This window comes from Bidens hawaiensis, unplaced genomic scaffold (genome assembly GCF_021521415.1).
Source record: "Bidens hawaiensis isolate Kalapana, Puna unplaced genomic scaffold, B.hawaiensis_p1.1 tig00018312_1, whole genome shotgun sequence".
Classification (NCBI taxonomy): Eukaryota; Viridiplantae; Streptophyta; class Magnoliopsida; order Asterales; family Asteraceae; genus Bidens; species Bidens hawaiensis.
In genome coordinates, this window is record NW_027492767.1 from 86,063 (window position 1) to 230,241 (window position 144,179).

General features: G+C 35.7%; 5 protein-coding genes and 1 pseudogene across 5 annotated transcripts; 3 read left to right on the top strand and 3 right to left on the bottom strand.

Annotated features, from left to right (window-relative positions):
• The first annotated feature begins 6,559 nt into the window (after positions 1–6,559).
• On the top strand, positions 6,560–9,011 carry LOC143555762 (galacturonosyltransferase 8-like). Its single transcript, XM_077045265.1, has 3 exons — positions 6,560–6,779; positions 6,927–8,183; positions 8,552–9,011. The coding sequence occupies exons 1-3, from the start codon at positions 6,633–6,635 to the stop codon at positions 8,825–8,827; spliced, it is 1,680 nt and encodes a 559-aa protein (XP_076901380.1). The 5' UTR covers positions 6,560–6,632; the 3' UTR covers positions 8,828–9,011.
• Positions 9,012–10,688: 1,677 nt separating this feature from the next.
• Positions 10,689–15,106, bottom strand: LOC143555763 (nuclear transport factor 2-like). Its single transcript, XM_077045266.1, has 11 exons — positions 15,080–15,106; positions 14,924–14,993; positions 14,491–14,628; positions 13,619–13,909; positions 13,308–13,535; positions 12,493–12,673; positions 12,277–12,398; positions 12,140–12,199; positions 11,967–12,033; positions 11,556–11,875; positions 10,689–10,975 (listed from the first exon to the last, which is right to left on the bottom strand). Exons 2-10 carry the CDS (start codon positions 14,963–14,965, stop codon positions 11,610–11,612), a joined length of 1,395 nt encoding a protein of 464 aa, XP_076901381.1. The 5' UTR covers positions 14,966–14,993; positions 15,080–15,106; the 3' UTR covers positions 10,689–10,975; positions 11,556–11,609.
• A 24,899-nt stretch (positions 15,107–40,005) lies between these two features.
• Positions 40,006–40,854, top strand: LOC143555755 (chaperone protein dnaJ 20, chloroplastic pseudogene; annotated as a pseudogene).
• A 13,992-nt stretch (positions 40,855–54,846) lies between these two features.
• On the top strand, positions 54,847–58,263 carry LOC143555757 (cyclin-C1-2-like). Its single transcript, XM_077045260.1, has 9 exons — positions 54,847–54,908; positions 55,039–55,145; positions 56,229–56,268; positions 56,841–56,885; positions 57,080–57,198; positions 57,299–57,413; positions 57,610–57,654; positions 57,851–57,998; positions 58,115–58,263. The coding sequence occupies exons 1-9, from the start codon at positions 54,877–54,879 to the stop codon at positions 58,217–58,219; spliced, it is 756 nt and encodes a 251-aa protein (XP_076901375.1). The 5' UTR covers positions 54,847–54,876; the 3' UTR covers positions 58,220–58,263.
• Positions 58,264–58,722: 459 nt separating this feature from the next.
• Positions 58,723–63,158, bottom strand: LOC143555764 (serine/threonine-protein kinase MHK-like). The gene is made up of 18 exons (XM_077045267.1): positions 63,000–63,158; positions 62,269–62,610; positions 62,103–62,181; positions 61,855–61,923; positions 61,634–61,723; positions 61,424–61,562; positions 61,235–61,337; positions 61,060–61,112; positions 60,881–60,947; positions 60,678–60,786; positions 60,341–60,406; positions 60,164–60,232; positions 60,022–60,082; positions 59,493–59,597; positions 59,331–59,362; positions 59,186–59,231; positions 59,034–59,109; positions 58,723–58,926 (listed from the first exon to the last, which is right to left on the bottom strand). The coding sequence occupies exons 2-18, from the start codon at positions 62,274–62,276 to the stop codon at positions 58,803–58,805; spliced, it is 1,296 nt and encodes a 431-aa protein (XP_076901382.1). The 5' UTR covers positions 62,277–62,610; positions 63,000–63,158; the 3' UTR covers positions 58,723–58,802.
• A 16,338-nt stretch (positions 63,159–79,496) lies between these two features.
• On the bottom strand, positions 79,497–82,792 carry LOC143555758 (chloroplast envelope quinone oxidoreductase homolog). Its single transcript, XM_077045261.1, has 4 exons — positions 82,689–82,792; positions 80,470–80,611; positions 80,274–80,365; positions 79,497–80,192 (listed from the first exon to the last, which is right to left on the bottom strand). Exons 1-4 carry the CDS (start codon positions 82,752–82,754, stop codon positions 79,503–79,505), a joined length of 990 nt encoding a protein of 329 aa, XP_076901376.1. The 5' UTR covers positions 82,755–82,792; the 3' UTR covers positions 79,497–79,502.
• Between the last annotated feature and the right edge of the window lie 61,387 nt (positions 82,793–144,179).

Below are 144,179 nucleotides of genomic sequence, written 5' to 3' on the forward strand. Positions count from 1 at the left end.
AACACAGTCAACAAGACTTAACCGGGTTTGTTAACGGGAGTTAACCTGAAAATGTCGGGTGTCACATTGGGGATTAGAAATGTTGAACGTATATTTTATTATGGAGTTGGATATTATAATATGTTTTTATACATATATTTATAATTAAAAACCGAAAATTTAAAGCGGGTCGGATTTTCGGGTTTGAAAAGTAACGAATGTTACAGTGGGGGGGTCCTCCGTCCCCTGTGAAAATTTTTTTTTACTAGTATATATGTGTTAAAATACCGACCGACCCCTGTATAATTTTGACCCCGACCCCTGTGTGATTTCGAGGACGGCACAATGACCCTGTTGGGATTTCGAGAACAACCTTATGAAATTTGAGACCGACCCCAATAATTTTTATTTGACATATTTACAAGTTTAATTATATGAATGTATATAAATAATATACCAACTAAATTTGAGTTTAATAGGAAATAATTAAAATACAAGTTTAAGCTCAAATGCTCAATTAATCTATGCTCAATGGTAGAACACTCACTTTACTAGTGAGAGGTAGGGGGTTCAAATCTCACTATCACCAATTTATATGGGAGATATGAGGGATGACCCTGGCTAAACAGGGTTCGAGTCCTGATCTCACCCGGTTTTACTGGCTCCTCGCTGTCGTGCCATTTGGCGGGCGTGGTGGTCGGGTTTTATCCGGTGAATCCCTCAATAAGTGGACCGCTATGGGCTCCGTCCGTCCGGACTAGTGGCCGGCTGGGGCTACCTTTAGCCAATGGGGGCCGCGTACGGAGTACCCGACGTTACTTAGTTGGTCGTTCAAAAAAAATCTATGCTCAATTTATAAGCACAAGTCTCAAACACCCAATTTAATCTACATTTAAGCTAATTAAAAAAAAAAGTAGTATGATGGCGGAAGTAATAGATCATGTAAATTTAATGGATTAAATGTTTTAATCTAAAAAAATGTTTCAACTATATATTATTTTGCTCACTTACTTCATTTGCATTGGTATATTGTTTATTCGTTAATTGAAGTTATCTCTCATATCATTATTACTCATTGCAACCGTATGCGTTGAAATTTGCTTTTCGGCGATGGAGTACGTGAAGTCCAATTTGCGTAATCATATATGCGTGATGAGAGTTTAAACGATGATTTTATTTATTTCATTAAAAAACAACCTTCTTATAAATGTCAAACTAGATGATGTTTGGTTAGATTTCAGAAAATGAAAGCCCGCGTATAACAAAGTTAGATACATTGTACAATAATTATGCATTTATAATAAAGTTTCTCGTACTTTTCTTTTGTTATATAATTCTTTGTTTGATTATCATTTTTTTCTATATATATGACTGACGCAATACGGCCCGACCCGATGGTCGAACCGGACCAAAAAAAATTATATAGCGATAGGTTAATTATGTGCAGATAAAAAAGATTCTTGACCCCTGTGAGAAAATTTTCTGGATCCGCCACTGCACAACAATCTCCATTGCTAGCCATTTGAAGACCGGAAACCCTAGATCTGAAGAGCAAAGTCGCCTGGTGAGAGAGAGAGTTTTGGGCGGGATATGAAAAGCAAAAGTGAATATGTTTGATTGTTGGGTGGATATGGACGGGATTTCAAAGTAAACCTAGATATGAAAATCAAACGCATTGGATAGTTATAAGCTAGGCTTCAAGTTTTGTAAACTCTTAATTTTAAGAGTTTTGGGTGAAATTACGTTATTGTCCTTCCTATATATATTTTAAGTTAGTATATATGTGTATGTGTGTGTGTGTGTGTGTGTGTGTAGGGGTGAGATCTGGAAAGAACTCCTTTTAAAGAGAGAACTAAAGAATTATTTTTAACTTTTTTAAAAATAATATTTTGCGATTTTTTTTCTTTCCTCCTTATAATAAGATGATATCGTTTCTAAAAAAACTAAAAAAAACTGTCGATGTAATGCATATGTGCATTAACGTGTACTGCATATATAAAATAGTGTTTTATTGCATATAATACAACACAAATGCATTATATAATCCACACTATTAAATATATGCAAATACAACACTAATAATTGTATGCAAAACACACTATCGCATATATGTGATACAACATTCATGCACATATGCACTATATCGATTTTTTTTAATTTTTGTATATAATATAACCAGTGGCGGACCCAGGATTTTTTGCCAATGGGGTCCCATATTTTCGGTGTTCAACTTTTTCGGGTCGGTCGTTGTTCAGGTCAGGACGAGGCGAAGAACATAATAAAAAACAATATCATAATAAAACTTTCTTTTCAATCATCACTACCTGAACGGGTCAAAATGGGTCGGGTTGACACATAAACACTTTGTTTTCCCTTTCTTAAACATTTTTGAGATAGAACCTAGATCCACCCTTTCATAAGCATGTGTTGAAAACCATTAACTTAAACTAGTGAAAAATAAAACTGATATTTTAAAGTGTTTGAATGTTTCTAAAGAAAACCATGCATAAAGTTGAAAACAATGATATGTATTTTAGAGGTGTTTGAATGTTTCCAAAGTTATCATTGCAACATTAGCAATCAAATGATTGATTAACACTAAAAATTAACACAAAAAACCAAAAACTGAGCCTTGTAAGACTTGAACCCATGACATTTCAAAGATAAAACAAGGGACTTTCCACCAGACCACATCAACATTAATAGTATGGGTTCCAAGTATTAAATCTTATGGGGTCCTCAAAAAATTTAATATACCGCTTCTAATAAATTTTTAAAAAACATTGGTGTCCCGGGACCCCGATCCACACTATGTGGGTCCGCCCCTGAATATAACACTATTGTAAATATACAATACAAAGAACTGTATATATGTTATTCAACGTTATTTCAAATATCAAAATGCACACTATTGCACATATGCATTATAAAAAGTCGATGTATTACATATATGCATTACAATGAGTTTCTTTTTTAAATTTTTTTTTATTTTTATATATTTTTTAGTGAAGAATAATAACATATAAAAAAGATGAAAGAAAAAAATTAAAATTATTAGTTTTAATTAAATTAAAAATAATTTATTATTTGTTCTCTAGTTCTCTCTCTAAAAATGAGTTCTCTCTTGATTCTTTTCATATATATATATATATACACACACACACTAGTTTTTATCCCCCTATATTACGGGGTTGCTTTATATTATTTGTTTATAATATTTATGTATTTTTTTATTGTATGAAAATTAATAATATACTTATGGTTTGATGATAAATTGTTTCACAAATAAATAAGATGTTATAACCCGGTTTAAAAGCTATATGAGTTTGATGAGACCCAAGACCCGTTTATTTTTTTTACTATAAGGTTGGTTTTTTAATTATAAATAATATATATCTTTTTTTAAATAGATCAGATGTTAATATTTAGCATCCCTACTTTATATGATTTTTATATCAAAATTTGGTGAAATTGGTTTTAATTTAATGAGATGTTATAACCCGTTTAAGAAATATCTAGGTTTGATAAGACCCATATTCGTGAATTCGGAGAAAATGCATGAGAAACCTCCATTTAAAATCAAGCAAATCTGGTGACTTCAAAAAAAGTGGAAGCGACCACATGTCTTTTAGGTTAACCAAATGCACTTTACCTACGGGCGATTCAAAGATACTAACAAACGATCCTTAAATGTTTTAGCCTGAATGAACAATCTTTTAGTCGTTCCAAAGCTCAAATTATAGATATAATAATAACAACTAACAAAATACATCTAAAAAAATGATAAATCAAATAATAGTAGCCGTAATAGATAAAATAAAAAAAAGATTCATTTACTTTTTTATTATAAATTGGTTTTTTTAATTATAAATAATATATATCTTATTTTAAATAAATCAGATATTTTTAGTATCCCTACTTTATAGGATTTTTATATCAAATATGGTGAGATTGACTTTTATTTTAATGAGATGAAACTCGTTCAAATATTTGGTGAGGTTGACTTTTAATTTAATGAGATGAAACCCGTTTTAAAAAATATCTTGGTTTGATAAGATTCATACTCGTGAATTCAGGTCAAATGCATGAGAAGCATCCATTTAAAAATCAAGCAAATCTTGTGACTCCAAAAAAAGTGGGAGCGACCACATCACGACACGTAGGATTTTTATGTTTTCGTTTATATATATAGAAAAGAGTTTAAATAAAAAACAAGTGTTTTGTGAGAAGTGTGAGAAGAGTTTTAAAATAAAACAAACCACCTAAATATAACACTACAATGTAAATATGAAACAATACAATTATTTAGAAACTACCAATCTCAACCACTAGATCATAGATCCAAGGGCCTAGATCTGTTCTTATTCTTCTCACAAAAATATTGTTTTTTACATTAACCCTACCCTATATATATATATATTTATATATATATTTGGTGAGGTTAAAATAAGAAGTGAAGTGTGTCTAAGAAGTGTAGAAAGTGATCTGGTGCGTTAGATTTGATGATCTGATGGTCTAGATGAAAAGTGTTTTGTGGGGCTATGTGTTTTATTTTAATACTTGTTTTATAACACTCCAGGGGCATAATCGTCCAGTGTGTTATATTATATATGGAAACATTATCAATCTATAATTATTATTTTTTAATCTAAATCTAAAACACCAAACCAAGAACATTACAGGATATATAACAGTGTGTTTTAGATAAAATTAATCAAAATATTAAAAAAAAAACACCAGATTTTAATCCAAATTTAAAACACAACATCAAGAACTAAAACACACCATACTTTAATCCAAATTTAAAACACAACACCAACAACTAAAACACACTATCTTGAACATTATAAACTATATTCCGGAGTGCTTTTAATCCATGAACAAAAACACTGTCAATATATAATTATAACAAACAAAATCACAATTATAATGAATAAAATCACCATAAATAAAAAAATACATACCATTATTCGATAACTAAGACCAATGCACATAAACTAGAACACAATAATCATGATCTATAATATATATGAAATAAAATACAAAGCATCTGATCGGATGAACAAAAGCACTATATTTATGAATTAGAATACTTCACATAAACGTTGGTACGCTAAAAATAATTACAACTAATCAATAAGACAAAATTAAAATAAAAAATGAAAACAAGAAAAAGCTTAATGGTTAGCTAGTTAGTTCCACTATCCAACGTCCATTCCAAAGGTGTCGGCTAATCAAAATATCCAATTGCCATTAATGTCCTCACCCTTTATTCGTTTCCGATTACTTTCCCTGCCATCCTCTTCTCCACCACAAACCTAAAGGTTTTCCTCTCACCTATTTCACAGGTGAATAATCAAAAGCATCAAACGGCAAAAAAGTGCTAGAAATAGAATTCTTAGTTTCATGTGTATTATAAATACAAAAATAATTAATCTGTATAATTAATAATTTTTCATAAAAAAACACATACTAATTTATGGTTAGTTATGACGGTATTTAATCTGGGATGATTAAAGGTGATTGCTTGTGTATGAATATGGCAACGGTGGTTCGACATCGATGTGGTGGCTTGTGGATGAAAAGCGGCAACATCGGTGGTTTAACAATGAAGGCCAATGGTAGTTCTGTTTGTGCATCACGTCAGGTCTTTATAAAATATATTAAGATCCATGAAAATAGGAAACAAGTAACAATGTTATAGTTTCCAAATTTAATGATTAGTCACAACATAAATACAGAAGTTACAATTAAATACATTAATTCTAAAAATAAAAAAATGTTTGACGATCTTACCCTTGTGTGTTTTATTTAATCTAATGGTCATAATCACTTCCAACACTTCTTAGAAAATATTTACTTCTTATTCTAACCTTGTTTTCTCTCTCTCTCTCTCTCTCTCTCTCTCTCTCTATATATATATATATATATATATCACACACACACATATATAATATTAATAAACACACACACACACACACAAAAATAGGCGAGTAATTCTCCCCCTCCCCCTCTCGCCCAAAAAATCGCCCAAGAAGGCGGTGTTCGCGCCCCTTATCGTTCTGTCGCCCCATATTTGTCATCCGGTACACTTTGCCTTATTGGCTCAGAGTATCTTCATTTTATTGATTCAACACTTAATAACTCCGCATTTACCAAACAGCCCGTTAGTGTTATTTCAATCCAACCCTTTGTGATTTGTTTTTCTTTCATATACCATGTATACCTTTATCACCCGTGAAAAATATTGAATTTCCACAAGGCCATAACTCCATATCAATTCAAGTAAAATTCGTCCTTGAATATTTTTCATCGGTCATAAAAAGTTTCATCGATTAATATTTCTTTTTATAAAACTATACTTTAAATATAAGCATTTTATTTGACTAGTATAGTTATTAAGTATAAAAATAAAAAATGCTATATATTTATTTTAATTTAAAAAATAATAATGTTTGCCTGTTTGGCCCCACACGGCCGCTCTCATCCACCGTCACATTTCATTTCCCAATAACCTACACTACACCCGGTCACCCTTCTCCCACTCGTATTTCAGTGTCTAAATACCAAACCAACATCGCCCTATATTATTATTATTAATATTATTATTATTATTATTATCATTATTATTGTGTGTCGGTCATTCACAGGTTATGGCCATCTCCGGTAGCCTTCGGAGATCTCGTACTACCGCCGGTAACAACCGCCGTATTACATTCAACCTCTTCGCATCTACACTCTCCGTTACCGTCATCTTCTTCTTCACAGCCTCCTTCCTCTTCACCTCTTCCTCTCACTCCGTAAGATCTTATTCCATTATTATTATTATTATTATTATTCATTCATATTTATTCAATTACACATTATTATCTACTTATCGATACTTATTTATAACTTATTATTAATAGTGTAATTAATAATGCATTAATCGATTGTGTTTATTGTAGAATCTAGGTTTTAAATTAAGCGCCAACGTAACTGGAACCGCCACTCGTAGATCTGTACTTGCTTTGAAATCCGATCCGTTAAAACCTAGATTCGATCAGATCCGTAAGCAAGCAGATGATCACAGATCCTTAGCTCTAGCTTACGCTGCTTACGCGCGTAAACTGAAGCTCGAGAACTCGAAACTCGTTAGGATTTTCGCTGATTTATCGCGGAACTACACCGATCTGTTGTCGAAACCGGCTTACAAAGCGTTATCCGAGTCGGATGTGAACTCGATTGATGAGCCGACGCTGTGGCTGTTTGAGAAGGAGGTTAAGGAGCGGATTAAGGTGACGAGACAAGTGATTTCCGAGGCGAAGGAGTCGTTTGATAATCAGCTTAAGATTCAAAAGCTCAAGGATTCGATTTTCTCGGTTAATGAGCAGTTAACGAAAGCGAAGAAGCAAGGCGCGTTTTCGAGCTTGATTGCTGCGAAATCGATACCGAAAAGCTTGCATTGTCTTACGATGAGGTTGATGGAAGAGAGGATTGCACATCCGGATAAGTATTCGGATGAAGGGAAGCCTCGGCCGGTTGAGTTTGATGATCCGAAGCTTTATCATTACGCGATATTTTCGGATAACGTGATAGCGGCTTCGGTTGTGGTTAATTCTGCTGTTAAGAATACGAAAGAGCCGTGGAAGCACGTGTTTCATGTTGTTACGGATAAGATGAATTTGGGAGCGATGCAGGTTATGTTCAAGATGAAAGAGTATAACGGTGCTCATATTGAGATTAAGGCAGTCGAGGATTACAAGTTTCTGAACTCTTCATACGTTCCCGTGTTGCGACAGCTTGAATCTGCAAATTTACAAAAATTTTACTTCGAGAACAGGCTTGAGAATGCAACAAAGGATACAACAAATATGAAGTTTAGGAACCCTAAATATTTGTCAATATTGAATCATTTGAGGTTCTACTTGCCCGAGATGTACCCAACTCTGCACAGGGTTCTGTTCTTGGATGATGATATTGTGGTGCAGAAGGATTTGACTGGGCTTTGGAAGATAGACATGGATGGGAAGGTGAATGGAGCTGTGGAGACATGTTTCGGGTCGTTCCATCGGTATTCACAGTATATGAACTTTTCTCACCCGTTAATCAAGGAAAAGTTTAACCCTAAGGCTTGTGCTTGGGCTTATGGGATGAACTTCTTTGATTTAGATGCTTGGAGGAGGGAGAAGTGCACTGAAGAGTACCATTACTGGCAAAATCTGGTATGATAAATATAATGTTATATATTCTGTGTATTTCTGTTAACATTTAAAACTTTTTCGCTTTTTTGGATTTTAAATAACTGCTAAAGTAAATAAAAACTACAACTTAATACTTTGGGTGACTGATTTAAGGATTTCAAGACACTTAATATCATTTTTGGTACCAATGTAATATCTAGTAATCTAGCATAAGAGAAATTAAGTATTTGGTTTGTTAATGGATTTTAATTACAATACATGTGTGATAATGCATACCGGTGAAACAATTCTTTGTTTCTCTTTTTCTTATTTTGTTCAAGATAAACGAAAAAATACACATTTGTTTCATATTTGTACCTAAGAATGGTGATTTTATTTTATTTTTGCAGAATGAAAACAGGACTTTATGGAAATTGGGGACACTTCCACCTGGTCTGATCACATTTTACTCCACAACAAAACCATTAGAGAAATCTTGGCATGTTTTGGGGCTTGGTTATAATCCAAGCATAGGCATGGAAGAGATTCACAATGCTGCAGTTGTTCATTTTAATGGAAACATGAAGCCGTGGCTAGACATTGCAATGACGCAGTTTCGTCCACTTTGGACTAAGTATGTTGACTATGATATGGAGTTTGTTCAGGCCTGCAATTTTGGTCGTTAAAACTGTTATGCAATGACGATTCTACCCTTACCACTCAACCATGTTATACTCTACTTGGAGGTTCTTCTAATGGCAAGCATGATTTCCTATACTAGTTTTGAAATGTTGATAGTTCCATAGTTAATTTATCTTGTTATTTTTTTAAACTAATGGCATCAGTACAATATATAAACTGGTTATTTATCTTGTTTTTGTCTTTTTACAATTAAATAATTTATCATCTATATTACATCGTTGCACTATTTCAGCTATATATGTACTAGTATTTATTATAACATGTCTGTTTTTACAATGGAACAATGTTATCTCAGCTTAATTATGATGAAAATTATGTTTAATCAATGATATTAACGGGCTGGAAGTCTTTGATGTAATGATTGGCATTTTGTAGAAAAGAATATTTCATTCAAGTTGTATTTGGGTTAATTTATAATGACTGTTTACTAGAAAATCAACAAAAGTTAAAACAAGGGTTGTTGAATTGATTAAACCCTTGTGTCTCTGCCTAAATAATACCTGGCAAAATAGGTGGGTCAGGTTGCGTGTGGTAACATGTTAAAATGAGTTTGGTCCGAACAAGTTTTTAAAAATGGTTATTTTGGTTCGGGTCTTCATAGTTATACCGAAGGAAGCTGATCGAATTTTGTGTCCTTTATGATGATCTGGCATGCAAATTAATGGTTTCCCTTTGTAAAGAAATACCTTGTGCAACGAAAAACTTACTGTTAGAATGATGGCTTCCAAGTGCAACCTGAAAGTTGTCGGATCAGTTACATTTTTATTGTACTCATGTATTGAATCTGGTTTTGTTGCAAATGATGAAAAGCGTCGACTTTTATAACCCGTCTATATTAGCTGATAAGCTCTATTCCCAGTGTCGAAATGTATCATCTAATTGCAGACAGTAATAAAAGGTGACGCTTAATGTTGTGAAGTGGTTCCTTTGATCTCAAAAGTCGAAACTTAAAAGGTGAACATAATGAAAATATCAAAATATATATGATTTAATAATTACTATAGCTCTTTGGGTTTCTCTAGGAAGACAATCAATCATAAAATAATAATAGTTTTGATGATTTGTAAATAATCAAGTCTACTTGGGTCGAAAATACTCGATTCAAGCTCAATTAGACTTTTAGGGAATTAAAATCAAGACTCAACGCATGTTAACAAACGCATGCCCCTAGAAAAATTCCATTTGTAGCGTATCTATTTGTAGGGTCTAATAAGAGTAAAGTAAGGAGAAATCTTGTCGTCTTCGGGATTGAGAGGCTACTCCCAACAACTCAATGAGATCACCTGGCTAGAAAAAGATATTTGGCGCAGAGTGTGATATATATATATATATATATATATATATATATATATATATATATATATAGCTAGCAAAGCTAGCAAATCGGATATCATAAAATGTGGCTAAATTAATTAAAACAGCCATCTCAACTCTCAAGATACTAGCAATGGTATTAACTAATGCTAACATGAACTGGCGAATATATACTCTAATGGCACAAAAGTTAAGGGAGTAAAGAGACGGGAGTAGGAAAGACTAAGAGAATGCTAGAGCATAAACAAATGGTAAATTTGTGCGACCGGAGAAGATCGGAACACAATCCCATTGATCAGATCCATCAGCTTCTCTGCTGCATCAAGTAAAATGGATTGCAAGATACTAACTGATAATTTTTCTTAGTTATTTCTTTTTTATTACTTGATAACTAAATTGACATAATTTTGAGGGATTTCACATTTAAGCTCAAGCATAGATGTGATATTCACTTTCCACTTATAATAAACTTTGTACTACCAATCAATTATCTAAAATAACTACGTGAAAAGAAAGGGAGGAAGAAAGAAATATTGTGCAAACATCACAAACCATACATTTACCCACATATTTTATGACACTTGAAATCCAAAAACTCTTTAATTGGTTGGTCATCTACCAAACAATAAAGTGGTACTAAAACATAATTTTCTTCTCAGCATTACCCAACTTCAGTTTATGCCCGAAACAAATAAACATCATCTAACTCCTATCAATCACAATTGCTTCTAAATAAAATCTTAATATCCAAGAAATTTTAGAAAAATAAAAAAAAAAAAAAAAAAAAAAAAAACTCTTCTCTAACTCCCTGTTATCACCTAAAAGAAACAAATGACAAAACAAGCTGTTAGAATTACTTCCTAAATTAAGAGTCTAAATGACTAAACGAGCCGGGCCACTCGTGAGCGACTCGAAATCGTCTCGCTTAAAGCTCGAGCCTAAGCTATGAACTGGTTTAATAAACGAGCTCAAGCTCGAGCGAACCTAAACAAGCATGTTACTTATATAAAATAATAACTTCTATTTTATCTATGAATTTTATAGTTACATAAATAATAATAATAAATTGAAAACTATGATACAAAGTAACTAAATATTACATATATTATATAATTAAAATACTTAAAAATAATTATATGTCTATATAAGTATATATTTACCATTCCAAAAAAATAATATAAATATATATTTAAATTTTGATAAGGCTGAGCTTAAGCTTTAAAAAGTATTAACAAGTCAAGCTTTGGCTTTAGACAGATAACTCAAATCACTCGTAAATCAAACGAGCTGAGCTACAGCTTAGACAAGCTCGAGTTCTGCTCAGCTCCCGTTCTGGCTCGTTTACACCCCTACTCAAAATAAACAAATTAAGCGTTATCAATATTTATGTTTACTTACCCACTGCGAATTTAAAATGTGAAGCCATATGGTCGCCACGTCACAAGCGGGATCTCACTCTGTTGTGATTTTGCCAGTACCATTAACGTCCACCCCACGATTCACACGACCACCATTATTGTCTCTTTGATACCCATCACCACCACGATTTGAAAATGATCCTCCACGGCTGCCACCTCTGTAACCGTAATCATTCCGGCTGCCGCCAAAATCACCGCCTCGATTGTAACCCCTGCCGCCACCAAAGCCTCCGCGACCTCTGATGACATCATTCCTAAACCCGAGTCCCCTTCCACCTACATATCTCCCTCGGTTTCCACCTAAATAACATAATAGCATAAGATATGTTACATTTAAATGAATATATGTGTTAATCTTGTTATTGTGACTTTTGCATATTCAGAGTAACACCTTTGGAGTTTGTAGAACGCTTCTCTTCCACAACGGCTTTTTTTCCATTAATGGTGACTGGTGAAGCCTGAACATTAAATGATACATTTCACATTTAACAAAACAAACTCATAATATTAAAAAAACCAAAGTTAATGTCTGCTGTCATAAACGTATAACTAACTCGCACATACCTCAATCGCTTTTTGAACTGCATCAGGCGTCTCAAATTCAACAAAACCAAAAGAGAATCCCTGTTGTTGCTATATAAGTTTTGGAGGAGTAAAAAAACATAATGAAATTAAAAAATGTGAAATGAGTTAAAACATACCCTGTTGTTTCTAACTTGAATACCATTAGGTTTAACTGGTCCAAACTTCTTAAATTCCTCATCCAAAATAGCAGGTGTAGCACTCATTGGAAGACCCTTGATGTACACGGAATAACCTTCAACTGTCCATGCAAATAAACACACATCAGCATGAATACTGTAAGCACTCCCGAAAAGATGTGACATGAGTAGAACGCTTGAATCAAACTTCAGTACCTTCTTCCTCATGAAGACCATTTTCAACAGCATCCTCATTGGAAGCCACCACTGGTTCAGCAGCAGGTACAATAGTTGGGGGAGCATTAATCAGAGGTGGTTCTTGTTTCCTTGGTTGAGGCTTCCTGGGTGCAGGTGCTGGAGATGAAAAGGGCACACCCTTTTGCTTCATATCCATTACCTTGAAAAACATCAAAACATGTGATAAATATCACACATGCAAAATGCAATATAAAAAATGTATCAATCCCTTAACATACTTTACACACTTGTCAAACTAAAGCACTTCAATAAACAATCCACTGGCTTACTTTATAATATTGCACACGCATTGTTTTCATCTCTAATAAAGATTGCAAGTTTGACCTGTTTACTTGTTTACTTATCAATAAGCTGTGTTTATAAATGGGTTGAACGGATCAAACAGGTTGGAACTTGGAAGTTGTCCAAAGTTTATATTTAATGCATATAACCTTTTAAATCGTTTTACTCCAAAAATTTTCATTGTATTCATAATAATACATTAATACTGATTCTGTAATCATAACTTACACATTAAACTTTTTGGAAAAATCATAAAAAGAACAAAAAGGTACTTTTAATCTTCAAGGTTAACACAGATTAGAGGTGGCAACACAGAGAGAGAAGTGTTTCGATTCTACAAGGTCAACCCATCCAGTTTTGACCAGTTAACCCACCTGTCTTGCCCACCTCTAATTTTTCACCACAATTCCAGGAAACAACAAATTTCATGTGTGATTGACATTATCAGAAAAAACAAAAAAGATAAAAACATGTGCTAACAAGCAACTTACAACAGATGCATATGACTTCTTTGGCACTTCCTCAATTTTAGAGAGAGATTCAACTACCAGCTGTGATGAATCCTGCACTTCATCAACAACCTCAGGAAACGGGTCTTCCTCAATAGTGGGAACTTCTCCATTCTCCACAGGAACAATCTGTTCTGCTTCAGGTTCCTCTGGCAATACAGCAGCTTGTTCAATAATGGTATTCTCTGGCTCTTGAACAACTTCAGGCACAGAAAATCATTGTATTTAAAAAAACATGAGTAAATAAAAACTAATATAGTTTCACTTTCATGACATACACTAAATTTATAACCTTTCTCTGGAGTTTCAGGAGCCACCACATCCTCAGCAGGAGCATGGTCTTCTTCTTCATGATGATTTGCATTGTTCATGTATCGGAACATGTCATTTAACACAAAGTAACCTTTGTCTTGAGGTGCAAGAAAGAAAGATTGTGTAAACTGCTGCGGAATATCATCCGTTCCAGTCAAATATCCAGTGACTAGAACACTGACTCCACCATTCAAAGATTCTTGAGCATCAACATATTTGATCTCAGCCTTGTAGTCACCATAGTTAAGTGACAATATCTTAGCATTGATTGCCTGCATGCCAGAACAAACTTTAAGATCAAACAAAAGCCTTAAGACTAACTTTTAAAAGCTTCTATTTTGTTAGTGCTTTCAAGTTGTATCAAGTTTATTGCAAAGAACTGCCACGGTTTGACTAGAATCAACAGCTAATTTTAAGTTGATCATTTATATATAGCTCAAATGCAGTCGATATAGCCGATATCAGTCGGAATATCAGTACCTATAGTATCGTCAATATTTGACCGATATATCACTGATATTCCCAATATCAGTTTTTAAGTCTTAATTATCAACTTTTAGTATTCAAGTCTTAATCAATTCCTACTTGCCACGATTGTTAGTGTTTTGCAAGTTGCAAAGGGTTAATTTGTTAATGGCAGGAGAGTATACTGAATTATTAGTGTTAAATCGCTATATAATTTTACATGATATTAAAATTACCGATATCCCACAGCAAATACCGACATCTCAAATACCGGTCCTTAACCGATATCCGAAATTTTCCGCACTAACTGCTTAGGCTCAAATGAGCAAAAGGTACATGGAACCAGAGAGCATATACTATAAATAAAAAAGATAAACAGAGAGCATACATCCATGGTAGTGGTTGTGCTCACGGAACCATCTTCCTCGGGGCGACCAAGTTTACTGATATCCTGATAGAAGCGATGAACCAGCCCGGGTGACTGGTGCAATATATGATAATACTGCTGAACAAAAGCATTCCCAACCTGTTTACCACAAAACAATCCAACGGAACTTAAATCAAACTTACTTACCTACAGATAACACAAATCAAGTTTAAACATCCATCTGAACCGCAAAATAACAATTGTTAAGATCAAATGCAGTCTCCATTACTTACAAATATATCTAAGCTTAATAAAAGTGTTATTTTAAATAAATACACTTAAATGTAACAGAATTTATTTATAATTCGATAGAGATCAAACATAAAAACATAACATAAACAAACAAACATAATAATAATAATAATATACGTATAAATAGGAATTGGATACATACAACTTGAGCAGAAACAGGTGGTGGTGCAGCCGGATCTGCCATTGTAGATCAAAGCCAAAACCTAATGAAACTTGAGGAAAACAGTATTGAGTGAATACAGCATCCAAAAGCTAAAGCGAATAATAATATTATTAAAAAGGTAGATAGATAGATTACCGGAATAAGAAGGATCTGTGTGAAGATCAAGAGAGAAGGTTAGAATCGATGTGGTTGTTCTTCCTTTAATTCAAGTTCTTCTTTCTCACTTATTGGTTTAGGGTTTGGTTTTGGTGGTTGTCCGATCTGGTGGTAACAAACGACAACGTACGCCTAAACAGAAGGAACTTGTGTTAGAAGGGTTAGGGACTAATAAGATCGGGCTTCTGAAGTATGGACTAACGATGAATCGGGATTATCGGGATTAACTAATAGATTAATTGGCTTAAAATTTATCAATCATTTTTTAAATATGCATATATGTTATACTAGTTTTTACTTTTCGTATTACTAGGTTATTTTCTATATTCGTTTACAGGGTAAAGTTAAAATACAAAGGATAACAAAAATGAGAAGTGTGAGAAGGAATCCAGTCCAATGATTTTAAATTTGAATGACTGAGATTAATTTAATAAATAAAAATTGATGAAAATGACATTAAGGTAATAACCTATATTTGTTGACTTTCTCTCTCCACATGCAAGTCACATGTCAATTCTCCCACCATTTTAAAATGTCCATAATTTTTTCATACGATATTATTTTTTTTAAAAAAATTTACCATAATAATAAACGTATTTTTATTCTTTAATATGAGTATCATATTGTTATATAAAAACAAAAAAAAATTAATGGGTTTTTTAATTGTGTTTTTTTGTTGTTCATTGTGTCATTGTGTAATATGTTGTTTTCATTGTGTTTTACATTTCAAGTCATTGTGTTATATATATTCACCATTGTGTGTTACATTTTAGGCCATTGTGTTATACGTATTCATCATTGTGTCTTACGTTTTAGGTCATTGTTTTATACGTATTCACTATTGTGTTTTACGTTTCAAGTTATTGTGTAACATGTATTAATGGCGAAAAAAGACACAATGGTGTGCGAAAATACACAATGGCGAAAAAGACACAATGGTGTGCGAAAAGACACAATGGCGAAAAAGACACAATGACGAAAAAAGACACAATGATAAGCGAAAAGACACAATGGTGTGCGAAAATACACAATGAAGAAAAAAGACAATGACAAAAAAAGACACAATGATAAGCGAAAAGACACAATTGTGTGCGAAAAGACACAATGGTGTGTGAAAAGACACAATGACGAAAAAAGACACGATTATAAGCGAAAAGACACAATGGTGTGCGAAAAGACACAATGACGAAAAAATACACAATTATAAGCGAAAAGACACAATGGTGTGCGAAAAGACACAATGAAAAAAGACACAATGATAAGCAAAAAGACACAATGGTGTGCGAAATGACACAATGATAAGCGAAAAAACACAATGGTGTGCGAAAAAGACACAATTATAAGCGAAAAGACACAAAGGTGTCGAAAAGACACGATGACGAAAAAAGACACAATGATAAGCGAAAATACACAATGGTGTGCGAAAAAATACACAATTATAAGCGAAAAGACACAATGGTGTGCGAAAAGACACAATGACGAAAAGACACAATGATAAGCGAAAAAGACACAATGGTGTGCAAAAAGACACAATGACGTGATTTTTGTTTTAAATTTTATATAACAAAAATCATACACATATTAAAGATAAAAAAACGCTTGTTATTATGATGAATTTTTTTTTTTAAAAATATCATATGAAAAAGTTATAAACGTTCTAAAATGATGTGGGTATTAACATGTGTCTTGCATGTGGAGAGAGAAAATGTGTACAATTACCTCTATACCCTTTTCTTTTGGTCCCATTTGACACATGTCAATTATTTATGGCTTCTCACACTTCTCATTTTTGTTACCCTTTGTAGAATAACTTGACCCATCGTTTATAATATATATATATATTGAATTTTAATTTTATTTATTGTAAATAAGTTAATAATATACTTAGGATTTGATGACGAAAGAGTTTCACAAACAAAACTTGGTTTAAAAGTTACTAATGTTTGGTACGACTAATGACCCGCTTATTTTTTTACTATAAAATTGTTTCTTAATTATAAATAATATATTTTTTCAAAAAATCAGATATTAGTTTTTAGTATATCTCTATTTTATAGGATTTCCATATCAAATATTTTGTGAGATTAATTTTTAATTGAGAAAATTCCAATTTGCCTCCCTGGGTTATATCGTCGGGACACGGAATAGCCACTGAAAATGAAATTGTGCATTTTGCACGTCTGTGATATTTTAGCAGGGCAGTCTGTGCCCTTCCGTCAGTTGACCAAGCGTTGACCTGTTAATTAATATTGAAATTACGTTTTTACTCCTAAGCCTTTAATTCATTTTAAAAATAATTATCCAAAAGCATGTAAATGCCGAGATTCGAACCCGAGACCTCCGGTTTAACAACCCACCAAAACTACCAGGTGAACTAAGTTAATGTTTGGTATAACTATATATTATCACTTTTATCACTTCATCTTCCCCAATTATAATTAGGGTTCATAATGTTTTATCCCATTTACCCATCCATCTTCATCTTCATCATCACATTTTTGAGATAAAGAACCCTAAAATCTAACCCATAATTCATCCATCTTCATCTTCATTTTTATCTTCACCAATTCATCCAAACCAACCTATCTTCACCAATTATCTAACCCAAAAATCAAAACATACAGCCAATGCCGCCACATCATATGTTAAAATTAACGCTGAATCGAACATCATTGATTATACTAACAATTATATGAAGGTTTAAACTCAATTAATATATTGGATATGTTGCCGGAAAAATGAACTGGTCTCCGTGGCCGGAACCCATGACGGCAGTGGTTGCCGTCGCGGAGGCAGTGGTTTCCTTGGCGGCGTCGTGGTGCCGGAGGTTATGGGTTTTGATCGGAATGAATTATGTGTGCGGTTGTTGAATTATTGAAGCGATTGGTAGTGGGATTTGAGAGATTTGAGGGTTTGAGTAATGAAATCTAGGGTTTGAGGATCAAGTATGTTTAGGGTTAATGATGATGAAGATGAGCTGATGATGATGATATGCTGTTAATATGATGACCTGCTGCTGTTGTTATATGATAATAATAGTATTATTATTATTATCAAACTTTGAATTAGGAATATATCGATGATGATGATGATGATGATGATGATGATCTGCATAATAATAATAATAATAATAATAATAATAATAATAATAGTAGTAATAATAATAGTAGTAATATTACGGGATGATGATGATCTGCATATAATGCAAAGATATTATATTATCGAATTTTCTCTTATTATTATTATATTATTATATATAATAAAAGAGAAGTTAGGCGACGTAATCACGTAATTGGTCCACGTGGGTGGTCGGCTTTTTTTTATTGCCTTTTTTTGTTTCTCCTTTGAATTCGCGTCAGTTCGCTGCCGTAAAAACATGAGTTTTTTTACTGTTAATACCGTCAAATGATTACGACCGCATTTGCATCAGCTCGTGGTCGCAATGCGGTTTTTTCCATGTGATTTTTTTTTGTTCAACAATTCCGAACGAATTCGTGTCAATCCGCACCCGCAACACGCGTATATTTTTGGTTTTCGCAACCTTTGTTTGTTTAAATATGTTAATGTGTTGATAAGTTGTATGACTGATAATAACATTAACCCGATTTGATAAGTTGTACGACTGTTAATAACATTAACCCGGCGTAACGCGGCGGGAATCTACCTAGTTATTACTATTATATTATATTTATCATTTATTATAAGAAGATTACTAAAATACCCTTAATATGTTGGTATTATTACTAAAATACCAACAATCAACTGACGGTAGGAGTTAGAAGAACCCGCCGGAGAAATACAGGTCCGCAACATGCGCAAATTAGTTTTCAGTGGCTATTCCGTGTCCCGACGATATATCCCAGGGAGTCAAATTGGAATTTCTCTTTTTAATTTAATGGGATGTTATAACCCCTTTAAGGACTATCTGGGTTTGGTGAGACTCATACCTGTGAATTCGGATTGGATGCATAAGAAGTCTTTATTTACAAATAAAACAATATGGTGGCTTGAGAGAATGTAGAGAGCAACTAGAGAGCTTTTTAAAGGTTTCTTTTATATATATTATCTATACTCCGTATTACGGGGTGCGTTATTTTATATTATTCGTTTCTAATATTTATATATATATATATATATATATATATATATTGGATTTTAGTTTTGTTTATTTTAAGGAAGTTAATAATATCCTTAGAATTTGATGATAAAAATGTTTCACAAATAAATGAGATGTTATAACCCGGTTTAAAAACTATACAGGTTTGATGGGACACATGACCCACTTATTTTTTTTGTATAAAATTGTTTCTTAATTATAAAAAAAATTATAAAAATCAAATATTAATTTAGTGTATCCCTATTTTATAGGATTTTCACATCAATTATTTGGTGTTTTTTTTAATTTAATGGATGTTATAACTCGTTTAGGGACTATCTGGGTTTGGTGAGACTCATGTCCATAAATTCGGGTCAAATAAATGAGAAGCCTCAATTTAAAAATAATGCAATCTAGTGGATTGAGAGAATGTAGAGAGCAACCAGAGAGCTTTTAAAGGTTTCGTTTATACATATTATAGATATAACAATTTTTTTATATATAAGTTTTTCAATTTTCACTGAGTTTGACATGATGGTGATTAATCTGCGATTAGTCAATGGTGCACTAACCAACGATTGAGATTAATCGAACGCATATGCGTGATTTTTACAATTATGGGGGCTAGAATGTGTTTATCAAAACAAAATTAAGAAAATTCTAATATAAATTCTAATAATTCAAATTATAACTTATTTGTAAGTAATATGTAAAACCGTGAAAGGTTAAATCAAAACTTTTTGTTCTTTCATTTTTTGTCGCAATATATTTTGCTTTTCAACTCTAGTCACAAGGCTTTTGTCTAGTTAATTTTTTAACTTAGAGCATCCATAATAAAGAAGTATAAAAACACTAAAAAACATGCATAGTCAGTTGTCATATCATAAAAAAGTAAAAATACGATTTTTTTTATAACACTCAAAACCCAACCAATAAGAAATTCTAAAAACACCAAAAAACATTGTCAAATCATCACCCAAAAACAATTATTATATATTATATTTTTTTTCCAACACCCAACCCTCCACATCGCTTGCAAAAAACATAGTTTTTTACTTTTTCTTGTAAAAAAAATCTCAGAAAAAGAATCACAAAATTACACTCACAATGGATAAAAACTAGTAAGGTGGACAGACATTAAAAAAACACCATCTAAAAATCTGTTATTATGGATGGTTTACTGTTGTGTTTCACTTTTGACCATCTAACTTTTCTTATAAATTTTTTTGCCTTTTAGTTTTGGTTTAAAATTTTTAGATTTTAACAAGGTGACAAAAGTACTTTCACTTTTACCCTTAACATTTTTTCGTTTTCAACTTTAATAAATAAAAACTTTTTTAATTTCTAATTTAACGTATGTTTAAAAGTTTTAAACACCGCCTATTTTCCTTTTAAAACACCCTTTCGTACGTACACTCATTTTTACACCGACGTGTCCTTTTATTTTCGAATATACTTTTGCGAGGTGAGTTAAAATACTAAACTAGTCATGTTACGCGTACTGTTTAATCAAAACGAATGATGGTATCATAAAGAACCAAACTAACCGATATCGACTAAGTTCTCTTCACGTCGCAACATATGGGTTTAAAGCAACTTGTTATACTTAACAAGTATACTAATGAATCATTTCACATATTTTTATTTTCTAATTATCTAACATATATAATTTACAAGTTTGATGCCGCAAAATCGTCATTGAGCCACTTGGCGGCACCATACTTGTCTACACAATCCTTTTTTTTCGTTTTGTTAGAATGATGAAAACCGACCCAATTCGCATAGACAACGTCCGGGATCGACAATGCTCAGTTTTACCAATGCCCTATTTTACCGACCGACACCACCCCACTGGTCAACTCAATTTTTATATATTTTTTTTCCTTTTTAGCTCTGGTACTGTAACGTATATAGTCGAAACCGACTGAATTCGTGTCCAATTACCGCCTCAATGCCTGGATTGACAATGCTTGGATTTTACCACCGTTTGGGTTTACTAACCAAATAAACGTCATTTTAAATAATTTATTTTTTATATATTAATTTGACAAATATATATTAAGGTTTTACCAATTGTGTCTATATCGTAAAGAACGTAAACGATACAAACTGAATTCGCATCAACTCACTGATGTAACGCTCGAGTTTTACAAACACCGGGGTTCAACGTTGAGGTTTTACTAATTGCTCCGGTACAACGCGTCGGGTTAAAATTTAGTTAAATATAGTTTTATGCGGAATCCTATGATGCTATAGGTTTGATAGTGAAAACCATATTCAGTATATTTATTTTTCTTGTTCAAATAAACAGTAGACTTTTCTTTTAAAAATGCATACGATTCATGGGTATTGAGTGAGAAGGTGTCTGGATATGATTACGGCAATAATACTAAAAAAATTAATTAAACTGTTTTATTAATCACAAGAATTTATTAATGTTAAACGTTATTTGTTTGCTAATTTAACTATTAGTTTTAGAACTTTTATGTGTCTTAAGCTAACATGAAACATGCTAGTAAAACTGTAACATCCCGAAATTTCAAAGGTAATATTAATTATATTACTTATTAATAGATGGGAAGTTTTCTCGGGTTATCAGGAAATAAATAAAAGAATAGGAGTTGGTATGGGTCGGGCTAGTGTCGGGTAATGGAAGTGGGTTATGGACTTGGGTTAATTGAGATAGGTTAAATGAGAATGGGATTTCAGGGATATAAATACCCCCAAAATCCCAAAATATCTCATTTCTCACCAAACTCCCTAACACACACTCCTTACACCCTCAAAACACACACATTCTAACCGATCTAGATTCGAAGCCGAGACCCGAGGTTTGTTGATAGATCTGAGTTGGTAAGGTAAGAACTAATCCCGCAAAGCTAATATTACTGAAAATGGTTAGGATTTGACGGGTAAATCGGACCCGAAACACAACTGCCCAAATCGGACCCCTAAAACGTCGATTTTAGGCCGATTTGATGGTTGGGATTTGTAGGCGCCAATCATACGATTCCGTGGGTACCAAAATCGAGTTATTTGGCTAAGAAACGAAGGAGTTATGGGCAAACAGATCTGCAGCGCGACAACTTCGCCTTCAAGCGATGAACTTCGCCTGCAAGCTAAGTTCGCCTGATGAACTTCGCCTGCAAGCCAAGTTCGCCTGATGATAAGTTCGCCTGAAGCCAAGTTCGCCTGATGGCAACTTCGCTGAAATGGTAACTTCGCCTAAGGTTTAACTTCGCCTAAAAGCCAAGTTCGCCTAAGGTTTAACTTCGCCTAAAAGCCAAGTTCGCCTGAGGTTTAACTTCGCCTAAAAGCCAAGTTCGCCTAAGGTTTAACTTCGCCTGAAGCCAAGTTCGCCTAAGGTTTAACTTCGCCTGAAGCCAAGTTCGCCTAAGGTTTAACTTCGCCTGAAGCGAAGTTCGTTTATAAAATAAATTAAAAACCTAATTGAAAATGTGTTAAGGCAGTTATCGAAAATAAAATTTTTCCAAGCTGACCTGGCAGCTTAACCCCAGCCAGGGGCTCTGCCCCTTGGACCCCGCTAGGGGCTGCCGCCCCTAGAACCCCGCTGCCAGGGGCGCTGCCCCCGGACCCCCGTTCGTTGTGGGTCGTATATAGATAGAAATACAAAACGAGTAGTAGTAGTTAATTGATATGTGTAAATATTATACAGTTAGCCGAGCCCAGTTAAAGAAAGGAATTACGATCAACGGCGAGCGTAACAGGATCCAGGTGAGTTTCTAGCCCCATTTATGTGTTATGTTTTCGGGGCTGTGTGCATACTCGATGTGTTGTTAATACATTTATCCTAAGTGATAAGTGTATGCCATATGTGATATATGTGATGGATATGAATGGTTGCTTGTCGGTACGCGAACGATCTTCGGATATTGCGCGTACTGTCAGGTCAAAAATAAAGGTACGAATATTATACATCGAAGATGTATGAACATTACAAATGAATACTTGTCGGGGCGTGAACGATCTTCGGATATTGCACGTATCGACAAGAGGTATGGTTGTTAAATGAATGATGTAAAGAACGCCTAGGGTGTTCTTATGCTATGATGTAATTATTGTATATGTGAAGTAGGTGTATACAGGTACACGAATGGTATGTGAGTTCTACGTTCGACATAGTAAGTTAGGATGGCAAATCCCTCTAGCTTTTGTCGGACATAGACTCGGCTGGTGATGGCGTAGTTAAGGACTGCGGGCCTTATACGTAAAGTAGATGATAGATGTAAACGTAGATAGGGACGGTGGGCCTTATACGTGTTACAGATAATAGACGACAACGTAGTTAAGGACTGCGGACCTTATACGTATTATAGATAGGCATCAGCATAGGAAAGGACTGTGGACCTTATACGTGCTGTAGTTGTATTGTGGTAGCATAGGGGAGGACTGCGGAACTCGTACGTGCTATGGTTTAGGTTGCAACATAGGGGAGGACTGTGGACCTTGTACGTGTTGTGGATGTAGGATGGTATAGGGAAGGACTGCGGACCTTGCACGTACCATAAAGGGTGAACATAGGTAAGGACTGCGGACCTTTTTACGTGTTCACGACCTTGAGTACAGGTATAGACGACGGACTATGAACGTACTCTCGGTAGACTGAGGTTAGTGGTTATAAATATGTATGTATGTATGGTAGTAAGTATGTATGTAGAACAGAAGGGTAACTAGTGAAGTATGGATATGTATCTACGGATATGTATGTATGTGTATGTATTGTATGGCGTTCGATTAACTAGAACTCACTCAGCGTAGCTGACTTTTAGTATGCACGCAGGTGAGCTGATTACAGAGTTAGCATGAGGATGACACACGGCATGGATTGAACGGCTGGCATCTGAAGAAAGAAGTAAAGATGTTTTAAATATAAAGTTTTGTGTTATGGTATCAAAGAAAAGGTTTAACGTTTTGTAACAAATGATTGATGTTTTATATTCCGCGAAAAGTTTTAATAAACTCTGATTTGAAGAACTGTGTTTATGAGTAAATCCGACGCTAAAGTAGGGCTACCGGGTTCGGGGCCTTACAAAAACTCGCTTGAAATATGCTTGATTGTAAACAGTTTAGACCGAGCTAGCTCGATTTGTAAACAAGTCAAAGGCGGCGTGAACATTAAACTTTTACTTAATAACCCAATTGTTATAGGCCTATATAGCCCAATAACCTCATCATATAAATGCTCTAACATCTCACACGTCAAAATAATCTCTTAATTCTCACATCGGTTTTGAAGCTTATAAGCTTAATCTGCTCGTCCGATTGAATCTATCATATATGAGGAGCCGACCCAAAGAGGGGTCGAGGAGGGCGATAGATCTAGACCCAATCTCTCAAGAGATTCATAATTGTTAAAAGTAAGATTATATATAATTCCGTTTTAAAATATAAGTTTACAAAATGACTTCTTCGTGTAATGGAAAAAGTGTGGTAGTTTATAGAACCAAAGGACATGAGTTCAATTCATATTCTCGTGTTTTTATTTTCGTAGAAAAAACTTTCCTTTGTATTTTATGTTTTATATTGACTATTTTAGTAAATTTTAATTATTATTTTTATTTTGCTTTGGTCTCTAATGGACTTTGAAAACGCTACATTGGTAAAGTTGTCAAGGTATTTATCAAATTAATTAAAAACATAATTTAAGAGGCCGTTTTATACTCGTCCTAAGCCCCGAAACTTTAAAGGATTCTCGAAGACGACCATGAAACCAGAAACTGTCTGGTCCTCTCTTACTTATGATAGCATCGTCATGCGCGTGGCCTTTCTTTATCTCAAAGCTTGTTTCCGGTTGCTCATTGTTTGATATTTAGACATTTAGGTATTTGTTTTTTATCTTGTTTTTAATATCTTATATTGTATGATCTCATATCCTTTTCTTAATCATGCTTTGTTAAGCTAATAAGCTTGATCAAGTATGTCTGGTTGGTTTAGTTTTTTTTTTTCCTAAAAACCAATTGAACTAAGCTAAGTTGAGTTGACTCGGGTTGAAATTGAGTTGAGTTTAAGTTCAATTTTCGACACAATTACTAAATTTGAGCTAAGCTTGACTTTATCAACTCATGAAATACGTAAGTTGTTTAAGATGTGCAAAATTTATGTATTCTTGTGTAATTTTATTTAGGAATATTGGATTTTAATAATCCTTATTAAATGGTATTGACCAATAATAATCAATATTCATTTTATCGCCACTGGCGGCCCCAAATTCAAAAAAGTTGGCCCTCAATGGTCCTCTGTTAAAAATGACTTGACGGTGTTATATTTTTTTCTGAATTTCAAATCAATGTTTTAGGGCTTTTGATCGTTAGGAGGATACGAGTCGATTGATATAAAACTTAGTTTAAAATAGCGCTTCAAAATGACGAAAAAATGCTTCAATTAGGGTGTTTGAACTTACAGTTAACCAAAATTAAGTCATTTGGATTGTTGTTTCGAGCTAAGTTTTACACCAATCGACTCGTATCCTCCTAACGATCAAAAGCCCTAAAACATTGGTTTGAAATTCAGAAAAAACTATAACGACGTTAAGTCATGTTTAACGGGGGACCATTGAGGGCCAACTTTTTTGAATTTGGGACCGCCAGTGGCGATAAAACGAATAGGGATTATTATCGGCCAATATCATTTAATAGGGATTATTAAAATCCAATATTCCTTTTATTTATTGTAACTAATTTTCACATCATAATTTCATCATATTGATTATTAAAGTTCTCAAACATATTTGATTAACTCTTTATAAAAGGAACAACCACGGATAAAAACCAACCGATCAGATAAGCAAACAAGATTGACGTTTGACAATGTGGTTACTAATTTGTTTAGGGAATAAAAACTTTGGATAAAAACCTTAAACCTTGAAACTTGTTGAGTTCCATGGATGAAGATGCTATCTAATGGATGAAGATGGGTGTATTGGTGAGGTCGCCGGAGTAAGTGACGATGCAGGTTGTTGTGATGGAGGTGGCTGACCAGGAAAATGGGGGTATGGGGTTAGGATAAAATTATTTTGTTTTTTTTAACATCAAAATAAGTAGGCATTCATCAACTTTAATTCACAGCATCATACTTGTAAAAAAATGTCATTTAGGCATGCTAAATGTGTGCCTACTTTGTAAGTAAAAAAATACATAGGATTAGGATATTCATTTCAAGTTTAGTAATCTAATTAAAAAAAATATATATGAGAAATCTAACTAGAATAATCTTAAAACTTTGTTACTATTTTATTTTTTCTCTACTGAATACATGTGCAATAAAAAATAGTTAATAAAAAACAGTTTTTTTTCTATTTATACTACAAAGTTATGTCAACAAGTCTCAACTATCAAACACGCATGTTTGTAAAGTTAGAGTCGGTCATTCAACCGGGTCACTTTTGACACGTCAAATGGACAGTTTTATATAATTTTTTTAAATCTATAATATATAAATGAAGATCCAAAAATCCTAGGTGTCGCGATGTGGTCGCTCCCTCATTTTCTGGAGTCACCAGATTTGCTTGATTTTTAAATGAAAGCTTCTCATGCATTTGACCCTAATTAATGGGTATGGGTCTTACCAAACTCATATATTCCTTAAACGGGTTATAATATCTCATTAAATAAAAAATTATTCTCACAAAATTATTGATGTAAAAATCATATAAAATAGGATACACTAAAAATTAATATCTTATTTATTTTAAAAAAGATATATATATTATTTAAATTAAAAAAAACCAATTTTATAGTAAAAAAAATAAACGGGTCTTGGGTCTCATCAACCATACGTATATTATTAACTTTCATAAATATTATTTATAATTAAAAAAACCAATTTTATAGTAGAAAAAAATAAACGGGTCTTGGGTCTCATCAAAACCATATAACTTTTAAACCGGGTTATAACATCTCATTTATTTGTGAAACAATTTATCATCAAATCATAAGTATATTATTAACTTTGATACAATAAAAAAATATAAATTCAAAAAATAAATAAATATTAGAACAAACAATATAAAACAACATATATAAACGAAAACATAAAAATCCTACGTGTCGCGATGTCGTCACTCCCCCTTTTTTTGGAGTCATCAGATTTGCTTGATTTTTAAATGGAGGCTTCTCATGCATTTGACCTGAATTCACGGGTATGGGTCTTACCAAACCCATATATTCCTTAAATAAGTTATAACATCTCATAAAATTAAAAATTATTTTCACCAAATTATTGATGTGAAAATTCTATAAAATAGGATATACTAAAAATTATTATATGATTTTTTTAAAAATATTATTTATAATTAAGAAACAATTTTATAGTAAAAAAATAAACGGGTCTTAGGTCTTACCAAACCCATATAACTTTTAAACCGGGTTATAACATCTTAGTTTTGTGAAACATTTTTATCATTAAACTATAAGTATATTATAAATTTCATTACAATAAATAAAATTAAACCCAAAAAGGTATATAAATATTAAAAACGAGTAATGTAAAACAGCCGCCGTAATACGGGGATAAAAACTAGTTTTATATAAAGATATAAATAAAACAGATAAACAATGACATAGAAAGTGTAGTGAAGGGCAGTTTGTAGTAAAAGGACTAAATACGTTGTCCATTTCATTCTCATGAAACATAACTCTTCAATTTGTCACGTCACACCCTCTACTCTCACCTATCACACCTCACGTCTAAATTATTTTAATTATCCCTATATATTTTCATTTCCATCCCTTCAATATTTTCTCTTTCATACTACGAATTATTCGAAAATCTTTATATTTTAATTTTTTCACCGTATGAATTGTTAACAATGGAATTATCTTTTTTTTTTTCCAAATGTTTTTATGTTTTGTTAAATAAATGTATTTTCTCAATTTACCATCATAGTTATATTTTTTTCTACATAAAATAAAAATATACAATTTAATGTTTTTGGATAATTCTTATTCAAACACTTATTTGTTTAATAATTCCAACACGATACGTGTGCTTTCAAAAACCTTTACTGTTATCATCCACGGGTCACGACTACAACCATAACGACTCCTACCACCACCATCTTCGGCCGTTTTCCAATCACCTTCAACCTCCATCAAAATATATCCATTCTTACTGTTACCCGCTATATATGTTGTCCGTCTCCCGCCCTATAACTCTAAATATGGTTTCAAAAGGTAACAAAACCATCACAAACATGATGGACAAATGAAATCAATTTCTAAAAAAGTTTAGGTTAATCCATAAATTAGTGGCTTAAACCAACACAAACCAATTAAATCATCATCATCATCATCATCATCATCATCATCATCATCCGAATATTGAAGCAAGTGTTCTTCTTCGTTCAATTCATTTAATTAAAGGTTCAATTTCGAGTTTAAAACAATCTACTAACCACTAACCATCGTCAACCACTCTTTACAAACAACCACACCCATCTTTACCAATAGTCATCCCCACTATGGAGAAGAAGAATAAGGGGGTGTTTGGGATTGTCAAATACTTTACTTTCAAATAAGAAAAAAATCTATGTGGAAAAAAAGACAAAAAAGAAAATAGAAAACCAAGACACTATAGAATATCAGTTAGGCCCACTATTTAACAGTTCACCAATGAGGTAGTGGTCTATTAGCAAATACAAAACCTTCATATTTGGGTTTGGAAGAGTGGCCTTGGGTTCAAAATGCACTCAATCATTAACTAGATTTTTTTTAACTTACGAATTATTTTTTAATCATTGTCGTATGTGCCTGTGTAAGACTATAACTCAAGATCTACCCCATCTAAACCTATGGTGTTTTAAAATTGTCTTTTGTTAATAGACAATCATCCCATTGATAAGTCAAAATTAATATCATGTCATGATGTCAATATGTCATACTAAAGTGTATATTTTGAAAGTAAGTTTTAAGTTTCATAAAACTTAATACTAAATCTTGACTTTATTAATTGGATTCTCAAGTTTCTATACCTCTTCACAACCCGAAACATCATCTAAAAGACTAAAATGAGCTTTCATATTTCAACTTTTCGTTTTTTCTTTTTTTTTTAACGACCAACAAATATCATTAAAAACACTAGCAAGAAGCTAGCAAACCCAAGAAACATACGCCAATTCATCAAGAGCACCAAAACCAAACATAGACAAGCGCAAACAAAAACTATTTAGCTAACCACCCAACCACCCCGTTACAACCGAAAGGCACACCAATCTTCCCACGAGAGACTCCGTTTCGTCCCCTATTTTTTATCCATAAAAACCCCATCACTTTTATTTCCTCCACCAAATTCGTGATATGTATCGGAGTTCCCGAATAGACTAACGCGTTTCTCCTTTTCCACAAACTCAAAACCGCGATCAAACTTTTCTTTTTTCCTTGAAAAAGGTTATTGACATTTGGGTCTTTTTCCTTAATCGACAAACCCCATCTACTTTTTATTTGACAGCTTCTCTCAACATTACTTTCTTTCTATTTTGCATTTAAAAATGTTATAAACCGACCCAACCATCAAATCTAAGCTAGTTGATTTGACATGGTTATGGTTTGAAAAATCGTGTTTTATGGTTTGAAAACATTCAGAAAAAAACAAACCGATCGATAAATTAACAACTAAAGACGTATTATATGTATTATATTATGTATTAAAGGAAACCTAGTTGTTACGGTACATTTTAATTTTCACTTTTAGTTTCTTAACTTTTAAGTTATATTAAATTAGCCCCTTTAAAATTCTAAAATGTTTTAATTTGATCCTAAACATTTTTTTTACTAAACTTTGTTTAATTTTACCCCCCTAAAGTATTCATGGTTTAAATATGTTACCTAATTTGTTATTATATATATATATTTAAGTTACTGATCTTTTTTAATGACCACCATACGAAGTTTTTTTTAGATTTCATTACGACATGTTTATTTCATTTATGTCGCGCCGTAAAAACGAAGGTGTTTCCACAATAAAGTATATAAGTTTCGTTGAAAACGAAATTGTGTTCGCAATAGAATATAATTTTTTTATTGTAAGTTATATAGTGAGTGCAGTACCAAATTGATATTATAATGAGCCGAACTGATACAAACCATTTTTTTTAACTTAGATAAATATTTTTTTATCGAGGTGATAGTCGTTATAATATGTTTGTATATTTACATTTAAAACTCGATTCCATTGCCAAGTTTCTCACGCAACGCGCGCTAAGTGACTACATTTAATCTATGTAAGTTTAAAACAGTAAAATAGAATAAACTTTTAAAGTATCAAAACCCAATAATTATAATATGTATAATTATCTCATTTATGGCGCGCATAGATTAGGAATATTGGATTTTAATAATCCTATTAAATGGTATTGACTTATAATAATTCCTATTTATTTTATCGCCACTGGCGGTTCTAAATTCAAAAAGTTGGCCCCCAATGGTCCCCCGTTAAAAAGGACTTAACGGCGTTATACGTTTTTTCAAATTTCAAACTAACTTTTTAAGGCTATTAATCGGAAGGATGATACAAGTCGAATGATATAAAACTTAGCTCCAAACAATGATCTAAATGACTTGATTTTGGTTAATTGTAAGTTCAAACACCCGAATTGAAGCATTGTTTCGTCATTTTGAAGCACTGTTTCGAACTAAGTTTTACACCAATCGACTCGTATACTCCTAACGATCAAAAACCCAAAAACATTGGTTTGAAATTCAGAAAAAACTATAACGTCGTTAAGTCATATTTAACGTAGGACCATTGGGGGCCAACTTTTTTGAAATTGGGACCGTCAGTGGCGATAAATGAATAGGGATTATTATCGGCCAATACCATTCGATAGGGATAAATCCAATATTCCTATAGATTATTAATTTAACCAATTTCGTGCTCTTTAGCGCCTTGTTCTTGAGTTTTTTAACCAAGAAAATAAAAGAAAAGGAGATTTAAGGATAAGAAAGGGAAGGGAAGAGAAGGAAAATTTTTTAATTAGTTGTGTTCTTGAGTTTGAAGGAAATTAGAGGAAAGAAAATGATAACTATGTTCTTAAGTTGGATGAAAAAAAAAAGAAAATAACACTTTTACAATTTTGACCTAATGAAGTAATGAAGAAGATGAACAGATTAGTGGGTAATATGTAATTTGGTTTTTATCTTTAGTAATCAGCCCATCTTTGAAAGTATAATTTATTGGGAAAAAACATCAATTTAATCTCTCCTAACTCCTCATACTCATTTCCTTTCTATCCTAAAAATACTCAATAACACTTATTTTTTAACTATCCTTAGTTTTCCTTTCACTCTTTTAAAAAAACTCAAGAACAGGGCGTAGTTGTTTTTTCTATTTTATCGTAAATATCTTTTCAAACCCTTTAATACTTCGAAGGTAAAATGTTTGGTCTTTAAAAAAAAAAAAAAAACGTGTCATTTTAGTGAATTTATGAAAATCTAATGGTAAGAGCTCATGTTAAATAACCCTAAATCAATTTGCCCAAACCGAACCGTTTTAGCCAGTCTGGCCTACCCTACCAGCCCGACCGATTCAGTTTAGTTTCTTAAAAAGAAAAAAACTCTAGTTACTGTTTAGGCTAAGAAATTCCATCAAAACTAGGCAAACCACACCACAAATATTCATTTCTTTGTGTTCATGAGTATCAATCAAGGAAAGAAAGTAAATGAAAGGAGGGAAAGAAATAAATAGTTGTATTTCCGAATTTCATTTGAGGAGAAACAAGAAATGAAATAATGAAATGAGTGTTCAAAGAAAGGAAATGGAAAGAAAATTAATTTTGAAGGAATTGTTTGCTTTCACATTGGAAGGAAAGAAAAGGGAGGAAAAGGAAAAGAAAATAAAGGTTTTTCTTTTCATTTATTTTTTTCGTTAAATGAACTCGGAAACCATGCAGTTAAATGGGCTTGTCCTTCACTAGTTGGCCCTAAGGTGATATTGGAGCTTCAAAATACCTTGTATTCCTGATATGAAAATCCTTCATGTATCATTTGCGGAAAAGAGAAGAAGACGGATGGGAGAGAAAATGGGTTCAATTCTTTAGGCTCATTGGAATTTTTGTAGGTTGAGACGATGTGCTTTGGCTCAATGTGAGTGCTCTTAAAGCATCTAAGATGCTCCTTTTAATAGACAAAAAGAAGATAAAATGGCAAAAGAAGTCATTTATGTTTGCACGGTTTTCAATGGACGTCCTTTGGCAAAATTAATGACAGAAATCATCTTTTATGTACAAAAAACGTTGCACGATTCGTCCTTTTCACTAACGAGGGTTAGTTTTTCTCGGCAATTTAGTCTTTTGATAATTTCAAGCGTTATTTGTGTAATTTACTTAAAATTTTGATCTTTAAGTAAAAAAAAGTTTTTATCTTTTTAACCCTCATCTTTTTCTCCAAATAATCATAACCCACCATCAAACACCACCCACCACCCATCATTATCCCTAATTTTGTTTTCAATCAATTATAATCATGGAGTCCAACAGTTACAGTGGCAGCTTTCCATCTAGCGGCGGAGGAGCAGATGCCGAGCATGAATACGATTCAACTTTAACTCAATCTCAATCACAAGCCATCTCTGCTGCTACTGCTAATAATTTGATCCGACCCACACCCGGCCATTCATCACCGGCACACCGCCGTCCACCGTCACCATCTCCGTCGCACAATCGGACAACCACACCACACCACTGAACAACCACAAACCGAATCGTTTTAGCCAGTCTGGCCTACCCTACCAGCCCGACCGATTCAATTTAGTTTCTTAAAAAGAAAAAAAAACTCTAGTTACTGTTTAGGCTAAGAAATTCCTTCAAAACTGGGCAAACCACACCGCAAATATTCATTCCTTTGTGTTCGTATCACTCAAAGAAAGGAAGTAAATGAAAAGGAGGGAAAGAAAGAAATGGCTGTGTTCCCGAATTTCATTTTAAGAGAGACAATAAATGAAATAGTAAAATGAGTATTCAAAGAAAGGAAATGGAAGAAAAAGTAATATTGAAGGAATTGTTTGCTTCCACATTGGAAGGAAAGAAAAGGGAGGAAAAGGAAAATAAAAGAAATGTTTTTCTTTTCATTTATTTTTTTCGTTAAATGAACTCGGAAACCATGCAGTTAAATGGGCTTGTCCTTCACTAGTTGGCACTAAGGTGATATTGGAGCTTCAAAAATACCTTGTATTCCTGATATGAAAATCCTTCATGTATCATTTGCGGGAAAGAGAAGAAGACGGATGGGAGAGAGGAGAGAAAATGGGTTCAGTTCTTTGGGCTCATTGGAATTTTTGTAGGTTGAGACGATGTGCTTTGACTCAATGCGAGTGCTCTTAAAGCATCTTAGATGCCCTTTTTAATAGACAAAAAGAATACATGGAGAAAGATGCGACTAATGTAGAGGAAAGAAGGAGAAGAACATTATTAGAAAATAATTAATTTTAGAGCAAGGTTATAGGCTTTTATAAAGTTAATGTCGATTTTAGAATTGTGATAAAAGTTAATCATAAACTATAGAATTTAATCAGGTATTATTATTATTATTGTTATTATTATTATTAGGTAAAAGCCACATACTTATCGACTGAGACGTGAGGATTAGGTTGGACCCAACATGGAATTATTTGCTGGAAAGAAAATACTATTTTTTTAAAAAATGTAGAACGGCAAATGCTTTTCCTTCCATCTCATCAATTTACATATACATGTGCATTGTTTTACAAGTAAATGCTATTTATGTCTGTATCCATTTGTGAAATTAGGTAAGCAAATGAATTTCTGATCAAAAGTATCTACACAACATTTGAAACAAATTGCATTTTAGCGTTATTGTAACATATATCATTACTTTCTCATTTTAAATATAATAAAATTACCGATTTCATTATATAGTAATTTTATAAAAAAATAATATATACACAAGTTTTTTTGGAATGACTAAGGGGGTGTTTGTTTTTTCTTCAAACATCTTCAAGGGAGCTAATGTCTGCACGCGCGCAGACATTAGCCTTGAAGACTGTTTGTTTTTTTTCTTAAAACAGATCTTAAGTTATCTTCTTTCATCTTAAAAGAAAAGCAAAGAAATCTTGCTTAAAACATCTTCGCAAAAAAATCATACTCTTATCCCTTTGAAGCCACCCTCTCATCCACTCCTCCCACCACCGTCCGCCACGACCACCCACCGTACGCCACCACCACCATCCCCCACTGCCACCGTCCACCACCATCCACCGCCACTACCCACCGTCCGCCGCCACTACCAGCATCCACCACCACTACCCATCGTCCGCCACCACCACCACCACCACCATCCATCACAGCCACCACCAATCACCACCGTCCACCACCCACCACAACCGTTCATCACCACCACCACCCACTGTCGGACGCCATCACCGTCAACTACCACCGTCCACCACCCACCAAAACCGTCCATTACCACCACCCACTGTCCACCACCACCATCCATCGCCACTACCCACCGTCCGCCGCCACAATTTTATTATTATATTTTCTATGTAACTTGAATAAATGACTTCTATCTTGTGAGATAAGTTTGACAGTTATGCAGACAGTATCAGCTTATAAAAACAAACAGTCTTATATTTTCAGCTTGCAGATCTTCAGACCACATCTTCAGTTGCAGACATGAAAACAGATGAAATCAGCTTGCAGACAGTTTATGTCTGCAAAAACAAACAGCACCTAAATACATTAACATTCAGTGATTAACAAGAAAACTATACAAGAAAAATGGTAAAAAAATTACAAAGTCAACATAGGGTTTTGTAAGTAGTTAGCTAGATGATTCTCTATTTTATTTGCTTTTTAAATGGCTTCTCATCCCATCACTTATCCCCATCTCTATAATTTAGCTAAAAACTCATATTTCTTAAATTTATTTCTCACTTTTAAAAAACCTTTCACATCCAATCCCCCGTTTCCTATCTCTATATTAATTTTTTATTATTTGTTTCTCTTTTTTTCATTCACAACCTTAACCAATATCTATTTTGTCTTATTATCTATTTTGTCAAACAATTAAACCCATGAAACCGAGTTGCGCTACTCATAAAAAAAGATATTATAATTGCTATTAAAATTTCTATATGAATAGGAAAAAGGATCATTGAAAGGCCAATCATTCAAAACCATACAATCAAAGTAAAACTATATCACAGAACGCAAACAATTAGATCATAACAAGCATTAATACTCAATAACTTAAATTCGACAACATATTATAACTTCACCAAAAGAAAGACTGCCATTTTAACTTACAGTTATCTAAATTCGTCAACATCGATTAACGCTTAACTTGATGATGCTTAAAAAACCCACCAAAAAATAGTTAGCATCAAGTAATTACTAAACATTCAAAAAATTAGTCTTCGGTCTTCAAAGTTGATTATCTAAATCATGCTCATGTCTCATTATGATTTCCCTTTGAAGTCCCCCAAAATATAGTCGTTGAATTTTAGACATGACACTCACATCCATCATCATAATTCTTTGATCTGAATCCTTCTTTGCAAGCTCCGCCTTCTCAGCTTCAATCCTCAACTTTTCTTTCTTTAACTTCAACCTTTCATCTTCAAGATGTAACTTTTTTTGCTCATTTGCGCTGTCATGCTCCATCTTCTCAGCCTTAAGACGATAATACTCTTTCTCTTGAGCACTCGACTCCTCTAAAAGGGTAAACTTCATCTTTCTAAGTTAGATTATTTCCTCCGATTGAATGCTTTGGGCCTTTCGTTTTGCTTTTTCAGCTTTCCTACCCATTGGTCGGTCCAAATCGATAACATTCTCTGTTGGGGATGAGGTTGTGGTCGGGGTCGGGGATGGTACCATCGTCTTCTTTTTAATTGTGTCATCTTTTGTGGTATGTGAAATCCACTTAGGTTGGTCCTTTAATAGGTGCCAACAATGCACGAACTGAAAGACTTTTCTACGTATTGATTGGTACATAATCTTCGCCCTGTCAAACTTTCATTTAAACCAATAAAATTCATATCAAAAAAAACAAAATATAAATTAAATTACTCTCAACACTTTGATTTAACCTTTCAACTTGATTTAGGTACGAACAAAAGTAATTTGTGGCCTTTTGAATACATGACCATCGATGTGTTAAAGACTTCAATGACCGTTCGGTTGTGGTTTTTTTATATTGGTCAAAGTATTCCAAAACTTTTTCCCAAAATTGAGATTTTTTTTATCAGTACCTTGAATGGCATCAATGCTACAGTTTAGCCATGCAGATACAAGCAACTTGTCTTCTTCAGAGACGAAGTTAGTACCCCTCATTGATCTCTTGACGTTGGTTGGATAAGTATGAGGCAAGGGAGGAGAGTCATCTAGGGTCATATGAGAGTTTCCAGTAAAAAGGTTGGTGTAGTATTGGCTTTGTGAGTCCATATCTTGACTTTCCATATCTAAAAGATTCACACACAATATATATGAAATGAAAAGATAGACTATATAATACACCAACACTTTGAATAGATACAAACAGATAGTGCAAAAATAGGGTTTCGACCAACTATTTGTAGACACAAGAAAGATATTTTACCACCTCTAATAATGGTCAAGACAAAACTGATTGACTCAAAAGAACCATAAAACAATTAGATATATATGAACATATAACCTGCTAGCAGGGTAAACAATATTCATCTATCGGTTTACTATATCAAAATCATTCGAATTAAAGCAGCCATATATGGAACAAATCCACATATATTTACACTCAAGTCACAAACATAATGCAATAATACAACAAATATTCAACAACGTTCGGTTCTGTATTGGTTAATTTAAAGCTCTGTTATCGACAGTTGCAGCATGAATATAAATTTGGAAACACATAATCATACAAGGTTCGGTTCGGTTCAGTTTCAGTTAAAGTCGAGCAACGAAGACACATTAACCATAACTGAATTCACATATATTTACACTCAAGTCACAAGCAAGCATAATGTAATAATTCAACAAATAGTCTCATTCTTCATAATGCAATAATACAAGAAACATAATCATACTTCATGACATGATAGTCAACAATGTTCGGTTCAGTTAACTCTTGGTTACTTTAAAGCTCAGTCATATGCAGTTGCAGCATGAATTCAAATTTGGTAACACACAAACATATAAGATTCGGTTCAGTTTCGGTTAAAGTTGAGTAACGAAATCACATTAAGCGTAACCATAACTGAACAGTCATTTCGGTTGGTAACGGTTTGGTTTGGTTCGGTTTTACATATCAACGGTTCGGTTTCGGTTTATATTTATCAAAAACCATTACTAACGGTTTGGTTCACGATTTGTATATCAAACACCTGGTGGGCATTAAAGTATTATGCTATATACAAAACCCTAGAAACTGTACTATAGGGCTTGCATCAAATTGGGAATATGTAAACCAAGAATACGAATGAATTACAAAGGATATATGAAACTAAAGATGAATTACCCGTGAATGAAGACATTTTTTTGAGAGAGTGGACCGTTTGATCGATCACTGGCCAAAGGAACGAAGGTGTGATTTCGATTAACACTATCCCATTTAGAAGACAATTTGGTGAGGTCATGTAAAAAGATTGAGGTGGAGAAGATAGAAGAGAGGAGATAGGCGGGAAAGATGAGTGGGAGTTGGAAATAGGGGAAAGGCTTTCATGTTCCTAAATATGGGGTCAAGTTTGGTATTTTCTTAAATTTTATAAATGGGGTAAAGGGATAAAGAATAGGATGGAGTAACTTTTTAACTAATTTTCTTCAATTATAAAGATGGGGATGAGTTTAGGGGATGGGATGGGATTGCTCTAACAAAAGCAAAACTTATTTTATTTTCTTTTTAAACTATATGCAAAACTTATTTGAGTGTAAAATGGTGAAATAATTTGTAAGAATTATTTCATTTGTTAATCTATTTATCTTTCGATATTGATTATATATTATTTGTTAATATAATCATAAATGTGTAAACTGTAATGCTAATAGAATATAAAAGGTGAAGAACGTCTTTAGATATTATTGTTTTAACTAGGACTGTTCGTACTATAGGACATTTCGTTGCTGACGCCGCATTCTTATCCATGTTCAATAACGAGACAAAAGCCAACTTGCAATATTGCAACAATCGTGGGCCTTAAGGCTTATTTAATAAAAAGACTTACTTTTCCTTTATATAATTGTGTGGGTTGTTCATTAGGTTTCTTTCATACAATTAATTTAGTTTCCTGTGTAGTATAGACCAATTTCAATTAATCAAAGACTCAAGTATGTTGTGTGGACCTACGCGCTCTACTTGGAGATGAAAGTTAAGGTTGACAACGGCTTTTAAGTGAAGTTGTTCGTGCAAGATGCCATGGAGGTTGGCAGACGCACACATAGAGCTTAAAATACAAAACTATAGACGCTTTAATCGTAAATAAAAGAGCTTACTACAAAACTTTTAAATTTTTTTACACTTTTACATAGTTATTGTGAACAAAATGATACATACCTTAACTTATTCTAACGTTGGACAGGTAATTAGTACAAATGTTTTTTTTTCCTTTTTAATTTGTGAGATGTTAGATTTCTATCCATTCGAGCTTTGTGTCTTCCACTGTGATCATCACCGTCAACCAAACACTTCATACCAAAGTGGCCACCAACACCTCCCTTTGTTCGCCCTTGCCCAAGATGATGGATACATGAAGTTTCTTTTATTGGGTTACTAAGTTTTGGTGATCAAATTATCAATAACTTTTTTTTTATTGAACCCCGTCCAGTAAACAAGATAAACCAAATTTCAATAATAACTTAGTATTTAGGGATGATAATGGGCCGTGTTCGGGTCGGGTATTTCTAATCTCATACCCATGCCCGATTGTTAAATTCAGTCCTATACCCCGCTCATTATCCGTCGGGTATATATCGGGTAATACCCGTTAGTTTATTAAAAAAGTTTCTTTAGGATTTCTAAGTATATTTTTTACCATTATAACTTATATATTTTTTATTTATATACAAACAACTATTACAAATTAAAATATAACGCATTACGTCTATATTAACATTATTATAAATAAATAATTACTTTAATATTTATATAACTATATGTGTAAACTTCATAACAGATAAAATATGTATAATAATTTTTAAACACATATCTTAAATACAAAATACATTTTTTCGTATAACGAACCTACAAAAATGAAGTGTTATTAGACAAAGGTTAAGGAAAATAAAATTATAATTAAAAATTTCCGGGTTTATAATTCTAGCATATACTTCGGGTAAACGGTATGTGATTTTGGGTAATTGGCCGGGTATCACCAAATCCCATACTAACGAAAAATTTTCAATACGGCCCAATACCTGCTCATGCTTTGAATATACCTGTCCAAAATGCTTCGGGTTTCAGGTATACCCTTGAAGCTCGGATTATTTTGCCTTCCCTGATATTATCTAGGATGAGACTTCCTCTTATCTTGCTTTATAGATTATACATAATCCAATGTGAGATGAAGCAAAACACTTTATAACTTATAAACAACACGAACTTAAAAAAAATGTATTGTTGAGAATCTTAAAAGAGAGAAAAAAAAGAAAAACATAATAGATCCTACGAAACCTTTGTCCAGCACGCACTAAAACGGCGGTCAGCACACGGTAAACACCCAATGTATTTCAAATACCATTACCTTTTTTACATGACGTAAAACAGATCCATGTCAGCTGTCCTCCATGTTATCACCCACTATATATAATAATAATAATAATAATAATAATAATAATAATAATATTAAACAAACCACACACATTATTCTCAACACACAAAGCTATAATGAACTCCAGTTCATTTCCATCATCAACTCAAACCCTCCTAAATTCATCTAATAAACCACCAATTTCATCCATTAATCCATCAAACCCTTTACTCAAATTCAAACATACCCATGTTACCATGTCTCAGGTTTCGACCCGTTCACCGAATTTAACCACCAAAGCCTCCGTCTCTGCCGTTTGCAAAACGGCAGAGTCGGAGACTTTGTACGACTTGCTTGGTATATCGGTGAACGGGTCGTTATCTGATATAAAACACGCGTATAAAAAAATGGCATTAAAGTACCATCCTGACGTGTCGCCTCCGGATAGTACGGAGGAGTACACTGTCAGGTTTATCCAGGTTCAGGAAGCGTACGAGACGCTATCTGACCCGGAAGCTAGATCCATGTACGATAGTTGTATGGCCAAAGGGTTACACTACACATTTTCGGGTAAGAAGGAAACCCGGTTTGACCCGAGATCCGAGGATAAAAAAATGTGGAGGGAGGTGTGGTCGGGGCAAGTATCGGAGCTTTTGCGAAGAAGCGGGTCGGGTTCAAGTAGAGTGAACCGGGCAGGGGGAATGTCGTGGGCGGCCCGGGTCCGGAAGCAACGGAGCGAATGTGGGTCGGATCCAGACCCATAAGCACTTGTTAGATTTTTGTTTAGGATGTGACAATGTGAATACGTGAGTGAACAAGTAATGTTCGGTAATATAATGTTGGTCGTAATTTAAGTATAATCAGTTTAAATGTTATTCTTAATAAGTTATTTATTTTAATTTTTTCTCTAAGCAATTAAACAAATATACTAGACTTACAAAAGTCTTTGCATTTGGTTTATTTAGGTGGTAAGTTAATTTTATATCTTATCGTGCTTGACTTGACAAAACTCTAAATGTCCTCATAATTGAATGTGTTCTAGAAGTATTTTGAATAAATATATTAAAAACTACTTTTCATTAACTCACTGATTTTACTATTTGCCACTTGAAGAGGTAGGTCCCAGCAGAGCCCAGTTGGACCCGCAAGACTCACTTTGAAGAGAGACGTCTGCGTAGAAACCAACTGGATCCGCAGGACCCATCATGCTCAGAGACGTGACGTCCTTACGCGCAGTACGCAAGCTGTTCCCGCAGGAAATGCCTCCCAATGGTGAAGTACTCCGCTTGTTCCCGCAGCTGCGGATACAAGCCATCAGGGAAGGCCACCCGCGCAGCAAGGCTACACGCACAAGGCACTTAGCTCTCAATAATTCAGTTGTCACCTGAAGGAATGAGCAAAGCCGGGAACAATCCCGCACAAAGGCGGGAGGGGGAATACTCCCGCCCAAATAAGCCAGTCCGTTTGATACGGGAAGATCTTTTAATGTACCTGACGAGGTATGGGCAAAAGATCTGACCAAAGATACGACAGCTCATTGACAACAGTATGGCGAGCAGCATGCTCTTGTACTGTATGTCACTATTAGCCGCTGCCTACTCGCCAACTCCTGTCATACCACGTGCATAGCCGGCAGTTGGTGGAAAAGGAATAGTACACAGCAGGCCTGGTCACTGTCAGCCGCTGCCTACCCACCAACTACCAGCATGGCACGTGCTTAGGCCACAGTTGGTAGAACATGAATGCTATTCAGCAGGCAATACCTTCTTGGAAACCTACCTTCGGCTATAAATACCCCAAACGGTATGATCTTATCATCTTATCATCATATACTATCTCGTATTACATATTATACCTGATATCTGCTCTAGCAATCTCTTAATATACATTTATATTCAAGAGCAATCTAGTCTAATTCTCACGCCGGAGGGTGGTCATAAGGAGGAACCCCCCCTTCTCAGTGACGAGCTCACGGTGTCTGTTTTGCAGGTTATCAGAAGAACCATCTTTGCCGGGTCTAACCCCTCGTGGGAAACATCTATTTAACCCTCAGGTTATCCGTAATCTGCCCGGGGTCCGATTAGTGTTTCTTCACCACTTAAGAAAACTAATTTTACAATTCATCAACTCACTAATTTTACCAGTTCTCAACGTTGATTATGAGCTACACATTATCTGACATCTTGCTTCACCATTTCAATACTAAAGAAGTCATATTACTATTCCATAACTTTAATTATGAGTCACACATTATCTGATATCTCCACCATTTCAATACTAAAGAAGTCACAGCCATATACCAAGGCGTTTAGATTATACGTAATGGGGCGAATTTTGGCTACAACACCAAACCCATAAGATATTGGGGCGTGAAGGGTTTTGGGAACCCATAAGATATCGGGGTGATAAGTTGGGGGGGCATAGGTTTGTCGCATGCTTAAGTTAAAAAAATGTATTATTTTGTTAAATGAACTAATGGCAACCGTTTTTTTTTGTGTGTGGGGGGGGGGGGGGGGGGGGAGAGATTTTTGGGATACAAAATCACTACACCCCTAAAATGAAAATAGTCCCTTTGCTGACATGATATCACGTGTCAAAAATCCTTCCATTTTTTATAACAATTTTTTGATAACAATTTTGATAACATAGTCTTAAAAAACATTTGATAACAATTTTTTCATAAATATATGAATGTTTTGTTTATATGTTACTAGGTTAGTTACCCGTGTAACACACAAGTTAGAATAAGTAATTTTTTTTAATAATAACATAATGTGAAATATAAAAAAAAATGAATTATATATATAAAGATATATTATACAGTAAAAAAATTACACATTACGCAATTTGTAAATAAAAAGTTGTTACAAAATTCATAAATCATAAATTATTTCTTTGTTATTTTCTATATCAAAACTTAGTTGTAAATGACAGCTTTCTTAAACCAACTCGTGAACCAAAACTCATTATAATCTTAAACTGTTTTAACATGAACAATGCTTGATACTTTAATCGGTTAAAGAAACTCATCCATTTCGTATTGGTTACTTATAAAAAATCTAATATTAATAACTAATGCAGTATTTTATATTAAACAAATTAACATATTTATGATGGTATTAATTCTTTTAAAACTGAATGGACTTCTTAAAAATTGAAAATGGAATATTAAAAAGAGAAATGTAGTTAATATGAGAGAGATGAGAGAAAATTTTGTAAGGATCGACATAGTTAATATGAGAGATATGAGAGAAAACTATTTGATTAAAACCGCAGATTTCGACAAACTATAGGGACGAAAACCGCAGTTCACTCAATAATAATATATTGAAAAGAAAAAAGAATAAAATATAAAACTATTAATAAGAAAAAGAAATATATATTTAACATGAGAGAAATGGGAAAATTTTGTAAGAATCACTCATGTGTAATAGCATATGACATTAAGACCCGTGTAGAAAACGAGTAAACAAATATATTGGTTTAGATAATAACAAAATGTAAATATATTCAAATGATATAAATATATAATATATAGTAGAATAAATTACATATTACACAATATGGAAATACAAAGCTGTTGCAAATTTATAAGTCTCTAAATATTTTTTTGTATACTATATTTGTAATTTTAACCTACATATCAAAATTAGTAGTTTCGTTTTGTTTTTTATTTCAACTTTAGATAATGAAACACATAGCTTACCACGTGTTAAAACAGTTTGTCTCAAAAACAAATCAAACCATCTATAGTGATTGACTTTTGCTTTTATTAATCTTTATTGCAAAACAAATATAAAGTTAAAATTTATTTATTTGAAATTAATTATTTTATCTAAATCAACGTGAAAATTTGTTACTTATAAAAGCTTAATATTAATAACTAATACAACATATTTATATAAAACTAAATAATATATCTATGTTTGTATTAAACTTTTAAATAAGAAAATAATTATTAAAAAGAGAAAAAAATGATTAAGAAAGAAAAGAAAAGTTATATATAAAATTATTAATAAAAAGGGAAATGTATTTAATAAGAGAGATAGGTGGGAAAATTTTGTAGGAAACTATATTGTGTGATGACATGTGGCGTTAAGAACCTTTATTTATTATATAGTATATAGATATAGAATAGTTGTGAATAGTTATGAAATATATGAGTGTTTTTTTTATATATTTTATAGAATAGTTGTCACACCCTGATCCAATACGGCGGAACATACCGGGGCGTAACGTATTGATTGGACAGTAACTTAAAAGACACTAATTAAAACGAAAATAATTATTTAATTTCATTAAAATTAAACAAGTACACAAATTCAATAATAAGAAACAATTACATAATGCTTTTGTATTTTGAATAATATCATAAGGTAAAACTAATTTCTTCGATCTTGAACAATGTAAATTACTTCTACCTGTAGTATGTATAAAAGTAGAGTTTGTCAACACGAATGTTGGTGAGAATACATAAGTTTTAGTTGAGATATATATAGACAAAAACCAAAATTCATATGTTAATGTTGAGCATTCCAATTCCTATGAAAATGTAAACAACTAAATAGATGGGGACACGTTCCTATTGATATAAAATCAATGTACTTGAGTAAATGTATGATCATACTAGATTAGGATGAGATGCCAATCACCAAGCATAAAATAAACACTTAAGCACATAGAGCATCATATATTATGCAATCATCACACATAAAAATATAACGAATTGTGTTTGAATAGATGTGTTTAAAAAACATAAGTAATGTAAATACGATATACATGCTACCCTCAAAATGTGTAAAAGATAAAAGGGGGTATGTAAACTCACACTAAATTTGGTGGGTTGAAAGATTAAGATCTTGGTTAAGCTTGTGAATGTCATAACGTGTAAGCCCTAAATAAAAGTAATAAAGCTAGTTTTAGTTTTTGTTTGACGAACAATTAACTAAGGATTATAATGGTAAGATGATATGATAACCTGTACTTGAAAAAGGAAAAAAAAGAATGAAAACATAATTTAGGCAGCTTGCTGTAACAGTATAGATAAATTATTAAAAGTATGAAAAAATTCCCAAAAATTATAAAAAACTTCATTCAACTAAATAAATATGTTAGTAACAACTTTCATTTAGAACATTTGGTCATATTCGGACCCGAGATTGGCTAAAACAGTCATTTTTTTCTAAAAAGGTACATATATGCGCACTAATTTTAAATTGACCACTATGGAGTCATAAAAATGAATTAAAATGCAAATAAAACATTATTAGAACAAAAACTCAATGAGTTTAATCATAGGCTTTGGTCTTGCACCATTTCATTTTGTTATGATAAAGTTGTGGCTCAACCTTTTTTGGCCAAGAATTATGTCAATTGTGAATCATTATAATTATTAATGTCCTTTACATTTTGAAATGGTTTTTGATAGAAATAAATTATAAGCCATTGATGGGGTGATGAATACATCATATAAAGACTATGTATCATAAAACCCTTATGGTTATTGTATAAAATAAAATCTAAATAAAACATAAAGTTACAAGGAATGTAAGAACTTTGTTAAGGTGTGACCATTGAAGATCATCTTCCAACCTTCAGTTCTTTGTCTCCCCCATAACGCACACCAATAACACCATGGTGTATAGATTATGTGGGATCTTTGACATGAATATGATGGCTAATTTGCAAACATGTAAATGAAGAAGATGACAAGAATAAAAGAAACATTAAAGATAGTGCTATAATGCTAAATATATATGCTTCCCTTGTTTATTTTATTTAATATTTAATTGTTTTTGTTCGTTTTTAGTCAATATTTGTATACTACTAACATTTTTGTGTGTCGTAGGTTCCGGGATTTGATCGTGATTAAAAAGGGCGAAAAACGAGGTGAAACGAGCCAAAACGGAGATCCGGAACGCGTCAGGAAGGGTCAGGACAGAGAACCGGTCAGACCGGACCGGTCTGACCGGCCCCCATGGAAAAGCACGCCGAGTCGCGCGAAGGGGGAAGGCCAAACCCGGTCGTGCGGCGCCTAGGCCTTCTAGTCAGCCGATTTTGCAAGCCCAAGCCCGGTTATCGCTTATATAAACATCTCTTGCATTCTCAGCCGATCCTAGACACTATTGGAGCCGATTTTCCAAGGGTTCGTGAAGGTTTTGAAGCTAAGAATCAAGGAGCATCATCAAGCTTTCATCCAAGTGTTCAAGGGTCGATTAAGACGGGTTCTCTCGTTCTTTATCTTTGTTCTTGTTCATTATATTTCATGATGTTTTTCTTTGTTCTTGGTTTTAGTTATTTATCTTTGATTAAGACTATGCTAGACTAGACTTCATGTCTACCTAGATTTGATGAACATGTTTGATGCATGATTCTTGCTTTGGACAATTATTTGATTATGGTTTCGTTATATTAATAGTAAAGACTTGATTTTGCTTTCATGATGCACATGAATGTTTATTATCTTGATTATTGTTAATTATAGCTTCACATAGATCTTATATCTCTTGATTGTGTTCTTTAGATTTAGGGTTTATGTTTAATCATTACTTGGTGTTTTGATTATTGTGATTAAATGGGCCCATTAGATCATAGAAGCTTGTTGATAGTTGGTTAGGGTTTTGAATGTTCTGCTAAATTCCAATAGCTGTAAGGTAAGGAGTTGTTCGCGTGTCTTGGTCAATTACATGCTAGGATAGATAGTGACAATATTCTTGCTTAGTGTGTTGATCCTTGTTCATGATGTCGTGTTTAGCTTATCAAGTTATCTAGGGTTTAGTGTTTCGTAAGATTGCCTGCTTTAGATACTATTAATTAACACTATTTGATAACTGTGAGGGAGTCAATATAACTGATTGCTTAATAATCTAATAATCATTCTTTGGGATGTCGTTTGATTCAGTCAAGGGTCCTTTAGGGTTTGTTAGATGAATACGTTTAGAAATCAGTTTCCATAATCATGTTATTTGTCCATTGCTTGATGATTGTTAATACGTGGGATTCTTACCCAGGTAGATTCCTTCTCTGATTGCTTTCGATCTTGTGTTTAATTGCTTGTTTTTCGTTTGCTTTTTTATTTGCTTTCTTAGTTTAATCTTAGTTTAAAAACCCCCTTTAATCATTAATAATAAATAGTCGTGTCGTAAGTCGAGTCTAATTAATTAATTAACGTAATTTAAAGAGTCCTGTGGGTTCAATATTCAGGACTTACTTAGCTTTAGTACAATTGACCGGTTCACTTGCCGGTGTTTTGTGTAGTTGAGTCATAAGTCTAGTTTTTATTACTTGTTTAGTTTAGTTAATATTTAATTGACTGTTTCTAGCACATCAGATAGTACAACTAGTGTTACATTTAAACTTGATTACCTTAATTTTTAACAAAATAGTAGCAATAAGTAAAATGAAGAAGATGAAGATGAGAGAGGGAGAGAGGAGAAGATAAATTCTTATTTGAATTTCAAAGAAGAATAATAATGGTAAAAAATAAAAAGGAGGGGATGATAGTCTCATATAAATAACAAAATTTGGATGAGGCTAACTTAGGAAAGTTTGTTTTTGTAAAAAAGTTGTAAAACTTGGAGAAGGGGAAAGGGGGGCGGGGTGAACGGTTTTGGGGGGGGGGGGTTTGGGTTGTATTATATTGTATGTTTAAGATTAAGATATGGGATGAAACATTTGCTATAATAATTAGTTAGATATATTACTTAGGCTAGTTACATGTATAAAGGTCCATGTAACAATTTATTATGTTATAAAATGAAAGAAACACACTAATGAGTTATAACTTATTATGTATAGGAAAAATACACATATATAACTTATTAGGGACACCAAATATCAAGTTAGGTTATACGAGTTTCCAAACGCTTTAAATACGTAACACAATATAAGTAATGATGTGAGGCAACGATTTTCGATTCATCAAGACTTACGAATATGTTAGCATAGAAAGTATGATATAACTTTAGTATCAATGACCTTTAACTTGACTAAAACATAAACATCCAACATTTCATTGACTATAAATGTTTGGAGACAATTCTATAGAATAGTAACAAAGTTTCAACTTTGTTTCAATTAGGTCACTCATTCTTTTATTTGTTCTAATCAGGTCATTAACTTATAAATAATGTTCTAATCTTAAATAATTTACCTGTTTAATAGGTAAACTGCTTACATGTCATTTTTGTTTTCCATTTACTTTTATGTTAAATGCTTATGTATAAAAATCATTAGGATTTTATAATTAAAATAATAAAAATTATATTTTGTTTCACGGGTCTTTAGTCCGGTCATCTTCTTCACCAACTCCGGCCACCCCTTCCGACAACTCCGACCACCCCATCCGACAACTCTAGCCACTTTTTTTATTCTCGGGTTTTGTAAAAGTCCGTGATTTTTTAACCCATCAAGATGTAGATTCGTGTACCTGATTTATGTGGGAGAAGATCTGTTTCGGGGTCTAGGGTTCCGGCATTGTAACTCAAAATCTCTTTCAAAACCCCAATTTATTTTTTATAAACATGATTTTTGTAAATAATTTCTCAAAAAAATGGCACAAAGTTCGTGGTGGCTTACGAGTTACGGCGGTGGTCGGGGCACGGTGGTTTTCACTTTTCGATTTCTACCTTGTAGATTTTCGAATTTTTATTTAGATGATTGTCTTTTTTTTCCTTAACAGGTGTTATATCATTTAGGATTGTGTTATATTTTATTTGATAATGTGTTATTTTTGTTTGACACTGTATCGATTTTTGTGGTCCATTATATCGTTATACCCTTTTCAGATTTAAAATGACTATATATAATAACTTAAGCCTGATGTATCAACCTACTTATCTTATTTATTATCAGTATATAAAAATATATCACAGCTAGTGAAAAGGTTGTTAACGAACAATGCATATCATGCCTAGCATTATCTGTATGTGTTGAAAGCTAATCGCTCTAAACATATCTGAATTTACCTGGGAACACATTGTTGAGCGTAAATTATACTGTCTCTTCATTTATTGGTTTTTATGGGTTGGGACAAATTATAGGGTTGATCTCTAGATCATATGGTTTAAAGATTTAGTATTTTTATCATCACTTTCCATTAAAAAAAGTTTTTAAGAAAATAACTATTTAACATTATTATTATTATATGTTAATTTATATAATTACAATTTCGGGAGACTATTCGCATATGGTCTTGTACATTACACATCAAGAACTGTACCTGCTTTGTTAACTTTGTGGATGCTTTTAGGTATTTATAGCATACGCGTGTCATCTAACTTTCCACGTGTGTGGATGGTTTATCAGTTGCACAACCTTATTGTCCTTTGCTGTTTGCTACCAGAGGTGTTACAGGTTACGAACGTAGGTGATGGATGGTTTTTCTATTCAATAAATTTGATGTATGTTTTCCTTAAATTAAGACTGCTGTTTGTCTTCTCACAGATTGTCAGTGCGCATATGGATTGATCGATTGTTGCCTGTCGTTTGTTTCTCTTTCGGTAATTAATTTTGTGCTTCTCTGTTGTTGGTGGGTAATTTGTTTACTTCAATAGTTATATGTTAATTCTATAGGGGTAAAAAGGGCAACGTCTACAAAAGGTTAGGAGTATTCATATAAATAGGAATGAAACGTAATAGAGGTTAGGAATTGAGTTGTTAGTTTGTTAGGCTCCTGTATGTGTAGTGAGAAAGGGCATGTCCCTGAAACCTTCTATGTAATTTTCTTTTAGTTTCATCATCATTCATCTCTAATAAAATCTTTCCCATTAATGAAAATATTGGTTTATCTTTATTTTTCATTAATGAAAATATTGGTTCTGTTTTTTTACTTTTAAACGGATGTAGTACGTATGCTATTAAGGTTCTTTTAAAGGAATTTGTGTTTCTCTAAATATATTCTAATATCATTGTTGATCTCATATTCTACGAAGGAAGCACTATAGGTTTCTTATATCCTACCTTGCTATGTTGCAACTTACCACTTATGCTACTAGGTAGGGCCTACAACAAATGTGAATAGGATGGAATTGCAAAGATGGTGGGAAGGTGGGGCACTGCTGTTATGGTTCTATTGAGGATAAAGATTTTCATTAATCTCGATCTCATTTTTTTTTTGTTTATATGCATCAGTTTTGTATCTCAAGACTTAATCGTTTTATTATATGTACACAATTAGTTTGTTTATGTGTTTTATTTAACAGCCAATGTTAGGGATCTACCGAAAACGCCGTCAGCGACTAACGACCATGGCAGGTTGTGACCGCGGGTATGGTTAGTTGCAATGCCGTTCCAGCCAGGCTTAACTTCAGCCAGTCTATCTACATGTATGTGGCCATCTTTACTCTTTAGTGAGTCATGCAAAGGGTATGCTATTAATGATTGAATTGAACCAACATATTTTCATATAGTTTTATTGCTCCATATCTGGAAAAAAAATTTATGAAAGTCTGGTAGTTTTTCAGTTAAAATAATATAGGATTTACATTGCCTAGGTTTGACTTTGTTAGGCCAAAACCACAAAGTGATTAGACACCAAAGAAACTAAAATAGTAGTATGACAATTTATATTTGTTCATGAAGTTTAAACTAATGTTTTGGTCATGTAGGACAGTTTTTGCTCAATGGTGCTTACTACCAAGCTGAGGAGATACCAAATGTAGTTATATCAAAGCTTGATCAAGTGAACGTGCAAAGAACATTGCAGCCCTATGGTTGATCAAACAGATTTTTTAGGATATTGGAAGTAGGTATCATGTGTCCCATGCTTTTGGAAGTAGATATGTTATGTATCCCTATAAGAGATTTCAATACTTTTGTAAGTAATGAAGCACTGTAGATTATAAAATTAATAGTTTTTTTTTTATCTGATGGCCTAAGTTTGTGAAACAATTCATCTTTGATATGACCTCTTGCAGTGTGCTGGAAATAGAGGTACTGCTACAGTGATCTTATGAGCAAATCAAGAATTGTAAAAGGAGTCGGATGGGATATATAGTCTTTTTCCATGCTTTGTTCACCAAGTGTTGTAGATAAGTGTGACGTTCATGTAATGAAACTCAACAGGTTTAAGACGAAAAGAGTACGTCAAAAGTTGGCGTTCGGTATTATGTAAAACATAAATAATGCAAGCCGGTATTATGTAAAACATAAATTATGTAAGCCATACACGTGTAACTACTTTTCTTAGTCGCCATCTAAACCCCGCCGCATCACGGCTGGTCAACTAATTAATATTATTGTTATAATAGAAAATTATCAATTTTTCCATTAAATAAAAATTTAAAAAATACTCATTACTCATCTCCTTCCTAGCTATTTGTCCCCTAGCCACTCCCAAACCTAGCATCCCATCCCTTTCTTCGACATACCCATTCATCTCACGCAACTAGTTATGGATTATTATTATTATTAATTCATTTTGACACGGTTAATTTTATTAAAAACGGCTAGCAAGCGCTAGGAATCAACACAAACAACAAGCTTATAACATAAAGTTACACCGATTTTTCCATAACAAACTTTGAAACGCAGATCGATTTTTTATCCAAATATAACCCAAAGATTTAATAGCCTCAAATGAGATAGATGAGAGGAATCCAACACCAAGTGCTAATGATATGTTGAATCGCAATGGCAAAATGGCAAACGGTAAGAAAATGACTGCTTGCTTCCTCAAATTCTCCACACATGTTACAACTTGACGGGCTCACTGGAATACTTCTATTACTTAAATCCACAAGAAGACAACCGACAACACGTGTAAGACAATAAACTCAATTGAAGACGTACAACCACCGTAGCCAATGGCACAACAATCTGAAGCTAAGAATATATAGTTGGTGAATCTAATTTGGTATTTTTTTAAACGTCTCATTAAAACCTGACTTTATTTTAGTCGGAATCATTTTTTACCCTAAGAAAAAAAAAGATAATAAGTGACATAGATCCGTACATTAATAAAATTAGATATGAAACGACAGATGGGTGAGTAAACGAGAAAACACATACGGCGACAACAGGCAAAAACCAAACACGTTACCTACTTTGAAAACCCTAAACCAAACATTATAATAACAAATTCGAATAAATGTTTACAAAACTGTAACACGGACAAAACGCAAGGACCAACCATGCAATTAGCGATAACTCACACCCCCACTCTAGAAGTTTCTTTTCTTGATTTTCACATTAATCCAACATCAACCCCTTCACCATTTTGCTCAAAATTTAGGGGTTTTGAACAAAATTAGGGTTTCTTTGCATTTGATGGCATAATTATAAAAATTGGTTGCAAGTTGTTCATCCGTCACTCCCCGGTATTTACTGATTTCTGATTCAATCGTATGTTATCATAATTAGGTTTCACTCATTTCCAGTTTCATTTCATCGTTAATTATCGATTCGGTGTCTTTTTGTAACCTCTGTTGATAATATTATTATGCGAGATTCATGATTTTTCAAATAAATTTGTGATTATTATTATTAAGTTGAACCCAATGGCATATGTGTAATTGATTAATTCTACAGTATTAAAGCTAATGGAGTGCAATAAGGAGGAGGCGATCAGAGCGAAAACAATTGCCGAAAAGAAGTTGGAAGATAAAGATTTTCCGGGTGCGAAAAAGTTCACTTTGAAATCGCAAACTTTGTACCCCGGGCTCGATGGTATATCTCAAATGTTAACCACCGTTAATGTATACATTGCTCATGAAAAGAAGATAAACGGTGAGTCGGATTGGTACGCGGTTCTTGATGCAAAACCCTCTGATGATGATGAGACGATAAGGAAACAGTATAGGAAGATGGTGTTGATGCTTCATCCGGATAAAAACAAGTCCGTTGGTGCGGATGGAGCCTTTAAAATACTTTCGGACGCGCGGAATTTGTTGTCGGATAAGTCCAAACGCTCGGCGTATAACCAGAGAACCAGAATCCAACAGAAAGTTTCATTTCAGAGCGCCTATTCATTGATGCCACCGCAGTTTGTTAAAGTAGTTCCTAAACCCACTTCAAAGCCTAAGAACCCGAAGCCTCCAACCCAACAAAAACCGAAACCGAAACCTAAAGCTAAAGCTAAAGCACTGGTTCCACCTCGGCCCCCGACTCCAGCTCCGGCTCCGGTGGCGGCGCGTGTGCCAAGTACATTTTGGACTGTTTGTCATGGGTGCAATATGCGTTATGAATATTATAAGGTGTATTTGAACGAAACACTTATGTGTCGAAGCTGCCACAAGACGTTTTGTGCGGTTGAGACTGCTAAACCGGTCAACATGCCTAAAACTAATGGGGGCTCGGGACCAGAGGTGCATAATGCTGTGAACCTGTCTGGTGCATCGAAGGCTAGAAGTTGTGAGGAGTTTGATGCGCAGCGGCTTTGGAAAAAGAGGAAGGATGATGATGGTGGTCAGTCGGGATCTAACTGAAAGTGTTTTGAAGGGTTTATCGGCTATAGTCTTAGACGATTTGTTAGAAAGTTGGCATGAGGGTCAAGTTTGTAAAGAGATTAGTGCTTTTTGGTGCAAAAGATGCTGTGATAACAAACACTAGTTATGAATGAAGTTAATGTCAATTTCTAGCATGTTCAATGTATGTTGTTATTGTTAGTGGTGGTGATATGAAAATTTGAAAAATACAACATGACTGAAATGGAAACTGGTTTGGGACTGATCCAGTTTTGGCGGTGGTTTTGGAACCGCATTGAGTGTTATAGCTTGGAAACTGGATTTGTTGAAACCGGAAATGGGTTTCAGTAAATCCGTTTTCTAAACACAATTTTTTAGCTTTGACTGGACCAATCTGGTTTCCAAACCGTTTCGGTTTGGGTTTGAAACCGGTTTGTTCACCTCTAAATTAATTTCCATAAACGACTATTTATGAAATCCAATTTTAACTATCTATCTTTGTAAATGATTTAAGTTCTAAAGACAAGCAAGCAGTAATCTTTGTTAGAAAGCTTGCTTATCACTGAGTTATGAATATCTACAAGTAGTAATCTTCAATGCATATTCAGGAATTAGAAGTTGTGATAGTCTTTTTAGCATTTTTTTTTCATTCTATTTTGTTGTAACTTACTAATTTGTGGAGTTTAAACTCATCAAAACAAACAAATCGTTTGTAGGCAACCCTAACTAGCCCAACAAAACTAAACTAACACAAGCCCAATCATAATAAGTTTTAATAGTACTAGACTACTAGACCTAAACATAAACTAATAATCATAAAGATAAACGAGCCGAGTGACTCAACGGCCCACTAATAAGGGGTCACACGGTTTGTTCAATTGATATATATTAGGTTTTGAAAATTCGGTTTGAAATAAAAGTCATGAGTGTTGGAAACGTAATAAAAGCACCTACATATCTAAACATGTACCAGTACTCGTAATACCCGTATTTGTACCCGTACCTAAAACCAGTAAATTTGGGTACACATACCTGTACCCAATAGACATGTAGGGGTACAAATACGGGTACATGTATTTGAAAAAAAAAAGTAATATCCCTATGTGCAACCACTTTGTTTAGTTACTTTCTGTTTTTGAATACAAACTAAAGATATTAAATGGTATGCTTAATTGGCTTATCAATGAATACATAATCTTATAAATCGACCCATGCATATTAGGCCCGAGGATGTACCTTAACATCCTGGGCGTTAAAGTGAGTTGACAATATATAAACACTGGTATTGATACTCTTATCAAATCGTTTAATGATATTTACTTTTATTTTTTTCCGATCGATGTAAACCCTTTTAAGCATATTACGACTTTATCTTTTTGCTTTTCATTTTTTAGGTGTTATACCTGGTGGTGGAGTTATAAATAGCTATCCGAAAATAGTAACCGGGTGAATACCCGAGATCCATATTTGAAGAAGATATTATTATTATTATTATTATTATTATCCAACAATGGAGTCAGATCCCACTTGACGTTGATTGATTCTTCTTCTTCTTCTTCTCCTGCACACAAATTCATGCTCCGGCAATGGCCACCGATTTCTGGACATCAACACACTAGTAAGATTAAGATTATTAACTTTTATTAGTGATTTATGAGATTAATAATAATAATACTCCTCGTAGCTTCAAATTGGTTGATTTGCTATTTGAAATTGACTGATTGATTGATTAATGTTTGTGATTGAAGCAAGCAATTAGTGGAACAAGAAGAAGTAGACGTGGTACTCAGCCTTGACAAGGACAGAGGAATAACTCTTGAAGACTTCAAACTCATCAAGTTGCATATGACCAATTGTTTGTATCTATCTATCTACCTTCTCTCTTTCTCTCTCTTATAATTTTTTATGATAGTGATGAGATAATATATATATATATATGTATATATAACTGGATCATCAATCATTGTCTGTTTAATTTACTCTTAACTCATAGCTGGATCATCATCATCAATCTTGCATGATATTGACTTCACTAGCAATTGCCATTTAGGAAAGGATTACTTTTACATCTGAGTATTATTGTGTAGGTAGGTCTGCCAAAAGCTATAGATTTTACTTAGGTTATAACCGCCTTTCATGCCCAACTTCTGACGCCAAACTGAGTTAACTTAAGTTTGGGTTTGACTTTTACATGTTTCATGTCTTAAATAGGTTGACATGTTTAAGGCGTGGTTAAATTTGTGTCAAAGCTGGTTAAACGCTTGTTAACTTGTTAATGACCAGTTTAAACCTGTTTATGGTTTTTAATTTTCTTAAAAGAAAATAAAATATGGGGAATTTGCCTTGGTTACCTTGCGCCCCCGTACTTGGATTTTTTGTTTCAAATATGTTAAGGATTAGATATATATTAAGAGTTTTATGAACTTTTGTTTCAGTACATATGTGATATTTATCGTGTTCCTAAAATGGTTGTGTCGTGTAACATGTTTCTAAACAAGGTTTGGGTTGGGAAAAGATGACATGATTAGTTTGTGGTGTTCGTGTCTAAACCACATGTAATCGTGTCTTGTCTTACATGTTATGGTAGCACTACTTCTGTACGGAATGTATTAGAAATGACAGAAATCATGTCATATATGTTGATGAATGATGATTTCACTGTCAAACATACTTTACACGAAGAGTTTCCTTTCAAAATTTGAAGCATAGATACCCTATTATGATGTTAAAATCAATCCAATATAAATTGATACCTTTTCTGAAATGGATGAGTGTTTTTTGTGCAAGTATTTATGTTGTGAATTAAGATTTGTAGATGAACAATATTTAGTTGGATGAAACTTATTAGCATTACCTGTGGGTTATATCAAAAAGTGTTATTCACTTATCCTGAATATGATCCAATTTTTTTATCTCATTTTTGTTTGTTTTCTATCAGATATTGCAAGATTGGCCCAAAATGTGAAAGTGAGGCAAAGGTTAGCTTCTATCTTACCTGTCAAAGATCTTTATGACTTGTAGTCATTAGATTTTTATGCATCTAAAACATTCACTTTTTCATGAGTACCAATGATTTGTAATGGGAGAATACATCATATATTTATATATCATCTCCATCCCAAAATGAGCTGAACCATTTTTTACTCAATATCTCTTAAAGTAAATGCATTTTTTTTTCTTTAAATAACTGTTTTGCCCAGCAATAGTTGTTACAAAACAGGGCTGCCCCCGAGAATTGTTAAAAAAATTTGGGCCGAAGGCGAGTAAAAATTTGGGCTTAAGTAAAATATAAATTCGATAACTTATATATAAAAAAAAGTAACTAATACAATAGTAATTGTGATTTTTTTATTAAAAAGGGGTTGCTGTTGTTTCTTTTATTTAAAATACAGTTTTTTAAATATATATGTATATATAAAATATATATATTTTTTTATGATTTCGGGCCTATCTGGGTGATCAGGCCTGGTACTGTCGACGCCCGTGTTACAAAATTAATATTTTCTTTTATTTCGCTATCATTTTCTCATTGCATCAGTTACTATTTCAGGGTTGTAGCGACTGCTGTAACATACATGAGACGTACTTATACAAGGTATATATATACATCAAAATTCTCATATTTCAACTGTTGTTTTTACAAAATCATTTTTGTGTCTGGCATATGTTCTTGAAATGAATATAATTAACTGAAACTTTACATTGATAATACCCTGCTTGTAAAGTGACTTGCTATGATAATGTTATGTATTAAAAATTAAACAATTGTTTGCATCTATTTGATTTTAGGAGAAGTATGACGGAGTATGATCCACGCCTTGTGGCACCAACATGCTTATACTTGGCATCAAAAGCAGAAGAAAGCACTGTTCAAGCAAGGCTTCTTGTATTTTACATCAAAAAACTACGTAAAACTCTTTTCTTAAACTCTAGCATAATCTATTTTCTAAATTAGGTTTTAAAAAAGTCATCTTAATAACACCTCACCCGTCGTATTTGTGTTTACAGATTCAGATGATAAGTACCGATATGAAATCAAAGATATACTTGAAATGGAAATGAAAATTTTAGAAGCACTAAACTATTATTTAGTTGTATTCCATCCTTATCGTGCCTTGTCTCAGTAAGTCTCTTATTGTTTTTGTAATATTTGCATCAAAATTATTTTTTTTAACAAGGGACAAAAAGTGTTTCGGGTCAACCGTACCTAGCCCAACAAACACTATAACTACCTCTCTTGACCCGTTAATCGTTATCCAATTTGACGCCCATTTTGCCACTTGTAATTTTGCTCTTATGATATTTGTTTGTGTGAACAGGTTGCTTCAAGATGCAGGGATGAGTGATGCAACTCAAATGACCTGGTAAGATCTCAACTAGTAAACGTTCTGCTTTTTATGAATTGAATTGTCATTTCAAATAAAAGGATCAAATTACAATAAAGAGGCAGGTAAGCGGATCCAATTACAATTTGTTCTGCTAACAAATTGTTTACGCTATTTTCTTTGATAATGCACGTGTCTAGCTACTAACACAGATATTATGTATTATATTGTTTAGGGGACTTATTAATGACAGCTATAAAATGGATTTAATTCTGATATACCCACCACATTCAATTGCGTTAGCCTGCATATATGTTGCAAGCATGCTCAAGGATAAGGACAACACAGCTTGGTTTGAACAGCTAAGAGTTGACATGAATATGGTACATATTTAAACTCGAATCTTCTAAGGATCAACGATTATTTAGTAATTTGTGATGGAAAAGGGTTAATCTGCTCATTGTCGTCTTTCTTTTTTTCTTTTTTTTTTGGGTGACAGGTGGAGAAAGTTGCGACTGAAATACTGGATTTTTATGACAACCACAAGACAATAACGGATGAGAAAGTAAACGCCGCGATGCAAAAGCTTAGCGTGCGAACATAAGAGTAATCTAGTAGGGTTGACTGCATGTAATCTGTAGCAAGTGTATGGAGATAATTATGTTCATATCTGCATTAGGCTGTATTGAAAGCTGATATGGGTATATATCATCTCTCATAAGATTAGATCTGTGTTCATATGTTGCTTGTAATTTAATGATATGTAAACAAACAACATAATCGTGTACCTTAACTTGAACCGATATGTTAGGTTTTGTAACCATAAATTTGTTTCTTGTTTTATTTGTTGCTTTGAAATACATATTTTTTTAGCATTTTCATACCAACCTACTGTATTAATGAAGATTTTACGTTCAATCGCTTGATATTATAATCTAACGCATAACATGCGTTAACAAATCACGAAAGTATAAACCAAAATTAAACATGAACCTCAAAAGACCCGGACCAATGAAAATTACATGAACCACGTTGGCGCTTAACTTCTGTCTTTAATCTTTATACATAATTTGAAAAAAAACAACTCCATAATAGTTGTTCGTTCATATGTTCATTATAAACAAAAAGAAAAAACATGTTTACAGAGACGCCTCATGGGCCACGGTTGAATTAGTTAGGAGTTGCAGTCAACGGCAGTGACCCTGCTGCTGCTGGTAGTGAGAAGACATGGTCAAGAAATTAGGCTGCAAAGATGGCATTCTGAATCCACCAGATTGAGGAACTCCCATTGTTGAATGAGGAATTGTACCACTGCGAAATCATATCAAGAATGATGGATACTACATGTATTTTTGATCTAATATAATTCAGAATTTACAATCTAATATGTAAAGCTACTGTCATTTTAAACTTCAAACCTGAATGCCAATGATAAGGAAGATTCTACAGGTGACGGAATTCCACGGTGTTCACGGGGGAGGAGTGACCAGAAAACTGCAAAAGAGAGCAGCCATTGTCAGATTTCAATTTATGACCATGGAGAAGGATGTTTTGTAGGATAGAAATGTACCTGAGTGTCGTGCTTCATCCTCATAATCTGAGCAAAACATAAGATCCTGCATGAAAACATAAAATTCAGTTATATTAACAATCCGTTTATCTTAGAAAAAAGACATTTTAAACTTCAAGGTCTCTTTGACAATGCCCCTACTTACCTGTCTTCTGCTTCCAGTCTTATGAACCAAATCTGAAAAAAAAAAAGAAAAAAGACGGATCAAAATCAAACTAATTTCTTACAAGAAGTTGTAAGCTTGTAAGTATACATATACATAGACAAGTAATTCACATGCTCTAGATAAAAAGGGTCAAAATGTTACCGATATTGGGAACACTAGTGTTCACTGCTAAGGTCAAGCCCAAGAAGCAATCATCCATTTTATGGCTGGAATCCCAGAGATTTAACTCAAGATTTGGTTGTGATCCTGCAGAATAATCATAATTTATCATCATCATACGTACTATAACAATGGCATATTCGATGGTAAGAATCTCAGTCCATTTACAAAATCAGGTCAGTGCGGTTTATGTTTTATCCATATCATGTCGTTAACTATAAAGGAAGCATACCCAACAGTGAAAATTAATTATTATTATTGGAATGATGAAGTTTTTGTGATCATATTACATAGTTAGGCAAAATGATTTTCAGGCCAGACCCGTTTCAAACCGGGGGATACTATTGGAATAATGAAATTTTTGTGATCATATTACAGTCGGGCAAAAAGATTTTCGGGCCAACCCGTGCAAAAAATTACCTTTTTGACCCGTTTCAAAACCGAGGGACCCACCCATTAGTCGGCGCCTCTAAATTGCACCAATCAATCTATTTTAAAAAAACATACTCACCGATGCTGTTCATTGTCAGTTGAAGTGGATCTCCAAGTGGACGAGAAATCCACGTATTACCCTATAAATAGCAACATGTGAGAAAGTTTAATAATATTCTTAAATATTAAGAATTAAAAAACGCCTTGAACAAACATATTACATAGAAAAACGGATGCTGTAAGCACTCCTCTGCGGTTGGCCTCCTTAATGGGTCCCACCAACACAGTTGCTACATCCCAAAGAAACAAACTCATAAGCTGGACATAAAATGCAGCCTACTAACTGAACAAGCCAATTAGAAGTGTACACAACACATATTCTATAAAATGTTACTCACCTTGATCAAATCAATGGCTTCTAAGCTTGCATTTGGGATCAGGTCCGCGAGATTAGCAGGCATAATCTACACAGGTATTACGGATAATACATGATTAGCATACAACAAAACAGTATTATCATGGTAACAATTTAAATTACGAATGAAAACGGTTTAACATGCATTGAAAATAGACTTTGGTGATTTGTGACTACTTTCGACTTATTTCCATTTTAGCTAAAAAAATATTTATTTGACCCGTTTTGAGATTAAACACAACCCAAATTGACCCAGTAAAAGTGAATGGGTTATAATTGCCACCTATGGAGATCACATAAATATTTAAAATAATACTCACGTCTGAACAACGGATATCCATTAACCGAGCAACATTCCTTGCATGAGGAAAGAGAGTAAAATCTGGCGTGCCAAGAACACAGCATATCTTGTACAACTGATCTATTTCACTGTTCAATTATAATCATAAAGTAAATATAATTATAATCATCTATAAGGTTTGACTGGAACGGCTGAGATCATTCAGTTATCAAGATAAGTCACCTTTCACCAGGAAACATCGGGTACGAAGTGAAAAGTTCAGCGAGTATAGCACCAACCGCCCACATATCTGTTATTATATCACAAGGGCATTTATGTCAACTCATGAGAGGAGAATGATGGGACCCACAAAATGGAGAATAAGAAAAGAAAACGATAAAGAAGAGACGTGTATGGCATACCTATGGCAGGAGTGTACGATGGAGATTGTAACAGAACTTCTGGTGCCCGATACCTTGTCAAAGAAGACAATAATATATACTCAATATAACAGTCATTCAAATTACTATTTGCTAGTATAAATAAGTTGTATATTCTAAGAAAAATGAAAAATATAATAAAGAACAAAGTACTCACCAGCGAGTGGAGACGTAATCAGTAAACGGAGGTGCAGATGACACTTCTCTAGCCAGCCCAAAATCAGCAATTTTAATAGTATTGTCGGTCACCAGCAAATTCTCTAAAATTGTAAACAAATGTTCAATAATTTATTACGATCAAACGTATATAAACTTTCTAAACAAGATACAAATATAGAACTTATACCAGGTTTTAGGTCCCGATGAAAATATTCGCTTTTATGCATATGTGCAAGCCCTTTAAGAAGCTGAGTCATCAGACCCCTTATCTCTTCCTCTGTGAAAGGTCTTTGCCTCTCTCTCATTATGTGATACAAATTATGTTCCTAACGAATAAAGTGCATTATATAAACTACCAAAATAGATAGTAAACCACTTATATAATATACTAAAATACCATGTATTCGAATATGAAAAACAATTCATTATTCTCCCTAACAATCTCCTTCAGCTTTACGATGTTAGGATGATTCAGTTTCCGGAGGGCCTGCATCAAAACCAAAAAAGAAAAGGTTTAATTTCAGTATATCTTGTATTGTTTAACTTTAAAAAATTAAAATATAGCGTCATCAGTCTGACGCCACGTAAGAAAGAGTAACTAACAGTAGCATAAAATACCTTAACTTCCCGCAAATTCACACATTCTTCCCAAACATAATACTTCCTCTTCATTTTCTTAACCGCAACCTATGATACACGCGATAAGAATGATAAATATATGTACTTTATCAAGGAAAATATAAATTGAATAGATTATACTCATTTTAGTATCCGGCTCATTCCGTTTTAGAAGTTCAAGATTAACTTCTAAAACGGTTCTTTAAACAAGAATAATATTAGCGGTTGGTTAAGCGAAAAGAACTAACAATTTCAGATGTCTCGAGATTGATAGCCTTATATACAGTTCCACAAGTTCCATCTCCAAGTTCTTCTATACATTTATATCTGTAAATAATAATTCATCATCAGAAGCTATAAAAAAGAAAATAAACATATTATATAATATATAATAACAATATTAATGTAAACTACCTTTCCATTATTGTTACACTAGCAAGTTATTGAACAATTTGTCAATGGACTTCCAAGGTCCAAAAACAGGCTTCTACACTGTTGAAACAGTGTTCTTCGCTCGCTTGCTGATTACCAATACTGACAGAATGTGATTTATTACGCGACGTGTTGCAAAACCCCAACTTTTCACTACAATTAAGCATCAATTTGAAAGCAATCAACATGCTTAAATGCAGCCTCTACAAGCTGCAACCAACTGATTTCATCGAACATTCACCATTCTTTACCCTAATTCCAGTTCATCAATTCTTCAACATGCTTCAAAACCCTAATTCAATTTCTTCATACATTTGTTAACATCTGAAAAAAAAAATAAAAAAAAACCCTAATAAATAAAAAATTAACCCAATTCATAAAATTAAATAACTTTAAAATAAAATTGACCTAATAAATATTAAAATCTGCAAAATAATCCCCAATTCATAAAATTAATTAAAATTCATAAAATTAAACAATTATAAAAACCCATGATAATTAAACAATATAATACTAAAATACAGTAGTTTCACCAACAATCTTGGAATAAAAAAAACAAAATTAAATTAAAAATAAAGACTAAAATCAGAAGTAATAAGCAGTAATCTTATAACCACTAAAATGCAATAAAAATTGAGGCTTTAATCAGTTGATTAATAAACTGGATCGAAAAATTGGGGAAAAATAAAATGCGTATTGAATATTAAACTGACCATGAATGAAGGATAAGGTTGAGATCTTGAAATTGATAAGGAAGGAGGTTGGAATTGAATGCTAAGAACAAATTCTTATTCTTTCTTAAGAGAGAATAATATTAATAATATGGAATGGATTATGATTATTATGATTATGGTGTTGGTGTAAAAACAGCCAAAGCCGCATAAGAAGCGAAGGAGAAGAACCCAAAGAAATATTATTAATTAAATAATATTATTTTGTGAACAATGTTACAATTCGGTACCGTCAACTATGGGTGTGTTGATGATATTATCCCATTGTTTTTTTTTTTGTTTTTATGAGTTTGCCCCTAAAGTTATTTATTCGGGTTTGGTTGGTTTTGTTAAGTTGTAAGTCGTAACGTGCATCACACGTTTGAACGTGAGCTAGGGGTGTAAATCATGCTGGGTTGACGGTTTGTGGGTTGCCAAGCTAGCACGAAATATATCAATACAACATGTTTTAATTTATCTGAATGTGTCAAACTGGTTGATCGATAGTAATCAATTTGTAAATGTGTTGGTGTTTTAAAAGTTGGTTAAATGAGTCGTAAACATGTAAGTGGTTCAATATGTTTAATTAAATAAATCGGCGGGTCAATATTTTTAGCTAAACGGGTTAAACAAGTCAACTCAAATATTGAAGTAAACTAGTTTTTTAAATGTGTCATGCGGAAAATTGACACCAATATCAACACCGCTTCACCTATTATTTTATTGTTTGTAATTTTTGACTTGCTAACTTTTGTTGCGAGGCTATAGAGATATATCTCTCAAGATTCATAATGTTTAAAAAGAAAGAAAGTAACTTTAATAATTGAGAAATAATGAATAAAATGAGGTTATCGCATATTGGCATATATTGTGTTCATAATTTGATGTGAAATTGCCTATTTTTTTTTCTTTTAATATAATAGTAGGGGTTTATTTGGGAAGGTTTTGGGCAAATTCTTAACCAATTAATTAATATATTAGTTAATGAATAATCATACTCATAACTAATATGTTATAATTTTTTAGGTTAATCGGTTTTAAAGGCTATAGCGAGTCCGGTTATGGCTCAGTTAACTGTAACAAAAACAATGTAACTGGGTCTAAAACTTTGGTACAAAATATTGACGAAGAAAAAAAGACATGACATAAACCAACAAAATATATAATTCATAATATTAACAACAAATATTTTTCAAAAAAACACCATTATAATGCAATAATGAAATTCAAGTTAATTCGATACCAAACGTTGAACCAAAACATCAAAATGGTATAATCCGACATTATGTTTGGTAGAAGTTAATCTCAAACCTGTTGTTGGTTAAATAAATGGGTGGTTCGGTTATGGTGGGTTTATATTCATCTTTAACCAAAACCGGCCCCCATTTGACGGTTTTCGAAAATACATTAAACCAACCCACCGGTTTTGTCAGTTATTAGTAAAAACTGGTTCGGTTATATCGGTTAATTTACTCACCTCTAATAATAATAATAATAATAATAATAATAATAACTAAAGTGTGTCTGAATAATCAAATTTACAATATTAGTGAACTCTAAATTCAGTAATTAAACAATTCTGCGTTGTTCTTGATAGTTTTTACATTAAAAGATGAAATACAAAATTTGTAATGAAAGTAAGAAACTATAGTAAGGATTACTAGTTTACCACATGTCATTACTCCTTAACATAATGATGTTCACTACATAAGATTGTGTAGTAAAGTGATATAATTGAAACATGAGAGACTGATTCTACAATCCGCCCTAAGTTAAAGGCCATTTGTAAATATATTGTAGAGCAATGGATATATATTAAGTTATTAATTAAATATTTATATTATTTTAGGGATTAAATATCAACTTTTAAAAAATTGTAGATTTATTTGATTGGTTGAGGGGAAAAGCATTCAACACACTTTTTGCTAATTACAATATTACCCCCGGATTCATGGTACATTTACAGCTGAAGGGATTAAGGAGCATGGAAACGGCCAAAGGCGCAAAGCAATGTCGTGTAATCGTGCTTTATGGTTATTAAAAAGCTTTTAATATATCATTAACTTAGTCGGTTTTTTTCATTATGAATTACTTGTTGTAACTTACAAACAAATAAGAAGTTTAAAATAATAAAATACCTACCAATATTTTGTTATTTAACATGGTATTATATTACGTAATATTTTAGTCTAACCGTTAATGTTTATAGCCTTTTGATTTTTGATGTTTCTGACCTTTTCTTGTTCATGGTATCGTCATTGTTCTTATTTTGTTTTGGCCTTAGGGATGTCGTTTAGTTTTCTTATTATTTATTACGACATAGTTAGTCAGTTATCATTGTTGTGACCCTTACTTGCGTGCCACTGATCTCATCGTCATTGTGGCACTAGGATTTTTCCCTTTTTCCTTCTTTCTGAGTTTCTTATAACATGCTTATGCAACATTTCTATTGCCATTGCAAGTTGCTTGTTCTCATCCCTTTATATCGACTTTTCACATTGCATTGCAGTTACGTCTTTTTATGTTTTTGTTCATGCCACACGCTTACCATTTTGCCACATTACATGCTTCATCTTCTCTTCTCTTCTCTTTACCCACCCTCATGATTCACACAATGTACCACCATGTCTCTTTATCACCACAATTCTCTCTCATTGTCACATCAACTGTCTCGATTCCCATACCGAGACCACACTCCCGCCCTAAGGAGAGATTTAGGGCTTTTGGGGAAAGTCAAAGAGATGATTTTGTACTGCCAAAAGCTTCATCCCAAGTCTTTTATCCTGCATCCACACCCTTGGTAAATGAGAATGTCATTAAGACTTGTCATGTGCTAGAATAGTTGATAATTTGACCTCTCACATATCTCTTAAGTATGACCAATTCATGAACACCACAAACAACTGCACTCAACACAAATCTTAGTGATGACCGAACTACCTAAACCAAACTAAATTAATCAGTCCATGAGTTTGGTTCACTCGGATGCTAATCTAAAGAAACAAATATATGAATCTTACAACCATAGCATGTATAGTCACTAATTTAACCGGTTTCGTCCCTTAAATTTATTTTCACTTTCGTTGGTAAACCCTTTAAAATTTTAAATTAAAAGATAAAATGTTCATAAAAGACTTTACCATTTTATTGAACTTTCAAAAATCTAATGCTATGAGTCCATATTAAAACGACCCCGCTAAAACCAAACCGATTTGACCAATTATTCGACCAACCTTACTGTACATTTTTACTTTATTATTTATGTAAGTGGCTGGTTAATATAAGTGGTAATTATATAACCGAAAATTACCAAAATAGTCATTTTGATATTTTTTTTTCAAAATAGTAAGTCAACCCTTGTTAGCCTACCAAATACTGGTCATTTCTAATTTCAACCAACCAAAAGGGTCACATAAGCTATGTCGGCTGAGCTGAGACGTCTAAGGCTTAGTTGCCACCTTCTAACTTTGAAAATCATGATAACTATTGCGAGGCCACCATACAAAAAATCAGACAACAAAACGTGTCAAAAACATATATTAATTTTTAGTTGTCCCCAAAAGCGTGGTCTAAGGCCTAGCCAACATTCAAAAAATGCAGACTTAGCCGACGCCCATCTCCACCAAAAGTTTAGGCTGAACCATAGTCATCTCAGCTTACAGAGTTGATATTGTTGTTTCTGGTTGGTTGAAATCAAACATGAGTATGTTTTGGTAGAATAAAAATCAGAGTCAGTTTTAGAAAAAAGTTTTGATCGGAATGACTATTTTGAGACTTCCCCCTCATATAAACATATTGTAAATAACTGTTAGTGTTTTATATTTTAACATATTAGACAATTTATCAAATGAGAAACAATAATAATCATAATTATAATAAAATGGACCAAACACGTTAAAATGTGGCATGTCTAGTCTGGTAAAACAACCGGATCAACAGGTCAAAAGAGTTGTTTTATAACCATTTTAGAAAAGAGTGCTAACATGATTCACCCACCATATTTGTTAAGTATGTACATATTGGCGATTTCGATTCTTGTGATGCAGGGGCAACAATGGAGGTGGTGATAATTATGGAGCTGGCTGCAGTGGAGCTAATGACGGTGACTGAAGAGGTAGGTCCCCGCAAAGCCCAGTTGGACCCGCAAGACTCACCTTGAAGAGGTACGTCTGCGCAAAGACCAACTGGATCCGCAGGACCCACCATGCTCAGAGAGATGAAGACCTTACACGCAGTAAGCCAGCTGTTCCCGCAGGAAAGCCTCCCTTGGTACAGTACCCAGCCTGTTCCCGCAGCTATGGGTACAAGCCAAGAAGGAAGGCTACCCGCACTAACAGTAAGGCTACACGCATAAGGCACTAACTCTTATACTTCAGTAATGTCACCTGAAGAAGGAATGAGCAGGGCGGGAATATTCCCGCCCAAAAGAGCCAGTCCGTACGCTTCTAGAAGATCTTTTGTACTATACCTACCAAGGTATGGACAAATAGACAAGATCTGACGAAAGCGACCCATGAACCAATCACAGGGTGACAGCTCACCGACAATAGTACGAGGAGGAGCACGCTCCAGTACAAAATGTCACTATCAGCCGCTGCCTACCCACCAACTCCCATCGTGGCACGAACGTAGCCCATAGTTGGTGGAAAAGGAATATTATATACAGCTGGCCGTACCTGCTTGGAAACCTACCTTCGGCTATAAATACTCCAACACCTTGGAACGGTATCATCATATTATCTTATCACCTCTCTAGCTATTTCTCTCTATATACACTTATATTCAGAGCAATCTAGTCTGATTCTCACGCTGGAGGGTGGTCACAAGGAGGAACCCCCCCTTCTCAGTGACGAGCTCACGGTGTCTGTTTTGCAGGTTGAGAAGAATAACCATCTTTGCCGGACCTAACCCTCGTGGGAAACATCTACTTAACCCTAAGATTATCCATAATCTGCCGGGGTCACTTAGTGTTTCTTCATTGGCGCCATCCGTGCATTAAGCTAGAACTAATTCCTTTTTTTTTCTCAGTTTTTTCAAACTTCTGGAAAGATGGTTAAGGTTACTCCGATGCCAAAGCCACCGAGTGACCAAGAAACTCCGGTAACCACAACCCCAGCTACCGGGGGGGACACCGGTGAATACACGATTTTTACGAACACTACCCCGGTTACCCAAGCCGGGGCAAGTGCAGTAAACAATCCTCCCCTGGGATTCATTGATACCCAGGTGGAGAAACAACAGACAAGGCTTCCCCGACAAACACTAGATCAAGTTAAAGCTTGGGCGGAAGCACGTCAGAAAGAATTCCAAGCCGAGTTGGACGAACGTTTACGTTCACTCCAACAGGCCAATGATGAATTCGGAAGCACTCGACAACAGCTCAACATGAGCAATGATTGCGAGTATTTGGATGATGAAGATTGGGAAGAATCTGACAGTGACGCAAACCCTCGTCATAGGGCGAAAGAGAAGCGTAAAGAAGCAGACTTCCACTCGAGAAGAAATTTCGAGGGAACCTTCAAACCAAAGAACACGAGGGGAAACCCACGTGACTTCTCCAAAACTTTCGGCCAACTGTTGCGAATGCGGGAACGTCCAAATTTGCAAGGGACATTGCGGAAGCAATCGCTCCAAAGAGTGCCAAACAGATGTCCAACATAGGCACTTACGATGGCATATCTGACCCGGACGATCACTTGAACAGATTTATAGCGGGGGCAACCGTCAGTAATTGGACGGAACCCACATGGTGTTACATGTTCCAGATGACGCTCGTGGGGGCAGCCAGAGCGTGGTTTGATCGTCTACCGGTCCACCACATCTATGATTGGGCAGACTTCCAGCACAAGTTCAGCCAGCACTTCAGTCAACAAAGAAAATATACTGAAGAGCAATGGACGATCCTCAACTGCATCCGAGAGAAAGACGAATCTTTGCTAGACTTCATCACTCGCTTCAACTCAAAGAAGCTAAGTCTGGGCACTATAAGCGAAGATCTTGTTCGCGCCGCTTTCATCCAGGGATCTGAGTACCCAGAGCTTATCCGCACGTTGACAGGTAAAGATGGCATGCCATCCACGTGGGATGCCATCATGACGGCAGCTAAACGCTTTGACGAAACGGAGAAGCAACTGGGTAGAAATCTTCCCCAGAGCACAAACCTCTACACGCAGAGAACAAGAGAAAATAACGTCCGTACCGCTCGACAAAATAAAAATAGGAAGCTTGGTATTTGGCAGTCAAGGATAAACTTTGACACCTCATCCAGCTCTCGCCCTCTCTTAGGCGGAAGGGACAACATGCACTCGTCGAACCGGAATCCCAGATGGACGCCACTCACCAAAAGCGTCACCGAGATATTTGCCACCGAGAAGCTCCCATGGCCAAAGGCTCCAATAATCCGACAGCGTCATAACGCTGATCAGAGCAAATCCTGTGACTTCCACGGGACAAAAGGCCACACCACAGAGGAGTGCACATCTTTGAAGGATATCGTCGAAACATTCGTCAAAGATGGGAAACTCACACACCTCGTGGCGTCAATCAAGAACGGAGAAAGGAATGACAATCGGTACAAGGGCAATGGACGAAAGCCCGTCGACATCAGCATTCACATGGTTCATGGCAACGTCAGAGGAAGAAAACGATGAACAACAGAGCCAAGTGCGTGGAAGGAAGCTGAAGTGCGCTTCCCGCGTGTGCCAGGAGGGCCCAACAAAGAAGGCTCCATAGTCATCAAAAGCCAGCTGGGGCACTACATCACCTCCCGCACTCTTGCTGATAATGGCGCTTCATCAACGGTCATGTATAGGCAGTTCTTCGACAAGCTAGACGACGAAGACAAAGAACGCCTAGAAACAGTTTACGCCTCGATGGAAGGGTTCGATGGCAGCACAAACACCCCCTTGGGTATCCTATCCTTCCCCGTCACTCTCACGGACGGGAAGTACTCCCGCACAGAAGACGTGGACTTCGTTGTAATGAGGAAGCCACACCACACATACGACATTCTCTTCGGGAGAGATGGGATGGCAAGATTTAATGCCGTGGTGTCTTCGGTTCATGGGATGATGGGATGGCCAACAGCCGAGGGCGTTGCTATGATCACGGGCATTCCCCAGGTATGCATCGCATCTGTCTCATCTAAACCTAAACCAAAAATGGCTAAACCAACCACCTCTGAACCAGAAGAATGGGCCTTCAATGGCAAATACCCTGACCAGGCTGTTACCATTGGCCCAACGATCACTAACCCCACATGCACCTTACTCAAACGCTTGTTGCAAAAAATGCCGACATCTTCGCGTGGACACCAGCTGACATGACTGGTGTAACTCGAAGTAAGGCTGAGCATAAGCTCAAGTGTGACCCGGCATTTGCGCCGGTCATACAAAAGCGTCGCGTAATGGGTGCTGAACAGGCTAACGCGTGTAGAACCCAAGTCAAGGAACTCCTTAACTCAGGCATCGTACGCGTTAGTAAATATCAAACATGGGTTGCAAATCCCGTCATGGTACCGAAATCCAACAAACAATGGCGCATGTGCATAGATTTTAAAGACCTAAACAAAGCATGCCCCAAGGATTGTTACCCGTTACCCGAAATTGACCTTAAGGTAGATTCATTAGCACCGTTTCGCCTTAAATGTTTCCTTGATGCGTATAAAGGGTACCATCAAATCCACATGGCTGTTGACGATCAGGATAAAACCGCATTTCGAACGCCCGATGGCACGTTTTGTTACCAAATGATGCCATTCGGACTAAAGAATGCCGGATCCACATACCAACGCCTGATGGACAAAGAGTTTCATGCCCAAATCGGGAGGAACTTGGAAGTTTACATGGATGACTTGGTCATCAAAAGCCTCGAGCCAGAGACGATGTTGAAAGACATCGAAGAAACTTTCAACACGCTCAGAAAGATAAACATGAAGCTCAACCCGAGCAAGTGTTCCTTTGGGATGGAAGAAGGGAAGTTCTTAGGAGTCATCGTTACCAAAGATGGCCTCAGAGCGAACCCTGAAAAGGTCGAAGCCATTATGAAAATGGAATCACCTACTACCATCAAACAGACTCAGACACTGAATGGACGACTAGTCACACTTAACCGCTTTTTGGAAAACCATGCAGATAGGTCGTTCCCATTCCCGTCAACATTAAGAAATTGCTTGAAGAAAACGCACTTCCGCTGGACACCAGAAGCGGAAGCAGCTTTTCAAGAGATTCGGTCACGCTTGATCGAACTCCCAACACTCACAGCACCAGAAGTGGGGGAGGAATTAATTCTCTACCTCTCCGCCACTGACAGAGCAACTGGGGCAGTCTTACTAGTAGAACGAAAGGGCGTCCAGATGCCCATCTACTATGTAAGCCGCGTCTTAACAGACGTGGAAACCCGGTACTCCACCCTGGAAAAATTAGTCTTAGCGCTTGTACAGGCTTCACGCAGGCTAAGACGATATTTCCAAGGCCACCCAATCACCATTCTTACCAACTTCAAACTTGCAAACGTTCTAGGCAAACCCGAGTTGTCGGGACGCCTAGCTAAATGGGCAATTGAGTTGGGAGAATACGCGATAAAGTACAAGCCAAGACCAGCCATAAAAGGTCAGGTCTTGGCCGACTTTATTGCAGAAGTCCCCGCTTCGCGGGAAAAAGAGTGCCAGGAAGAGGCTCAACCCTCTCCAGCACAAGACATTAACGATGTCTGGCGACTCTACACTGATGGAGCAGCCAACAACGAAGGTTCAGGCGCAGGGTTGAAACTAACTAACCCAGCAGGCCAAGAATACACTTACGCTATTCGGCTGGATTTCCCTAGTACGAATAACGAAGCGGAGTACGAAGCATTCTTGGCCGGATTAAGAATTGCGCGTAAGATGGGGGTGAAAAACTTGGAAGCCCACGTGGATTCCATGCTAGTATCCAACCAGATAAACGGGACGTACACGGCCGTGAACGACACAATGGCCCTGTATCTCGCACAAGCAAAAGACCTTATGCGCGATTTCAACGATTGCAAAGTTATGCACATCAAGCGAAGCGAAAACAAATTTGCGGATGCGTTAAGCAAGCTTGCATCGTTAGCCTTCACCCACTTGGGTAAGGACATTCGCGTTGAACTTCTTGGAGCACCATCAGTCCCGCACAAGGAAATTTGTGTCATCCAAACCGACACGGAAACATGGATGACGCCAATCATAAATTACCTTGCGACGGGTGTACTACCAGAGTCAAAGACACAGGCAAGAAAGATACGCTGTAAATCACTGAACTATCAACTTGTTGACGACATACTTTACAGGCGTAATTTTCTTGGCCCACTCCTCAGATGCGTTGACGACCAAGATGCCGACTACCTCCTAAGGGAAGTACACGAAGGCATCTGTGGAGTACACGCAGGTCCACGCGCAGTTGTAGCCAAGCTAAACAACGCGGGATACTTTTGGCCGGGGATGCATACGGATGCACTGGCCTACATCAGAAAATGTAGGTCCTGCCAGCTCTACGCATCCAACACGCATCGCCCGAAGAACGAACTTGTTCCAGTCACTTCTTCATGGTCATTCCAGAAGTGGGCCATCGATGTGACATGCCTATTTCCAACAGCAGCAGGGAACGTTCAGTTCCTAGTGGTAGCCATCGACTACTTCACCAAGTGGATATAAGCAAAACCCCTAGCCCAAACAACCGCAAAACACATCAAAAAATTTATTTGGGAATTTATTATTTGTCGTTTTGGACTTCCACAGAATTTGGTGAGCGATAATGGCACCAACTTTGCTGACCAGAAGCTACAAAAGTGGCTGAAAGAGCTTCAAATCACCCACACCTTTACCTCAGTGGCACACCCGCAGGGTAATGGTGAGGTGGAAAGAGCAAACAAGAGCATCGTCTACGGCATAAAGAAAAGACTCTTGGAGCATAGATCCGGCTGGGTGGACGAGGTTCCACATGTCCTTTGGGCAAACAGAACGCTAAAAAAGGAAAGCACGGGCGAAACCCCGTTCAGCTTCACCTATGGCACTGAATCCATGGTTCCAGTCGAGATCGGTCTACCGTCACCAAGAGTCATAACTCAACCAGAAGACAATGATGCGGAAAAACGGTTAGACCTTATGCTAACCGAAGAGCGCAGAGACTTAGCCGCAGCGCGTGAAGAGAACTACAAGCAACAAATGCAAAATTACTACAACACGCGGGTGAAACTCTGCAACTTCAATGTCAGAGACTACATACTGCGTAACAACGAGGCTTCGAACCAGAAGCACCCAGGAAAGCTGGCCCAGGTCTAGGAAGGGCCACATTATTAAAGAAGTTCTGGGAAAGGGCGCATACCGGCTCGAAAGGCTCGATGGCACCCCTATCCCAAGAACATGGAATGGAACTCAATTACGCAGATGCTACATGTAGATCAATTCCAAACTTGTAACGAACAGGCCAAGAGCCACTTCTAATGGAAATGATTCTCCTTATCACATTGATGTTGATAGCCTTACCTTTATACTTATGAACTGACCACACTGATATGCCGGTATTCACCGCATAAATAAGTGAGGGAGGAAGTAAGTCGTTGCGTGTGGAAAGCGGCACAACCCGCATAAACACAAAAACAGTAAAAATTTCTAAGGGGAAGATGAGAAAAACCTTCACGCAGGTCAGATATAGATAAAGTTTGGTCATCCTACTAAGTGAAAGTGACGGCCCTACCCGCACAATCATGATAGAGGAAACAGAACATTAACCTATTGTCTGACACGCGTCGAAAGGTTAACTTATTCAAAACACTTAGAAAATTGCTAAGTTAAACTAAAATATGCATGAGCAAATCATATAATGTTTACAAGGCAAGGCGTTAACAAAACATTTATATTCACATTAAAAGCTGTTCAAAAATTACAAAATGGCTAGGTATTTACCCGCCTACAAAAAAGTACAAATCTATCCTAACGGCTGGGAGGAATCTCAAGATTCAAGCTTCGAGACCACTCCCTCCAAACCCACTTGAACCCGCACCATCAGTTGGCTGCGGCTGTTCAAAGAAAGATTTGTGAACGGCTAGCCCGTCATCAGCAGCAGCAACTTCGTTCACCTTCTCCATAACCGGATGAGAAAAAGCAGCATACTGGTTCACAGCTTGGTCGTAGGCAGCTTCAGTATCAACATCATGTAGAGGAAATTTGGAAGGCGGGATGCCTTTCTCTGCAAATCCTAGACCAAGCAAGAAACCAGCCTTCTCTCCATCCTCATGAGAAGCGTTGAGGGCTGCACTCATGGCATCATCATAGGATGTGTTCGCGAAAATCCGATGCACAACCTACACAAAAAAAAAAACTTTTCTAAGTATAAAGAAAAAGAGCAAAAAGCAAAGAGTTAGGGAGCTATGCGTACCTGCGGCAACGCTTCTCGTAGAAGCCAATCCTTATTGGACAGAGCCTCTTGAAGGGTAGCTTGAGCTTGATCGCGGGCGCGTTCGGCCTCATTCTTGTTTAGGTTGGCAAGCAACACGTCCTTGGCAGCAGCCTCTTCAACGCCTTTAAGCTTGCGCTCAGTGCGATCAAGCACACCCCTCTGATCCAAGAGCTCCTGTAGCTTCTTGGCATCCTCCAAAGCCAAAGCCTCATGAGCCTGCTGACGCTTCTCCAGTTTGGCTTTCAGTTCTTCATTCTCAGCGCGCAGAGGCTCAGCAACAACTTCAGCTTTGGTGGCCCTTTCAGTTGCATTACGCGCAGTTTCCTTAGCCAACCTAAGCTGTTCGTTAATAGCTTGGGTAGCCTTGGAACAGGCCTCATGCCTAGCTTGAATTTCGGCCTCAAGATCCTTGAAGGCCTTCTCTTTCTCCGCAGCAGTGGCGGCAAGCTTCTTGTTCTCCTCCCGCAGCGATCGCACCCGAGCCCCCTCCAAGCTACGCGCAGTCTTTAACTTGTCGTTTTCACGACAAAGTAACTCGATACGCGGCTGCATCCGGGCGAGAAGGATTCGGAGCTCAGTGGACAAGCGGCCTTCCTGGTAGCTACCATCGCCTCCCCCAATGCACCACTTGGAGCGGCATGGCGCGCCCAGGCGACGCAGTCTGCGGCAGTCCGGAGAGTTGTTCCTCGGCGGATATTCCACCTGGAGCATAAACCTCATTGGAATCCGAAACTGCGAAAACAAAAAACAGTTAGGAAAAAATGACAAGAATGGATAACAGGCCAAAGTAACCCCACGCACCTGTAGGGTCGATAACAGGCCGATAGCCGCTAAACCCATCACCCAAACCTAAAGGATATCCATCCAAGAGGTCAAGGAGATGGGAAGGAGGCAAAGATTGGACCCCCTCATCAACAGAGGTAAGTCTAGAGGCCCCAACTCCAAACATACCTGAAGAACCGGCCAAGGAAGAGGTAGTCACTGACGCCGAATGTGACACTGCAGAAGCCATTGAGGTAGAGACCATCGGAGATGAACTCATAACCGTGGTAGCCGCCGCAGATGAGCTCGCGGAAAAAGTCACCGCTGGTCCGGTGAATGATGTAGTAAAGATGGCACTGACGGCCGGCGGAGAAGTTGAACTGCTCAACGCAGCAACGAAACTGGACGCCATCGTCGGCACAGCAGCCATGACAGATGACGTCATAACCGGAACAGTTGCTTCAACAGTATGAGCAACTGATCCAGTACCAGAAACAGGCACAACCGCCTCGGTCATCGCCTCGGATAGGTTGACCAAACCTATCGTCGTGGGTCCTGAACCGCTTCCTCCCGCACCGCTCTCGAAAGCAGATAAGTCCACTCCTGCATGAAGAAAAACAAAAGATATAAAAAACAAAGGCGGAAGGAAATGCAGAAAAGGTACACAAAAAGTATACTTACTGGTTTTCTTGATCTTGAAAGCCCTGACAGGCGGAGATGGACCCGATGAAACTGGCCTCTTCACGCCAGTCACATTCGCAGCGCTTGGTGGCTCGGAAGTGACAGTCGTCTCAACCTCTGAGACAATGGTCTCATCACCACCACCAAGGTTCCCCGCCGCCTCCTCACTTTCAGTCTCGGAATCAGACTGATTCCCCAGGTCAACGAAGGTAGCAACCTTCGTTTTGCCCTTCGCGCCAGCCGCCTTCTTTTTCCTCACTATAAAAGGCCCATCTGCGGAACCCTCATTAGAAGATGACAAGATCAGAGGAATTCCAGCAGAAGTTTGAGCATGAAGAGGACGGGGATTAAAGAACTCCTTACCTGGCCGAGTGGCGCTTAAAATCTCGTGGCCTGACGGGTAGACCTCTACGAATCTATCCGTAGTCTGCTCCAAAATGGGCAACTCGTTCTCATCGAGATCACGAGTACCCAACCGTGCGGGACCACCAGTCTCCCACGGGTGCAAGAGCGAATGTAAGTTGTTCCCTTCTGAAATAAAAACAAAAATGTTAGAAGGAAAACCCTAAACCAACACAAAAGACGGGGCGTACCAAAAGGAAGATAGTTCAAACCGTATTCGAGAACGATGGGTATTTGCGGCGTCCCAGACCCGGCATCCTTCCACACGCGGCTCATCCCAAGCATCACTATCCCAGACTCCGCGAAGCGATAAACCGGAGTCTGAATCTGGGAGATCTTGGTGAACCATTCCGTCTCCTGGTAGTTGGAGGCGTGAAGGTTAGGAAGTGCCCTCCCATTATTGAACGTCATCGCGATGGGAACGACACGAGCGGAAATGTAGAAAAACTCCCGCTTCCAAGAACGAAGACTACGCTCAGTAACGCAGATCTTCAAACCCTTGATCCGAGTGACAAGGGTATACCAACCCTGGACGCACCTCCAAGTATAGAAGGTCATCAGGCGGTCGACTCGAGGCTCAACATCCAAAATACGGCACACCCATTCGAAATGGCGAACTTTAGCAATCGCCATTGGGTGCACCTCTGTCAAGTGAACACCGTGTTTCTCCAAAACACGGTATACGAACTTCGTTAATGGGAATCTTAGATTCCCATATATGAAGAACGAAGCGTAAACCGCTATCTTGCCCTTGGGGCGTCGTATACCGTTTGGTGGGTCTCCGGGAACTCCGGCTCATAGGGCTCCAGCATGAACTTCTTGACGATGTAATGGTACACATCGACAGAAAGAGTACACTGACACTCGCCAGCAGTACTCTTATCGTCCTTGTCGGACGTTGACGTCGGGTTCTCGAGGAACACGTCGGACTCTTCGACGTTAACCTCTGGGTCATGAGAAGAAGACATTTTTAAATGTGGATGAAAGAAAGCGGTTTCAGGAGAATGCTCGCCGGAAAAGATGAGTATTCGCCGGAAATCGCTTAAAAGAAAAAGGAGAGTGAAGTGAAGGTAAGGGATGAAATACACCCTCTCCCCTTTATATACTCATCGCAATAAATGCGATGAATTTAATGCGGATGAGAGAGAAGGCGCAGGAGCAATGACACGACGACACGTGTGGATAAAGCAAGCTGGCAACAGGTGTCAAAAAGGCGCGTGCCATAAAACTCAAGCCCACGCGCCTGAAAAAGCGTTTCGATTGACCACATGCTGTCACGTCGTCATAACTTCCTGCACGTCCTGAAACCGTCAGAAGACGCCAACGTCCTTTCAACCGTTTGGACTGTCCTTATCCTTTCACCAACCCTCCGAATTTCAAAAAGATTCAAAAATAAGAGGGAATATACCCCCTTACCTTGGAAAGCAAGAAACCATAAGACAAGTGCGGGTACAGTGTCAAGGCGAAACCCTTCACATACTTAGCACTTGCAGGGAAATGAAGCCAAGAAGATACCTTGGAAAACAAGAAACCATAAGATAAGTGCGGGTACAGTGTCAAGGCGAAACCCTTCACATACTTAGCACTTGCAGGGAATTGAACCCAAGATGGATCTTATGGGTCATGCTTGCGGAAAGGGAAATAACACCCCCGCATGACGGGAACGTTGAGAACTAGATTGTTTGAAGCTTCAAGGTGGAATTGGTTGTTTAACATAACTGATCACTATGTCAAACTACCAATACCCCGTGGAGAATCTACACAAGTGAAACTCAACGCTCTCGACTTGCGGAGAGGTTACGCACCTACCCGCATCATACCCAAAGATCAGGCAGAAAAAGTCGGGAATTTTCTGCAAGTGACATTAGGAAAACTGCGGGAAAAATCCCCACGGAGAACCTTAAAAAACGAAAACCCCTTTAAAACCCCTTGCTTAAAGTCCAAAAGTTCACCTCACTTATTAACAATTCATGAGAAGAACAATGGACTGGGGGACTTGAAGAGGTAGGTCCCCGCAAAGCCCAGTTGGACCCACAAGACTCACCTTGAAGAGGTACGTCTGCGCAAAGACCAACTGGATCCGCAGGATCCACCATGCTCAGAGAGATGAAGACCTTACACGCAGTAAGCCAGCTGTTCCCGCAGGAAAGCCTCCATTGGTACAGTACCCTGCCTGTTCCCGCAACTATGGGTACAAGCCAAGAAGGAAGGCTACCCGCACTAACAGTAAGGCTACACGCATAAGGCACTAACTCTTATACTTCAGTAATGTCACCTGAAGAAGGAATGAGCAGGGCGGGACCGTACGCTTCTAGAAGATCTTTTGTACTATACCTACCAAGGTATGGACAAATAGACAAGATCTGACGAAAGCGACCATAAACCAATCACAGGGTGACAGCTCACCGACAATAGTACGAGGAGGAGCACGCTCCAGTACAAAATGTCACTATCAGCCGCTGCCTACCCACCAACTCCCATCGTGGCACGAACGTAGCCTATAGTTGGTGGAAAAGGAATATTATATACAGCTGGCCGTACCTGCTTGGCAACCTATCTTCGGCTATAAATACTCCAACACCTTGGAACGGTATCATCATATTATCTTATCTTCTCTCTAGCTATTTCTCTCTATATACGCTTATATTCAGAGCAATCTAGTCTGATTCTCACGCCGGAGGGTGGTCACAAGGAGGAACCCCTCCCTTCTCAGTGACGAGCTCACGGTGTCTGTTTTGCAGGTTGAGAAGAATAACCATCTTTGCCAGACCTAACCCTCATGGGAAACATCTACTTAACCCTAAGATTATCCTTAATCTGCCGGGGTCACTTAGTGTTTCTTCAGTGACAATAGCAAAGCCATTGGTGAGAGTGTTGTCGTGGCAACAACGGTTAATGAGTCATTGGGTTATGAACTTATTATCAAGCCATCAAGGTCACAAATGAGTCATTGGTGTCGTCAGTGGTGACAAGTGGTCAAAACAAAAAAAAAAACTACACAAATTAATCAATTTCTTAAAAAAGAACTTATAATCATTGGTTGGTACTAGCTAGGTGTACGCTCAACCAACTCGTTTCAATTCATTTAAAAGTCTTATCCATTTTAGCCCATCATCTAATCTAAAAAATGAGACCATAATATTACAAATTTGCAGCAAATACTGAATGAAATGAACATAACAAACTAACCATATTATAATACAAATAATGCACATCAACAATATTACAAATCAAACATTTCAACTAATTAAGGCTCAACAATAATCTTACCAGTAGCATGCCCACCAATGCTTTTGGCCCAAGCCTCTTCAGCCTTACTTAAAGGATACTTCGAGTCGATAATAGTTTTAAGTTTTCCTTCCTTCACCAACCCAACCAGGTACTCCAAGTTCTTAGCTTTTGGGTACAAAAGAATCGGGACCAACTTCTTCTTCGAGAAAGTGACTTTCTTCACTAAAGCGGTCCAAAAGGCGCGCGAGTCCGGGGCTACGTCTACAACCTTCCCATTCGGGCTAAGATTCGGCTCGAAAGTAGACCAAGGAGTAGGAGTAGCACAATGGATCACCACATCATATTTCTTATCCGATGGGCTTTTTAAAGCCGCACCTTGTGGGGTCTTGTAATCGATAACCTCGTCAGCACCTAGTCCTTTAACTAAGTCTATGTTGCGGGCCCCACAAGTGGCGGTCACGTGGTTGTTTCCTAGCTTTGCCAGCTGGACCGCGTATTGGCCTACGCCACCTGAGGCTGCGGTGACGAGAATGTTGGTGGTGGGACCGCTTTTGTCTTGGGAGATGCCACCGTGGTAGGTGAGGGCTTGGAGTGCTGTAAGACCGGCTACGGGTAGCCCAGCACCTTCAGCTGCTGATACCTCGGGTGGTCTCAAAACGGTTAGTTTTTCGCTACCTAAAGCATACTCAGATAGTCCTCCGCCTTTCTGTGAGTTTTTCAAAATTAATAGATAATCATAAAAATAAAAAAAAATAAAAAATTAAGACAGAATAAACAAGTAACTTACTAAAACATTAAGCATGGAGACAACTTTATCACCAACTTTGAAATTATTTACTCCGGGTCCGATATCGATCACCTCTCCTGATACATCAGTGGCTGTTGCAATAAACATATAAGGGATTCTAGATTTTTAGAAGCAAACTGTGAGAGAATATAATGCGCCATATGAGTAAATAATGTGGTTTGATTATCATGTTCACCTGGTATCCAAGGGAATTTGGGCGGGAAAAGAGGGCGCAGCATGCCTTTCTGTATTTTCCAATCGACCGGATTAATGCTAGTCGCCTCGAGTTTTAAAAGAAGTACACCTTTACCCGGCTTAGGAATAGGAACTTCAACATGCTATACAAAAGAAAAGGGCGTGTTAAATTTATTTTAGGAAATATACTAGAGTTTAAGGGTGTTAATAAACCATTGAAACCGATTCCAAGTCGACTTGTTTGAGATCCAAGTGATTCAGTTTTGGTGGTTTGCGGGTTAACGATTGTTCGGTTTGGAACTTTTATTATCAGAATGTATTAGAATCATGAACCATCTGATAATTTTATTAATACAAAATGATGATTTTGAAAGGAATCATAAGATTTACAGATTAAAACCATCTCAAGTACATGCTAACTTCCTCTTGCTATCTAGGGTTTCATAGTCAATAAGAAACAATAATTGAGCAACAAAAGTTCATATTCATTGATCAACCACCAATTGGTTGAAAAAATACACTAAAATGCAAATCAATTCCACTTAATCATGTTTCTTCTGCACATAAATCTAAATTTTTGTGTATTTATAACCAATTAAAACATGAAACAACTTCCCTATGTTACACGGGAACTGGTACGGGAACGGGAAACGGGCACGGGTATGGGAACGGGAAACGGCAAAACTCAAAAAATCAAGAAACTGGTACGGCAAAAAAATTATAAAAAAAATAAAAATATATATTACATAGGTAATTATTATTAATAACAAATAAATAATAATATAATTTTTATTTATATATAATGTCATTTAAACATTTTATGTATAAAATTACAAGTTGAGGACCAAATGTAAACTAGTCTAGATAGTGAAGGTTAAATGTTAAAATGTATAACCTAATTTAATACTATTTATGTAAATGTTAACAAAGTTTAGGGACTAGATGCAAACAATTGAAAGATCAGGGTGTTTAATGTTTAAACCTAAACTTATTACTTAACCTAAAATACTTTAAAAGTAATCTAGCCGCCTCTTCTTCTTTATTCTTCCATCTTCTTCATCAGTTTTCCGGCGCCGGAATACCGTATGTGGCGCCGGAATTCATAGGATACGTCCCGGAATCGTTTGTTGACCGTCCCCGGCTTTTCGAAACGGTCAACGAACGTCCCCAAATATTAGGAAACGGTCAAGAAACGTCCACGGCCGTCCCCGTAGGTGTTTCCGTCCCTGGGGAGTTTCCGGGACAGGGTACGGCGGCTAACTGCCGTTTCCGCGCATCATAGCAACTTCCTCTTTTGTTGGACTTAATTGGATAGAGCCACAGAATAACAGCCGAGTTTGGTGACTCAACTCCGGGACACAACTCTTTTATGTTTTATTAATTATTAAGATCAAAACCACACTTTACAATTACCAAGGCCATCTATTTGTTTTTTTTGAACGGGCCAAGGCCATCTACATGAGATCGGCTGGTTAAATAGCTCAATTGAGCCCGAGCCTAAAAGTAAGCTCATTTAATAAATGAGCCCGAGCCAGAGCATCACTTATGGAGTTCGAGTAGGCTTGCGAGCCTAAATGAGCCTGTCATTTATATAATTTTTAGAATATATATTTAATAATTATCAATTAATATATATAATGTTATAAAAAAATAAATAAAAATAACTAAATAACGTATATTATTTTATACATAAAATTATATAGAAAAAAAATATAAAAATAATTATAATTATATAAAAAATAATTGACAAATAGTAAACGAGTTGAGCCCAAGCTTGAAAAACTGCTCACGAGCCAAGCTCGAGCTTTGAAAATAGAGCTCGAAAAGAGCCAAGCTCGAGCTCGAGCTTTGTGTAAGTTAAACGAGCCAATCTCGTGCCTAGTCGGGCTCGGGCTCGGGTCGCTTGCACCCTATTATACTTAAAAACTATACTAAACCTACTCAAAACACTTGTCTCAAATATAATCTATTAGTAACATTATCTCTACTAGATAGATCAAACTAGATTACTCTAAACATTAAACTACTAATTAATTAAACTAAAGTACTCTCCAAGTTTCGTTAACTTGATCTTGAAACTGACTCGTAAATTTTAACCCTCTTCTTTATCAGTTAATTCAATTACCCCTTTCACATATGAAGTATTAGATTAAGCAGCTACAGATTGAAACGTTTTACAAACACGTACAGCTAGAGTCTCAAATATTAGTGCAGTTATACCTTAAGACCAGCAGCTCCTCCTCCATAGGAATCGTACTGAACCGCCTGCATAAGCTTATCCGTCATAATTACTATCTCAGGTACAAAGATAACAATAAACGATTGAGATTTATACAGCAATTGAAGTGTGAAGGTAATTAATAAGCATCGTCGTCGACGTTACGCTAGTGATATATATATATATATATAATGCCGTTGAGGCTACTGCCAACTCCTTCGACGTGACCGACTCACATCCACCAGAATATACGAGACCATGCCAGAGTAGATATAATAATAATAATAATTTCAATCATATTAATAAAGTTTGTTTTGTTTTTTAATATCGTATAATATATTATATATATATCAAAAAACCATCTTTTGCCCCCACTCATTAATACACTATTCATGAAAAGATCAAATTTCCACCGTACACCTCATTAGCTCTTCAACATCTAGCCAAACACGTGGTATCATAACAAGTCCTCTTTAGGCTGAGGGGTGTGGGGCTCTAACGGGGGCGCGAGAGCCCCTCCGCTCGCGCCCCCAGGTGCGAGCACCACACCACCGGGGCGCGAGAGGGGCGCGAGAGGGGCGCGAGCACGAAAAACAAAGCAGGCGCAAGCATGTTAGCGGGACCAAGCTGGCGTAAAGGGGCATGGGAAAACGTGAAAGAGCCGTTGGACATTAAAATTGAGCCGTTGGGCTCTTATTTAATAAAAAAAAGAAAGTTTTTTCTTCCTATATATAACCCATTTCATATAAAACAATTACCACAACTTCAAAAAAAAACCCAAAATCAACCAATCTTCCCAATTTTTTTTTTAAAAAAATGTCGTCGTACTCGTCTGATTCCGACTCCTCCGAAGAGGATGATTTGCTTCTTCATGTAGGGGGAGTTTTGACCGCAACCGTGGTCAATCTCTTGCAAAATCAAGCCCATTAACCTCGAGTCCCGAGGGTTAGAGCACCACCTCGTGATCGTGATCGATCGGGTGCTAACAATACTTTGATTAGGCATTATTTTAGCCCTCAACCGGTATATGAGGAGTCGGATTTTCGAACTCGTTTCCGAATGAGCAGACAATTGTTCATGCGTATAGCAAGTGATTTAGAGGCACGGTATCCCTTTTTTCAACAAAGGGAGGATGCTAGGGGTCTCCTCGGTTTTACCCCTCTTCAAAAATGCACGGCTGCTATCCGTCAATTAGCGTACGGCATCTCGTCGGACGATTTGGATGAGTATTTACAGATGTCGAAAAGGGTTGCACGTGAATCCCTTCATTTTTTCTGCCAAGGTAAAAAACATTAATTTTACTTTTTATTAAATATTTATTACATTTTGTAATATATATTATACGTAGGAGTCATATCGACTTACGCTCGGAGATATCTGCGTAAACCTACAATGTATGACATCCAACGCATATATGAGGTGCACGCAGAAAAACATGGTTTTCCTGGGATGCTAGGTAGCATCGATTGTACGCATGTTGGATGGGCTATGTTGTGACAATCGTCAATTTCAGGTTAACCTCGTTAACTCAACTCCGTCAATTCGAACTTTAAGATCGTTGAATCTATAACGCATACTTCATTACATTTAAACTAGGGTTTAAATGACGCTTAACACTTACTACATGTGTAGTAGTCTTTCGGGATTTGCACCGAAACGCAAACGATTGAGGAATAAACGAAACACACTAAAACACTAATGATGTGATAACTATGTGTTAGGATTATGTGTTATGTGATTATATTATTGTCATGATTATTTAATGTGCAAGTTATGATAGAATGTTCTAGAAAAAGTAATACTTAGGAGTTGAGGGGCCAAGGTGTAACATATTAGTCTATAAATACATGATAATCTAAACCCTAACTCCCATTCCCTTTCCCCACAAGAATTCCGATCGGAAACCCTTACCCTAACCCTTTTGCGATCGGAACTTATACACACACATATCTTCAATATCTTTCAAGTTTGATTGAAGATTAAGGTGCTAGGAAGGTATATTTGATCATCCTTCACATTCTTGTTGATTGATTTTGATGTTTGTTGGGTTAATAACAAACCCTAGCTGGCCGATTTTGTTCATGGGTGTGAGTAATATGATTCTTGTTAGTTGGATAATGGATTGATAACTAGATTGATGTTGTTGCATGATTCATTGTTGTCTTTGATTTGAATTAGAACACAAACCCTAATCTTGTATGTATGGTGTGATTGATATGCATGGATAGTAGTTATAGTGTCTAGAGGGTTATATGGATGCATGATAGTTCATAGATTGTTATTATGTTGAGTTTTGATGTGAACAGATTCTGGACAGAATGTATATACGATGTTTAACTGACTGTAACGAAGTGTAAACGTGAAAATTGATTGAGATTGTGGGTACTGCAGTAAACTAGGTTGAGTCTAGTTTCTATAAAGTATAAATTCGTAATTTTTGGATAAGTGGAAGTATACTTTTATGATTTTACAAAAACGTGATGCAAAGCTGAGCTGTTAGACCTGCTGTTAGGTTATGTTGTAAATGTTATATCTCATGAACTACGAGACCAATTGGGTTGGTTCCACTTCTGTAAGTTGACTCACTGAGTTAGGAACCAAACCCAAGTGGTCTTGCATTTATTGGATTTTTCGTTTAACGGGAATTGCAAATAACATTCTGATGTGCATGAATCTGACTGATATGAGTTAGCTGTAATGTTTTGGTCATTATAAGAAAAATATGTGGAATAAAAATAAGATAAAAGATGTTCTGGAAACCTAAGATATGTATGCTCCTGTGGTAATTTTTGGTGAATTAATTGAGACGTTATAATGGGTAAACTAGTGCAATCTTTCAAGTAGAAATTCTGTCATAACGAAACTAGCTGCTGAGTTGTATAGGAATGCATGAAATATGATAGTTTTTATATAATTGTTGTATTTTGACCAAAATACCCTTGCGGGGAATAGTTGCTAGTTGATTGCCATGAATTGACCAAATTGCCCTTATAGGGAATAATGGTTAGTTAGTCTTTGTTTGTTGACCAAAATGCCCTTACGGGAATAATTGCTAGTAAAGTATGTTATTAATACATGATACGAAAGTAATTGCTCACCCACGTATCGTATCACAATTGTACTTGTTTAAGTCACACACGATTCACAAACGAAACACGAAATCTGTTACGTGCATAGGTATTATGTGCCGAGTCTAGAGACTCGTTAAACGTTCCGATACTTAGAAAATTTCTTTGTTATTTTAGAACGCTAGAGAGTTTTCTACGACGCGCATCACTTGGCGATCTAGATCGGATATTCTTCGCAAACAGTGAGTTCACTTACCCCACTCTTAAACTGCTTTCAAACGTTTTTCACTTGGGGGAGATAACATACTCCGATAAAACATATTTTCTGAGATAAACGCATATGAAAGATTTTGTTATAAATTATATATCACTTGTAAAGGCTAAGCGGCAAACGTAACACTTGAAGTCCCACACATCGGACCGGTTAATATTTGGAATAGCGAGTCACTGTTGAGTAGTACTACTGGGTTTGACAAACCCCACCCGACGCTAAGCTTAACTGGAGGTTGAGTGGGTGTAATTTTGGCTAACACTTACCATGGTCTGGAGGACCTGGTGACGGGCACTTGATAAACAGTCAGCTTCGGTCGCGAACCACTTAGCGATACTTGTTGTATAGATTAGCTACCTATCGATATATAATTTGACATAACACTATCTGGTAATGCAAAACACTTAAACGCTGTAACGTGGTTACACACTTAAACGCTGTAACGTGGTTACACACTTAAACGCTGTAACGTGGCTACACACTTAAACGCTGTAACGTGGTTACACACTTAAACGCTGTAACGTGGTTACACACTCAAACGTCGTAACGGGGTTACGCAACATTTAAACGTCGTAACGAGGTTACGCAAAACGCTAAACGATTTATTTTATTTTACTTGTGAACTCACCAACCTTGTGTTGACACTTTTAGTATGTTATTCTCAGGTAGCTGAGGCGGGCGCGCGGTTTAGGAGCATGCATTAATGAAAACACTTTTATTCTGCAAACTTAATTTTAACAGTTACATTTGGTTTTAAGTCGTCCTGCGTGACGCAACTTTTGAATTAAGGTTTTACGCTTCCGCACTTACTTTCATTTAAACGTTTTTCTTTGGTTTGGTTATAACTAATGATTCCGATCCTGCCAGTTCACACCCTCTGACAGTAAAACTCCGTTAGTGGATTTTGAGGGTGTGACATATGTGTCCAACGGCCTGGCGAGGTCAGTTCCACCGTGGTGATCATGAAGGGCCGACCCTTATACTTGAGGCGGCGGTGTCACAGGATCTTTGGTTTTGGCATGCTTTTTTTGGTGTTGCTGGGTCAAATAACGACCTTAATGTTATCGATCAGTCAAATTTGATCAACGACCTTATCGACGGGGTTGAACCACCTCAATCTTTTGTTGCAAACGGAGAACTCTTCAAGTACGGGTACTATCTGGTCGATGGTATTTACAACGAATGGGCTTTGTTAGTTCAAGCTTTTACAGATCCAATCGCCGACAAACGGAAGTATTTTACGAAGAAGCAAGAGTCTGCTAGAAAAGATATTGAAAGAGCTTTTGGAGCTATAAAAAAACAATATTATGTTCTGGCGAACCCGATACGTTATTGGACTCGGGAGAGGATAACGGACGTCGTCTACACGTGTCTGATCCTACACAACATGACGTTAGAAGACGAGGGCAAAGCTATCTGCCAAAACTACCAAGGTGACATTCCGCCACAACCGTCCACAATCAGTAATCAACAAAGACTTCATAACATAGCAAATATCAAGAGCCGTGAGATACACGGGGATCTTCGACATGAGTTGGTTGAACATTTGTGGGCGAGGCGACCCGATGATCTTGTATTAGATTAGTGTTATTATTAAGTATTATTGTTTGTTTAATTTTTAGTATGTTTTTTTTTTGTAATTTGAATTTTAAAAAAAATGTGTGTTTTTTTAAATAATTTATGAGTTTTTTTAATAATACGTTTTTTGAATATATTTATAAAAAAATAAAAAAAAAAATCCGCTGGAGCCCCTCCACACCAGGGCCAGGGGCTCCAGCGGGGGCTCCAACACCCCCTTATCCAGTTTCTCTCTCTGCCACACGTCACAATATTATTGGCTGGAGCCCCCACTAGCGCCACCGTTAGAGCCCCACACACCCCTCAGCCTTATACTCTTCACACACACACTCTCTCTCTCTCTCTCTCTCACCGGCTGACTTTATGTACTCTCCGATTCAAAATCGCCGCCGCTCTCATAATCTTGCTGGGTTTCGATTATCGCCATTTGTACTGTTGCTGGATTCCGATTCAGACCACTAGGTAGCGTCGGACGGCGATGGTGTGGTGGTTCAAAGCTCAGGTCGTTGTGCTTACCGTCCTACGCCCGGTTATTGCGTTTCATGACCCTAGCCGGCCCGGTTATTACGTTTTGTGACAGTGCTCAGGTTGTCAAAACGTATAAACCTGCCATCTGTCGGCTTAGATCTGGGACCCTTGGCGGCGCTGATGGAGTGGTGGCTGCGAGCCATCTGTGGAGGTAAAAGGACAAAATTAACCATACGCATACATGCTAATTGTTCAGAATGTGTGTTTGACAATATTGTTGGAATATTTATTGATTTCATTTGTTGTATATTTAGGTTGTATCTTCATGGATTACATACAGTTGTTTGATTGGTTTAATTTGAAGGCTGTGAAGGCTTTTTGACTTGGGTTTAAAACTCTTTGTTTGCTGTTTCTTTGATTCCAATTTTGTTGAGTTATCGATTCGAATTAAAAGTTTTTTGTTTGCTGTTTGTAATACTTCTGGATTCCAATTTTACAAATTAAAATTTCTTTTGTTTGATTGTGCACTACATCTCAACTTTGGGGTATGGACTGAAAACTAGGACTGCTTCAAAAAAAGGTTCAACCGTTAAACACTACTTACAGTTGTGATAGAAAGCTTGGTTTTTTTTTTGTTTGATTTTTTTGCTTTATACCCCTGTCCCATCCCATTATAAATGTCATAGTTTGATTTTGTAAGTCTTTCTTGTTTAACTTTGACTGACAATATTTTTGTTTGTGTTATATAATACTTGATTTAAAATATATGAATGGATTGGGTTTTAAATGTATTTTACATTGATATAATTTTCATCAAGTATTATATGACATGAACAAAAATATTTACGGTCAAGGTTGCAAAAGAAATGTTTGAAAAGTCAAACTAGGAAACTTATAATGGGACGGAGGGAGTACTAGTTGTAGCAAAGGAATACAGTTCTTTGATGTTAAATTACACAATGTATTACAAAATCTGCCAAAATCTGCCACTCTTCCCAGACCCTACCTATAGCTTTGCTGTTGGTAGGACCTCATTGGGTATGATTGATATATATATATGGGTATGATTGATATATATATATATATGTGTGAAAAATTGAGAAAAAAATTATGAATTTCGCTTTATTATAATAATTTTTCAGCTTTTTTTTTCAGACTTTTTCCTCAATTTTACTAATTTTGTCAATTTAAAAAAAATGTTTTACAATGTCAAAATGTTTAAAAATATAACAAACTACATAACATGTAATCCAGTTAAATATATTTTCTTTAGTGTAGATTAGAATATAATATTTTATAAATAACCTAATTGAAACATTTTCAAAATTATTTTGTAGAGTAATCCCTAATAATAAATACAAAATAAGTATTTCACACGTTTCGATCATTTATGTTTACCAATTTATTTATTTAGGTTTTCTTGGTTAAAAATTCATCTGTTACACGTATCGAATTAAAAATTATTTAATAATATTTTCACATGTAAACAGTTATATCTAATTTAATATATATAGATAAAAACAAAGATATATGCCAACCTTTTTTTGTTAGCCGCATGTGAAATAACCAAAAGAATCTCTATTATTAAAATTTCATTGTGAAGATAGATAAATACTTTCAATTTATCATGACCTTCGCTCAGTGTTTTCTCTGTTTCAATTCACATCAGCGATAAGGTGGATGTGAGCATGGTCTAGCAGGCAGAGGAAAGAGGAAAATGTTAATATGAGTTGTTATGACCCGGGGGTTAGCCGAGTTTCATTAGATACCCCATACCCGTCAAAGCGGTTCAAATGCATAAAAAGACTCCATTTACAAATGAAGCAATCTGGTGGCTTGAGAGGGGGTGGGGAGTGACCAGAGCGTGACACGTAGGATATTAAAGGTTTCGTTCGTCTTACGGGGTTATTTTATATTACTCGTTTATAATATATATATATATATATATATATATATATATATATATATATATAAGGAAAAGATCCAATACAATAATAACTTATTGTACAATAGTTACGCGAATCCCCTTTTGTAACATCCCGTTTCCTGTCTCGGTTAATAAGATAATATTTATTGTTATGAGTTGGGCTTGTGTTGGGTTAAATAAATATGGGTGTGGATTTGGATTAATAAGGAAGGAAGAAAGAAAGACCATGGGCTTAAGCCCATGACCCATGATATATATATACCTTAATTATCCATTAATCCATTCATTTCCACCCATTCCATACACCATCCAAAACACACACTAAAGCTCTCTCTCTTTTTCTCTATTTTTCTAGTTGAACCCAAGAAGAAACCGAGCATCGATCTGAGGTAATGATGTTATGACCTTATATGGATCCAAACCCGCTATATCTAGTCACGGATCGACAAACCGACACTCTCAACCGTTAAAGTCATGAGATTTGGATGGAATCGGGTATGAACCGATCGAAAGATGAGCTTAGGGGTCACCCTAGCTTGGGATCCGGATCGAACGGGGCGAAAAACGGTGTAAAAACCCGTTTTTTCCGACAACCACCGTTTTTCCGGCAAGTCGGCGCCGGAAAGGCGACGCGGAATTTAAGGAGAATGTTAGGGAATGTTCTGACATTCTCTGCCCTAAACCTAGACGCGTGTAACGAATGAGCTATGCCCATTCGTTAAGAAAGAATAACGAATGAGTTGCATTCGTTAAGGAAGAATAACGAATGAGCTACATTCGTTAAGCCATTCGCTATGGCATTCGTTACGGAGGGATGACGAATGAACCCATTCGTTAGAGAAGCAACGAATGAACCCTCATTCGTTATAAAGGTTCGTTCGTCATAAAATCCATACGTGGCCATTCGTTAAGAAATACGAAATAGTCCATTCGTTATGAAATAAACACATTCGTTAAGAAACAACGAAGGAGCCCCATTCGTTAAAGAAACAACGAAGGGATAACGAATGAAGTTTAAACAAATGGCAGAAAGGTCCTTGGATTTAGAATAAAATGATTTAATTACATAGAAGCCCTTGGACTTTATTAACTAAACAAAGATATCTTTAAAGATTAATGAGTAACGATTAACTAACCGGTTAAGGACCAATGAAGTAAAACCGGCTTCGACGCTTAAGATTAATTAAGCAAACAATTAAGCATGGCTAGAGCAGTATTTAATATCGTGTTTATTAAACAGTTAGTCGCGCACAGCTAAAGAAAGGAATAACCATTAACGGTGAACGTAACAGGACGCATGTGAGTTTCTAGCCATATTCCTTATTATGTTTTTGGGGCTGCGCATAATCAATGTGAATGTTAATACACTTATCTTAAGTGGTAAGTGTATGTCCTAATGATAAATGTGATAGTTATATTTATGTTATGAATGCAAGCTTGTCAATACATGAACGATCTTCGGATATTGCATGTACTGCCATGTAATTGTGTGATATGTTATTGTTTTACGAACGTATGAATGATATAAGAAGGTTATGGAAAGGATTAAGTGTATGTGTGAATGTACATAAATTCAAATATAAAGAAGGCAATGTATGGTTGTATGGAGGTATGCTTAAAGGGTTGCATACCCTAATAATATATGCGAAGGTTACATGGTTGCATACCCTAATAATATATGCAAAGGTTACAGGGTTGCATACCCTAATAATATATGCGCAGGTTACATGGTTGTAGACCCTAATAATATATGTGCAGGTTATAGGGCGGAATTCTCTTTAAAACGTAGAAATGATTACGTATGTATAAGTAGGCTAAAACAAGAAAGTATGAAAGAAAGAAACGGAGCTAATATATATGAATGAAAGAAATGTAATAGGCCAAGTACGCATTATGTATCTTCGGATACGCATGTATGTAAGTAAGTGAATGTGTGGTATGTTGCCTGATTAACTAGAACTCACTCAACGTAGCTGACTTTTAGTATGCACGCAGCTAAATAGGCTGAGACAATTGGCTTGAGGGGGGACATGTGGCATGATCTGAAGAGGCTGGCATTTGAAGACTTGTCACGATGTTTTGATACTATCTTGCATGTTATGTTTTAAAAGACAAGTTATGAATGTTTGTAATGACTGGTTGACTATTATTATTATTATTATTATTATTATTATTATTATTATTCCGCGAAAGTTTTTAATTAACTCTCATATTTAGAACTGTATTTATGAGTAAATCCAACGCTAAAGTAGGGCACCAGGACTGGAGCCTTACACATTTTTCACGAAATCGATCCATGAAATCACACCCCAAAATCTCAGAATCGTCAATACATATCCAATTAGTCATTGGTTCAACAAAAAAACAGTTTTGGATCGTTAATCGATCAATGTTTTTTACTTTTTTTTAACGAAAACCGTTTTTAAGCATTTGAGGTTTTGGCTGAGCGTTTTAGGTCTTGGTTGAGCGTTTTTAGGTTTTTCCTTTGAGCGTCTCGCGTACCTATCGTACGTTAAGACATTATTGTACAGTATCTCGACCATATATATATATGATTTTAATTTTATGTATTATAAGGAAGCTAATAATTATATACTTAGGATTTGATAATGAAAATTGTTTCTCATATAAATTAGATGTAATAACCCAGTTTAAAAGTTATATTGGTTAGGTAAAACCCATGACCCGCTTTTTTTTAATATAAAACTTTTTCTTAATTATAAATCATATCTTTTTTTAAAAAAAATATAATATAAATTTTTAGTATATCCCTATTTTGTAGGATTTTCATATCAAATATTTAGTGAGATTAATTTTTAATTTAATGAGATGTTATAACCTGTTTAAGGAATATCTGAGTTTGGTAAGTCCAATATCCGTGAATTGGGGTCAAATGCATGAGAAGTCTCCATTTAATAATCAATCAATCTGGTAGCTTCCATAAGGGGGGGGGGGGGGTCGACCACGTCGCGGCACGTAGGATTTTTGAGCTTTCGTTTATATATATATATTATAGATATAAAACCTTGGGATCATTTAAAATTAAAACTTATATTAATGAAAAAACTTGCTAGGCTCACTTAAAAGACTAGATCTCTCTTTTATATTCCTCACCTCCTATCCAAGTCAATGGCGACCTTCGTTATTCAGACCATTTGCATGAATACTAATCACCATCGAAACAACTCTAATTCGTGGCATGCAACCACTATCATTTGTCTTCACCTTGTGCTTGCTCATTTAACCACCAGAAGCCCAAAGACTTTCTTACCATCACAACAAATTTTTTAATGTCGCGAACCCATTTTCTAGATCCAACAAAGACACCACCAAGTTCAAAATCTAATCACTTGACTGTGTCTCTTTGGGTATGATTGGCAGGTAGTGTTCCTCCGGTTATACTCACTTTATGAATTACATGTTGATAGTCAACAAATGACCAATATGCGAAAAAAATAAAATAATTAAAAATTTATCCCCTTTAAAATACACATCTCCATTTTATTTTTCACACACTAATTCGACAACTATTTATCCTAAACCATTTTACTCAAAATTTCATTCTTTTGACCAAGTGTTTCCTCGTGGGGTGCACCAGTATTGTTCGTTAAGAAGAAAGATGGAAGTATGAGAATGTGTATTGACTATCGAGAATTGAACAAGCTTATGGTGAAGAATATACATCCATTGCCACGGATTGATGATTTGTTTGATCAACTACAAGGTTCGAGTTGGTTCTCGCGAATAGACCTTAGATCAGGTTATCATCAGCTGAAAGTGAAAGAGGCAGACATCCGTAAAACAACGTTTCGGACGCGGTATGGACACTACAAGTTCCTCGTGATGTCGTTCGGTCTAATGAATGCCCCTGCAACATTTATGGACATGATGAATAGGGTGTGTCGGACGATGTTAGACAAGTCAGTTATCGTTTTCATTGATGATACATTGATTTATTCAAACAACGAGTCTGATCACGCTATGCATTTAAGAGAAGTGTTGGAGGTTTTAAAAGAAGAGAAGTTGTATGCTAAGTTTTCGAAATGTGCATTTTGGTTGCGAGAAGTGTAGTTCCTCGGGCACGTGATAAATCCTGAAGGGATTACCGTTGACCCAACTAAGATTGAGGCGATAACAAACTGGAAGACTCCGCAAAACCTGGCTGATATACGAAGTTTCTTAGGGTTGGCTGGCTATTATAGGAGATTCATTGAAGGCTTCTCCAAGATAGCCGCACCGTTGACCGGAATGACCCGAAAGACCGTGGTATTCAGTTGGGGTAAGTTTCAAGAGGAAGCTTTTGAAGATTTGAAGAAAAGGCTCACACAAGCTCCAATACTTATGCTACCCGATGGTGATGAGGATTTGGTTGTTTGTACCGATGCTTCGCATCGTGGGTTAGGTTGCATGTTAAGGCAACAAGGAAAAGTGATAGCTTATGCATCCAGACAGTTGAAAGTTCACGAAAGTACTTATCCGACACATGAATTAGAGCTAGCAGCTGTAGTGCATGCTCTAAAGATATGGAGACATTACCTGTATGGTACTAAGTGTACTATCTACACAGATCATAAGAGCCTAAAGTATTTCTTTGAGCAGAAGGAGTTGAACATGAGACATAGAAGATGGTTAGAGTTAATTAAGGACTTTGACTGTGATATCAAATACCATCCTGGTAAGGCTAATGTGGTCGCCGATGCACTAAGACGTAAGAATGAAGAAGTCATTGCAACCGTGAAGTCGTATAAGTTGATTGTTAACTCATATCTCTTTGGAGAAATCTTCAAGGCGCAGTCTGATGTGCTTGTAGGTGAAGGGCTAATGAAGAAGGAAAGAGTTTTTGGAAAGCAAGACGAGCTGGTAGATAACACTTATGGTGTGAAGACTAGGTTTGACCGTATGTGGATTCCGCGCCATGGAAATCTTAGAGATCGAATCTTAGATGAAGCTCACAAGTCAAGATACTCGATTCATCTAGGATCCACCAAGATGTATTCGGATCTTAAGAGAGACTACTGGTGGCCGGGGATGAAGAATGATGTAGTGGATTATGTCAGTAAGTGCTTAACTTGCTTACCAGTCAAGACGGAACATCAGAAACCTGATGGAATGATGCAGCCTTTAGAGATACTAGAATGGAAATGGGAAAACATCACCATGGATTTCATAACTAAGCTACCCGTACAGCTAAATGTCATGATACCATTTGTGTCACACCCCGACCAAGGGCGGCTGAACATGCCGAGGTGTAACGATTGCCCATAAGCACATGACACTATTTAAAGCGACAATATTTAATAAACTCATTTCATTTCACAACATTGAAAATGCCACATAACGAATATTCATAAGACAAATACAACAAAACATAGCAAATAATATATTGTTCATTTTGCTAATATCCTGAAGGTATTTGTGACGTTTTCTCCACAAGCTCCATAATCAACCTAAATCCAAACCTGTAACATTTCATAAAATAAAGTTTATCAACACAAAGGTTGGTGAGCAATTCATAAGTTTGAGCATATATGTATATAATAAGAAAAAGCCACAAAACTAGTATACGAAACAATAAATAAAAACAATAATTTGGATAAAATCGCTAATAGATTTACATTAGCGACACCTAACTATAAGGGGATGTCAAATAGTTTAGGATTTTATAGTTATCGTTAATTGCATTACGTTAAGGACACCTTGCTACAAGGGGTTGCCAAGTAGTCTAGGATTTATAGATCAACCAACCAAAAGCGATAAACACATAGGCATAGAATCATAGAACACCAAATCGGGAAAGTATTTAAGTAAAGTATACAATAACGTTTGTGGTTTAAGACCCAAGTATAAAACATTTAGTTTAGATAAGATGAAATGTCACCCCCAAAATAAAAGATAGAAAACAGGGTATGAAAGTACTCACGTTCAAGTAATAAACTTGAAAGATGATAAATCGGAGATTTTCCGGAACGACGGGTTTAACGAACAAAGCCTAAAAGGAAAGAAGTCTCGGATTTAGAAAGGTTGTCTTGAAAGTCTTTAAGTAAAATAAATTTTGAGAAATGTAAACAATTAAAGTTTCAAGGTTTAAAATGTAACTATTTAAAAATTTATAATAATAACCCTTTAAAAATGCAAGTTTGCTCGAAAACGGGTTAAAATATCTAACCTGAATATTTACTCAACCAATATTAAGTAATAAGGTGGGTGAAATTCAAGAATGCAAGTCCCTCTGGGATAAAGATACTAAAACGGGTATTAACGAGTGTTCGGGTCTTGACAAATGGTCAAACCCAAAGTCAACTTTCCAAAATATTAAATGTTATGAGATAATTCATAAAAACTAAGTAAGACTTAACCAAGTATGTAGATCTATTGTTTTAGAACTAACAACGTACGTTAAGCGAGTGTTCGGTTTTGTCGATCCAAACTTTGTTATGAGATCAAGTTGGATCCAATATTTCCATGTACTTAAGAAAATAATTAAAATCAGTTTGTAAACTATTTTTAAAGAAATATACAAGTCTTGATAGCAAAAAACACACTTGTGTGTCTTAAGCGAGTAAAAATCGGATTGGTTCGGTCTCCATCTCACAATAAGTTCATAGATGGTTTCCACATACCCAAATATCCAAGAACTATAATATTGTACAAATGAAAATACTTAAGTTTTACAACCAAAAAGTTAACAATAAAGTCTTTAAACAAAAGTTCGGTTTACGGTTTCAGATCTAGTTTCGGGTTAAGACCGAGTTTAGAATCTACCAACCCATAACCATGGAACTCATAAAAATGGTTTTATAAACCGAGATCTAACATTAAACATGTTTTAAACAAGTATTTAACAAAAACTAGTAAGCAAAGTTCGGTTTACGGTTTAGAGCTATTTACGGTTAAACCGAAGCATAGACCCTCAAACCCATAACCATGGAACTTGTAAATAAACTAAAATGGGCAGAATTTAAGCATGATTTGTATGTATCAACAAGTTAGATAAGTATATACATATCAAGAACATGAAGTTCTCCATGAAGCCTTCCCTTACGAGGTCCGAAACCTCACCGACCGGAGCCGGAGAAGCAACAACCAAAGGTAACAAGGGGTATTATATTATATATATGTCGTGCCACCATATTGAAGTGTTAGTAAGGTTATATGAACAAATTAGAAAGAAAGATTAAACTCACTTTGACTTTTGGAATTCAAACACTCAAGAACACTTAAGAAAATAACCTTGAATCTTTGATGTTTGAGAGAGAATTTGGAGTTGTAGCAGGTAATAATGGATGGAAATGGTGGTGTATATATAGGGTAAGTTGAAATGGTCAAGCATAAAGAGTTTTGCATGAAAATGGGATGGTTTAAGTCACATGTATGCATAAAACGAAGCAAAAACGAGCTGCTGTCTGCAGGGGGCATCGCGCCACGCGATGAAGGAGGGGTGTCCCCCATCGCGTACCACGATGGGGTGTATGCCTTCCAACTTTTCATAAATGATAGTTTTAGTCCCTGAAGTTCAGTTTTAGTGATTTTTACGCGTTTTAAAGACCGAAAATGATGTTTTCAAGACCCAACAAGTGTAGAACAATATTGTAACATAAAATCCATCATTTTGATTATATCCAAGGGTTAGGTTTACAAAATGGGTCGGTTTACATGTCAAACGAATATAAAAACAAATACAATCGAAACCCGAATTTGACTAATGCCACAGTATCTACTACTTTAGAAAATTTTCGTTCCGAAATTAAGACGAAGACGATGATGCAAAAAAATGTGGATACTTCTCTTTCATAGTGTCTTCTCGTTCCCAAGTGAATTCCGCGCCACACCGTGATTCCCATCGAACTTTGACTAACCGAATACGACTACGCTTGGTTTTCTTCTCATTGCGATCCATGATCTCAACGAGACGCTCAACCATGATCATCGACTCATACTTCGTCGAGAGGTATATGGAGATTACCCTCGGCTAAGCACTTTTTAAGATTCGAAACATGGAATGTCGGATGAATACCGGCAAGTTCTTCGATAGTTCGAGTCGATAAGCTACCTTCCCAACACGTTCAAGAACTTTGAAAGGACCAACAACACGAGGAGCTAGCTTACCCTTCTTTCCGAAACGAACTACCCCCTTCCAAGGTGATACTTTTAGAAGGACAAGATCGTCAACATTAAATTCGATCGATTTTCGCCGTTTTCGGCGTAACTCTTTTGACGACTTCTAGCGGCTAGGAGATTCTTACGGATTTGATCAATAACGTCGGTAGCTTCTTGGACCATTTTGGGTCCCGTGATTTGAGCTTCACTGATTTCATTCCAACTAATCGGGGGAACGACATTTACGACCGTAAAGAGCTTGAAAAGGAGCCATATCAATGCTAGAATGATAGCTATTGTTATATGAAAACTCGATGTACGAAATATGAGAATCCCAATTCCCACCGAAATCAAGAACACAAGATCGTAGCATATCCTCGAGTGTTTGAATCGTACGTTCAGATTAACCGTCCGTTTGAGGATGATAAGCGGTGCTAAGATCGAGACGAGTTCCCAAAGCTTCTTGAAGAGATCGCCAAAAATGAGAGGTAAAACGGGCATCGTGATCGGAATTGATAGTCAATGGTAAACCGTGTCTACACACGATCTCCCGAACATAGATTTGAGCAAGTTGCTCGACAGAATACTTTTCGCGAATCGGAATGAAATGAGCAGATTTAGTCAAACTATCGATGATCACCCAAATGCTATCATTGCCTTTTTGGGTATTGGATAATTTAGTGATAAAGTCCATAGCAATGTCTTCCCATTTCCAAATGGGAATCGGTGGTTGCTCGAGTAGACCAAAAGGTCTTTGATGTTCGGCTTTGACCTTTGAGCAAGTAAGACATTTAGATACAAACAATACTACGTCCTTTTTCATACCCGACCACCAAAAGGTAGCATGAATATCGAAGTACATCTTATTCGCACCGGGATGAACGGAATACCGCGAATTGTGAGCTTCGTCGAGTATACAAATACGAAGGTCATCGCGATTAGGAACCCACAAACTATTTAGAAAGTACAAAAGACCATCGGGTTTGGTTTCGAGTTGAAGTTCGGAACCACATGACATTTCGTCGTACGTGTTACCTTCTTCAACGGAGGTACGTTGAGCTTGGAAGATACGAATTTGAAGATTGGTTTGAACAACAACGCTTAAGAGTAGAATGGATTTGACATTTTTCGACTTAGGGCGTCGGCTACAACATTCTCTTTACCAGGATGGTAGCGACTCTCGCAATCATAATCACTAAGTAATTCGGCCCATCGTCGTTGTCTCATGTTGAGATAATTTTGGTCAAAAATATGATGGAGGCTTTTGATCGGTAAAAACCACACATTTCGTACCATAAAGGTAATGTCTCCAGTTTGAGAGCCAAAACGACGGCACTAAGTTCGAGATCGTGAGTTGTATAGTTCTTCTCATTGACCTTAAGTTGCCTTGATGCGTAAGCGATGACTTGACCTCGTTGCATGAGGACACAACCAAGTCCTTGATGAGAGGCATCGCAAAATACAACAAAATCTTCGTTTCCATCAGGAAGGGTTAGAACGGGAGCATTGCAAAGCATGTCCTTAAGAGTACAAAATGCTTCCTCTTTCTTCGAACCCCAATCGAATGGTTTCATTTTATGAGTAAGGGAGGTAAGAGGCAAAGAGATCTTAGAAAAGTTTCGAATGAAACACCGATAATATCTGGCTAAACCGAGGAAGGATCGAATTTCTGTGGGAGTCGTTGGAGTTTTCCAATCCTTAACGACCTCAATTTTAGCGGGATCAACCTGAATACCTTTGTCGTTTACGATATGTCCTAAAAATTGAACTTCCTCTAGCCAAAATTCGCATTTGGAGAACTTGGCATAAAGTCGTTCGTTTATAAGGAGCTCGAGAATGGAACGCAAATGATGTTCTTGTTTGGCTTTGGATTTAGAGAAGATGAGAATGTCATCAATAAAGACAATAACGAATTTATCAAGGAATGGCTTGCAAACGCGGTTCATGAGGTCCATGAATATTGCGGGTGCATTTGTTAACCCGAAGGGTATAACCAAAAATTTGAAATGTCCATATCGAGTACGGAAAGCGGTTTTAGGAATGTCTTCTTCGCGAACATGCAATTGATGATAACCCGATCGAAGATCGATTTTGAGGAAACAAGTTGCGCCTTGAAGTTGGTCGAATAGGTCGTCGATACGTGGCAAGGGATATCGATTTTTGATGGTGAGTTTGTTAATCTCTCGGTAATCGATGCACATACGAAACGAACCATCCTTCTTTTTCACGAAGAGAACGGGAGCGCCCCAAGGAGAAGAGCTAGGACGAATGAAACCTTTATCGGAAAGTTCTTCGAGTTGGTTTGACAATTCTTGCATTTTCGATGGGGCTAGACGATAAGGAGCCTTGGCCACGCGCATCGCGCTGGGCACAAGATCGATTCGAAATTTAATCGGACGAACGGGTGGAAGACCGGTGACATCATCAGGAAAGACATCGAGGAAATCAAGAACAATGGAAATATCTTGGATTTTCCTTTCCTTTTTATATATTGTCACCGAGAGAGCTAGAAACGGAACGCACTTTTGGCGTAAGTACTTTTGCGATTGGGAGCATGACATGAGATTAAGTCTTCTAGAAGTAGCGTTTCCAAAGACTTTAAGATTTTTACCGTTGACTAGCGGAATGCGAATGAATTTATCGAAGCAAACAACTTCGGCACGGTGCAAAGATAACCAATCCATGCCTACTATGACATCGAAACTTCCCATTTGCATCGGGATGAGATCGATGGAGAATTTATGATTAACAAGGATAAGAGTACAATAGCGGACGACATAGTTGATGGTAATGGAGTTGCCATTGGCGAATTCAACGGAAAACGGTCGGGAAAGCTTAGTTCGAGGCATAGCAAGTTTTGACTCAAATTTTAAAGAAATAAAACTTCTATCCGCCGCAGTATCAAATAAAATAGAAGCCAAATGATGATTCACCAAAAAAACATACCGTTCACGACATCTTTTGCCACTTGAGCTTGATTCGCGTTCATCATGAAAGCTCGTCCTTGGTTGCCATGGTTGACTTGAGGTACTTTTGTGGAGGTGGAGGTGGTGCTTGTGTGGCTTGGATAGGCTGGATGAGTGGTGCATTGAGTTGGGGAAGTTGGGGTTGATAGGTTTGGACTTGGTAAGCTTGGGTTTGGTAGTAAGGTATGGTCATAGTTTGGGCTTGGTTGGCAAAGGTTAATCGTGGGAAATTGTTGCGAAAATGGTTGGGATCGCCATAATTGAAGCAAGCTCAGGGTTGTTGGGGTTGGTTTGGTGGGTAGGGTGCATAACGGTTTTGGGAGTTTTGGGGAAAGGTCCTTGGTTCGTTTGGTTGGTTAGGTTGGGTTCTCTGAGCGGATCGGCAAGTGGCGTGGAGGTGGCCAAGTCAGTTACAAATGGTGCAATGGCGACAAGGCATATTTGGTGGGTGGTGAAGTTGGAAAGTGTTTCATAGCGGGGCGGGTACCGGTATAGGGTCTTCGGTTTTGGGGTGGAGCTTGGGTTTGATTTTATTGTTGTGGTTGGGTAACAGCAAAGTTTCGGGTAGTTAGTTTTGGGTTTCTTCTTGTTGTTGTTTTTTTGTCGGGAAGAGTTGGACTAGTTTATGGCTTATGGTGCGGGTTCAACCTTGGCTTGCGGTGCGGGCTCGGGATTGGCTTTCTCACTCGGTTTCTTGAGGGTTAGAGTACCCGCCTTCACATGATTTTCCGATAGTGCACCGGCTAATGTGATGGCTTCCTCAAGATTCACGGGTTTGCTACTCATAACACAGTCCCAGATTTTAATAGGTAAAACCCCAATATATTTGTCAAGTTCACGTTTGCTCGGGGTAACCAAGTGAGGGACAAGAATTCTCAACTCGTGAAAACAGAGTGAATAAGCAGCATTATCACCACTTTATTGCTTTAGGTTCCAAAATTCTTCCTCAAGCTTTTGGAGCTCGTGTTTGGGACATAATTTCTTCATCATAAGCGCCTTGAGATCGGCCCATGGAAGTGCCATAGCCGTATCCGAACCTTGGAGGTGCATAACACTACTCCACCATGTTAGACCGGTCTTTTTGAACATGCTTGAAGCGAAATTTGTCTTTTTCTCTTTAGGGCATTCGCTATGTCGAAACACACTCTCGATCGATTTGAACCATTGCAGCAAGGTAGTCGCACAGTTGGTTCCAAGGAACTCGGACGGGTTGGCACTAGTAAATTGTTTGTTCAAATAAGATGCGGGTTTGGTTTCAATGGGTGCAACAATGGGTGCGGGTTGGTTAGCTTGGATTTGGGATACAAGTTCGGGAATCACAGCAGCCATTTGCTTGACGATAAATGCGGCCATTCGTCGGTTGGTATTTTTGCGCGGTCTTAGTGGAGGCATGCTAAAAGATTATAAAGAAATGGAATAAGTTTTGAGTAAAAAGAAATGAATATGAAGGTGTATAAGAAAAATAAAATAAGATGAAGTTTAAATTATTGATTGTGAATCCTAGAGTTAGTAAGGAAAAGATGTTAGTGTTAGTTAAAAATGTAAATATAAACAACAAAATCGTAAACAATCGTGAATGATTTTTGAGAAGTTAAAAGCTTGAAAATTTGAGATTTTGAGATTTATAGAGTCGGAAAATCGTACATGAACCACCATGAGTTGATATTCCGACATTAAAGTTTTATAAAACACCATATTGGAGTCTAAACATGTGCACGAACCACCGCGACTTTGTCATGTTTTCGAATCAAATAACGATAATAACACAATAAATCGAGATACAACGTCATGTCAAAATACTAGTCCACGAACCACCGTAGTTCTATTGTTTTGACACCGAAAAATTAGGATGGCGACCAGAACGCTCGCATTCGACTACTTGTATTGACATGTATAACATGATTTGTGGCCTAGAAAACGAGCATTATAATCCAACCATCCCAGGTAAGTAAATCACCTTCGATTCTTGGAATCTTTTTGTCAAATGATCATTTTATGATGTCTCGTTTACTATGATGGCTACAAACCGCAACCTTTAAGGGATTTGAAACAACGGGATCCAAGTTATTCTTGTAATCCATAAAACACAATGAAAATCTACTTTTTGCGTTTTAAGGTAAGGATACCTTGGAAATACTATGAAAGTGTGTGTATGTGAACATTTAGGATATTGGTGAATTTTAAACAAGTTTATAAATAACATGCGATATGAACAATCAATTATAGAGTAAACACGTATAAACACACGTATAGGACCCTAAGCATAACAATTCTAGGTCTTTACGTATAACCACCTATCTTATTGTCATGGATATGATACCAATCTGTCACACCCCGACCAAAGGCGGCGGAACATGCCGAGGTGTAACGAATACCCATAAGCACATGACACTATTTAAAGCGACAATATTTAATAAACTCATTTCATTTCACAACATCGAAAATGCCACATAACGAATATTCATAAGACAAATACAACAAAACATAGAAAATAATATATTGTTCATTTTGCTAACATCCTAAAGGTATTTGTGACGTTTTCTCCACAATCTCCATAATCAACCTAAATGCAAACCTGTAACATTTCATAAAATAAAGTTTATCAACACAAAGGTTGGTGAGCAGTTTATAAGTTTGAGCATATATATATATATATATATATATATATATAATAAGAAAAAGCCACAAAACTAGTATACGGAACAATAAATAAAAGCAATAATTTGGATAAATTCACTAATAGATTTATGTTAGCGACACCTAGCTATAAGGGGATGCCAAATAGTCTAGGATTTTATAGTTATCATTAATTGCATTACGTTAACGACACCTGGCTACAAGGGGATGCCAAGTAGTCTAGGATTTATAGATCAACCAACCAAAAGCGATAAACACATAGGCATAGAATCATAGAACACCAAATCGAGCAAGTATTTAAGTAAAGTATACAATAACGTTTGTGGTTTAAGACCTAAGTATAAAACATTTAGTTTAGATAAGATGAAATGTCACCCCCCAAAATACAAGAAAGAAACCGAGTTAAAGTATCTAACCTCAATATTCACTCAACCTATCTTAAGTAATAAGGTGGGTAAAATGCAACAATGCAAGTCCCTTTGGGATAAAGATACTAAAACGGATTTTAACGAGTGTTCGGGTTCTTGGTTCGGGTCTTTTCAAATGGTCAAACACAAAGTCAACATTCCAAAATATTAAATGTTAGATAACTCATAAATTAAGTAAGACATAACCAAGTATGTAGATCTATTGTTTTAGAACTAACAACGTACGTTAAGCGAGTGTTCGGTTTTATTGGTCCAAACTTTGTTATGAGATCAACTTGGATCCAATATTTCCAAGTACTTAAGAAAATAATTAAAATCAGGTTGTAAACTATTTTTAAAGAAATATACAAGTCTTGATAGCTAAAAACACACTTGTGTGTCTTAAGCGAGTAATAATCGGATCGGTTCGGTTTCCATCTCACAATAAGTTCATAGATGGTTTCCACGTGCCCAAATATCCAAGAACTTGTATAATAATGTACAAATGAAAATACATAAGTTTTATAACCAAAAAGTTAACAATAAAGTCTTTAAACAAAAGTTCGGTTTACGTTTTCGGATCTAGTTTCGGGTTAAGACCGAGTTTAGAATTTACCAACCGATAACCATAGAACTCATAAAAATGATTTTATAAACTGAGATCTAACATTAAACATGTTTTAAACATGTATTTAACAAAAACTAGTAAGCAAAGTTCGGTTTATGGTTTAGAGCTATTACGGTTAAACCGAAGCATAGACCCTCAAACCCATAACCATTGAACTTATAAATAAACTAAAATGAGCAGAAGTTAAGCATGATTAGTATGTATCAACAAGTTAGATAAGTATATATATATCGAGAACACAAAGTTCTCCATGAAACCTTGCCTTGCGAGGTCCAAAACCTCACCGACCGGAGCCGGAGAAGCAACTACCAAGGTATCAAGGGATATTATATTATATATATGTTGTGCCACCATATTCAAGTGTTAGTATGGTTAGTTGAACAAATTAGAAAGAAAGATTAAACTCACTTTGACTTTTGGAAGTCAAACACTCAAGAACACTTAAGAAAATAACCTTGAATATTTGATATTTGAGAGAGAATTTGGAGTTGTAGCAGGGAATAATGGATAGAAATGGTGGTGTATATATAGGGTAATTTGAAATGGTCAAGCATAAAGGGTTTTGCATGAAAAAGGGATGGTTTAAGTCACATGTATGCATAAAACAAAGCAAAAAGAAGCTGCTGTCTGCAGGTGGCATCACGCCACGCGATTAAGGAGGGGTGTCCCCCATCGCGTACTGCGATGGGGTGTATGCCAGATTTTCCAACTTTTCATAAATGACAGTTTTAGTCCCTGAAGGTCGTTTTAAGTGATTTTTACGCGTTTTAAAGACCGAAAAGGATGTTTTCAAGACTTATCAACAAGTGTAGAACAATATTGTAACATAAAATCCATCATTTTGATTATATCCAAGGTTTCGGTTTACAAAACGGGTCAGTTTACATGTCAAACGAATACAAAAACAAATACAATCGAGACCCGAATTTGACGAATGTCACAATTTGGGTGATAGTGGACCGTTTGACTAAAAGTGCTCAGTTTCTGCCTATACAAGAGGTTGTTTCGTCAGAAACGTTAGAAAATGTGTTCATTTAGGAGGTTGTGGCTAAGCATAGAGTACCGATGTCGATTGTGTCCGATAGAAATACTCGCTTCACTTCAAAGATTCTGGAAGAAGTTCCATGAGGCTATGGGCACAAGATTGAACATCAGTACGGCGTATCATCCCGAAATAGATGGGCGGTCTGAAAGGACTATCCAAATCCTTGAGGATATGCTACGTGCTTGTGTTTTAGACTTTGGGAGAAGTTGGGATAATCATCTACATCTTACAGAATCTTCTTATAACAACTACCATTCGAGTATTGGTATGCCGCTATTTGAGTTGCTATATGGTAGATGTTGTAGAACTTCTGTATGTTGGGGAGAAATTGGTCAGAAGGAGTTTGGAAGCTTGAAAGTTGTGCAAGAAACCTCGTCAAGGTTCGATCATATCAAGGCAAGAATGTATGCTGCTTAAGATCATCAGAAGTCGTATGCTGATAAGCGGAGACGACCAATCGAGTTTACCGTTGGTGACAATGTGATGCTCATTGTAACATCGGCCCCTCGCACCACCAATATTGTCCACTCTGCCCATGAAGAGCTCACGGATTTGTTTTTGGTTGCCCAGATGGAGGCTTCCCAAGAGGTCACCCATCCTAGTACTACTTCCACCTAAGCATGCTTAACCGTGGAGTTTTCATGTGCTCCACAACCAACTAAGCCCAAAAGGCGTTGGTGATTGAAGAGGAAAGACATTTACTTATGAATCAAGGATCTCTCTTATCCACGGCTGATGTGGGATTTGCCTAAGAGTGGGACGATGTTGTCCTTGCCAAGGGTGTTGCATTCATGGTCTCGCCCTGGAAGGGAATTATTCATTTCAGGAAGAGAGGAAAGCTAAGGCCCAGGTACATTGGACCCATTGAGATTGTTGATCATGTGGGTGAAGTAGCTTACAAGCTAGATTTTCCCGGGGAGCTAGAAGGAATTCATCCTACCTTTCATGTTTCTCATTTGAGAATATGCCTAGCTGATGACATGCCACTTGTGCCATTAGTAGACATTGAGGTTGATGAATAGCTAAACTATATCGAGCAGCCTGTAGAGATCATTGACCGCAAGGAAAAACAGCTTCGTCATAAAGTTCCTATTGGTGAAGGTGATATGGAAACATATCAAAGAATCGGATGTCGCTTGGGAGGCTAAAGATGAGATGCACAAGTTTTATCCAGATTTGTTTAAGTAATAATTAGGTTTCGGGGGACGAAACCTCTTTTAAGGAGGGTAGACTTGTAACATTCCGTTTCCTGTCTCAGTTAATAAGATAATATTTATTGTTATGAGTTGGGCTTGTGTTGGGTTAAATAAATATGGGTGATGGACTTGGATTAATAAGGAAGGAAGAAAGACCATGGGCCTAAGCCCATGACCCATGATATATATATATGTGTATATATATACACCTTAGTTATCCATTAATCCATTCATTTCCACCCATTCCATACACCATCCAAAAACACACACTTAAGCTCTCTCTCTTTTCTCTCTTTCTCTAGCCGAACCCAAGATGAAATTGAGCATCGATCCGAGGTACTGAAGTTATGATTTTATATGGATCCAAACCCGCTAGATCTAGTCACGAAATGACAAACCGACACTCTCAACCGTTAAAGTCACGAGAATTGGATGGAATCGGGTATGGACCGATCGAAAGACGGGTTAGGGGCCACCCTAGCTTGGATCTGGATCGAGCGGGGCGGAAAACGTTATAAAAACACGTTTTTTCCGGCAACCACCCGTTTTTCCGGTAAGTCGGCGCCGGAAAGGCGGCATAGAATTTAAGGTGAATGTCAGGGAATGTTCTAACATTCTCAGCCCTAACCCTAGGCGCGTGTAAAGAATGAGCTATGCCCATTCGTTAAGAAAGAATAACGAATGAGCTGCATTCATTAAGGAAGAATAACGAATGAGCTACATTCGTTAAGCCATTCGCTATGACATTCGTTACAGAGGGATGACGAATGAACCCATTCGTTAGAGAAGCAACAAATGAAACCTCATTCGTTATAAAGGTCCATTTGTCATAAAATCCATACGTGTCCATTCGTTAAGAAATAACGAATGAGTCCATTTGTTATGAAATAAACACACTCTTTAAGAAACAATGAAGGAGCCCCATTGGTTAAAGAACAGAATAACGAATGAAGTTTAAACACATGGTTGAAAGGTCCTTGGACTTAGATTAAAATGATTTAATTACATAGAAGCCCTTGGACTTTATTAATTAAACAAAGATATCTTTAACGATTAACTAACCGGTTAATGACCAATGAAGTAAAACCGACTTCTACGCTTAAGATTAATTAAGCAAACAGTTAAGCATGGCTAGAGCGGTATTTAATATTGTGTTTATTAAACAGTTAGCCGCGCACAGCTAAAGAAAGGAATAACCATTAACGGTGAACGTAACAGGACGCATGTGCGTTTCTAGCCCTATTCCTTGTTATGTTTTCAGGGCTGTGTGCATAATCAATGTGAATGTTAATACACTTACCTTAAGTGGTAAGTGTATGTCCTAATGATAAATGTGATAGTTATATTTATGTTATGAATGTAAGTTTGTCGGTAGGTGAACGATTGTCGGATATTGCATGTACTGCCAGGTAATTGTGTGATATGTTATTGTTTTACGAACTACATATGAATGATATATGAAGGTTATGGAAAGGATTAAGTGTATGTGTGAATGTACATAAATTCAAATATAAAGAAGGCAATGTATAGTTGTATGGAGGTTTTGCATACCATAATAATATATGCGAAGGTTACATGGTTGCATACCCTAATAATACATGCGAAGGTTACATGGTTGCATAACCTAATAATATATGCAAAGGTTACAGGGTTGCAGACCCTAATAATATATGCGAAGGTTATAGGGCGAAATTCTCTTTAAAACATAGAAATGATTACGTATGTAAAAGTAGGTTAAAACAAGAAAGTATGAAAGTATGAAGAAAGAAACGGAGCTGGTATGTATGGATGAAAGAAAGGTAACATGCCAAGTACGTATTATGTATCTTCAGATACGCATGTATGTAAGTATGTGAATGTGTGGTATGTTGCCTGATTCAATAGAACTCACTCAGCGTAACTGACTTTTAGTACGTACGCAGGTAAATAGGCTGAGACAGCTGGCTTGAGGGGGACACGTGGCATGATCTGAAGAGGCTGACTTCTGAAGACTTGTCATGACGTTTTGATATTATCTTGCATGTTATGTTTTAAAAGACAAGTTATGAAAGTTTGTAATGAATGGTTGACTATTATTGTTATTATTCTGAGAAAGTTTTTAATTAACTATGATGTTTAGAATTTTGTTTATGAGTAAATCCACCACTAAAGTAGGGCACCGGGACTGGAGCCTTACACCTTTTTTTCACAAAATCGATCCATGAAATCACATCCCAACATCTCGGAATCGTCAATACATATCCAATTATTCATTGGTTCACTGAAAAACAGTTTTGGATCATTAATCGATCAATTTTTTTTACTTTTTTTCACAAAAACCGTTTTTGAGCGTTTTAGGTTTTTGGTGAGCGTTTTAGGTTTTGGTTGAGCGTTTTTATGTTTTTTCTTTGAGCGTCTCGCGTACCTATCGTACGTTAAAACATTATTGTATAGTATTTCGACCCTATATATATATATGTTTGATTTTAATTTTATGTATTATAAGGAAACAAATAATTATATACTTAGGATTTGATGATGAAAATTGTTTCTAAAATAAATTAGATGTAATAAACCAGTTTAAAAGTTATATGGGTTTGGTAAAACCCATGACCCGCTTCTTTTTTTTAATATAAAACTCTTTCTTAATTATAAATCATATCTTTAAAAAAAAACAATATAAATTTTTAGTATATCCATATTTTGTAGGATTTTCATATCAAATATTTAGTGAGATTAATTTTTAATTTAATGAGATGTTATAACTCGTTTAAGGAATATCTGGGTTTAGTAAGACCCATACCCATGAATTCGGGTAAAAAAATCAAACAATCTGCTGGCTTCCATAAGGTGATGGTGGTGGTGGGGGGGGGGGGGGTGCGTCCACATCGCGATCCGTAGGATTTTTGAGCTTTCGTTTATATATATTATAGATATAAAACCTTGGGATTATTTAAAAATTAAAAGTTATATTAATGAAAAAACTTGCTAGGCTCACTTAAAAGACTAGATCTCTCTTATATATTCCTCACCTCCTTTCCAAGTCGATGGTGGCCTTCATTATTCAGACCATTTGCATGAATACTAATCACCATCGAAACAACACTAATTCGTGGCATGCACCCACTATCATTTGTCCTCACCTTGTGATTGCTCATCTAACCACCATAAGCCCGAAGGCTTTCTTAGCGTCACAACAAATTTTTGACTGACGCGAACCCATTTTCTAAATCCAACAAAGACACCACCAAGTTCAAAGTCTAATCACACGACTGTGTCTCTTCGGGTATGGTAGGCAGGTAGTGTTCCTCTGGTTATACTCGCTTAATGAATTAGCTGTTAATAGTTAACAAATGACCATTAGGCACAAAAAATAAAATAATTAAACATTGATTCCCTTTAAAATACATATATCCATTTTACACACTAAGTCGACAACTATTTATCCTAAACCATTTTACTCAAAATTTCATTCTTTTGATAACAAAATTTAGTTTTACAAAACTAGCGACACCCATAATAACATCATTACATCAATAGCGTGGACTGATGAAGAAGTGCCATTGGTAACAGCTTTGATAAATGTGTCGGATAACCATGCGATCGTAAACATGCATTTTGTGCGACAATGAATTTTAACAAAATTTTGGTGTAGCAAATAGCATGGAACACCAAATCAGTTTAAAGTGAAGGGATTTGAACTCAAGGTTACCGTATTCAATGAACTCTACAACCGCACATTTGATGGACAAATGGAGGTTGAAGCAATTTCCGTGGACCTTCACGAGTATGAAGCACGACACCACATACAAGGATTTAATCACTTGGTGGTGTGGAATGTTATAAAAATTCATCTATCATACAACTTGGTCTTTGGTTTAGTTTTTTAAGCTTATGCTTATTAGCTTATATAAGCTAATTTAAAAAATCTTATTTGAATATGCTTTTTCTTTAGCTTATTTGAATAAACTTATTTGTGTAAGGGTGTAAGTTACTCAATTTCCCTCAAATGGTGGTGGATTAGTAATTATGAAGCAACTTATTACTCGAACAAATTAAAGAATGGTGGATTACTAGATTTAACAACTTATTAAGACAAATAATTAACTTGTAGAATATAAGCTAATCCAAACATTTAAAAATAACTTATCAAATAGAAAATAAGCTATAAGCTACTTTAAAATATAAGCAAAAAAAAAAAAAAAAAAAAAACTAGGCAAAACACCCCCTTGATATTGTTTAGGGTAATTTAAAGAAGCGACCCTACCTCCATTAAGGTAATTGATGGGGTTGGTTTGCTTGGTTTGAATGGCTAAGAAGAGGGTATAATTGGCCTCACAACGATACTATCTACGATCTCATACGACGATGCTTTGAATATTTACCAACGTAGGTATCCACTTTTAAATTGCTTTATATTTATTTCTATTCATTATATATTACATACGTTGAATAAACTTAACGATATACTAGGGTATAGGCCCGTGTTAAACACGGGTGGAAAAACATGACAACAAACATAATAAATTTAAATAACAAATTCAAGCAACGCAAAACTTCTTCATGTAACATCCCGAAATTTTCAAGAATAATAATTAATATATTATTTATTTATGATGGAAAAGTTTACTTGAATTAGTAAAGAAATAATAAAATATTAAAGATAGGTGGAATAGGCTAATTAGATGGAATTATATATGAACAAAAAAGAAAATATGGGCATAAGGTCCATGGGCTTAAGGGAGTATAAATACCCCTTAAACCCTAATCATTTCCATTTTTATCCATCTCTACACCATGGCCTACACCTTGAAAAACACACACAAACACTCTCAAGCATAAACCTCCTTACGGTTCAAGATCCAAAGCCAAAACCGAGCCTAGTTCGTGATAGATCTTGATTTTACAAGCAAGACACGAGTCCATAGTTGCACATCGAAACTAACCGTAGCATAAGAACGCAAAAAGGCACGTTCTTTTCGCCTAAAGATTATGTTTTTAAGGATGGTTTGCCCTAAGACCTAGCCCTAAGGCAAATCGGATATTGTTATACCATAAAAATATAAACTTGATGTTAAAAGTGGACTTATTGAACCCATGAGTAAGAACGGTGCATGTAGAAACCTTAGATCTAGCTTGAACGGGTTCGAAATCAATAAAGGTGTAAACTTTATTGATAAGTAAGCTAGATCTTGGTCTAGAATAGAAAGGACATGTTTAAAAGATAAAGAACACAAAAATATGGATGTGGATTTTAGATTATGAAGTGAAAATGATAAATATAGTATTTAATACCATATAGTGGGTATATGCAAATAGAATACTCCAGACTTAGAAATTATTCCATTCAAATGGAATACCCATTCGAATAGAATGTCAATTAGAATAGAATACTCCATTCAAATGGAATACCCATTCGAATAGAATGCCCATTCAAATAGAATACTCCATTATAATAAAATACTCCATTCAAATGGAATACCCCATTCGAATAGAATACTCCAGACTTAGAAATTATTCCATTCAAATGAAATACCTATTCGAATAGAATGTCCATTAGAATAGAATACTCCATACAAATGGAATACCCATTCAAATAGATTGCCCATTCGAATAGAATACTCCATTAGAATAGAATACTCCATTCAAATGGAATACCCCAGTTTGAATAGAATACTCCATACTTAGAAGATTTATGAGGAAACATAAATGATGTGTAAAAGGTTAATGATTGCTATATGTAATTATCATACAGTTAGCCTTTCTCAATTAAAGAAGGGGATTACTATAAAATCCGATAGAAATAGGAGACATGTGAGTTTCTAGCCCCATTTTCTTGTTATGTTTTTGGGGCTGTGTGCATACTTAATGTGAATGTCAATACACTTCACTTAAGTGGTAAGTGTTTGCTATATATGATATATGTGATAAAATATATAAGCGTAATGAACAAATGCCTGTCAGTACGTAAACGATCTTCGGATATTGCACGTATCTCCGGGGAAGGTAATTGATAGAAGATTAATGTCAGGGATACCTAGTGTGTCCGTATGCTATATTCTAGTTTGCTACTTTATACATAATTATGGTACATGTGGTACATGTAAGCAAGTGTATGTCCAGTATGCGGGCTTTGTATCTGACATATTAAGTTTGGATGGCAAATCCCTCTACTTACTGTTGGATATCGAAGTGGCATGTGATGGCGTACTTGACGACTGTGGGCTTAATACGTGTATTAGATCATAGATGTAAACGTAGATAAGGACCGTGGACCTTATACGTGTAAAGTAGATAAGGACTTTAGGCCTTATACGTGTTGTAGATAATAGATGTCAATGTAGATAAGGAATATGGGCCTTATACGTTTGGTAGATTGGTAGATAGATGACTGCATAGGAAAGGGCTGCGAACCTTCTACGTGCAATATATGTAATAGCATGGGGGATGACTGCGGACCTGTTACGTGCTATGGAATAGGTGGCAACATAGGGAAGGACTGCAGACCTTGTACGAGCTGTTGTTGTAGGATGGTATATTGAAGGACTGCGAACCTTGTACGTACCATGAATGGTGAACATAGGTAAGGAATGCAAACCTTTTACGTGTTCACGACCTTGAGTATAGGTATAGATGGCCGACTATGAACATACTCTCGGTGGACCGAGGTAATTGATAGTATGCGTGTATGTATGTATGAAAGTGTGGTAACAGGTTGATGTGGTCTAAAATATGCATAATATTATATAAGTATTTCCTATACTTTCAAGTATTTTGAACCATGTTTTTATTGAATATATTTCTGTTTGGTTCATATTAGGATTTTCAATATTTCGTGATCAAACAACCTGAAATGGGTAAATTTTATTAACTTAAGATCAACGAGTGAATATTTGAATAGAGTTTATATATTATCACTACTTTTATTATTGTTATTATTATATTAATATCCTATTAAAGATATAACTTGAAATTTGAATAATTGAAACAAGAGTTTGATACATATGGAAAAAAAATCTCATAAAGTTAATAGTTACAAATTTAAATTAAGTCACAAAAGAAATATATATATATATATATATATATATATATATATATATATATATATATATATATATATTTATATTAATAAATAATACTAACATGTAATCTTTCGTGTTTGATTTTTAGAGCAATACACCAGCCCACTCATTGGAAGGTTCATGGGCCCACGTGTGAAGAGAAATAAAAAGAAAGAACCCTTACTGTAGGTTGGTTCCGGTGGGGAGAGATAGCCGCAAGATTATTATTATCGTTATATTATTAGAAAGACCCTACGTGAGGGTTTGTGGACGAGAGGGGCAGCAGGGGTAAGTCAAAGAAAAGGACACGCAGTAGCAAGCAAAAAGGAAAATTTTGGTGATGAACTCTTTTATAATTATTTATTTTCCTGTTTAGAACATGATTATTGGCTAAACCTTTTTAGTTAACTAGGCTTGTGATGATGTTTTGTTGATTGCTTTGGACTTGTTGGTTTTCGGGTTTTGATTATGGGATTTTGAATAATTAAAAGTTTTGATTAGTTTTATTGGATGTGTCTCATGCGTATTTACTTTTGATTTGTGCTTGAATGAATGTTTCACATGTTGCTTGATTGATTGTCTTTCGATTATAGATTGCATGTTAGGGTTGTTGACTGTGTGTTTCCAACTTGTTTATGGTTTATTGAGCTCATTTACCATAGAAAATGATTTTTGGCATATTATTAGAAGTTTATATTCTTACTAGCTTAAATATCCGACGGGTGATAAGTTGTCGGGTTTGTCTGCGTTGTTAGGGTTTTAGATTAAATTATCTGACAGGAGGTTTGCCTATTTTTGCCTTAATTTCACTGTTTACCCGTGTCCTTTAGACTGTACAAAAACCACCCCGTGTACTTAGGTGCATTGAGATAGTGAAACCGACGGGTTAGCTGTTTTCTAGGGTAATTAATCATAGTTGGTGAACTGACAAGTGAACCAATAAGCCGGTGTTTTTACATGATCTCTAAGATTTCTTTTCAGGCGACACCTTGAGAGTGATTAAGGATCCATTAAGTTTCCTAGAGCTTCATACCTTTAGATTCCTGGTTCCCGTAACATTTTCCCGTAACCGATAAAAGCCCGAGTCTTCACAATTCGGATTTCTTGCATAGGTAACTCTTGCTCTCATTTGAATTTGGTATAGTCTTATTCGGTAATTTAATTTTCTAGTTTACTTTAATTTAATTAAGTAATTAGTTTAATTAATTATTAGTTTATTTTAAAATAAAATAAATAAAAATCCAAAAATATATATTTTCTTAATTATTACTTTAATTATCTTTTAGAACTAGTTTCGTTAATTTAATAAGTGTCTCTAGGGTTCGATATTCACGATCTTCCCATAGCTATTCTACACCCGATAGGTTCACTTTCCTGTTACTAGTGGTTTGGTTTAGGGTATTCTAGGTTTTTATTACTCGTTGTCCTTGGTCATTATTTGGTAAAATATTTATATACCACTTTACGCACATCATGTTTTTGGCGCCGTTGCCGGGGATATTTAGGAGATAGCGAAACTAGCTTTGGCTGAACTTAATTGGTTAACTGTTTTTTTTGTCTTGAGTTGTGGTGTGCCTTGTGAGTCCGTGTCTTAGATTAGTGTGTCTAGTCGTGTTTAGGATAATTTAGTTTGTGTTTTATTTAATCGAGTCTAGTTAATATGTTTAATAGATCGAGTCAATTTAGGAGTATTTTATATAGAAGATGTTGGAAAGAGATGATGTTGGAAAGAGCTGAAGAAGAGGAACGTGAAATAGTTCGGAAACTAGAGGCATTGGAAGCTAGGCTTGATAAGTTGATCGAAATATATAGTCTCCGTAAATTAGAAGAACTAGAAGCTAGGTTAGAGGAGTTAAGTGCTAGATATCAAATTGAGAGTCCTTCTTACAAGGAGCAGGAAGCCGTCTATGAAACAGATGATGAATTCTGGAATAATGATGATGAGGGCGTGATAGAAGAGATGGAGTTGGAGCTACCTGATTACACGGGTCTGAGCGAAAATGCCGTTGTGGAGCCACTTGACCAGATGGAAGATGATGAAGAGGAGGAGCATGCACCATCTTGGGAGGATGAGTTTGGTGATGAGTTAGTGGGTTTACCAGTTTTTGAAGAACATGGAGAATTTGACCCTGTTGGCGATCTTATCTATTTAGAAAAACTAATCATGGGGAAGCCAACAATGAAGATCAAAATATCACCAGAAGAAGAAAATGAAGAGGAAGTGGTAACAGAGGATGAGGAGTCATTACAGTTAGTTGAGTCGTTACATCCTACGAAGGTTAGAATGTCTGTGGATGAACTAGATAATGGATCGCCACCGAAATCGAAAAAGCCACAGAAGAGGACGCGAAAATGCATGGATCAACACGTTTTGAGGGTTCAAAAATGGTACATTAAGAGTTATAGGAAAACACTAAAATGCAAGAGTGACCATTTTTCTCATTATATGCCACGTATAAGGTTTGGTCCAGGTAAGTTTAAGTATTGTTGGTCTGACCAGTTTGAATGTTTTAAAATGCTTTTTAGTTTCACTATGTGCTATTTGTCTAATTATGTTGGACGGGTGGAATTAAACGTGTTAGACCGGGGTTGGATAAAAGAAAAGCCTTCTGATTGAGATTTCAGGAGCGAGTCGGGCTGAAGACTCTTCTGTAAATTTAGCGCTTTCCGGGAGGCAGCCCAGCAATATGTTTTGTTTTTGTTTTTATTTTTGGGGTTTCTTGCTTTCGTTTGCTGGCCGCATTTTTTTTGTTTTTCTTTCAGGTTTCTCCCGGATTGCTTGTGAAAGTTTGATGATACATTGTTTGATTCAAGTGTGGGGAGGCTATTTGCTTATTGATTACCGCTTTCGTTTGTTAGTGACAGCTTGGTAGAGAGCACTGGAGTGGGAGACTTTCGTTAGAATTGGAGGGCACCGGAACACGAATCGCAAGGCAATATCGTCATATTTACCAGGGGAGTCTGTTCCACTTTACTTATATTTGAATGTGCTTTAAATTTTGTCTTTTTCCTGTCTCATTGAGGACAATGTGACATTTAAGTGTGAGGATGGGAAACTGACGTTTTTTTATTAAAAAAAAAGTTTAAAAAAATATTAAAAAAAAAGTAATAAAAATTGAGAAATGTCCCGAATATTTATTGAAAATTTTTGCAAATAATGGAAAATGATAGAAAAATTTGAGGAATGAAAGGACGAGACTACATAGTGTAGCGAATATAAAAAAAGACGCTAAGAAGAAGGTAGTTGTGTACCTGAGACTATATGGAAGAGACCACTTGCGATACTTTCGTTAAAGTATGAGAATGATTAAGAATTGTAAGGTAGAACTAGAGAGACGTGAGGTCCTTGTTACCATTATTGTTTGACCTTAAGAGAGTTCGATGTCGTTTGGGAATGGAAATTGTTGTTTGAGTTGAGGCTTATATAGCATATAAGAGTAAGTTGATGAGGTTGAAGTCTTTGGATGGTGGTATAGTGACGGTTTATGATATTTAAGGAAGTTCAGGGCTTAATGTCATTTCGATGATAAAAGCCAAAGGGTTTGTGAAGGCGAGGGTGTGGTGCCTACCGATGTAAGTTGTCAAAGCTATGGCCGAGACGAAAGAAGTGAAAGATGTTCCTATAGTGTGTGACTATCCAGAAATGTTCCTAGATGACCTTCTGGGGCTACCACTGGAACGAGAGGAAGAATTCCAAATATACTTAATACCAAGAGCACAACCCGTCGCGAAAGCACATTACTGTCAGACGTCGTCCGAGATGAAAGAGTTAATGTCCCAACTGCAAGAACTCCTCGACAAAGGTGTTTTAATGCTGGGTATTTCCCTGCAGGGTGTACCTGTGATGTTCATGAAGGAGAAAGATGGAAGTGCGAGAATGTGAATAGATTACTGCGAGTTGAACAAGCTTACAGTGAATAATAGATATTCGTTGCCACAAATTGATGATTTATTGGATCAAGTGCAAGGTGCTAGTTGGTTATCGCAAATAGACCTCAGAGAAGGCTATCACCATGTAACACCCTGGCTAAAGCGGAAAACACCCGAGTGTGACGTACAGATTGCCCAAAACGCATGTGACACTATTAAGTGACAATATTATCATTAATTAATTTAAACATCAAGTACACAAGTTTGAAACAAGAAATACAAGGAAAATACAAGAACAATTAACAACTTGTCCATTTATTAATATAACCTAAATTCTACTATCTTCGTCATTTCATCCTCTAATGAATATACATGTAGCATATATATAAAATAAAGTCAACTAAATGAATAGTTGGTGAGTTCACACAAGTTTTGATATACGTACATAAAAATCATACAATTCCATGAACAAGTGTAAATGAGCAAGTATGGTCCTTCCCAACTGGGATTGTGCACCAGCGTACTCAGTTAAGCGCAAGTAAGGTCCTTTCTAGTTGGGATTGTGCACCAACGTACTCGGATAATGAGGCCCTTTTCCACTCATAACAACAAATGTATTGAGCGCAAAGAGGGGGGGGGGTATGATCATACTATCTTGAAGTAATCCATGAGCAAGTAATTTGTAGAAAGTAACAAGTAAACACACAAGTCCATGTAGCGAATTGTAGTTTGTACATAATGAATAAACGAAATTGTATTGTTGATAAGATATATATGCTACCCCCAAAATAGTTAAAAAAGGGTAAAAAGTGGGTGTGAGAAACTCACCTTGAAGTTGAAGACAAACTTGAAATAAAAGCGAAAGTGGGGTAAATGAAACCGAAGAAACTGAACGTCATGAACTAGAATTAAAAGATATAAAATAAAATATTACCTATCTTTATAAAAGTAAATAAATCTATTTGCCGGAAATTAGAAGTGTATAACGTATGTTTAATTATGGAGTTGGATAGTATAATATGATTTTATACATTAACGAATTTATTATTAAATTATTAATTTAACATTAGTTTACCTTACGAGATTAATATCAAGTTTGACTATTATAAAGGTTATGAAAATATTGGTGTTAACGATATATTTTATTTTGAAAACGAAATTATAAAGTTTAACAACAAAACACAATTTATATAATTTAAACGAGTGTAAAATGAATTTGACGAGTTTTAAAGATTGACAAAATGATAAATATATATCATAACTTATTTAACTTAAAATAGTTTTTATTGATTTTAATAAGGTTCTATACATTTTAGTTTGGTTATTATATAAAAGAAAAACGATTTAAAAAAATAAAAAGAAAAGAAAATAAACGGGATTACCCGGGTTCGAACCCGGGTCCTTCTGCCCATACTCACATGAGCTAACCAATAGACCAGGCTGTTCTTTTGTTAATAGATCCGAAACAAAAAAAACTATATAAACTAACATCAAAGTCATCATCTTCCTCATACAAACCCTAGGCTTCAATTCGTTCATTTGGTTCCATGTTTGATCAACAAAGTTTAGGGTTCTTATTAGACGGCCAAAAACAATGACAAATCATGTATTAATTACCTGGAAATGCTATCGATTGAAGGTGAACCATGGGTTAGCCGGAATCGGACTTGGAGGGCAAAACGCGATTGCAAAGTGTAAGTTAGATTAGTTTGATGTTAGGGACGAGTTTAGGCGAAGATTAGAAGCCTATTTATAAGAGCAATTGGAGCGTATAATGTTAAATGTGAGTTATTAAAATTTTAAGTATAATCCGATGAGTCGGGCGATTAATACGAGTTATGTGGGTTGTTAATGACGAAATAAATCATATATTAATGTTAAACAATAGTGGAGAAGACGTTTCGGATAAATTAACGTATCAAACGAAGGTTAGACGCAGATTTTACTGCTTGCCGGCGTCGGAAACCGGCGGCCGGATTTCTGGTCGGAAAAACGAATGGGGACAAGGGGGTTGAGGGGTGGGAATACAAAATTATAATATTTAAATTTTATTTACACATCGGTCCTTCATGTTTCAAGCTATATTAAATCATAAAAGAAAGATTTAATTACAATTTAAACCTTATTCTTTTAGGTATTATATAAAGGTGATAAAAGTTACCAAGTTGGATCATTTTCGTATTATACCCGGATAGTTTGTAACTCGATTAAGTAACATGTTAAAACTTGAAATTTCATTAATGAATTACACGAAATAGAACATGAGCTAATAATGACAATAAAGCGTCATAATTGTTATTAAATTATCGAATGATTTTTACGAATACATTGAAACGACGAAAAGGATTGGTTTAACGAATTCAATATAAATATACATAAACAAATTTGATATATATATATATATATATATATATATACTTTAAATAGAACAAAACCGAAAATTTTAAATGGGTTGGGTTTTCGGGTTTGAAAAGTAACGAATGTTACACACCAGTTTAAGGTTAAAGAGGAAGGCATCCTTAAGACAACGTTTCAGACACGATATGAACACTAAGAGTTCTCGTGATATCGTTGGGATTGAAGAATGCTCCAGCAACATTTATGATTATGATGAATAGGGTATGTCATCAGAAGTTTGACAAATATGTCATTGCCTTTATTGATGATAATCTTGACATATTCAAGGAATAAGTCCGACCATGATGAACACTTGAGAGAAGTGTTGGAGACGCTGAAGAAATAGTAATTGTATGCTAGGTTTTGAAGGTGTACCATTGATACATGTTAAAGAGTTTGGATTTCTCTTCAAGCAGAAAGAATGGAATATGAGACAAGAAGATGGGTAAGGCTGATAAAGGATTATGATTGTGAAATCAAGTATATCCTGGTGAGGATAATGTGGTCGCTAACGGCTGTGAATGTGAAGAAGTTATCACAACAATTAAGTCTTATAATTAGTTAGCACTTCTGAATTCATGAGCGTGATCCATGAAGCGCAATAAAAGTTATAAATGATGAGAGCAATATGAAAGAGAAATGAATTTTCTGATTACACCGAGATTTGAAAGATAATACTTATGATGTGAAAATCAGAATTGGTCTCCTGAGGATTCCACGTCATAGAGAACTTCGAGGCCAACTCATAGATGAAGCTCATACGTCTAGATACTCGGTTTACATCGAGGTTATGAAAGAAAAGAAGTTAATTTCAATGAAGGCAAAAATTGACGAAAGTGAAACCCTTAAGTAGAAGTCGAATGAAGATCAGTTTATGGTATGTGACAGATGTGGAAAGACATGATAATTTGCCTACACGGACAAGAGCAATCGCAAGTGTTACGAAGGTGAAACCGGCAGTATCACAGCAAGAGGATGCAAGAAACCAAGGACAAAAGCTGGAAAGACATGTAAGGAAGGAGATGAAAGTCCTCTAGAACGGAAAGGATAGAATGGTGTTGCAAATGCCCATATGAAGGTCAAGACATGCCCGGAAAGGAAGTCGGTTAAGATAATTGGTTTTGATATATCAGGTAGCTTTATATGCAGCATCAAACAACAATGGATTCATATGACAACGTGAGACTTGATTAGTCAAGAAAAGGAAGATGTATCATCATGGACTTCATGATTAAGCTACCATAGACATCTATAACTCATGAACCCTACGTGTTGATGCAGAGCTGAGAAGGAAAGAAGGTTTAAGTGATAACTTAAGGAGTTTTCTGACAAGTTATGCAATGAATGTGCTCAAGAATTGAAAGAAGTGTTCTATCTCAAGTAATAGACAAAGGAGATACTGGAAAGGTTTCCTTTTGGAATTAATATGTTTTGAATGCATTGCAAAGCAGTATATTTTCTATAGATTGCAATTAGACGGAATGGTCATTCAGTGTTAAGTGTAATGATAGTAAGTGCAATGTTTCTATTTAAAGGACAAGAAAGAAGAGCATGCTTGTGGAAGTGATATGCACTTGCAAAGTCTGGATAAGGAAGCGTATCATCATGGACTTCATGGACAAGCTACCTAAGAAAGATAAAACTAATTGACATCACTCGTTAAATGTAAGACAAAGGATAAACCGGTAAGTCAAAGAAAGGATGTGAATACATGAAGTATTCCGTTTACAAGGACTAAGCAGGTTTTGAGGACGAAACCTCTTATAAGGTGGGTAGACTTGTAACATCCCTAAATTTCTAAGAATAATATTTAATATATTATTTCTTTATGGTGGAAAAGTTTACTTGAGTTAGTAGTAATAAAATAATAAATATAATTATATGGAATTAATTATGGACCAAAAAGGAAAGATGAGCCTAAGGTCCATGGGCTTAAGGGATTATAAATACCCCTTAAACCCTAATCCTTTTCATTTTCATACATCTCTACACCATAGCGTACACCATCAAAAACGCACACTACTCCAATTACCGTTTTTGAGAAAATAGCCCACAAAGACACGACGATTCCCGGAGATATAACCGTCGGATAGGTATCAAATTTTAACTGAGTGTTCATGGAATATAAATAAAGATTTCCACCGATCAGGAGGTCTTTAAGGCTGGTTTTATCAGGAAAACCGTAACAGCTAAAAATGAAGTTTTTCGGGAACTGTTTCAGTTTTTCTGTGACGGTAGTGGCGGAATTGGCGGAGCTGGTAGAGCTCGGAAACCCGGTAGCGTGGCCGCTTGAATCACTCAAATCGGAGTTCGTTTGATATGGTTATGGGCTTCTCAAGTGATTTCAGACATAAACCTCAAAGGTACGCTTTTGTTAAAAAAACTTACTTTTCGTGCACGAATTTGCATGAAACTTGGTAGGATGATAGATCAGGTCATGATTATTGATAAAGTAATGAAATTGATAGTAAATGGGTTAGTGGGTCGTTTAGGGTAAAACGAGTAGCGTTCGGTTTGTGAAAAGGGCGGGTAAATGAAGTCGGTTTTGCATGAAACTTGGTAGGATAGTAAATCGGGCTTTATTATATAAGAAAAATATAAAATTGATCGTAAACAAGATGTTGGAATGAAACGGGTAATACGGATGACGTTTGGAAAAAGTCAAAGGACGAAAAAGAACTCATTATGGCTCCTAACCCGTTTTATCTTTTAAACGGGCAAAGCGACTCTAAAGGAAAGGTTAGAAAGTAATCAAATAGAAAGTAATCGAATAAGGAAGTAATAGAATATAAAGTAATCGAATATAAAGGTAATCGAATAGAAAAGTATTCGAATCGAATAGAAAAGTAGTCGAATCGAATGAACATTGGTCAAATTTCAAACCCGTAAACCCGACCCACTTATTTTTTTATACTATTATTATTATTACCTGGACTATCCTTATTCATCATTAGTTTATTAATCACTTTTGATAATTAATTATTACCCGACACATGTAACAACTCAGGTTTTTCAAACTTATATTTTATTTAAATATCCGATTTGGTTCAATGTTCGGGTTATTTTATTAAATATATGACATTTATCGAGTTTAAATTTGTTTAATTATTAACATATTATTAACTAATTATTTTTTTATAATATATCTTTAATGTTTCTACACTTTTTACCCATAGTATAAGATTTAGTCTCTTACGTATCCAACTTTAAACTTAAGGGACCAGATTGTAAACTAGTATTATAACTCATTTCCTTATCTGGATATCCTAATACCCAACCCAGTGACCCATCGCGCAACCCGTATCTCCCAGTTAACAATCAAAACGCGTTTAAACTTCGAATTCGATATGGAAATAAGCATATTCGTCGTATATCCGACTCCATGACGCGGATAATTGATCAATTACAGCCTCCTTGTCCAAAAATCCCATAATTAACCTATTTGGAAACCTAATTTGATTTACTATATAAACTGATGTTAGAATCCAATTGAACTCGTCCACAGCTCACTCAAGCTATCGCGACCTAAACCCCGATGCTTAATTATACAATATCAACCTCTTGATCTTCGTTTTTAACCTCCTTACCGTCGCCCTGCTATGCTTCTGTCACTCATCTCCGATCAGCTTTTAAGGTAATTGTTTATTGCTTTAGGATCGCGATACCGTAATGATTAAAAGCCCTAAGGTTATTTTGATTAATTATACACGGATTAATCAAATCAAATAGCTAGGGTTCTTAATCAGTTTTGTTCCTTATTGATCCTGTTTATAATTATTTTGTTACTGAGTCATGTTTCACGTTGCCTTATTGGCCTGCTGGTAACACTTGAACGTTTGGGGGCAGAGGTCGCGTGTTCGACCCCCTGCCAACCCCGTTTTTGCCTTTATTTTTGGTATTTGTTTAAACTAATCAATTCTAATGGTTTTAAACCTTAATAAAAGATAAATAATTTATATTTTATTAAAACCAACATATTAACTCGTTGTTTTCCGAATCTCAGTTTGAACTAGATATATATACATATATCTATGTGTGTATATATATATGTATATAAAAGTTATTGAAAAGTTTATAAGGGTTTTTGTAATAAATATTTAAAAAGATTTTGTTTAATTAGAATACGTAAATTAAGGTATATAATATTATTTTACATAATAACTTGGCTAAGTTATTTATAAACAAATGACATTTTATAAATATATATTGTTACCGCTTTAATAATATAAGTACGAATATTTTATAAACAATTATATTTTATGCAATATTAATTTATAAGTAATCTTTATTAATCATAAACTTTAAATAAAATATGCTATACTCTCAATACCCGTTCATATCTCATTTCTCCATTAGTCCATTTGTTAATTTGTAGTATTTCCCGTTATTACACTTGTTAGGATTTGACTTTGCTACCTCTCGAGCGTGACGCTTATTCTCCTGCCAATCTTAACGTATTATTCATTTGCTTATTCTCTAAGGTGAGTTTGCATATCCCCTTTTTTCCATCTTTTAAATTTTGGGGGTGGCATGTATACCTTATTTAAATTACTCATTTTTATTTATTTATCTATTCGTAATACAATTCAATATATGTTTATGTGTGATTATTTCATGCTCTATGATAATGCTTTATGTGCTTAATTGTTTATTGTATGTTTGGTGGTTGGTATCTCATCCTCATGTATCCTCATATAGTATGATCATAGATTTACCCAAGTACTTTGATTTCGTATCAATAAGAACGGGTCCACATCTATTTAGTTGTTTACATTTTCGAATTGTAATACTCATCATTTACATATGAATTGTAATATATATATATATATATATATATATATATAACTAAAACTTATGTATTCTCACCAACATTCGTGTTGACAAACTCTATTTTCATACATGTTACAGGTACAAGTAGTTGATACTATTCAAGATTGAAGACACTAGTTTGACCTTAAGATATCTATTCAAATAACAAAATTTTGATGTATTTGTTACGATTATTGAATTTGTGTACTTATTTAATGTTAATTAAGTTAAATAATTATTAACGCTTTAATTAGTGTCTTCTGAGCTACTTTCTAATCAATACGTTACGCCCCGACATGTTCCGCCTTTGGTCGGGGTGTGACAACATGGCATGGACTGGTATCTGGTGAAGAAAAGTGATGATGTTTTCTGTTTAGATAATTTGAAAGTTTTAGGACAAGATTTTAATATTTTGTAATAAATGGTCAATGTTTTTATATTCCGCGAAAAGTTTTAATTCGCTATGATAATTAGAACTGTGTTTATGAGTAAGTCCAACACTAAAGTACGGCACCGGGACCAGGGCCTTACATACAATTGGTATCAGAGCTTTCAGCTCTACTAGTTGTAGTTCTTGGGTCACAACCTTGGATTTTGATCTTGTTTGAGTGTTTGAGACTTGTTTTCAAGTGTTTCGAGTGGGTTTCTGGCTTACTAGTGTGTTTACAAGCTTGAAAGTGGTGAAATAAGTGTGTGTTCCTATAAGTGTTTGGGTTTGAAAAGTGTGTTTGTTTTAGCTTGGAGGTTGTGAGTTTGTGTTCGAAATTGATGAAGAGTTCATCGGGTGCATGAAGATCTGTGCAAAAGTGAAAACTGTACTTTCTGAACATACTGATCGAATCGAGATTCAATCTAATCAAATCGAGATTCAAACCAATCGAATCGAGATTCAATCTAATCGAATCGAATCGTTATATCAAACAAATCGAATGGAGCTTCCATTCGGTTCGTTTCCTTTATAATTCAATTCGTCTCAACTCGATTCGATCCCCTTAGATTCGATTCAATTCCTTTAAATTTGATTCCTTTTACATTCGATTTAATTCCCTTAAACTCGATTTGATTCCTTTGTTATTGGAGTTTTTGAACATAAGCTGCTACAGAACTGTTAAAGTTATATTCTGATCAACAAGATGGCAACTGATACTGAGATGTTAAGGACATACCTGATATTTGAAAATGAAGCTGGTACCACCAACAAGCCCCCAAATCTACTCAACTGGAATACAACTTTGAAGAGTTCAAGTGGAGGTTCAAGAACTATCTAAGAATTACCGACTTTGCTCTTCCTAGTTCAATTGAAAATGGTCTTCACCAACCAACTACTATGACTGCTGATGAGCTAGTTAATAAGCCTGTCACATCCTATGATGACGATGACAAGAAGATGGTACTTGATGATCAAAAGACTTATGATACCCTAAGTGTGTGTCTTTCACTTGAAATCTCTCAAACGTTAAGAGACACACTACTGCCAAAGGACTTTGGGATGCACTGGTTGATAAGTTTGAAGGAAACTTGGATATGAGAAAAGATAAAAAGGCAATCTTGAAGGTGAATTCAAACCATTCAATCATATCCAAGGAGAAACTGTTGGAATTCTCATTAATATATTTGGGACATTGGTCACCAAGATGAGAAGTGCTGGGATTATTTACGATCAATCTGAAATCAATGACAAGCCACTGAACTCTTTACCTTACACTTGTAACAACAGTGTTATCACCATCAAGAGAACAACCAATCTAGACAGGACATCATTGTCTGACTTGACTTCCACCATAAGATCATTTGAAATGGATGACAAGCTAAGACTAGGCAATCATATCGGTTCACTAAATCATGCAGGAATCTCTACTGGGTCAGGAATAAACACCACTTTCTACAGTTCATCCAGTCAATGGGGTAAAAGTGTATTCTTCTCAATCTCCATAGAATACCATATTCAAGTCCACTGCAAGTCAGCAACCATCATCCAGTTCAAATTCATTTCATGAAGCTATGGAAATAAAGCCGTTGAACAAGATCTCAAGGCTCATGGGATCAACAAGGCTGCTAATGGCTCATCTAACTCCACTCCTCAAGTTGATGATTCAAATGTTGCACTGCTTCATGCATTCATGGCAAGTCATGAGGAGTTGTTGCAAGGAAAAATCCTACCTCCTTCATTTCAACAAGGAGACATTCCCGAAATCAACAAGAAAGATCTCAAGAAGATGAACATCAAGTACCAGATTGTGACATTCATGAAAAAACGAGGTACACCTTATTTGCTACGTAATGAGTAAATAGTTAACCAGTTAATTCGTATCGAGTAAACGATTAACCGAACGATACTGCTTATGACCCGGATATATCAGGGGACCATATACAAGTGATACATGTATTATAATAACTGAAGTATTAATATTATAGCCCTATTATGTGCAAACCCACTTAAACAAAAATATTTTCGTTTAGTGATACACTGCAAACTTAAACTCGATCGTATGTACCAAAACAAGCATTGTATCATCTTTCAAGCCAAAAAAAGACTTATAGAACACTTATATATGATGTTTTAAGCAATTCTTGAAAATATTTTGGAATTTTTCAACGAGCTGATATGTTTTTCTTATTTTACAAAATTGAGTCAAAAAACACTCGTTTTGCGTAATTTGTCAAACCCGAACTATTTTTGGCATAAAAAACCACACCCTAACTAAGTTTGAACTTGAGATTTCACGTTGGCACGCAAAAGGAGACATAAATGGCCAAAAAAGAGGCCCAAGGGGGGCCCCTGTTGGAGGCCGCAAGTGGGGCCTACCCCTTTTGTGTTTCTTCATTTATAAGCAACTTCTAAAGTCATATTTTACACAAAAATATCAACACAGCCTATGGACTTTATATAAGCTTCATCCTAGTCAAAAAACCTATGGTAAATATTCATTTTAATGAGTTTTAGTGTTGTTTGAAACATGTTTTGATTAGTATAAACCATGTTTAACCATATAAAAACCATTAAAAATTGATCTTAAACATGTTTTGATTATAAAAATGGTTACAAATCAGAAACATATGCTTTTTAAGCCAAAAACACGGATTAGAACGTATATATCGTGTTTTTACTGTTTAAAAACTCGATTTCAAACGCTAATCGAAAGCCTATGAAACAAGGCTTGATGATTTATTATTATGCTTGGTTTTGTTGTAATTGATCTGTATATACTCTATTTAGCTAACCAAAGACCCGAAAACTTGAAAAGAGGGCTTAAACGATCGAAAAACCGCAAAGGTAACACCCGAAACACTCGTTTAGGGGCTGTTTAGGATTAGAATGTGACATGATTGTTTTTAGGATATTAACTATTTCATGGACATAAGGGATCATATGAATGAGTCCCTATCCAAATTTGGGAATTTTTCAATAAACGGAGAATTTTTAGCGATTTTATTACCGTTTATGGGCGATTTATTATGAAAAATAGCTAAGCTACTTGACAAATTGTGAAATTTTGTGGAGAAATCAGAAATGACATTTTAAGATCACACAATAAATTTTCGATCAAATAGATAAGTCTATATGCAGTTTGTGCATTTTTGTTTAATCGAGTTCTAACAGCCGAATTATGCGCAAAAAGGTATTTTAGCCAAAAAAAATTAAGTTCTGAAAATTTTACAGGGATTATTTGATGATATTTTAACCACTCATAAAATTTATTGGGTTTTTAAAGAATCTGTTGGTATAATATGGTGATTTGATGGTTAATTATAACACATAAAATGAATTTTTATAAATAAATTAGTGAGTGTAAAAATTCTTAAAATAATTTTATAAAACTCTACATATTTTATTTTGTTAGTACAAAATTATACAAATAGTTATAATAATTTGAAGATTTAATTTATATGTTTTGATAAAACCGGCAGCATTATGTTTAATGAACTGACTGGTATATTAAGACGTCAAAAGTGGTCAAATATCATAGTTTTGAATGAATTTGATAAGCGCGAACTTTTTACGAGATTTCCGAACAATTCGGGTGAATTGTACGCATTTTGTACAATCAAACTCGTATGAAAACGGAATCGAACCTTGCGGCCAATCCAGTTACTAAAACCCTAATTTTCTATAATAAATCGAATCATTTTATCAAACATTATGTTTACTCAAGTTTGTGTGATCTTACCTATTTCCAAAATGCGTAAACGACCAACTTGTCCGGACACGGAAAACGTTGAAACTAAGCCAAAACCGATTTTGATTATTAGATATTGTACAACGTCACAATTTAAGACTACTAGTATCCGTCTCGTGAACTAGCGCATGTCGTGATCAGTGGAGTTAATGTGCTAAAAGTAGTTATAAAATTACTAACTAAAATTATGCTAATCTAGACACTAAGTAATAATTCTAAACTCTTACCTTAACTAAAACTACTAACCGGCAAGTGAACCGGTCAAATCTAGTACACCTAAGTAAGTCCGGATATCGAACCCACGAGATTTTTTAAATTACGTTAACTAGCTAACTAGACTCAGCTGACTGACACAATTATTTATTTATTACTTTGGGGGGTTTTACTAAAATACTAATTTTAAACTAATTATGACTAATTAATAAAACTAGACACCACCTTGGCTAGAATCCCTAATGGATCAATTATCAAATAATAGGAAAATGCTACGTTATGGAACCATGATCTTAAACTATTCACTTAAGGGGAAACCGAATAGGACCCTTGACCCTTTTAAGAAGACACCTATGGAATTCTAATAAGCTATTAAAATTACCGGTTTAATTAGACTCACTTACGGTCGTTAATTTATTTTATGATAAGTACCTCTACAAGAAATCCTACCTTACAGCGCGAAAATCAAAGGTAGTCTAAAGAATTTACTCGACTAGATAGACATGGCAAATAAACCAAACCTAAACGGACTACTTACAAAGAACTAAATCTAGCAATTCATCAACCAAGACCTATCACTTAATCTATCACCTTACAGCTATTTAGATTAGTAGCACACCTAGGTCTACTCGATTTATTAGTATCGTTTCTATGGTTATATTGCAAATCAACCATAATCTAGTCAAAAACACACACTAAATGACTTAACTGAATCTTATTATATGACATACAATCACCAAAGAAACTGTGAAACAATAAAACTCATCAAACAATCCTAAGCACACATATGCATCGAATGAATAACAATAAACCTCTTACTTAATCATAAACCCATAAACGAAACCAAAATCCAAAATCAACAAAAGTTCATCATAAGCCGAGGCGGTTAAAAAGGTTTAGCCAACAATCATACTCAAGAACAAACCAAATAAATAAGGTTTTAAAAACTGAATTCATAAAGAAAACAATAAATTCAAACCGGGAATAATGATGTTTGGTTGAGTAGGTGTTAAATCCAAATGTTCTCTGCTCGAACTAACCTCTTCTCTCTAATTAACTCTTGTAAAATCTGAACAAGGGATGATCCCCTCTTCTTCTTCATAGGGTTTTTTTCTCCCTTTATATGCCGTCAATAATAAATTAATAACCCCTAATCACCACCTACTTAATTGTTTTTGGGGCCTCCTGTATTTACAAACATTAATCATGGGTCCAACACTTTTAATTGAACCTAACTATACTGTTACATGTATTATTATGCGCATGGTAGCTCTGATGGCGTTGTGGAACTGTTTCACCCGAGGTTGCGGCCGCGAATGAAATGCTATACGGTCGTTCGTTCGAATCATACACAGCTGATAAAGAATCTGCATCTAAACCAGGGGAGTAACCCGTTCTCTATTTTAATTTCTGTTCTTTCAAGTTTTAGTTTTATGCTTTACGTTTTATTTTTATTTTATTTCTTTTCCTTGTTCTCATCGAGGACGATTTCGTTCTAAGTGTGGTGATGGGAATTTATTTTACTTAGTTGTAAAAAAAAAAGGAAAAAATGTCCCTTGTTTTTAGCTTCTGTTGCATTAAAGTGGGAGATGATGATATTTATCGGAAATCAGTTTTTCAAACTACTAATAATATGAGATAAATTAAAGAAAACGCACTTAACTTGGGATGTGTCGGTAGGCTCAGCCTTGAAAATGAAAGGGCAAATTTGATAAAACGGTTAAACGGAAATCTTTTGTGGGTAAAGCGTTTTGTCCGTGGAAAATAAGCAATGAAAGGTCGGGCCATACTCAAGCCTCAAATTTTGGTATGAAAAAGTGAAAATATCATGAGTTTTTAAAAATCTGAATACGTTATCATATGATGCTTGGGTAGGTTTAACGTTAGAGTATGCCGTGTAGCCTGTGATATAAATCTTAAAATGCTAGTTTAGTGTTTTACACCTCATCGGCGTATGGTTTTATAACCTTAAATCCTGTATTGATGGGATGCTTCGGGTCCGGAGACCATGGGTCTGTATGCAATCTATTTAGCTGGGTATTCACAATTCCTAAGTGGGGTTGCGGATATTTAAAAATAAAGCCAAAGAGCAAACCCTTATAAGTCTATAAACATGATCACAAAAGTACGAAAGTACAAATACACTACAGACTTGATCATCCACGCTGTTAGCTATGTGGGGTCCCCTTGCTCGCGTCTCATTACCATTAAGAAACGGACCACAAGGGACACGCTACATGTAAGCCCTACAGATGAAATTTTGCATACTCACCTATGGTGATGGATTTGGGGTATTGCTTGATAACGGGGGTATGTCATGTTGTGGGGAGCACTAGCAATAAATAATTGAACCTTAATCGTATCTAATGGCTGCTTGGTAGACTTTGATGCTTAAGCTTAGGTGGATAAACAATACCCTTGATCGTCTTAACTATTCATAAATATGGAGCAACAAAGTTTTAATTCTGCTAACTTTGAGGTTTAAGTCAAGTTGGGGTGGTCTGGTCCGGTAAAAGCAGAAAATAAGCGGGTCTTAATTGTGTAAACCACTAAGTAATATTATTGTCGGATCTTATTTGTCCCGGTAAAGATTAAGGCATGGGTTTAGGTGGACAACAATATCGATGATCGCGGTTTTTGCGTTTTTCTGAGCTTTAAAATCTAACCTATATGTTTGATTTAACTTTGATTTTCCGATTCTGATCCAACTGCATTAGACTTTTTCAGGGACGAAAAAGGTTTAAGTGTGGGGATGTTTGATGTGTTGTAAAACACATTTACTTTCCGTATCATTTTTATCATGTTTTAATTACTTTTTAGTATAATTATTAAGTTTTATGGTTTGTTTATGCTTAATATTACAAAGATGATTGTTTTCTTGTAGGTTATGAAGTTTGGTGGAAAAAAGAGTTAAATTTGAAGAGTTTAGGGGCTTAATTGTGCAGCTTTCAAACTTATAAGTCAAGGCCCGACCCAAGCCCACATCTTAAAAGCCTTTTATAATATTATATTAAGTTAATAACAAGAGTTTCCAGCCATTATTCAAGCAAGAATCCTGAAATAAAACAAAAAAAACCCTAAAACCCTAGCCTAGACAGCAGTTCCGATCGGAACCAGCAGCCGGCAAAGGAAAAAAAGAAAAAAGAGAAGAAGGAGGCGGCTGTTCGGTGGCTGTGGCGGCTGGACATCAAAGAGGAAGATCGGGGCAGCAGCTAGGGATCAATAACAAGCATAAATCTCAGCCATACTTGATAGTAAAACATTCATAAACTTTACTTATTGTTCAAGAACCCTAACTTTGTTGATTTAGTCTTTTGCTTTGAATTGTTTTGCAATTGATTGATAGTTTGACTTGTTATTGATTGTGTTTGAATCTTGAATGAGTTTGATTATGTTTATGATGTTTTTCTTAAGTATACATGGCTGTCCAAAATCAATGTTAGGCTAAACATTCTTGTTCTACCTAGGATAGATGATTGTTGAGTAGTTTAGACTTGTATAATGGATTGTTAATGTTCAAGACTTAAATTATTGATGTAAAGTTTAACTAAACCATAAATTAGATTGTGTGTGATGGCTGTGTTTTATTTATTATTACTTATAATCCTCTTGCATTAGTTAATTGAATTGGTTTTGGTTAATTGATTGCTTGTTAGACTATTGACTTGGTGTTTCGGGTTTATTTGCGGGGTGTACAACCGTAGGGATAAGTGGGTAATATAATCATCTAAAATCAGTTAAAATACACCTTCTTTGAGACCGAGAGGTGATAAGAAGTAATATTGTCTCGTTGCTTTTACTTGTTAGAATTAAGACCGCGCGAGAGCGGGTTTTTGTCTTGTCGAGTTTGAGTGTTTATGTGCAATTAGTTGGTTTAATTTGGGTTAATTTAAATTGTTCCTCTATCCTTGGTTGCGTAGTATTCGTTTCCATTAGGATAGTGTGTCGATGAGACCGAGAGGAGAGTCGTCATTTGAACACGTTAATAATTGTTTTTCCGGTTTATTCTTTAAAATCAACTAAAATAAGTTAGAGTTTGTTAGAGAGACCGAGAGGTAATTTGACTTTCTTAAACAAGTTTTAGTTGTGTCATCTTTTATAACTGGTGTCGTGAATATTTTCAATCCGTTGTCTTGTTATTTTTGTCAACATGATTCATTCCTAGGTAGACGTTTTTGTCACTGCAGTCAAAGTTTTCAAGGTTTTGTTAAAAGTTTTCTTTCAGTTAAGTTAAGTAGTTAAATAAATTCTAAACTAAATTAATTAAATATTTTGGTGAGTCTTAGTCAGAGTTTAGTAATTATAAACGTTTTCACGTGTCTTCGAGTTCGATATCCGGACTTTCCTTATCTGTGCTATACGCGATCGGTACACTTGTCGTTTGTGTGAACTAGGATAGATTATTTGGTTTTTAAAGCTTAGTTGCGACTTGTGTTTAATATTTATTCTTGGACAACGGAAGGATAAACATTTCCATCCGATCTACTATGCGAGCCGGACCTTAAATGGCGCACAGGAAAGCTATACCACCACCGAAAAAGAGCTTTTAGCTGTGGTGTTCGCTTTCGACAAATTTAGGTCCTCTCTGGTTTTGTCCAAAACGATTGTTTATACGGATCATGCCGCTATTAGATATCTTTTCAGCAAGCAGGATGCTAAGCCTCGTCTTATCCGATGGATCCTGCTGCTTCAAGAGTTTGATATAGAGATCCGTGATAAAAAGGGGGCCGAGAATGTGGCGGCTGATCATCTTTCACGACTAGAGGGAGTTGATTTAGGAGATTCAGGAGTTAGGATCGACGATCGTTTTCCGTCGGAGAGTCTGATGTTCGTTACTGCACAAGAGGAAGGTTTTCCATGGTTTGCTGATTTCGCGAACTATCTTGCTGAAGGATACCTCCCAAAGATGCCTTACCAGCAAAATAAGAAATTCTTTGCTGACATCAAATTTTACCTTTGGGACGATCCATATCTTTTCCGCATTGGTGCTGATCAGCTTATTAGAAGATGTGTGGATGTCAAGGAAGGATGGCAAATTTTGAGCCACTGTCATGTGGGACCGACTGGAGGTCACCACAGTGTGAGTTCTACGGCAAAGAAAGTCTTTGATTCTGGTTTTTACTGGCCGTCTATCTTTAAGGATGCTCACCTGTTCGTTAAGAGTTGCGATCGTTGCCAGCGTGTCGGCAACATTTCTTCGCGAAACGAAATGCCCCAGAATGCCATTCAAGTTTGTGAGGTTTTTGATATATGGGTTATTGATTTCATGGGACCGTTTCCATCTTCCCGTGGAAACAAATACATACTCGTGGCCGTCGATTACGTGTCTAAGTGGGTTGAGGCCAAAGCTTTACCCACCAATGATGCCCGAGTGGTAGTCCGTTTTCTGAAAAGTCTATTTGCTCGTTTTGGAGTCCCGAAAGCCTTGACCAGTGATCGAGGTACTCACTTTTGCAACTCGCAAATGGATAAGGCGTTGAAGCGTTATGGGGTCACCCATCGGCTTGCGACCGCCTACCACCCACAGACCAGTGGGTAAGTGGAAGTGAGTAATCGGGGAATCAAACGTATTCTCGAGAAAACGGTTGGTTCAAGTCATCGGGATTGGTCCGACAAATTAGATGACGCTCTGTGGGCCTTCCGTACAGCCTACAAGACTCCGACTGGTTCCACACCATTTCGGATGATTTATGGGAAGGCCTGTCATCTTCCTGTTGAATTGGAACACCGCGCTTCATGGGCCCTTCAAAGGGTTAATCTTGATTTACCCACCGCAGAGGGTAATCTTTTCCATCAATTACACGAATTAGAGGAGCTACGGGATCATGCATATGCACAATCATTTCGGTATAAGGAGCATACGAAGGAACTGCATGACAGGAAATTGAAGGGTAATAAGCAGTTCAAGTGTGGGGATAAGGTTTTACTGTATAACTCACGGTTAAGGTTGTTCCCGGGAAAGTTGAAATCCCGATGGTCGGGACCGTTCACGGTCACTGAGGTTTTCCCGTGTGGCACGATTGAGATACAAGATCGAAGCGGGAAGTTTAAGGTGAACGACCATAGATTGAAGCACTACATTGGAGAGCCGATAACTGATCAGACAGTCGATGTGTTCTACCTTGACTCATTCACCGAGGAATAGTCGTGATAGATGCATCACTCGGGAGACAGCCCGAGTTGTAGAGTTTGTATTATGATTCTCTTTACTATCTGTTTTTATTTGTTTTATTTTTATTCATATTTATAAAAACATAAAAATACAAAAAAATTAAAATATTTAATAAAAAAAATTAAAAAAATTCAAAAACACAAAAATATGTTTATTTCTTATGTTTTTGTTTTCTGTTTCGTACGCCGCTACATGCGAGCGAGTTTGAGTTGTTACAGGTATTATTATGCGCATGGTAGCTCTGATGGCGTTGTGGAACTGGTTCACCCGAGGTTGCGGCCGCGAATGAAATGCTATACGGTCGTTCGTTCGAATCATACACAGCTGATAAAGAATCTGCATCTAAACCAGGGGAGTAACCCGTTCTCTATTTTAATTTCTGTTCTTTCAAGTTTTAGTTTTATGCTTTACGTTTTATTTTTATTTTATTTCTTTTCCTTGTTCTCATCGAGGACGATTTCGTTCTAAGTGTGGGGATGGGAATTTATTTTACTGATGATGTTTATGATGTTTTTCTTAAGTATACATAGCTGTCCAAAATCAATGTTAGGCTAAACTTGCTTGTTCTACCTAGGATAGATGATTGTTGAGTAGTTTAGACTTGTATAATGGATTGTTAATGTTCAAGACTTAAATTATTGATGTAAAGTTTAACTAAACCATAAATTAGATTGTGTGTGATGGCTGTGTTTTATTTATTATTACTTATAATCCTCTTGCATTAGTTAATTGAATTGGTTTTAATTAATTGATTGCTTGTTTGACTCTTGACTTGGTGTTTCGGGTTTATTTGCGGGGTGTACAACCGTAGGGATAAGTGGGTAATATAATCATCTAAAATCAGTTAAAATACACCTTCTTTGAGACCGAGAGGTGATAAGAAGTAATATTGTCTCGTTGCTTTTACTTGTTAGAATTAAGACCGCACGAGAGCGGGTTTTTGTCTTGTCGAGTTTGAGTGTTTATGTGCAATTAGTTGGTTTAATTTGGGTTAAGTTAAATTGTTCCTCTATCCTTGGTTGCGTAGTATTCGTTTCCATTAGGATAGTGTGTCGATGAGACCGAGAGGAGAGTCGTCATTTGAACACGTTAATAATTGTTTTTCCGGTTTATTCTTTAAAATCAACTAAAATAAGTTAGAGTTTGTTAGAGAGACCGAGAGGTAATTTGACTTTCTTAAACAAGTTTTAGTTGTGTCATCTTTTATAACTGGTGTCGTGAATATTTTCAATCCATTGTCTTGTTATTTCTGTCAACATGATTCATTCCTAGGTAGACGTTTTTGTCACTGCAGTCAAAGTTTTCAAGGTTTTGTTAAAAGTTTTCTTTCAGTTAAGTTAAGTAGTTACATAAATTCTAAAATAAATTAATTAAATATTTTGGTGAGTCTTAGTCAGAGTTTAGTAATTATAAACGTTTTCACGTGTCTTCGAGTTCGATATCCGGACTTTCCTTATCTGTGCTATACGCGATCGGTACACTTGCCGTTTGTGTGAACTAGGATAGATTGTTTGGTTTTTAAAGCTTAGTTGCGACTTGTGTTTAATATTTATATATATATTTTCGCACATCATCAACCATTTCATTAAGGATAACTTTAATTACGGAATTAAATTACTAACTTATTTTTGCACAACTTATATAAATTACTAACTTATTTTTCAACCATTATGATTAAGGATTTTAATATATCATAATTTAGTATAATTTTAGATACACGGTAATTGATAATCAATTTTAAATATACGGAATTAAAAACATTGATGATTAATTATATTAATCAATAATTAAATTAGTAACTTAATTTTCTACATTAATAACTTAATGTTGTAGGTTGAAATATGAAGTAGATTTAAAGATATCAATTTTAATTGTTTTGTCTATATAATATAATTTAACAAGATTACATTCAAGTATTTCAAATATTGAAAATCCTCTAATGCAACCTACATATTTTCGTCCATAATTTTAGCTAAATCAAAATCCCTAATATTATGTTTTTAATTAATTACATTAATACCTTCATTCTGTATGCAATTCTCCAAAATTTGAATCCTTTACTATCTGTGTATAAATAGTATGACTTTCACACAAGAATTCTTACATTATCACACCATATTTAGCAAAAATCAATTTGTTTGTTAGTTAGGTTTATAACATATAAGGGTTATCATATATTTTTTTTGTCTTAAAGGAATTAGATTTAGTTGTTACGAATCAAGGCATCATAGGGTGACTTTTGTGATTTTTTATTTATATTATTTTCATTTAACATGCGGGTGAAATCAATATTAGCGTTATGTGCATTGATTCATCAATGCACATTGTTTGTATTATTATTATTATTTTCATTTAACGTTTAGATGATATGATTTTAATCGGTTTATGTTATTATTCAATTGTTTGTTAATGATTGTGTTAGTGTAAAACGAACTTTATTACCATTTTGCCTATGTGTTCTAATTTAAGATTCATTCGAATTTGAATTTGGCTTTGAAACTTACTTTCATTTTTCTGTTTTTTAGTTTGTGTTTTTTAGTTTCATTTAGTTTGGTTTCATTTTATTTGCTTTTGGTTTCGGTTCGTTTTCATTTTTGTAGTCTCATTTCAGTTTATTGGGCTGTTTAGATTTATTTTGGTTTGATTTCAATTTTTGAGTTCGTTTATGTTTTAGTGTTTTTGGTTTCGGTTTGTTTTTTTTAGGTTTCGGTTCGATTTTTGTAGGGCATATGCTTGTTTCAGTCAGTTTAAGAGGAAAGGGCATATGCATTCCTTCCATGTTTATCTGAGAACAACACATGTTTTAGTTTGTTTCGTTTTGGTTATCTTCACATACTTGTGTTTAATTTATATCCGAACGTGAATCGACTGATTTGTAAATTATATTGATATGAACTTAACAGGACGGAATCGATTGAAATTAGTTTTCACAGGTCAACCGTAGGCACTTAACAGGTTACTAATGAAGTTATGCAAGAAAAAGAATTATTTGATCAAGTAATTGTGTAACTATTATTTCAAAACATTAGGCCGATAATATGGTTATTACCAGTGGATCACCCTTGCTAGGTTTGAAGGAATACTTAACTAATTTCCCCCTTTTTATTTTCGGTTCCGTTTTGTATCGGTTTGGTTTAGTTGTATCCGTTTTTGGTTTCAGTTTGGTTTTAGCTTCTTTTTTTTGGTATTTTGTTTCATTTTGGTTTTGATTTTTCCCGGTTTTTGTTTTGTTTCGATTTTTTTTTGTTTTTGTAGTTCGTTTCAGCCAGAGTTTTTTGTTGTTGGTTTGAATTATTAAAATCAGTTACACAATTAGTTCTTTGTGTGTTTAACAAATTTACGTTATTGAATTAGTAGATGATATCACCAAAGTGATGTGTTTTTGTGATGTATATACACACACTACTTATGCAGGTCTTCGAATTATGACTGAATACTAGCATTTCTGTTTCTTTCCAAGTATCAGTTTTGGAGACGATGCAACAATATCTGTGGCCACAACTCTAAGCTTGACCAGAGAATTCTGTAAGAAAACAAAATATACATTGATTAAAGGTGGCAAACTTAGCAGCCCAGGCTGCACAGAGTTGGCTAACACTTTTTGTTAAAACTTAGAAATATCATTGATAATTTAGTCAATTCAAGTGTAACATGTCAGATAAAATAATACAAAAAATCACATCATTATTATACCAAAAGAATTGTAGAAATCAATAACCAAATATCATATGATCATTTAGTCAATTCAGAATTCAGGTGTACCATGTCAAATAAAAAAAAGTCAACTAAACAAGCCAAATGATTGTGAAAAATGTATTCTAAGACTTATACAATGCCCTCAATTTGTTTTCAAGAAAAGAAATTACAACAGCGCATCATTTATTCATAAGAAAAAGGACCATAAGTTGTTGGCTTGTTTTGGGGTTTGTAAACGAACCAAACGGAACACGAATGGAGCATGTTCATGTTTGTTCTTTAACTTTAACTGAACAAACAATCAAACACAAACAATTCAACGAACGAGCTTTTCTTGTTTGTGTTCGTTCATTAATAAAATGGATATGCTTGTGATCGCTTATATTCATTCATTAATAGTATAAACGGACAAATTACAATTTACGCAACAACTACAAAAAGTCATGTGCAGGTTGAAACGGGTTGCGTTGGTTTAACTCTGACCCAAGTACGTTTTGTCTAAAAAAATAACTTCTTTATATACAATTAACGTGACAATTACCAAAAGTAATATGCAGGCTGAAACAAGTAGCGTTGGTTTGACATCGAACCAAACACATTTTACCTAGAAAATAATCTTTTTTTATAGTTAACATTATAGTTACAAAAAGGTAATTTTATGAGAAGTAACACGGTTTAACCTATTTTTTATTCTATTTGTCTAATATTTTGTGGACAAAACATGACCTAAATCAACTTTTTTTTATTGAGTAAATGAGTTGAAATTGTCACCTTCAAGTCATTTTGTAAGTTGGGTATGTTTAAAGTTGTAAAATTTTAACATGAATGCATGAAAAGTTTCTGCTCGGGTTTGATTATTGAACACGGTCAAATAGCACTCTCAACCAGTTACACTAACACCAAATGTTTCTTGATCTACACTACAAGCTCAGTGTAAGCATTTGAACTGCCAAATCCTGAATTCATTTGTATTAATTAAATTATAATTCTTTGTATTATTTGATTATTATATAATGAAATATTGGTTTAGGTTGGGTTGTGATAGTGACTGAAATTTTGGATTAGGTTGAGTTGTATATGTTGAAGTAGAGGTGTACAAAAAAAACCGCTTCAGAATCGGTTAACTAGAAACCGAACAGGTTCGTTTATAAAACCGGTTTCTACCAAACCGGTTCCCAAACCACACCAACCGTTGGTAAGTATAACAGTTTGGGTATTTCACAGCCAAACCAGTTTTTTTCTTTAACTGGTTTAAAACCGACCCGAACCGATTCGGATCATTTTGACTACTTCTAGGCTTAAACGGTTTCTAAATCGAACCGGTTTGGGTCAAACCAGTTCGATTTATAAAAAGAAAAACCGGTTTGCACACCTCTAGGTGGAAGGGTGATAAATTACTTTTTTAACAAAGGGTTGGGTTGGATTGGGTTGGGATGGTAGATAGTTTTAGAAGTGAAAATAGACCAAACGGGTAACGTATGTAGGTCAAATGGTTAACTTGAAACGGGGCAACACTTACAATCCAAATTTTCAAATTTTCTATAAACTTGGTGCGTTAAACATGATTTGAAAAAACAGTAAATCAAAATAAAATAGTAATAATAATAAAAAATAAAAAATCTTCCTGGTTTAAACTATTAATTTAGAGTTGTGGGCTTTTAATGTTGTTTTACCAATAACAAAAACATTATACAGACCATCTATAGTTACTAAACTCAACTATATAAATTGATAACTTTTCATCCATGGTCATTTTTTTCATTCTGTCAGATTTATGTAAAATAGTTCATTACATTTCTTCAAATACACACACACACACACACACACTATAGTGGTCTAACACCTTCAGATAAGAAATTTTATGTTTAAGAGAAGACAATTTCCGGTTGCAGTTTGTCTTGCAATGACCATTAACAAAAGTCAAGTCCAGTCTCTAGCAAGAGTTGGCATAAACTTGAGAAACTCAGTTTTTACACATGGTTAACTATATGTTATTTTATCAATATTGAAGAATAGTTTAATGTTTGTTTAGATAAGGAAGGTAAAGTTACAAATATGTTTATAAAGAAATATTTAATAATTTATGAAGATTATGTTTTATAGTTTGTTTGTAAACATTCAACGATGTAAAGACATATTTTGTAAGTTTATGTTATTCAGTATTATGTTTCTGTATGAATATGAATTTGAATTAAAAATCATGTTGTCGTCTAAAAAAATATTATATATATATATATATTGTCGTTTGAAGTTAAATATGTGCCTACTTGACGATTTTATATTTCCACCCGTGTCGTACACGGGTTAATAACCTAGTTACAAGAATAAATTAAATTCCAATACAAATTCCCACGTGAGTTTTTCCAATTTCTTGTATTCATCCCATTGTGATTCTTCTTTTCACTGCTTTGTTTACGACTACATATCCCACGTCAATAATCATTGGCTCATTTCCTTCTTTGTGTAATTAACTTTAATTGAATCATATTTCTCATTTGGTTGACCTGTAACAAGACTTAAAATAGAAAATCACTATATTAAGTACTATAATAACTTTTGGTGCATGCTACAACCACATATTGTGTTTGAATAGTAAATCATCTCCATGAATTGGATTCAATTGCCTGCCTCTTTCATTTAGTCAATTGACATATATAGACATCCAATGATGGTAATGCCTTAGATTAAGGCTCTAGATAGGAAATACAACTATACAATCTTCTACTATTATAATGTATACTAATATACCCCCTCAGTCTAAGGTGGAGGATAACGTATGCTTAGACTGGTACGAAAATATTCAAACAAAGCCCTTGGTAATCCTTTTGTAAATATGTCAGCAAACTAGTGGCGAGATGGTAAACACGAATCTGGCCTCGGTGTCCATGTTCTCGAATGAAATGAATGTCAATCTCAATGTGTTTGGTACGCTGGTGCTGAACTGGATTACCAGAGAGATCAGAGAGATAGATGGCACTGAAATTGTCGCAGTTTACTAAGGATGCATGAGATGGCGGCTGACCTAATTCAAGTTGGAGGTTCCAAATCCAACATATTTCTGCGACCACATTTGCGACTCCATGATATTCGGCTTCGGCACTTGAGTGACGAATAGTGGAATGTCGTTTGGATGACCATGAGATAAGGTTATCCTCAAGATAGACACAATAACCAGATGTTGATCTGCGGGTGTCCGGACAACCCGCCCAATCAGCGTCGGTGTATGAGACAAGTGTAGATATAGGACCACGACGCATGTATAGACCCTTGGACAGTGTGCCTTTGATGCATCTTAAAATTCTTCGAAGGGCATGCATGTGATCCATACGTGGGGCATGCATATGCATGAAAATTTGTTGAACGGAATAGGAAATGTCAGGGCGTGTAAATGTCAAATATTGTAGTGCACCAGCAAGGCGACGATACATGGTAGGGTCTTCGAGAAGTGTACCGGCATTAGCACCGAGCTTGCTGGCGGTGTCAATGGGTGTGTGAACCAGGGTACATTGAGACATATTTGCCCATTGAAGGATATCAAAGGCATACGTTGTTTGGGAGAGAAATAAGCCGTTCGGATCCCGTGAGACTGATAGGCACAAAAAATAGCTCAAGGGTCCAAGATCTTTCATAGCAAATTCACCCGGCAATTTTATTAAGATACATTGTTTGAGGGTTGCGGATGAAGTGGTGAGAATGATGCCGTCCACATATAAGAGAAGATAGGAGGTATCACAACCATGTGTGTAAATGGATAGCGAGTGATCACACGAACTTTGTCGGAACCCCAAAGAGGTTACGTAATCTCTAAATCGTTGGTGTAAGGTCCCGTTACTAGTGCCTCACTTTGTACGTTGGATTTACTCATAAACACAGTTCTAAATATCAGAGTTAATTGTAACTTTACACGGAATATCAAACTTTCATAAATCATTATATATTAATTCATAACTTGTCTTAAAAAAACATCTTGTCTTTCAAAATCAAAAACTTTAAATATAAAACATCATGAGTCTTCGGATGCCAGACTCTTATTCTTCTGCCATGTGTCCCCACTCAAGCCAGTTGTCTCATCCTACTCACCTGCGTGCATACTAAAAGTTAGTTACGCTGAGTGAGTTCTAGTTAATCACACATCATATAACACATATGCTTACCTTCTATTATGCATCCGAAGATGCATAATAATTACTTTACTAAATTACTTCCATTACATATTTTCATACATATGTTAATACTTTATTATTTTCATACTATATATGTTTACTGTCCTTTCTATCTCAGATATTATTAGGGACTGATCCCTCTTTCCTTGTCTATCTCAGATATTATTAGGGTCTGATCCCTTTCTTGTCTATCTCAGATATTATTAAGGTCTGATCCCTTTCTTGTCTATCTCAGATACTATTAGGGTCTGATCCCTCTTTTCTTCTCTATCTCAGATATTATTAGGGTCTGATCCCTTTCTTCTCTATCTCAGATATTATTAGGGTCTGATCCCTTACTTCTTCATCTTCATACATACTGTATTTTCATACCCGTAACATACATATACTTTCTTTAATCATTTATTCATACTCATAAGTTATACATATATCTACCATACATATTCGGCTATCTTATACATACCTCCCTTGTCAACACGTGCAATATCCGAAGATTGTTCATGTACCGACAAGCTTTCATTCACCTTTAAGACATACATAAATAACATACAAATCATACGTGACATACACTTACCATTTAAGGTAAGTGTATTATCTTTCACATCGAGTATGCACACAGCCCCGAAAACATAACAAAGGAAATGGGGCTAGAAACTCACCTTTTCTC

What these genes read in the sequence shown, in the direction of transcription:
- LOC143555762 (XM_077045265.1), top strand. Translation starts at nt 6,633, where the DNA reads ATGGCCATCTCCGGTAGCCTTCGGAGATCTCGTACTACCGCCGGTAAC. An exon ending in TCACCTCTTCCTCTCACTCC is followed by an intron (nt 6,780 to 6,926) that starts GTAAGATCTTAT and finishes TGTTTATTGTAG; the next exon opens with AATCTAGGTTTTAAATTAAG. An exon ending in ACCATTACTGGCAAAATCTG is followed by an intron (nt 8,184 to 8,551) that starts GTATGATAAATA and finishes TTATTTTTGCAG; the next exon opens with AATGAAAACAGGACTTTATG.
- LOC143555763 (XM_077045266.1), bottom strand. Translation starts at nt 14,965, where the DNA reads ATGGCAGATCCGGCTGCACCACCACCTGTTTCTGCTCAAGTT. An exon ending in CACCTGTTTCTGCTCAAGTT is followed by an intron (nt 14,629 to 14,923) that starts GTATGTATCCAA and finishes TGTGGTAAACAG; the next exon opens with GTTGGGAATGCTTTTGTTCA. An exon ending in CAGTTCAAAAAGCGATTGAG is followed by an intron (nt 12,034 to 12,139) that starts GTATGTGCGAGT and finishes TTTAATGTTCAG; the next exon opens with GCTTCACCAGTCACCATTAA.
- LOC143555757 (XM_077045260.1), top strand. Translation starts at nt 54,877, where the DNA reads ATGGCCACCGATTTCTGGACATCAACACACTA. An exon ending in CCTTATCGTGCCTTGTCTCA is followed by an intron (nt 57,414 to 57,609) that starts GTAAGTCTCTTA and finishes TTGTGTGAACAG; the next exon opens with GTTGCTTCAAGATGCAGGGA. An exon ending in TAAGAGTTGACATGAATATG is followed by an intron (nt 57,999 to 58,114) that starts GTACATATTTAA and finishes TTTGGGTGACAG; the next exon opens with GTGGAGAAAGTTGCGACTGA.
- LOC143555764 (XM_077045267.1), bottom strand. An exon ending in GATTACGTCTCCACTCGCTG is followed by an intron (nt 61,113 to 61,234) that starts GTGAGTACTTTG and finishes TTCTTTGACAAG; the next exon opens with GTATCGGGCACCAGAAGTTC. An exon ending in ATCGTACACTCCTGCCATAG is followed by an intron (nt 60,948 to 61,059) that starts GTATGCCATACA and finishes ATATAATAACAG; the next exon opens with ATATGTGGGCGGTTGGTGCT.
- LOC143555758 (XM_077045261.1), bottom strand. Translation starts at nt 82,754, where the DNA reads ATGACGGATAAGCTTATGCAGGCGGTTCAGTACGATTCCTATGGAGGA. An exon ending in CAAATTCCCTTGGATACCAG is followed by an intron (nt 80,366 to 80,469) that starts GTGAACATGATA and finishes TTATTGCAACAG; the next exon opens with CCACTGATGTATCAGGAGAG. An exon ending in TCTCCATGCTTAATGTTTTA is followed by an intron (nt 80,193 to 80,273) that starts GTAAGTTACTTG and finishes AAAAACTCACAG; the next exon opens with AAAGGCGGAGGACTATCTGA.